Source organism: Maylandia zebra, linkage group LG1 (assembly GCF_041146795.1).
Source record: "Maylandia zebra isolate NMK-2024a linkage group LG1, Mzebra_GT3a, whole genome shotgun sequence".
Taxonomy (NCBI): Eukaryota; Metazoa; Chordata; class Actinopteri; order Cichliformes; family Cichlidae; genus Maylandia; species Maylandia zebra.
In genome coordinates, this window is record NC_135167.1 from 41,355,741 (window position 1) to 41,494,706 (window position 138,966).

Here is a 138,966-nt window from a genome sequence, read left to right on the forward strand (position 1 = left end):
GAGGTGTGTTGGCGCCCCCTGCCGGCAGAGTTCAGCCGCTGCAGGCTGCTCCTCCATTTCCCTCCAGCTGCAGAGATTAGAGATCAAAGGTCAAGGTGGGGATCCTATTCTTCCTCACTGTGTGAGTATAAAGTTAATCCGAGTCTGTGGAAGACAGAGTGCAGAAGAAGAAACCTTCAGACCACCTGTAGTTCAGTCGCGTCTCCTCGTTTTTGAGTCTTCACTGTGATTTAGGGTCAAAGTTCTTGACCCTGACATCTCTTCATTTGGTCCATTACTTTTATTTTCTTTTTATCGTCAGCAGCGGGTTTCTTGTTTTATTTCTGATGTAACGATGAGGTCAGCCGATCACTTTGGCCTTTTCATTGTTTGCCAATAAAGTTTTGTTGTAAACACGCTCTGTGATTGCTGCTCTCACCTGTGCTCGTCCAGCACCTTCAGGCGCGTCCTGAGCTGTATCCCGAGTCAGGGTCTACAGCCTTAAAGGCCGCATTTTAAGGCCGATTACGTCACAGCGGCGCGACGAAGGCTGTCCCAATTCAAAGGCTGATCCAAATGCAGCCCTCAAATGCGTCCTTCATTTTGAAGACATTTGGACATTTTCTCACCCATTAAAGGAATATTTCATATATCAGTCTACTCTTCATTCTATCAGACACGGTTATCACAGCTCGTACATTTGCTTTTTACACATATATGTAAGCATTGAGACAAATGTAATAATGCCAACATACTGAAGGAACAATATTTGTCTCTTATATGTAATACATCTGTATACACACTGTCAAAGGTACTGGGGTGTCTTTGAGTGAAGATTTAAGGTGATAGGACATATAAATAGCTGCAACTTGAATCTTTACTGAAGCTCAGTGTTTGACAGAGTTCACTCACATGTGCTGCACCAGTGTACCTGCACATGTGATGTGACAATAGAAGTGATTTGATTTGAGAGTTCAAACTCACTGCTGTAATAACTAATAATGATTAGTATAATAACTATAATATTGGCCATCTCATATTTACACTGACTTTAGTCTCATGAACAACATCAGCTAATTGTTATTTACTAGCTAATCTTAAAATGACTGTTTAGCACAGAAATGAAGCCCAACAATCATGTTTACAGTCCTGTGGTCTCAGCCTCAGATACTTAAATCACACAAAGCTCGTGTAGAAACAAACAAACGAACAAAGCATGTTCCTTCATTTCTGCCAAACACGCGTTTCCAGCTATTATGGTTAATTGGAGGTGAGCTTCCCTCCCTCCAAGACATCTACAGGAAGCGCTGCCTGAGGAAAGCGGGGAGGATCATCAAGGACTCCAGTCACCCCAGCCATAAACTGTTCAGACTGCTTCCATCAGGAAGGAGGTTCTGCAGCATCCGGTCCCGTACCAGCAGACTGAGAGACAGCTTCTTCCACCAGGCCATCAGACTGCTGAACACGTCATAGACACCTCAGCTTCACTACTGGAACTTTAACATTATGCACTCCATACTGTACAGTAATGCCACTGTTTTGCACATATTCAACTCTGTATATTTTTATATATTTTATTTATTGTTTACTCTATTTAATTTGTAAAATGTCTATACACACACACACACACACACACACACACACACACACACGTAGAAAAATATTTAGTATACACATCCAGAAATGCATATACTATTATATATTGTACATATATTTATTAGTTTCAGATGTAGCCATTCTTGTATTTTGCTTGTTTACATTATTGTATTTTGCACAACTCTGTTGCTTGTGAGGCTCGCACACAAGAATTTCACTCACATGTGCTGTACCAATGTACCTGCACATGTGATGTGACAATAAAAGTGATCTGATTTGATTTGATTTGCTAGGCAACCCGGGCAGCGCGACGGAGGCTAGACCACCCATTTCACAAGCCTCGCACTTCCGGCCTCAGCGGTCTTTGAGTACGCGGCCCTTGAGGACCGTTGAGGCTGCAGACCCTGAACTGGGACACAGCCCTGAAATTCAGCTCCTGTCACGTTTGCGGTGATTGTTCAGCTGCGATCGCTCTGCTGCTGTCCTCTCAGGTGCACTGATGAGGTCACACAGGTGTCGCTGTGTTGCTGAACTGTTGTGGCTCATCAGTGAAACTTTGACATGAACGAGGTGATCTCTCTCACACACACACCGTGTCGGGGCTGCGGTGGGAGAGCTGAAAGCTGCTTGCAGACCGACCGCAGGCGGCTCGGACTGAAGTGAAAGAGGAACGCTCAGCGGCGCTCCGACTGCTTCTTCACCTGAACAAGGACACGCCTCACATCCTGACATCAGCGAGGTCATCGCTGAAGAGCAGCTGCCAAGGAAATGGCCTGTAACCATGGCAACCACAGGTTACTAGGGAAAAATGGGGCGTCTGTCAGCGACCCAGAAACCTGCAGCGACAGCAGTTGACATTTCCCCCAGGCGTCACCGTTCAGTCTGCAGGCCCGTGCCACGTGGTCGTCGTCATGGTGATTTATTTTTCGCCGCGATCCGAGGCCACATGGTACAAACTTGTTTACAGGGCAGCTCTGATTTAGCTTTACAAACAGAAAACGCTTGTTTCCTGTTCCACGGGAACACAGACTGTATGTAAAAGATGGACTAGCACAGTCACTGGCGCCATGTTGGTTTTCCGCCTGCAGTTTGCATAAAAACACTTTTTTGTTTCTCAGATAAAATGAGAATAAAACAGTTTTCCGTCGGCTCGAGCGCCCGACGTGTTTGGATACGATGGACGGTCGGCGGCTAAAGCTGAGGACAAAAATCCGTCACGACGCGTCATCGCTGCTCAGACTGTTGTCACGCGTACCGAGGCGGTCATGTGACTGTCGAGCTGTCAGACTTCGTCCTGGATCAGTGCTGCCGATCCACAGATCAGTAATCAGTTTATCTTTGCCGAGTAATCAGATTACAGGAGCTGAGAAAGCGTCACGCAGCAGAGATTTGACCTCACGTCTCTGAAAATACTTGAGTCTTAATGTAATCGAGTACTTTTACTTCAGTACAGATGCGCTTTATGTTTCTGCGTTTCTGCTTCCTGTCGTTTCGGCTCAGTGCTGCGTCCGTCTGACCCGTGGCTGTGCGGCTGCAGGACGCCGTCTCATGAAATAAACATTCAAACACGCGTGTTTATTTTCTGCATGATTTTATACAAACTTGATTACAGTAAATTTACATGTTTAAAAATACTTTTATTACAAAAAACAAGTGTTTGAATCCTGCTGTCAGTTAAAATAGAGCTCTCCACGAAAACATGCTCTCCTCCAGCTCCGACGCCTCCAAACATTCCAGTCAGATTTCTGAAGGTTTTCCTTGTTTAGCAACGCGTTCGTTCTAAAAGCTGAAATCTCGCGCAGCTCTGGGGCGCAGCTCTGGGACGCTCCTCTGGGGCGCAGCTCTGGGACGCTCCTCTGGGGCGCAGCTCTGGGACGCTCCTCTGGGGCGCAGCTCTGGGGCGCAGCTCTGGGACGCTCCTCTGGGACGCTCCTCTGAGGCGAGCACATTGGAGGTTTGTGGTTGGTCGATCACTTCAGGCCTTCCTTGGGACTTTGTTCACGAGGAGGTCGGAGTATCGGTCATGTGATCAGGGTCTTTGCTCCGTCGGTCGTTTCTTCGATGTAACTAAACAGCCAAAGCGTCTCCACCTGGAACCTCCAATAAAAGCTGCCAAACAGGAAGTTCGAACAGCTCGACGACCTGCCGTTACGCCTCTATTAGCCATCAAATATGGCTGCTCTCCCGCTGCACCCTGAACTCTGAGATAGCGCTGCAGCAGGCCAGCCTGCTTCCCATGATGCACTTCTTCCCTCCCTGGGTGTTCGATCGCCTGCTGCGGCTCCTTAGCTTCATCCCGCCTCCCTGAGCCTGCCAGAGGTTTCCTCCTGTTAAAAGGGAGTTTTCGCTCCCCGCTGTCACCAGGTGCGGCTCATGAGGGGGTTTGATTGGTGGGTTTCTGTCAAACCCTGCAGGCGGTCAGAGGAGACCTCGAAGGAGGGCACGAAACTTTAACGGATCAGGTTTGCGGGGTTGTTCTGCTCCTCCCCCTGGCGCTCTCGCGCCGTCTCTCTTTGGCTTAAGTCTTCGTCTCTCGTTAACGTCACAAAAATTAAACACGTGTTCCTAATGAAGCTCTGAACCATGCGACGTCTCTGAAGTCGCACACGGAGCTCGCCCTCTCGCCGTCTGCCTCTACAGTTTGATGAACAGCACGGCGGTCACCATGGCAAAGCCCACCAGCAGCATGGCCACCTTGGTGATGCGGTTCCTGCCGGCGGCGAGCTCGTGCGGTAGGATCTCCATGAAGGTGATGTAGATGAAGGTTCCCGCCGCCAGCCCCTCCAGCGTGCAGCGGGCCAGCTGGTGCCCCGGCGATGTCTTGGTCTCGGTGAGGCCGACGCCCAGGCCGACGCCCAGCGGCGACATGACGGCGAACAGCAGCAGGCAGCCGACCACCACGGAGCGACGCAGCCGGGCCTGACACAGCTTCACGGTTAGGCTGAAGGAGATGATGCTCTTGTGGATCATCAGGGCGAGGCAGATCTCCAGCACCTCCTGCCCCTCCTCCAGCAGCCCCACCGCCAGCCCCTCGAACACCGAGTGCAGCGACAGCGAGAAGACCAGGATGAAGGCGCGCAGGGCAGACTGAGAACCAAAGTCCACGTGGAAGTGACCGTCCGAGTCCGCTGAGCCCCGGCGGCGGTGATCGTTGGATTGAATGCTGGAGTCCACCAGCAGAGAGCGCCGTTCCTCCGGGGACGGCGACGTCTGGTCCTTGAAGGCCAGGATGATTTGCTCCAGGACCAGGACCAGGAAGAAGCCCATAGCCACGATGAACTCGGGCAGGGGGAACTGCAGCTGAGGGAGGAAGAGGAGGAGGAGAAGAAGAGTCAGCTTGAGATACCTACATCTGGATTTATCTCCAGGGTCCAAAACTAAGACCTAAATGTTCACAGATCTGAATGTCCGAATAAATCATCGAAAAAACGTCAATATTTAATAAAACGTTAAGAGTAGAAACTCCAGAACGTTCTCATCGCCATGGACACGATCAATAACACATGACATACATGATCAGAGATGCAGCTTCAACCGGATTACATTTAAATCTCCAAATATGATTTTTATATGCCAGATTTATTTATGACATTAAACCATAAGAATTCATTAAAATGTCCAAATTTGTAGAGGTTTTTTTAAATCCTCCAAGTTTAAATAAATACATAAAAATAAAACTACAAATATGTCCCAAAAATGTGAATATTCTAAAAACAAAAAACCAACATCGTCAATAAAATGTCAAAAAAACTCAAATTTGTTACGTTTGTCCTCAAAATTAAAAGCATCTGTCGGACTTTATTAGCTCCAAACATTCAGAAAACAAATGTTAATGTTGAATAATTAAGACAGCAGAGGAGTGACGGACGGCTCAGCGTCTGTGTCTCTTCCTCTCTGAGTTTGAACGTTTTCACTTCCCTCTCGCTCAGTTTCCTGTGAGCGCTGTGGCGAACTCTGAGGACAGGAAATAAACCAGCTGCTGCTTCAAAATAAAAGCATTTCAACGCTGACAAACTGAATTTCCAGCAACGAGCTCTACGGAGGCCCGACATGACCAAATCTATAAATAAACTTCATTCAACAATTGTGAGAAATAATATTAAATATTTATTATTTATTTAAAAGTACTTATTTTTGTGCTTATTGCAGATTTCCTTTTTTTCCCCAGAGGGTTTTCCTGCAGACGTGCTAATGGATGTTTGTGGTGCGACACGCGTGCAGTAAACTGTTTGTGGTGGGGAAACAAAAACACTCGCCAACATCTGCGTGGCCGCTGACTGCAGGCTCGGTGCAGCCGGCCTGAACAGCTGGAGTGTCGGAGGTTGTGCTTTACAAACACCAACATTGTCTGTTCGAGTGCAGCGAGTCAAACAGTCACTTCCTGCCACAGACAGGCCTCGCTCTAACATCAGCTCATTGTTGCAGCATTGAAGCTTTTACTCAGAGTTATCGATCCTGTCACGAGTTAGCTAACAACCAACCACATGACGTCACAGTCGTGCGGACATAAGATGGCGCTAAACAGGATTTTGAAACTTTGACTTTAAGCTGTTTTTTATTAAATCCAGAGTTACATCACTGTCTGAGAGCAGGATCGGTGGGCTCAGCCAGCTCAGACGTTAAAGCATCTCTGAGCGTGACGGTGAGGCTTTACCTGCGGTTTCTCTTCAGGCCTCTTTAACGTGTGCTCAGGTGAGCGTGTGCGCTCTCCTACCTTAATCCCGGCGCTGCTGAAGGCCTCGTTGATGCTCTGCAGGTAGTCGGGCAGCAGGTCCAGCAGGCAGGTGGCGAAGAACACGCCTCCAGCAAAACAGCTGATCAAGCTCAGCAGCAGGCGCCTTAAATCTGCAACACGGACAGCACAGGTCAATCACACGGATCAATCGCACGGATCAATCGCACGGATCAATCACACAGGTCAATCGCACGGATCAATCACACAGGTCAATCACACGGATCAATCACACAGGTCAATCGCACGGATCAATCGCACGGATCAATCGCACAGGTCAATCACACGGATCAATCACACGGATCAATAACACGGATCAATCGCACAGGTCAATCGCACGGATCAATCACACAGGTCAATCACACGGATCAATCGCACGGATCAATAACACGGATCAATCACACAGGTCAATCGCACGGATCAATCACACAGGTCAATCACACGGATCAATCACACAGGTCAATCGCACGGATCAATCGCACGGGTCAATCGCACGGATCAATCACACAGGTCAATCACACGGATCAATAACACGGATCAATCGCACGGATCAATCACACAGGTCAATCACACGGATCAATAACACGGATCAATCACACAGGTCAATCGCACGGATCAATAACACGGATCAATCACACAGGTCAATCGCACGGATCAATCGCACGGGTCAATCACACGGATCAATCGCACGGATCAATCACACAGGTCAATCACACGGATCAATCACACAGGTCAATCGCACGGATCAATCACACAGGTCAATCACACGGATCAATAACACGGATCAATCACACAGGTCAATCGCACGGGTCAATCGCACGGATCAATCGCATGGGTCAATCACACAGGTCAATCACACGGATCAATAACACGGATCAATCACACAGGTCAATCGCACGGATCAATCGCACGGGTCAATCACACAGGTCAATCACACGGATCAATCACACGGATCAATCACACAGGTCAATCACACGGATCAATAACACGGATCAATCACACAGGTCAATCGCACGGATCAATAACACGGATCAATCACACAGGTCAATCGCACGGATCAATCACACTGCTGCAGAGCCAGAGGTTGAAACTGAAAGCAAACAGAAAGTCAGAGTCATGAAAGGCGTCGTGTAACAGCCCTGCAGAGCAGCGCTCATGGATTCATGTTCTCCTGCTGCAGCTGATCGAGTGACTGCACAGAGATCACACGACGTCACATCTAATCAGCTGGTTAGGAGAAAACAGGAAGTCGAGCTGTGAGATGAAAACACTGCAGACTAATCCTGGAGCTCCGAGCGTGGCTTCGGGCTCAGCGGGATCTAAACCTAAACCCGTTATCCTGCGTCTCCCCACTTCCTCTCATGTATTTTACTACCAGAGCATGTGAAGCCCCACCCACCTGCCTTTAGGAGGCATGGCCAATTGGAAAACCGTTGGCTGAAAGTGGGAGGAGCGTGTTTCTGACCTGCAGAACACCATGCTCAAAAGAAGAATTGTCCATGCAAAGCCAGCATGAGCACGGGTGATTTCAGCCACCCAGTCCAAATATTTTCTTTCTGACGTTCTGACCTCCTCACACAGAAACCGATGTTGGAAACGTTTATCTGCTCAGTTTACCTGGCTGCACGCTGAAGCGCCCCGCCCCTCGGACGATGCAGAGCGGGGCAAATCCGAACAGCAGCGTGACTGACAGCAGGACCGCCAGCGCTCCTAGTTTGATCTCCAGGGCAGGGACGTCAGCCGGGTTCACCTTCAGCGCCGCCGTTTCCTTTGCTGAAGACACGAGGACAGAGGAGGATGCTCCGCCTGCGACAGCCATGTCAGCTCTCTGGACCGGACCGCAACCGTGGACTCGCTCTGAGGACGAGAGTCTGTCAGACAGAGGAAGAACAACACAGTGAGACACATGTTTCATTTGAATGATGGTTTCCTGCAGGTACGGGCGAACTGCGGCGCTGCGCCTGGATCACACCTGTGAGTCTGCAAAGACTAACGCATTACGTACTCCTAGCAGCTGACGATGAAACCTGACGTATGCGATGTTCACAGGCTGCTCTGAGCCAGACACACACACACAATCAGTCAGCATGAGGACGGTGCTCTTAAAGTTTAACCTAGTGATGTGACGTTCTGTATCGAGGCTTCGAAGCTTGTGTCGAGTAATGGAGGGGGCGTTTCCGCGAAGCGCGTATCGAGGCTTGCTTCATTTATGGGAGGAGCTGAAAATGATGACGTCCGCAGCCTCGCTGCCCGGCTGTACCACGTGACTGGTTCAGGAAGCGGTTCGAACTTTGCCGCGAGCTATGACAGATATAAACCCTCAGACTTCATTCAAAAATGTGGGTGTTTGATGGAGAGCTGCGGTTAGTGAGAGTTTGGAGACAGTTTGGAGGTTTATGAGAGTGAGGAGAGAAAGTCAGGAGAGAATGGAGCCAGCTAAGAAGAGGAGGATGTCCTCCCCTGTGTGGGAACATTTTGATCTTATTCCTCCCAACAAGGTATGTAAATTTCCACAGAAGATGTATTTTCATAATACTGATGGTGCAATAAAACTTATGTTAAGCTGTCGTTACTTTTGTACAAGGTGAAGTGTTTGCTATGTGCCAGGGAGCTGGGATATAACAACAACACCTCATCCATGCTTAGGCACTACAGAGCTTTGCATGAGAATAAGAGGAACACCGATTGTGGAGCAAGACCAGGTGAGCCATCAAATGCAATGATAATATAGCATGCAGTAATGTTACTAAATGATATAACAATATTATACAACTGTTATAAGTGACGTGTGTGATATTTATATTTGTGCTTTGTTTTATTGTCTTTACATTCTGCCAGCATAAATATACACAGTATACTGCCATCACTACAATATACATGTTTTACACACTCCTTTTGTTGTTGACATTTACAGGCTGTGTGCAAAATGCCACACTCTTCAAATTCATGCCAGCTATTATTTTTACGTCCAGTAGGTGTCCTGCTAGAGCAAATGAAGCTTCAAGAAGCTTCGCGTTGGGGTGAACCAATTGGATGAAAAGCTTCAGTGCTTCATGAAGCTTCATCTGCCCATCACTAGTTTAACCCTCGCCTGCAGGTCGCTCGGTGAGGTCACAGTTTCGCCGCCCTCCTGTGGGCTAGGGCATAGGCGGGGTGATGAACTTCCTGTGTGATGTTTAGCTCATGCAGCAAACAGAGATGTTTGTGATGTGCAGAGCGCCATGAGTCATGTGACCCCAGGAATCGATAAGAGCAGCAAACAGAGGCAGCGGCGCGCTGACAGGAAGTGCGGTGAAGAAGGCGGATTAACTGAAAGCAGGTGTGAGTGGCTCAGACGGAGGGGCGGGTCTGATCTGATTGGGGGGGATTTCCACGTTATTTCAGGACGTGTCTGAAATCGGAGTGGGCGGTCCCCCTGCAGTTCCTCTGCTGTGCCGCAGGGGCAGCAGCGAGTCAGGCAGAAACAAACATGTTTACAGGCTGAGGCACGGGGTCAGAGGTCAGATCAGTTTGTATCCGACTGCTGGTGAGTCGAATAACCGAACATTAAGCAGCTGCGCAGATTTACCACAGCTGTAACATCTGCTACGTCATAAAGATGTGCACCGACTCTTCCTCGCGCAACTAATCAGACGTTAAAGGGGTTTTAGTTAGTGCGCACGCGCAGTCTGTGAGTCATGGAGGCGTAACCGTGGTAACCATCGTGTGTTTCCCGCTGATGATCCCGAGGTAACGGAATATTTTTACTCCGGAGCAGATCACGGTCCCGCGCACAGACTCCGCTCAGGTGTCCAAACACCCTTACCTGTTCAGCCGCGGGCTCGCGCTCAGGTGAAGCTCTCGGTATCAGAGCTGATCGGCGGCGTGAGCTTCTCTCGGTGCTGCTCTCCGGGAAGTGGTGACTCAGTTCCCACCAGCTGATCCCGCCTCGTGAGGGAGCTGCTGTGAAGCGCTCCGCAATAAAACACCGCATTTCCTCTTTACAAAATAAAAGCCCGTCAGTGTTTGGTTTCCGGTTCGGTCCTGGGTCCAGCAGGAGGAGACCCCGGACCATCAAACGCTTCCTGTCCCTCATGTATGTGACGTCATAACGCTAAAGTTTTCATTTATGTTGAAAAGTCACAGATTTTCTTCATGTTTACCCTCGATGATCAGTCATCAATAACAGTCAATCAGGTAAGTCAATCAGAAAAGGGTAATTGAGTTCATCTCAGCCTTTTACGAGCCACGTCTTACGTTTTTAATCATTGATCTGTAATATTTATGGATCTGTGCGTGGGTTCGCAGCACAGGTGCTCTGTCACACCTGATCCTATTGATCCAAACGTTTGACTGCTGATTGGTGGGGGAGCAGAGCCTGCCTCTCCTCTGAAGTGAACGTTCGTCTTCAGCTTTATTTTCCTGATGCGCTTTAATTTATTCAATTAATAAATTGTTGTTTAAAAAAAGTTGCTGTGTTTTTATTTTGCTGCAGTGAAAACTGTCAGAAGCTCATGTTCATCTTTATTTTTAATTCTCAGCCTACACAAAGGCATTTACTGATTCTTTTCTCAAAAACTAAACGTGAGGCTTTTATTTTGAAGGCCGAATTCCCCTGTCGTTTTCTGACTTCACTCAGCTGGAGCGGGAGGCGGATCCTTCCAGCTGCTGACTTTGTAGCTTAACAGGAATCCCAAGAGTCCATGTTAGTGTCACTTTCCATCACTCATTAATCACAGGAGGTCAGAGGTCAAACGCCACTGCCTGTTAGTGACTGTGTGCGTGACACTGTGGAAGCTTCACTGGTACATAAATCACACAATGCTGCAGTCAGCACTCTGGCAGCAGTAAAACGTCTGTTAAGCTGTTTGTGGTTAGAGCAGCTGTGAAAACTTCGGGCTCAAAGGTCACAGTAAGCACAAACAAAAGTCGTCCTGGCCTTTGGAAGCAACGCCTCATGATCCAAAATCATTACTGAGACACAGATACCAGAAACCACACCACAAAACTTCAAAATGACTAAAAATCTACTTCATTTACATGAAAAACCATAAAAAACAAAGCAGATGACCTCAAATTTAGGACCAATCACAGTGAAAAAATTAAATTATACACAAGGATAGACAGATACTATGAAAAAATCCAGACGTCCAACTATCAACTTCATTTAGATGCAGAAACACAGAAAGAGACTGAAACACACGAAATAGCCAAAGTACTAAACCACAGACTGTAAACAAAGATGGACAGAGCTCCTTAAACCTGCATTGCCTCTTCTGTCCATCAGGGGGCGACTCCTCTGTGATCTCTAATGAGTGGCAGGTGTGGCTGATTACAACATGATGCTTTTCTGGACTTTTCTACTCGGTCAGAACCCAAACAGGAACCTTCACAACACCGAGTAAACTCCACAGTGGACACCAGGGAAACACAAAAACACACACCACAATCCAAGAAGCACAAAGAAGCCCACACTCAAAGTTCACCACCTTTAAAGCTCTCCGATAACGCTGTAGAAATCCAACACAGCGTCTGAAAGGTTTTTATAATGTGGGAAAGAACAGTGTGATTCTGGGAATCTGAAGGTTTGTCGTTTCCGTCCAGTCCGAGCCGTCTTTGGCTCCCTGCAGGAACATCGAGACTCAATCGACAAACATTTAGCTTTTAGTTCACCTTGTAAAGTGTGCATGTGTAAAAAGTGGCTGGAGGACAGAAACAGAAATATCTTCTCACTTCACTCGGACGATTCCAGAAACTGACCTTTGCCCCCAGAGGCGAGGTCAGCTGATGGGTTTCCCGCCTGATTCGGTGGATTTACAGGGCGAGGCACTCAGAAAGACCACAGAGCCAGATCAAGATTCAAATATCTGATTTTATTTATATTCAAGCAGCAACAACCTGGTGATTACATATCGACAGTCAGAATTTTAAGAACGATTCATGCGTGGGTCAGCAGGTGAACATAAAGGTGTGTGTCAGGTAAAGGTGCATCACATGAGATCATAAACAAACCTTATCTTCCACACAAAGACAAGCCTGTCAACACTGCTGCGTCTGTCACACGCAGACAGTAAAAATCACTTTATGTCCGTCAGACGGTGTCTTAGATTTAAACACGAAGCTTTGTTTAGCAGAGAAAACTCTTCTCGTAGGTACGCGTCAGTGCGAGGAGCCATTTGAGGCACCGCTGTTAACCGTTCAAGGATGAAGACAGTCCTCACAAAGCCAATTCAATCCTCCAAGAACAGAGAAACCTTCCCGATTGTCACACGTGACTTATGAACGTTTGGAAGAATGGAAAATATCTGAAACATGCTGAAACTCCACAACAACCTCTAGCAGCTGACCTAGAACCGAGGTTCTCTCAGCTGCTAGCGGTTACCTCTGAGTGACGATGATGATTTCCTATTGAATTGTTAAAACTCACACTAGTGCTTCTAAACAAACTTATAACATTTAATTAAACCTACATGTGGAACCTCACGGGATCCTGGGAATCCAGGACAAAAGGTTTGGAAGTGTTTGAAAGAATCCTGGCAGAGGTCAAAATATCCGCCAGCATTCAAGCTGTCACGCCGAGGCCAGTCAGAGGTCTGTCTCCAGTATGACTTCCTCCCAGTAGTCCTTAAAAAATGACACGTTTGCATCGTTCTGACAGAACTGACGTAAGCCCGCCCACAGCCCAGGATCCACGTAGGTGTGGCAGACCAGGTAACCTTTAAGACTCGGCAGGAAAGCTTCCAGTTGTGCCAGAAACACGGCGCACACCGATGTCAGACTGCGGCCAAAGATGTTGATGTTGAGGCGCATGGCATTGTGGCGGTAGGGTACGGCATACGGTGGCGTGCCCAGACTGAGGGCAGCGGGCTCGAACTCACGGTCTACGATCCACGTTAGGCCTCTGCGCTGCAGCACCTCTAGGTTGGCCTCCACCGGCTTCAAGGGCTCCCAGTCGTTGATGATGGTTTTGCCGGGCAGCAGGTTGGAAACCACGTGGTCGGACAGGACCAGCGTCTCAGCCTGCCGCCAGCTCAGCGTGACCGGACCACAGGAGGAGTCGGCGTGGAGCGGATGTTTGGATCGAAGCTCAGTGATGAAGGAGCCCAGGTTGACCGCCTCACAGCACAAAGACAAGATGGCCTGCAGGGGGCGACAGAGAGGACGGGGTGAGTCTGTGGTTTACTTACCTGTTCTGGTTCGACTCATCGCAGTCGCTCGGGAAACAAGTCCAAGTTCAGGCTTGGTCACAACATGCAACCGGACTATTCATGCTGTGATCCAGTCCATCATCCAATCACGTGGCATGTGTGCTCTTCACCCCCGTCACGAGTCTGAGGCCAAACTAAGAACCGCACATCTGTAGTTTCCATTCAGTGGACACGGAGGGATCGTTTACAGTCCAGGCTGAAAAACCAGGCGGACTCTTCAACTGTAAGTGCTCAGAGCACGCTCAGTCTTAGGATGTGTCTGCAGCATCACGGTAACCACGACAACAAAGGCCACCTTGCAATAACTAGAAGCCAGCGGTGATCTCTGACCAAACGTCAGTGTGATGACACTGTGCCGGTCCTGCAGTCCTAACAGGAGAGTAATTATAAATTAATTCAAGTCGTTATTTATTTTTAAAAACCCTTTGATTCATTTCCTATGAATATCGACACATTAGCTTTACTTCTCAACCACGACGTTCATGAACTGAAAGTCTACGTGCTTCAGGAGGACGCGGCATTTCTGCACAGCACGGTCAGAATAAAGGGAACGGCGCCGCTCGAACAGACGCATCAGCTTCTGCAAACAGCTGCGCGACGTCGCTGTGATGAAGAATTATCACCAACTTTGGTCACAATCACAAACCGGTGGACTGTGACACACCTCCTTTGCGATGAGCCTGTACTTGGCGAGCGTCTTCACTGAAGGATTGTCTCCTCGGCTCAGCCTCACAGCAGAGATTTCTGGGTAGTAGCGGCGGACGTAGTTGGTCACATGCGTCTGGAGGGCGCTGGCGATGCCGCTGCCCCTCAGATCGGACACCACCCTGCGCCCCTGAAGTACTGCCGTCTGACCGCCATCCACCAGGAGCGCAGACTCCAGCGCCACCTGCAGGGAGATGGAGAATGCAGCTCAGTGTAGAAAAACAGAGCCGTGAAATGAAAACTGCGGTCTGCTTCCTCAGGGCTCGCCTTCACGCCTCACCACTCTGCCGTCGATCCGGGCGATGAAGACGACGCGTCCAGGCTCCTGCAGCCAGCGGTGAAAGAAGGCGGCCATGTAATCGAGCCCGTTGTAGTCATCAGGCGTGCAGATGTTCAGGACCTGCGGGACAACACGGGCTCTGTTAGGAACGACGCTCTGAGGACACCTGGGCGTTCCTGACTCCGCCTCAAACAGACGTCAGAATACAGACAACTTCTAATTGGCGCAGAGCAAACGACGACACACGGGTCCGTGACGCTCAGCACTGATTTTAAGTTTGGCTGTTAAAGCCTTCCATCAATCACCTCCACGACATCTCCCAGGTTAACCACAGGTCAGAGGTCGTCGCTGCTCCCAGCAACCTCCCTCGCCTGAAACTAAAGGGTCCACGCCTCTGTCTGTCCCCACGGAGACCCCTTTAGACCTTTAAATCAGCTCTGAACGCGTCGTCTGTCTGAGGTGCTCAGAGTTTATCACTGTGATTTTATTTGACTGCTCAGATTTTCTTCAGGTATCGATTCTAACTTGTGACTCCTGCAATTCATGTGTGTCCTTTGTCCCTGTGAGAAATGACAAAGCGCCGAAGCAAACAGGAAATGAGGCCATGAGGTTTTTTTAGTTAGTCACAGCAGTAAATTATGTGATGTTCAAAGTTTTTTAAAGCTGTTCAGCGGCGTGCTGCAGCGGTGTGCACTCCTTCACCTCATATGTTTTATGGAGCAAACGCCATAAAGGCGAAGAGAACCGCTCGAGCAGCCGCGGTCAGTCGTCCTATCAGTGGCTTCAGCCTGTGCATTCAGCCTGAGTTCACATCTCGCACTCTGACCTGTGATCTTTAGAGAGTCATGTGACTATTAATGGAAAAATGTTGGGACCTGCTGGAAGTCCTGCTCCTGGGCCAGGCAGTACACCACATCAGCTGCTTCCCCTCCTGCAGACATCCTGGTCCTGTTTCAGCCCCTGAGGTGTTTCCTGCACGCTTCGGTCTCCAGAACCTCTGAAGCACTTTGCACCTGCAGAGAGCGGTCGACGGTTCCTCTGCGAAGCTTCTGGAGAGTCCAGAGGTCAGAAAGCTGTCTGCTCAGCCAACGCTCAGGGCTGCGTTCAGCATCCACACCCCTGCAGCTGGGGCTGGAGTGCTGACAGCGTTCGCCTCTCACAGCGATAGTTTCATCTGTCAGATTATCATCGTTTGTGTCTCTGAGTGCTTTAGTGGTAAAACTGATTCAGATTTTCAGAATAAAAGTTTGTTTCAGCATTAAAAACATGTAAAATTCTTTCTGCAGGTGCGTAAAGTTCAAACTGTTCAAACTCCACTTCTGCAGAACTTACGGTGACTGTGAATGCAGCTTCTGAAGCCACGCCCTCTGCCGAGGATTTCACCAGCAGAGGATCCATCAGCATCCAATCAGATGGTGGAGGTGTGAGATTTAAAGAGTTACCTGTAAGAGGAAACCTTCAGAGACCAAACAGTCACACCTGGTGGTGAAGTGCCAGCGCTGCAGTCACGGTGACGGGGCAGGTGTTTAGGAGCAGGGCTCTGGTTGGGTTTGCTGGTTTAGACTTGTAAATACTAATAAAAATGAACAGAAAAACAAAGGGGAGGAGCCTCATGTTGGAGAAGCAAACATGTCGGCACAGGTGCTGACCAACTCGCAGAGAACAGTGTGCTCGTAATTACAGATGTTCAGGTTTTCTGCTGCTTCAGCCTGAGGCACACATCACACTCGTGCTTCTACATCCTCTGCTGAGCAACCTCTGACCTCTGACCTGCTGCTCAGGTTCAACAGGTAGTGGTCAGAGTGAATTGAGCTGCTGTGAGATTAACTTTGAGAAAATGCTTCTCGTGGCCGTCAGGATGGGCATGTGGGTGAAGTGTGGGGTCAGGCCTCTTAGGTCCAAATCAGTCGGTTCTCCTCTCAGCATCTCTACAGAGGAACACCTTAGCCCCCCCCCCCCCCCCCCCATATGACACAGAGTCATATGATGGCTGATAACACGGGAACCGTCAGAGGAGCCGTCTTCAGCAGAGCCTCAAACCTCCAGAGCCCAGAGGCAGGAGAGCAGGTCCAGGGACACGTGGAACATCTGCATGCTGCAGATGGAAGCGATCCCTCCATCTTTGTCCAGGGTGGGCTCCTGCACCGGATGCACGGTCATTGGATATTCCATGACGCTGTAAATCACGTCAGACCGGAGTCATTTTTATCAACTCTTAACCTTTAACAACCTGCTGCAGATTTGAACTCACTGTTCAAACTGGCTAATTCGCTTTAGTGCTGATTTTATCTGTTGTCAAGTTTTGTTTTGCAATTCTAACTTATTTTATATAGTTTTAAAACTATTTTCCTTTTCATTTTTTCTTTTGTAGGTGATCTTCGGTTTCTGAAAGGCGCCCTCAAATAAAATGTATTATTATTATAATTATTATAATTATTACTATGATAATGACATTAATAATAATATTATTAACATTCCTGTTGGTGGCCCTCAGACAGCAGAGGGCTCTGTTTAGTCTGCCTGATTATAGGAAGAGAAGAAGAAGTCGGGCATGCGCAGAGGCGGAGGAGGCTGTGAGCTGCCAGCTGGACTCCGTGTTCCACCGTGAAGCGACACGAAGGTCCGTGTGTGTGTGTGAGAGAGAGAAAGAGAGAGGAGGAGGAGCACCGCTGATGAAGATCCGGAGCGTTTGTACCGGAAACGACAACAGCAGAGCTCCGTGTGTCAGCTGTGAGTATCCTCTGCTGCTCCTCAGGTCCGACCGGGACCGCGCCTGGAGAGTGCTGGAAAGTTTTTGAATGGCACACAAAGAGGAAGAGTGAGAAAAGTACTGAGTTTAGAAGTACTCTGTTACAGTAAAAGTACAGGAGTGTGCTGTGCGGTTATGAGAAGTCATAAGTGTCACTGCAGGTGTGACCAGTGGGAGTCTGCACATGCTCAGTTCGACCCTCTCCTGGGTAGACAGTAGGAGCTTGGACCATTTGTTTTGGAGGTAAGGTGAGTTTAAACTTCATCTCTGACTGAGTAATCTAAAGTAATCCCATTCTGGGTGTCTTGCCTCAACCGGGGACCTCATTAGTGAATGAGCCCGGTTGGATGAGCTCTGCTCCACCCTGGCTGTGGCGAGCGTGCTCTGGGTTGGAGCGTTTCACCTGGTGTGTTGTTGTGATGTCGTTCGTCTCAAGCTGAGACTTTGCAAAGGCTGTATATCAAAGATGGACACGGCTGCTGTGACACTGACCGCTGGTTGAAGTCCCGCGTTGATTGTTGATGTCATCGGTTGTTTGCAGCCACCCAACGACCAATGAACCAATGGCCCTCAGTCTGCAGGAGAAACGTCCTTGTGGTTTCTTTGGGCGCTCGCAGGCTGCCGTAGCGGGCTGTAAACATGTTGTAAAGTTTTAACCTGAGGGTCTGAGAGATCACCTCACTGCTGGACTGCAGCTTGTGTCCATCTTTTACGTACAGTCTAACAGGAAGACCTTTGCTAGACCATAATTGGGACAACAGGTGATGATATAGGTGTGGCGGGTACAGCTGAGGCTGGCTCGGTGGAGTGTTTCCCTCTGAAGCACGACTTGGATTCACCCGTGAGGCTGTTTTATTGATCAGCTCATGTGACTTCAGGTAAATCGGAGGCGGTCTCAGTCTGCAGGTTCCTCGCTGTCGTGTTTGGAAGCTAAGAGACGTGGGACAGGTCGGGCTTGTTTGCGGAGAAACACGTTTGGCAGCCTATCAGGTCTCAGCTCAGGTGTGTGCGTTTGGGTGTGTGCCTACCAGGATGTCCTCCTCAGAGCTGCTTTACCTGCTCTCCACACACACACACACACACACACCTGCTTTGTCAGTTTGTCAGCTGCTGCTAGGTCATGTGACCCACACAGATGTCTTTTGCACACTGCTGCAGCTTCTCAGGCTTTCAGAACAGCGAAGGTGTCGTATTCAGGAACTCGAGCTGAAGAGCTTCAGCTGTGACCTCTGCTCTGCTTTCCCATACAGTGTCCGCCTCTAGCTCCTCCTCCTCCCCCCACTCTGTCTGGTACTGATCCAGGTGTGAACCTGTGTCTGCAGGTGATGGATGCAGAGAGCGGGGAGCTGTTTCTCGGCGTCATGGCATCCGGGAGCTGGCAGCTCGACGGTCCGTTCTCCTCCTCAGAGCTCATCCCGGCCGGCTCAGAGAAACCCCTGCAGGACTGGGCGGTGGACCCCGAGTGTGTGAGTGTCTGTGATCACATGACCACTCAGAGAGGAAGTGTTTATTTGAAACTTTGAAGTGGCGGCGAGTTTTTCCATGTCTGATGTGGCCTTGCTGTTCGTGACTGTGTAAAATGTGACCTTCATCAGATTCTCAATGACAGCGACTCCGAGGACGTCCTCCACGCCGTCAATCCAAACGAGGTGTTTCCCAGCGGGCCACCGGCTGACCCGTCATCAGAGAGCGACAGCGGGATCTCCGAGGACCCCGCCATCGAGAGTCCTGTCACCACGGTGACTGCAGCGGGCACCCAGCTGGCGCCAACGACAGTTTACCAGCTGGTTTATGACATCAGCGGGCTGGGCGGTGCTAAGACTGGAGCTGGACAGGAGAACATCATCTCCATCGAGCTCGGTGAGGCCACGCTTTGTTTCTGCCGTTCAGGATTCGACGAATCAGGCGACATTCAGCGGCGGCAGCTAGCTTCATGCTCGTGTCGACTGAGCTTAAAGAAGTTTGTTTCATTAAAGCATCAGCAGATGATTCATGCTGAGAATCAGCTGAAGTCCAACTTTAGTGTAGTACCGGTGTCTCCACCAGGGGGCGTGTGAGTATTAACAGAAGCTATAGCATACATTTTCATTGCTATGCAGATGATGCCCAGCTCAGTGGTCCCTCAGATGGTCCCGCCCCTCCCGAGCCTGGCTCTGCTGGAGGTTACTTCCTGTTAAAGGGGAGTTTTTCCTTCCCACTGTCGCCAAAGTGCTTGAGTGTTTGTCTCTATGTTTGGAGGGTCTTTACAATATAAAGCGATTGATTTGGCGCTACATGAACAAAGTTAATTGAATTTAATTACGAACTCGTTCTGATGTGAAACTGCGAGCTGGTTTTGCACATGGATGAAACACTGCCCCCTGCTGGTGACGTCATGGTTAGTTTGGAACGATGATGATTTTAAATCATTGTTTAATATTTTTAGGTGGCGTTCACGGCACGAGACTGAAGCTTTCAGCTTCCTGTTAAACGACCTGGTGTGAAGCCAAAAACTATGACTCCACCCATTTAAAGAAAAAATCGACAGTGTGATGTAAGCGCGGCAGAAACAGGAAGGAGTGGCGTCGTTAACGGTGGTGCGCTCTCTCTGCAGATCAGTGGAGCTCTCAGCTGCTGCTGTCGGACTCGTGCGTCGTGAGCGAACTACCTGTGGTTTCGGCGCCACGGCTCGCCATCCCTCCTCCCAGCCTTGACGACGACCTGGTGAGCCTCTGTTTCCTTTTTTTTTTTTTTTCCTTGTCCTTCGTCAGGCTCCGCCCTAACGACTCATTCTTCTTCTTGTGTTGCAGCTGTGCCTGGATCTTCAGCTGACCGAGGAGGAGCAGAAGCTGCTGACCCAGGAGGGCGTGTCGCTGCCCAACAACCTCCCCCTCACCAAGGTCGGGTGCACAGATGCTCTCAGGCCGCCGCGTTTCTGTGTCAGGTGCACGCTGCTGACTTTGAACCGAACTTTATTCACAGGCCGAGGAGCGAATTCTGAAGAAGGTCCGGAGGAAGATCCGCAACAAGCAGTCGGCTCAGGACAGCCGGCGGCGGAGGAAGGAGTACATCGACGGGCTGGAGAGCAGGTAACCGGCCAGCTGACCGCCGCCGCGTCGCTGACAGAGGCTCCATTTCCAGACGTGTTGTGAGGTTTTTTCAGCGAGTCGATAGTTCGCCCCCCCGCCTTCATTTATCTGCTCTCACTTTCAATTTGAACTTCCTTCCATCCTCCAGGGGTCGTGACCCCGCTGAACTTCAGCCGTCTCCAGTGTCGCAGTCCGCGTCACGAGGGTTAACGCTGGATGAGGGCGGCGTTGTCACACGTTCACCTGCAGATTGGCTGCTATGAGCAGGAGAAGGAGGGGCTCGCTCTGTGTCAGCCAGAGCGGCTCAGATGTGTTTTTGTTGTGGGTTCAGAGTAATGAGGGAGTCACAGCTGTGTGTTAAATCGATGCTATAGGTCCGTCGTGACCACAAACCCCGCCCCATATTGTGTTTCCTCCTGCGACTTCTTCAGCTTAGAGAAACCTCAGCGCCACCTGTTGTATTGGTGATGAAACCGCAGAGCGACAGAAAGTTACGCCTTGACACCGAGCGGCGTCGCCGGGTTACTGGCGTTAAACTGTCATTAACGAAGACGGCGCTAAACGTGTTTTTAAAGCTCTCAGCCTCACAGGCAGAGTTACGTCTGTGTGAGCGGTGATGTAAATAACCTTTACATGTACGGCTTCATGTCCTGTTCAAGTCTGCACAGAGGTCCCCATGGTAACACCTGTGTGTGTGTGTGTGTGTGTGTGTGTGTGTGTGTGTGTGTGTGTGTGTGCGCGTGTGTGTGTGTGTGCGCTGACAGGGCGGCGGCGTGCTCGATGCAGAACAAAGAGCTGCAGCGGACGGTGGAGCAGCTGGAGAAACGTAACAAGTATGAACACGCTTTGCTGATTATTGAGGTCACAGAGAGGTCACTTCCTGTGACATAAACACAGGGAACGATGTCGAGCTCACACTCTGTAGGTTTTATTGTAATCTCACACAGTTTGGTGACATGAATACCACAGACATGTTATTCCAGACACTTCTGTCACAAACAGGATCAGAAACATCCACATCAGGGAGACCTCCCTGTGGTTCTGACTCCCACCAGCAGGGGGCACTGTGCTCTCACTTTAAATGTGAACCTCGGACAGCTCGGTCACGAGGACCTGAGTCTGTCTGAAACAGTCAGATTTACTTTTTAGTTTCTTCTTGAACTTCCTGCTGAGTTTGCTGCTTGCTGATTGGTTCACCTGCTCAGGTAAGCCCTAACCAGCCCCTGTGTTCCTGCTCCTCAGCTCTCTGCTGGCTCAGCTGCAGCAGCTTCAGTCTCTCATCAAGCAGACGGTCAGTAAAGGAGCCCAGACCAGCACCTGCCTACTGGTACGACCACCTTAAACCCGTTAAGGTGGAATGAAGTCTGTTTTGTTTTTGTTTGTTTGTTTTAGTTCTGCTCCTACACACACACACACACACACACACACACACACACACACACACACACACACACACACACACACACACACACACAAGCCCGTTCAGCTATCTTAGTGAGGACCTTCATTGACCTTAATAACCCTAACCATGAATGAATGCTGACCCTAAACCTAACCATAACCGAATTGTAACCCTGACACTGAAACCACATTTTGAGCTTCAAAAATGTCTTCAGACTTGTGAGGACCGGGTTGTGTGTCCTCACAAGTGACTGTTCTCACAAGTATAGTAGAATGCAGATTTCGGTCCTCACAATGACAGCTAGACAGGAACACAGACACACACACTCTGACCCTGCTCCTCGTGTGTCTTCAGATCATCCTCGTCTCTCTCGGTCTGATCATCCTGCCGAGCTTCAGCCCGTTCAGCCGCCACCGTGCAGATGACGACTACAGACCCACAGGAGGTTGGTCCCTGATGACATCACTTCCTGTTTGAGCATCTGTGATGGCAGCACAGGGTTTAGATGGAGGCTTTTGGGGAAGCTGAGAGTTTGTAGGATTGAACATTTTAAATAAAAATAGTTCTTCAGGCGCTCGAGCGCTTCCTGACGCTCGCTGTGTAAATATGGCGACACAGGTAAACGCGGTAAATCCTGGTCTCATGTTGTCGGTGTGGCAGGAATGTTGCCTCAGAGACTGGAAAATGAATCCTAGGAATAACTTCGGTCGCGTTTTCTCCTCGGCACGTCAAACCGCTGGACTCATGATTTATTTTTTCATCTTTCCAGTGATTTCCAGAAACATCCTGACGGATCCGTCGTCCTCTCAGCCGACCTCAGACGACGCCTACGGTGCGACGTCCCTGCAGTCTGAGTCCCCCGCTCTCAGCCAATCAAAACCTCCTGAGGGAACGTCGAATCTCCCAGAACCAACAGAAAACCACGAACACGCAGCCGCAGACGGTACGGAGGGGAGCCGGTCGGGAAACGGCTCGGTGGTTGCTGCCGAGCAGACGGAACCCGGCGCCCTCGGCCAGAAGTCGACGGTCCGAGGAGGACGGCGCGATCAGGCCAAACCGGGACACGCCGATGAGATGTAGAAACCGGACTTCCTGTTTTGAAGGAAAAAAACCCGACCTGCCCGATCGATCAGCTGATCGGTGCTGATTTATGGTGGTGGATTTCAAATGATCAAAAACACCAGACGGTATTATTCACGCCGAAACAAACCCTGTTAGCATCTACGGACATCCAGCACGAAGGTGAAGGTTCAAACTCGCCGTGGCTTTTCACCGTCGCCTGTTAGCATGCTAAGTCACGAGTACGCCAAAAGTCTTTGTTTGTTTAATAAATAAAAGGTTTTCTTCACAAATACGTGAGCAAACGTTACTTGTTTGAGTTGCAGCGTTGCTCACACGCCACGTAAACGTGTGGATGTTAGCAGCGCGGTGCGGTGACCGCTTTTCTTTTTCTTTCTGGGATGAAAAATGAATCAGTTGTGACGTCTGGAGTGATTATTGCCAAGTTTGATTTTTTCTTGTAGCGTGTCCTGATCATAAAGGAGCTAAATCATCTACAAACTGCTGCGAGGAGCTCGTGCACCTTTGTGACACGTGGTGACCTCATCATTTCAGACTTTGGCCACGCTGAATGTGCAGAGCGCCCCCTGAAGTGAAACGTGTGTAAATGTCTTTCTGGGTGAATTAAACTGTTTTTGCTGATCTCAGTTTCTTGGATTGATTCGTTTGTTTTGCTGCGTCTGAACTTTGACCTTTAAACGCTGTCAGACTTCAGGGATCCGCCGGTCCCTGCAGGCCGAGCAGAGGAACCTGTTTCAGTTTCACCTCCGTACCTCCCAGCTTCGTTTCAGGATCTGCTTCATTAAAGGGAAACCGAGCGTGTGCAGCAGCACGGCGAGGCCGACTGGTCTGACTGGAGCTGCCAGCTGTTATTTTTTTTTTGTAATGAATAAAAAATAACATGACGTTTCTGTGCTGATGTTTGTGATCGTTCAGACACTGCTGCACTTCACCCAGAAACCATCAGAGGGCGTCACAGACCAAAGGCAGTGAGTCTCAGCTTCGATCTGATTGGGCGTCTCATGAAACACTAAAAATAAATCGTTTATAAAATCAGGTTTTACTTTCGTAAAACTTGCAGGTCACTTGTCACAAAACTTTGATACGTTTTTATTTTTGGATTTATGTCATGAAAGCATTTTTAGATTAATATTTATATTTTATTATTATTATTATTATATGTTTTGATATCTTTTCCAGTTGTCTTCATAATTATTACTTTAACAATTGGTGTTTTTATTTGTTACGATTTTTATGATTTGAATTGATTTTTGTCAGTTCCTTATTTTAATATTTTTCTATTTAATTTAACAATTTCTGAGTTTTCAGAGTTTCCTTTTTAATCATTTATTTATTTTTTGAAGTTATTTTTTCATTGTTACTGTTTATTATTATTTATAGGTGAGCAGTGCTGTTGGCCGTGGGTGTCGGCTGCTGGTGAGTCCGAGCTGATCGGGTTGAACCTGCGGCTCTAATCTGCTGCTGTTGTTTTGGGCGGATTGTCCCTTTAATGATGGGGTCGGGGATAATCTGCAGATGAGCCGCCACCTCTCGCTGTGACCCAGTTTGTGATCTACACTGGGACTGAAACTGACTCCAGATCAGAGCCGAACCTGGAAACATCTGTCAGATCAACCCGATGCAGATCTAGAGACGAGGACGGCAGAGCAGCTGCAGACTCGTGAGGACGCGGCGTCTGCAGATGGCGTCTGCAGTTTGCGGACACCATCTGCAAACCAAAACTGCAGTCTGCAGTTCATGGCATGATTTCAGAGTTGATGAGGATGTTGGGGCAGCCTGATGCGCGTTTCATCACAGTTTTGGTCAATGCTAACAGTGCAAGCACGAGCTGCAGTTCATGCGACGGCCACAGGAGGGCACTAATTAAAGATCCTGTAATGGAGCACAGTAAAGACGGGCGGTCGTGTTGGTTCGGTGAGCAGGGTCGGAGAAAGCGTTTTATCGTCATTCTGATTAAAGTTAGTTTCTCTACATTTGAGTCGTTTGGTTTCTTGACCAATGACGCGCTCGCTGTGAGCTGATGGTGCTCACCTCCATCCATAAATCACCAGCAGTTATTTCATTTTTTGGAGTTTGAGGCTTTCAGATATTTGTCAGTACTTTAGAGATCACCTCCCTCCTCCTCTCTCCCCCGCTTGTGTCCACAGGCTGAGGTCAGTTTCCTTCGCCAGGCGCAGGCGGCGTCTGTGTGACACATTTCACCCTCGTGGATTATCTCTGTGAACACGCCATAATCTACATCATGCTGTGGATTAGCACAGATGTCTGTGGGATTACAGAGAGTGCCGCGTGTTTCCTGAAGCTAAAGCTGGAACCAGGCTCAGCTTCAGGTCTCGGGTCTGTTCAGCCCAAAAGGAGGAGACTGTCCTCCCAGTCGGAGGCAGCGGAGCCTCTGCTGGACACCAGAGGAACTGCAGGCTCGAGCGTTACTGCCCACCCTGTGACGTCAGCGCTTTCAGTAGCTCTCATTCTCGGCCACTCCCGCTGTCCGCCGGAGGGGGGCGCTTCCGGGCTGCCGATGAGCCGCTGAGCCAGCGGGCAGGCGGGGAGGGGGGACAGGGAGGAGGAGTAACCGGACACCCAAGCACGGAGTGGCTGCTGGCCGGTCAGAGTGCGGCGGAGCCCGGCGGCAGCCACAGCAGCGAGTCGCTCAGCACAGTGACACCGAGCAACAGAGCCGTGGAGCGGCGGAGCTGAGGCGGAGGCTCCGGTCTCCCCTGCAGGAGTTTGACTGCTTTAACGGCTCTCCGAGTCTCCATCGAGCGGATAACGGAGTTCCCGTGAAAGTGGGAGAAGTGTCGCGATCAGCCGCCGGACACCGGCAGCATGAAGAGGAGCAGCTCCGGGAAACGGGTGAGTGATACCGGGACAGAGGGCGACCCCCGGGGCTCTCTCCGTTAAAGCAGAACTCGAAGAACAAAAGCCCGAGGATTAGTTTTATTCTGAAGGCAGAGAGCTGCAGGCTTCTCAAGAACCCACGTCCGGTTTTCATAATAAAGGCCTCACTCTGCTGATGCTTAAAAAGTGCCAAAAGGCCAACAAACAGACGGAGAAGTGATGTTTTTAACAGTGACCCGGTCTGTGAGGGTCTGTGAGGTCCAGGCCGGTCCTGGAGGCTTTAAAGTGACCTGAATGTGGTGTGATGGTTAATCTGCTCAGCAGCTCCAGTTTCAGTTACAGCCTTTAATGGACTTGCATAACAACCATCTGACCCCAAACCGGCTGAACTCAGAATGAAAGCAGTTAGAGGCGGGCTCTGTCGGTGCTACACACACCTGTCTGTCCACACAGGTGAGGATGAAGAAACAGAGTAATAGAAATCAGTGTCTCCCAGTCTGTACACAACAGAAAACAGAGTAGAAACAGCAATAGAAGCATGAATAGAAACACAAGTAGAGTATTATAAACAAAGACTAAAAATACAAACTGAGGAGATGAGGTTGATTTAGGCTGAGCTTCTGGAGCCGTGTTGACAGGTTTCCCTGCTCCTCACCTGCTCTGTCGGCTTCCTGTTTCTTGTCTCAGGGCGCGTCCGAGTCGGCGCCGCAGAACGCGCCGCCTGATAAAGTGGGCTGGATCAGGAAGTTCTGCGGCAAAGGGATCTTCAGAGAGATCTGGAAGAACCGCTTTGTCTTTCTGAGAGGAGACCAGCTGTTCATCTGTGAGAAGGAGGTGAGTCAGAGAGGGCGGGGCCTACAGGTGACCAACCCCTGACACTCACTCACTCAATTAGTCAATCAATCAATCGATCAGTGGACATGATCAGAGGTAGAAGGTCTCTGATCCTCACAGCGTGATCACCTGTAACCAGCAGGCAGGTGACACCTGTGATGTCATTAAGAAGGTTAACGAGGAACAGATTTAAAGGGAGTGCGCAGCTTTTTTATGAAACTGTTACAGAACTTTACAGGAGAACTCTTGCAGAGAACATCTGACATGTTGAACTTGGTAAGCACTGAAGTACCTCAGAGTACTCCAAAGTACCTCTATGTACATGCATTGAGAGTATTGTGTGTAGTATTTTTAGCCTTCCTCCAAATTCTGCAGTTCAGTTTGCAAACAGAAAGATTCTCCTCGGGTTTCATCAGCCGACGTTCTGCAGGAGTCGAGTTTCAGTCCGAGCTACAGATACACAGAGTGCTCCGGTTTCACTGCTGCAGCACAGGAAAAGTGTCCTTACAGAACCCTTATCACACAGGGAACGTCGTCATAGAACCCTTATCACACAGGGAACGTCGTCATAGAACCCTTATCACACAGGGAACGTCGTCATAGAACCCTTATCACACAGGGAACGTCGTCATAGAACACTTATCACTCAGGGAACGTCGTCATAGAACCCTTATCACACAGGGAACGTCGTCATAGAACCCTTATCACTCAGGGAACGTCGTCATAGAACCCTTATCACACAGGGAACGTCGTCATAGAACCCTTATCACACAGGGAACGTCGTCATAGAACCGTTATCACTCAGGGAACGTCGTCATAGAACCCTTATCACACAGGGAACGTCGTCATAGAACCCTTATCACACAGGGAACGTCGTCATAGAACCGTTATCACACAGGGAACGTCGTCATAGAACCCTTATCACACAGGGAATGTCGTCATAGAACCCTTATCACACAGGGAACGTCGTCATAGAACCGTTATCACACAGGGAACGTCGTCATAGAACCGTTATCACTCAGGGAACGTCGTCATAGAACCCTTATCACACAGGGAACGTCGTCATAGAACCCTTATCACTCAGGGAACGTCGTCATAGAACCCTTATCACACAGGGAACGTCGTCATAGAACCCTTATCACACAGGGAATGTCGTCATAGAACCCTTATCACACAGGGAACGTCGTCATAGAACCGTTATCACTCAGGGAACGTCGTCATAGAACCGTTATCACTCAGGGAACGTCGTCATAGAACCCTTATCACACAGGGAACGTCGTCATAGAACCGTTATCACACAGGGAACGTCGTCATAGAACCCTTATCACACAGGGAACGTCGTCATAGAACCCTTATCACACAGGGAACGTCGTCATAGAACCCTTATCACTCAGGGAACGTCGTCATAGAACCCTTATCACACAGGGAACGTCGTCATAGAACCGTTATCACACAGGGAACGTCGTCATAGAACCGTTATCACTCAGGGAACGTCGTCATAGAACCCTTATCACACAGGGAACGTCGTCATAGAACCCTTATCACACAGGGAACGTCGTCATAGAACCGTTATCACACAGGGAACGTCGTCATAGAACCGTTATCACACAGGGAATGTCGTCATAGAACCGTTATCACACAGGGAACGTCGTCATAGAACCCTTATCACACAGGGAATGTCGTCATAGAACCGTTATCACACAGGGAACGTCGTCATAGAACCCTTATCACACAGGGAATGTCGTCATAGAACCCTTATCACACAGGGAACGTCGTCATAGAACCCTTATCACTCAGGGAACGTCGTCATAGAACCCTTATCACACAGGGAACGTCGTCATAGAACCGTTATCACACAGGGAATGTCGTCATAGAACCCTTATCACACAGGGAACGTCGTCATAGAACCGTTATCACACAGGGAACGTCGTCATAGAACCCTTATCACACAGGGAACGTCGTCATAGAACCGTTATCACACAGGGAACGTCGTCATAGAACCCTTATCACACAGGGAACGTCGTCATAGAACCCTTATCACACAGGGAACGTCGTCATAGAACCGTTATCACTCAGGGAACGTCGTCATAGAACCCTTATCACACAGGGAATGTCGTCATAGAACCCTTATCACACAGGGAACGTCGTCATAGAACCCTTATCACACAGGGAACGTCGTCATAGAACCCTTATCACACAGGGAACGTCGTCATAGAACCCTTATCACACAGAGCCTAGTTTCCCTCCTAACACAACCTCTGTGTGAAAAGGTTTTCTAACATGTTCTCGGGTTCTGGGTGTGGTACCTGTGTGCAGCGGTGCAGTATTGATCACTGTGGTTAGCTCGTTAGGTGGCCACTGAGTTAATAGCTTTGTTCCAACACATGAAGCGGCGCTGCTTTGCAGCGTGTTCACAGAATTACACTTCCTGACCCTTTTTCAGATTCAAAGATTTTAGCTGGTTGTAAAATCTGTTTCGTGTTGCTCAGTGTTCCACTTTGTGTGAGATGGGGCTGGAAATATGTTTTTGCTCCGTTTGCTAATGTGTGTGTGTGTGTGTCAGGGACATTGTGAAACGAGGCGGCCTCTGGTTTGTGTTTGTGCGTTCACATCAGTCTCCGTGGTGCATTCAGGTTCCTCGGCTTCCTTTCTTCAGTTCCTCTTTTCACCCGTCGTTTGGCAGCGTCAGTGTGAAGTTACACATCGAAGCTTCCTGAAAACTGTCTCACCACCAAATTAGGATGTGTCTGTGTGCGCGGCGTCTCTGCTGTTGGTCGACAGACTCTCTTCTGCTTCTGTGGCTCTAAGTTAGGCATGTGTGAAGCTTCAACATGTCAGCAGCTCGACTTCCTGTCCTACCAGGAATAGAAACCCAGTGTGACACCAGGGAAACCACACACACTGAAATACACTCTGAAACCACACACACAGAGGTTTGTAGTCCTGTCTCTGTGGGGACTGAACCACGTGTGGGCACATCGCTCTGCTCGTCGGTTTCATCTCTGAGTTGGCATTGTAGTTTGGGACAATAAAGTTTTAGTGAAAGCGTCTTTCCCGCTCTTTTATGGGTTTATTTGTTTTTTAATTGGTTATTTGTTGTCAGTTTATTGGTATTTTTGACCCTCAGCACAAATAAACAGAGTTGTGTAATCAATCATCAATATTCAGAGTTTGGTGCCAGAGGAGGAGGAGTTACATAACAAGTGTCACATCCATCATAATCAATCACTTCCTGTCTGCTGTTACAGCATAAAACCGTCAGCAGCACAAGAATCACCTGCAGCCTCAACGTTCCTGTGAAAACTGACTGAAATATAACTGGCAGGTGCAGCAGCCAATCAGAATGAAGTAGGCTTTCTATTAGAGATGGACCGATCCGATATTACCTATCAGTATCGGTCCGATACTGACGTAAATTACTGGATCGGATATCAGAGACAAATAAAAAATGTAATTCGATCCATTAAATATCAGAAAAGCACCTCACAAAACTTGCTACATGGCGTAACTCGGCTCATAACCGTAGCACGTGGGAGCAGTGTGGTCACGTGATCGAGCGGCTGTGTGTGTTTGTAGCATCGCTACCAAACCAGCATTTCATCTCCGAGGAGGTGATCCCACAGAGAAGTAAAGCAAGTGTGTAAGTTCATCTCTGAATGTTTGTAAAGCTTAACCGATATATAGAGCGACTGCCTCTCTCCCTCTCCTGTTGCTGCTTCAATCATGATCAATGATCAGCTGATCGTCTCTCTTGTTTGTTTTTGGCCCACTTTGCACCAGAAAGAGGAAACCAGCAGCTGAACAACAGCAGCACGTTTAAGCTTGATCAGCTGTTGTTAGAATTTATTTAATATTACTTTCTACTCGAGGATCTTTTTCTACGCAGCTGACGGCTGGTAACTGTGCAGGGGCGGATCTAGCAAAGTTTAGCCAGGGGGGCCGATAGGGCATGAACAGGGAAAAGGGGGCACAAAGACATACTTTTCTTTCTTATTCTCATTTCAAATGTCGAGCTTTTAATAAATAATTATCTGACACCCAAAGTTTTAATCTGATATAAAATGTATAGAAGTCCATTACTGTATATAGTAACTATTAAGTCTAATATACCCTAGTAAGCTGTAGTACTTTTTCCTTTGGGAACCATCTGTGCAGTCTGCAGTTTTGTTGAAGAAAGATGTTGAATCTGTTTAATATTTCTTGAAAAATAATTGATTTCTGTGCATTTTTTTCCACCCTGCATCAAATTAAGGTTGATTACGTCGATTAAGCATCATGAGGTGGAGGGTAGGGGGTGGTTCCCTATTTTTTTTTGCTGGGAGTTTGCAACCCTATTAGTTAGGTTGCTTAATATTTCTGCTAAGTTCTCTTTAAAATACCAGAACAGGGAGGATGGAGCAGGTTTAATCAGAATCAGAATCAGAATACTTTATTGATCCCTGGGGGAAATTATTTTTTGTTACAGTGCTCCATTTTAAACCAACATTAAGACAAGACAGACAATACGCTAACTAAGAATAGTACAATATATACATATATATACATACATACATACATAAGTCACTTATAAATAAATATTTGGAAAAGAAACATGTGTAGTTGTAGCAGCAAACAGTGTGTTAAGTGGATGCGTTGTACAGGGAGATGGCCACAGGCAGGAATGATTTCCTGTGTCGTTCAGTGGTGCTTTTCGGTAATCTCAGTCTCTCACTGAACGAGCTCCTGTGACTGACCAGCATGTCATGGAGTTTATTAGATTGATCAGTTTTGCTGAACTGTGAAATATTTTGGGTGCAGTGTATTTTTTGCATACAGTATAACAGAATAGCTTTAGTGTTTTGTTTATTTAAACTTGAGTATGAACTTATACAAAATGCAGTAAGATATTAAAAAAACAGTTTTATTGATTAAAAACACTATATCGGATTCATATCGGTATCGGACATAAAAAAGTGGTATCGTGCCATCTCTACTTTCTATTGTCTGTTAACAGAATCACACTTTAATTTCCATCTGTGCGTGTGTGTGTGTGTGTGTGTGTGTGTGTGTGTGTGTGTGCGTGTGTGCGTGTGTGTGTGTGCGTGTGTGCGTGTGTGTGTGTGTGCGTGCGTGTGTGTGTGTGTGTGCGTGTGTGCGTGTGTGCGTGCGTGTGTGTGCGTGTGTGTGTGCGTGTGTGTGTGTGTGTGTGCGTGTGCGTGTGTGTGTGCGTGCGTGTGTGTGTGTGCGCGCGTGTGTGTGTGCGTGTGCGTGTGTGTGTGTGTGTGTGCGTGTGCGTGTGTGTGTGTGTGTGTGTGTGCGTGTGTGTGTGCGTGTGTGTGTGTGTGTGTGTTAAGCTGCTGTAATCCTCAGGCAGCATCTGTGTTACACACATCTGTCTGCATGTGTGCGATCAGGTAAACAGCTGATCAGCCGTCCTGAGTCAAGTTTCTGGTCTTGTGGTCAGACAGACTCCTCCTCCTCGTCCTCCATGTTGGACTGCAGCTGGCGGTCCTGGTTTGGTTCTGGAGGTTCACTCGGACCGGACCCTCCTGCAGGTGTAGGACAGCGGTCATGTGCTCTGACAGAGCGTGCCTGGTTTTAGTTTCAGTCACCGAAGCATCAGACCTGATTCACGAGCGCAATCCCGATGACCCCGTGACCTCAGAGCACCGCCAGGGGCGGGGCTACACGGTGAATGATAAGTCAATTCTGTATGACTGACTTGTTTGGTTTCAAAGCCAAGTGAACTCAGAACCATGGTGCCTGAGCTGGTGGCCTGGTGCTGCACGGTCAAATGCAGCGTCCCTGGTTCGATTTCCACCCGAGACCCTCTGCTGCTCTCTCACCCTGCTTCCTGTCTTCTCCTCACTCTACTACATCTCCCATAATCCCTCAGTGCACCACCCCCTACCCCCGATCTATCAGACACCCTTCCACCCTCCATGAGAAGAGGTCTGCTGGGTGGAGGAGGGGCTGCTTAGGAGGATTTCTGTTGGTTTCTACAACCCCCCACCCACTCTGCAGTCCCCCCCACCCCTGCAACAACATTGCAAAGAGGAAGAGGAAGTTTTTTTTGTTTTTTTTTTGAAAATATTTTTTATTGAAAAAAGAAAACAACAGTACTTGCAGTTACCAAAATACAATCAACCTTTCTTCATTTTCCTAAGTAAATAAACACACATATATATGAAAAAAAACCCCAGAACGCCCACCCCCCCCCCCCCAGTCCCACACAGATCAACACAACCATCAAACATATTAGAGGAATATAACAGTAACAAAAGTAGATTTAAACAGGCAATACCTCTAGACTAGCAAAATAAGAGATAAAGGGTTGCCACTTGTGAAAAAATTTGGCTGTGCAACCTTTCAACGTATATTTAATTTTTTCAAGTTTTAAAAAAAACATGACATCTTTAAGCCACCGGGAAATAGTAGGACACTTAGCAGACTTCCAATGCAACAATATTAGACGTCTCGCTAATAGGGATGTGAAGGCTATAATGTCCTTTTGTGTGGAATCAAGTGTAAGTGAGCGAGCAGGAATCCCAAATACAGCAATCAGAGGACAAGGATGAAGAGTTACCCCAAGAACAGTTGACATAATAGCAAAATACCTTGTCCAGAAACCTTGTAGCTCAGGACACAGAAAAAACATGTGGCCGAGGTGACAAGGAGAACCATGGCATTTATCACATTTATTTTCCACTTCTGGATACAATTCAGAAAGTCTAGACATAGAAAAATGCACCCTGTGTATGACCTTAAATTGAATAAGTCCAAGACGAGCACAGGAGGTGGAAGATCGTACTCTCGCTATAGCCTGTTCCCAAGACTCCTCATGTATTCGAAATCCCAGTTCTTCTTCCCATGTACACTTAAGCTTAACATTAGAGTGGTTACTAAAAGACAGAATAGCATCATAGAGTTTCGAAATGGTTCCTCTGTGATGAGGAACAAATGATAACGTAGTTTCCCACTGCTGTTCTGGAGGTAAAGAGGGGAAATTTGGGAAACACTTGGCAACAAAATTTCGAATTTGAAAATAGCGAAACAAATGGGTAACAGGGAGATTATAACGAGAAGACAAGTTGGGAAAACTATCGAAAACACCATCCACATATAAATGTTTGAACTGTTTTATACCCTTGTCACACCACACTGAGAATGTCGAGTCCAAAAGTGAAGGGGGAAACAAATGGTTTTCGCTTAGAGGACCCGAGGAAGACGGCATTACAAAATTAAAGTGACGTCTAAACTGAAACCAGATTTTGAGTGTGTTAAGAACCACCTGATTATCAGTGTACAGAGAGGGTCTCACGGGTAAAGAGGAATAGAGCAAAGCCAGTAAAGAAGAGCCCTTACATGATGATAGCTCCAATTTACACCACGAGGAACCAGAAGATTTTAGCCAGTAGCAAAGTTTATGGATGTGAGCGGCCCAGTAGTAGACTAAAAAATTAGGTAATGCAAGTCCTCCACTAAATCTGCATCGCTGCAGCAAAGTTTTAGAGACCCTAGGTGGCTTCCCTCCCCAAATGAAAGAACCAATAATCTTGTCCAGTGAAACAAAAAAATGTTTCGGCAAAAATAAGGGAATTGACTGAAATAAAAATAAAAATTTTGGTAAGATGTTCATTTTAACAACATTCATCTTGAGGAAGAGGAAGTTTGATGTGCGTTATAAATAAGTGTCTGTGTGTGTGTGTATGGGGGGGGAGTCCTGCCTCCCAGGAAGTCTCACTTTAATGCTGGTTAATAATGGATGCTGTTTCCATGGAGATTGATGAGCTGATGTGACAAGAGAAACCTTCACTTAGCACATGCTAACACGCTGAGAGCTGGTGTGTGTGTGCACGTGTGTGTAAACCTAAACCCAGAGTGGATGTAAGCACAGAGCAGATCAGCTGATAGCGGAGGGTCAGTGCTGCTCACATCCAAACACCTGCTGCAAAACACGAGGCAACAACCAATCAGCTTTCATGCTTCAGAGCACCTCACAGTGGCGTTAGCATCAACATCTGTCCCTCAGACTGAAAGATGAGCTCCAGATGTTCAGCTGATGTCAGACTACAAATCCCATCAGGCTCAGTGAGTGTGAGGCTTTCACCGAGTACCATTAAGGGGATCCACCTGGATGTGGGTGTGGCCGAACAGCCTCTTACTGGAGAATAAAGACATGTTGTTTTGGTCATGTGAGCGATGACGTCCACCAATCGCAGAAGTAATTATAATGACGGATAAGGTCACCTCAGGTGACACAGACAACATCAGGAATCCTGCAGTTTCATTAAAAGGTTAAAGGTCAAAGCGCGTCCGTTGAGAGTTTAGTAGTAATAATGACAGTAGTGACCGTTGTCAGGAGTTTGTACACATAACAAATAACAGAATAATGAGGTGATGCTGATTGATCAGGAGGATGAAGGTTCGTACTCATGCACAGACTAACACTGTTACCAGGTGAGGTCAGGACACCTGACTCACCTGTCCAATGACCTTCGTTACCTGCTGTCACGACCTGTGCCTTAGCTGTTCCTTAGGCAACAGCCTCAACCAATCAGCAACCGTGAAAGAGGATTCCAGATGTCTGTCTGTATTACCTGCCTATGTTACTTACCTGTAATACCTGTGTGTCTGTAGGTGAAGGAGCTGGGTCGAGCTGACGAGGTGTTGGACCTGTCGGACTACGAGCGCTGCGAGGAACTCAGGAAGAACAAGAGCCGCAGCAAGAAGAACCACAGCAAGTTCAGACTGCAGCGCTGCAGCTCGCCAGGAAACACGGTACACCTGACACACCTGCACACACCTGACACACCGTGCTGTTGCCAGCTCACTGTCAGGTGGACCTCACCTGTCTGCTCTCAGCCTGCTGTCCCAAACGACCAAAAGCCACCACACCTGATCCCTCGTCATTATCATCCGCCCTTTTTCCTCCTCCAGCTCATCCGAGGGAAACCGAGGCGTTCCCAGGCCAGCTGAGAGATGTCACGTCTCCAGCATCCTGGCTCTGCCCCGGGGCCTCCATCTGTATTATGATGATCATCATCATCATTATTCACAAACAGCCAATGGGATGAGGAGGAGTCTTTGTAAAACTGGGAATTAGGTCACAGAAACATATTTACAGAACATCAAGGCTCCTTTTTCCTGGTGATAAGTGTCAGTAAGCTCCTCCCACATGTTGGTGGTGTCACGAGAATCCCGCCTGACGGCGGCCTGAGATTCATCTGTATTTGAGTCGGCTGTCATGTCCACGTCCACAGACACTTCCCATGGTGTTTGGAGTGACCGCCATAAAAAGTTGCAGCAGGCGAGTGTGAAACTGATGAAAGCTGCGTCCATGTTGGTCGTGCTGGTCCCATCAGAGTCCAGAAGGAGCGCCAGCAGGGGAGGACTCGCTGTGATTAACACCATCCACGCCTCACTTGTCCCATAAAGAGCAGCAGCAGCGGTGCTCAGCACAGAGGCAGAGCTCTGATTCATCAAACCTCCTGTAACCTAAGGTCATTGATTATTCATGTTCCCAGGCGGCTCGTGTGTCGCACGGTCTGCACATGTGCAGAAGCTCAGAGTGAATCTGAATAAAACCTCCGTCTGAACTGTGCAGGAGAGCAGGTGGAGCTGTTATTGACCCGACTCAGCAGCGGCTGTCAGTGAGCACAGGTGGAGCTCCAGCTCCAAGAGGCTTTCCTCGACAGCAGCACACACACACACACACACACACACACACACACACACACCAGATGTTCGCAGATACCCAGAATGCTCTTGGGGAAAGGGGGAGGGGCGGATCAAGTGTCCTGCAGACTGGGTGGCAGATTCTATTACACACACATACTTGTCTTTGGGTACTTGTGAGGACCATCACTGACGTGTGTTACCTGAACGGGACCTGGTCTTGAACCCTGAAACCCCTCCAGAGTTGAAATATGCCATGAAATGCCAGAATCTGTGCTGCAGGTTTCCTGGTGATGTCATATACAGGACAAATTCTCGGAGGGGTGGAGACCTGATATCAAGGTCCGCCTCCTGCACCGCCAAAGTCTCTGTGTGGTCAAGCCACGGCCTCTTATTCCTCTTATGGAGGGTTATTTTATTTATACAGTTTATTACTAACTAACCTTTTTCTTAAACTTCACACAGGTATTTTATTTTTAGGCATTTTAAGTTTACTTTTCTATTGATACAATTATAGGAAATGTCTTTTTCTTTTTCATTTATATGGATTTTTCCATCTATATGTATGTATTTTATGTATTTTTTGTTAAGATATGCGGGCGATCTTTATCTTCAAGCTCGGGTCCTCTACCTGGGAGCTTGAGGGCCCTGCGCTCTTCTCTGAGGTCTTACAATAAAGTTTAAACTCCAGGCGTGCTTGAAAAAAAAATGTTTTATGAGCTTTAGCAGAGTTAAGCGTTAGCAGGAAATTAGCTAACTGGTTTCCAACTAAAGAGGGTGTTTCATGTTCTGAGTGAAGGATCTCTAAATATACCGCTCTGCCATGACTGTGGGTGTTATCAAAATTAATTTCAGAGATGTTTGGAGGGTCGTGAAGTTGGCCTAGATGACATATGATGATGTGCTAGCTGGTGGCTAGTTACAGAGCTATAATTAGGCTAAAACAAACACATTAGCACAGGAAGATGGAGGATGAGGATCAAACTGTTCTCAGTATGAAACCAGTGCTGTCGTATTCCAGAAAGAAGAAGCCAAAGACAGAGTAGACATCAGTCCACAGAACATCTGAGATGATTCATTAGTCGTGAATCGGTTACCTGCTCACGGTGAAAAAGTCCTGATCTTGACCTTTATGTCCACTCTGAGAAGGGTTCTTTTCTGAAGAATAAATATGTTTTGTGACTGTTTCCCTTTTTTCCTTTACTTTATGCAACCTAGAAAAACCCTGCTCGAAGCAAGTTTATGTTCAGAAGTAAATAAATAAATGGTAAATGGCCTGTATTTATATAGTGCTTTACTAGTCCCCAAGGACCCCAAAGCGCTTTACATATCCAGTCATCCACCCATTCACACACTGGTGATGGCAGCTACATTGTAGCCACAGCCACCCTGGGGCGCACTGACAGAGGCGAGGCTGCCGGACACTGGCGCCACAGAAGTCACACAGTGCATGTCAAGACTTTTATTGTGAAAGGAAGAAGCAGGAATATTGCACCTTATGTCCGTGTGCAGAAACAAAGAGCTTCGGTGTGCAGTTTGGGTAATGACAAGATAAACAAAAAGGTTTTTTTGACAGAACGGTCGAAACGATAGCTCCATTTTAATTATTTTACTGCTTTCTAGTGCAGTAGAATCCCTTTCTGTGGTTACTGGTGACATCGCAGCACCGCTTCACATGATGTCCTCCATGTTGGTTTGAAGTGTGACAGTGAGGACCCTACAGGTCTTTGCACTAATAGTGGTCCCCACATTGACAGACAAACATGTATACACACACACACACACACTCAGCAAGTGTCACCCACCGAGGCTTCGTAATCCAGCTGAAGGGGGACAGGGGCGGGGTCCTTATGTGTGATGTCAGCAGTTCTATCCAATCAGTGTTCACAGTAAAGCAGCTTCTGTTATAACGTACAGACGTCTGTGTGAGACCTGCTCTGAATAATAAACACAGATACTTTCAGCTCGAGGTAAAATCATTTCTGCGTCTGTGGCGTCTCCATTAAAAGCTCTAAATGCCTGAAAAACTGAACCAAATATTGAAACATTAAAAATACAAACCGGCGTGTCTGATGGCGTGAGCGTGGACTAACTCTGTTGTGTCTCTGCTCTGTTGCAGGTTCCCAACCTCGTCTTCCTCGCTGTCAGCCCAGAGGAGAAAGAATCCTGGATCAGCGTCCTGAATGCCGCCATCACCAAAGCCAAGAACAGCGTTCTGGACGAGGTGTGATCTTTGATTATGTAAACAGGGAGCCCCGCTGTGTTTAGTCAGTAAGATTGGGCCCGCCTTTGTTCGTCAGCAGCCTGAAAGCCGCAGACTTGTTAGTAGTTTGTCACCTGGACAGATTGTGTAGTTTTTCCAGGTTTAAAGATGGAAGCTGTTCGGATCAGGTGAGGACGTCTGGGACAGTCGACGACCTTTCACCCTTGAGCTGTAAATGAAACTGAATCGAGGTTTTCGTTTCCGAGTGTGTCTGACGTGCAGAACTGTCCGTGGCCATCGTACGTCGAACACGTCAGTGACGCTAAAATCAGACTCTCAGGCAGCTTCTGAATGTGTTTCTGTGGTTTGATTCTTTTATAAAGGAAGTAGACATGATGAAAGCAGAAGTTACTGAACCTGAACATGCATGTTTCATGTGACTGGGCTGCTTCCCCCACTCACTTCCTGTTACACGGCTGAGCGGCGTCTGATTTTAATGCAGGTCTGACTCTCGATGTTGGCGTTTCCTGCGACTTTTCTGTTTTGATGTGTTTATTCTGTAGCAGCGCATGTGCCAGAGCAGCTGTCTGCCTTTTCCACCGCTCGATACTCACGTCGATACCCCGATCAATAGTCTTTCACAGCGTGTTCCAGGCTAGTGGCACATGCATGTCCTATTGATGATGTGCTGTGTTACATCCAAACTCTTGAGATCATGATGTGCGGTGGCCACGCCTTAGACTGGGTGTCAAAGTGGTAAAAAAAAAGTGAGGAATCCATCCAATCACCAGGTAGAAACACGCCTCATAAACAGTCAACAGGAAGTACGGCCAGCGTCAGCAGGACGTCCAATCCTGAGCTCGTGCTGGCTAATGCTAAGTTACCTACATGGAAGCGTTCGCGGCTCCGTCTGTGAGAGCACCATGATGATGATGATGACTGCAGGTCGTGTAACTGCTTAAGGTGTCTTTATGTGATTGTGTCAGGTTTGTCCTGGAGGAGCTCCCACAGTGATTGGTGGCCACGTGCCTTCTTCGTTTGTTTTTAGGTGATGGTCGAAGACTCGCAGCTGTCTCATCTGACTCGAGATCGAGTGAAGATCCCTCACAACCGCCGACTGCCAACCAGAGGCCACCTGCTGGCTGTGGTCAGTATCCTCCTCTTCCTCTGGGACTTTATTCTTCATCAAACCTCAAACTTCTGATGTGAATGATGAGGCAGGTTACAGGTTAGCAGCGGGCGCATCCTGTTGGGACACTTTTTACAGTGTGCTGTTTGCCTTATTTTGGAGGTGTTGGTGGGATTTTCAGTGTTATTCAGATTTTGGGGCAGCTTTGAGCCGTTTTGAATGGTTGGTAAGTTTTTCCACAGTTTTTTGTGTTTTTTCAGCAGATTGTTTTCTGGATATTTCGAACTGTTTATCGATGCCGTTCACAGTTGTTCTTTGTTTTAATAGAAGCATTGAACAGTTGTTATTTTGGGGTTTTCTTTGGCACGAATCGTTTTTCCTCTGCTTTGCACCGAAACATTTGTTCTGACCTGTCAGGTATGTGCAGACTGACTGTGGGACTCTTCGTTCTGGTGGTCAGAGCGGCCTGAAAAAGCTTTTTTCCGTCAGACTCTTTGTGTCTTTGTTGATTTTCCTCCTCTCTCTGTCTGTCAGGCCTCCACCTCCTCCTCGGATGGGATGCTGACTCTGGACTTGATCCAGGAAGAGGATGCTGCAAACACTCAAGGAACCGGCTTGGAAAATTCTGCATCCCACCTCAGTCCGGACTGTGCCAGGTCCAAAACAGATGGTGCGCTCTCAGCTCGGACTGCCGAGGCTGCTGGGAAATCTCACAGCCTTCCCCGTGAGGTGACGGTGGTCTCAGAGCAGACCCCCCAGCCAGAAAAACGCCTCACGACGGCAGAGAAAAACCGCTGCGCCTCCATGGATGAGATCCTGAGCCACTCTGAGACTAGAGCCGATAAGAGTAAAACGGCGGCAGCGAGTCGTTCGTCTGCCTCCGCACCGACCGCTGCGATGGCGCCCGTCAGTCAGCTGCAGGAGCTCATCAGCCAGAAGTTGGAGAAGACGGAAAGGCTGCTGAAGGAAGTGCGGGGCGACACCGAGGGTGAGCGGGGAATGGTGAGGTGGGGGAAGGAGTCGACCGAGGCAGAAAGACTCCTGAAGGAGGCGAAGGCGGCCTGGAGTCAGGCGCAGGAGGTGCTGGAGGAGGTGAAGGAGCTCAGGGAGTTGTACCAACAACTGGACTCCACCTCCCCTATCACCTCTTCTAAAAGTTCCAGACTAAACCGCAAGAGCCTGATGTGAGCCGGCCGGTACGACTCAGCCCGGCCCGGGTGAACGGCTGTGTCCGATGGACTTCCGATGAAGATGGACGAATCACTTTAAAACTCTTTAAATTCAGGTTTTAGCTGCTTCCAGGACTTGATACCTGAGGCATAGATCCCTCAGAGACTAACCTACAGGTCCCCTCAAACCTCCAAACCTAACAGGAATTGTTCCTCAGAAGGTTCCTGATTCTGGTTGGTCGGCTCGTCGCTGCCTTTGATTAACCCGAGTAGTTTTTCAGTTTAGGTTCCTTTAAAGGAAACTTACCTGACGTCAGTGTCAGAGAGACCGGAAATGTGCCAAGACAAGAGTTTGGAGACGTGGAAACTGTGGACCCCGATCTCATTCTGGTCCACGGCCTTACCTGTGGATCCTTTATGCTCTGCTTCCTGGGACAAACCTTCAGTTTGAGGCTTAAAAACTGAAGAGGAATCAGTCGACGGTACGAATGCAGGGTGTTTACTGTGGAGGTCAGAGTTGGAGGACGACTCTGAAAGTGACGGTACGAACTGGTCTTCCTGCTGATGGTTGGTTTCCCCCACAGACGCCGCTCAGTACCAGCTTTTTCTGGAGCTCTGGACTTCCATCAGAACCAGTTAATGCGACTGGTTTTGTTCTTTGCTGACTGCAGAGGAAGTCGTTCTGCAGAGGAAAAAGCAGTTTGTGCAGTTGTTATTAAGGAATTTAAAGTCGGTACATCAGATGTTTGGTTCATCAGAACAAACAGCTTACTTTCACACGTTGTTAGAAAAGTTCACACAAGAACAACCAGAACCAGTCATGGTCTCAGCCGCCGTCACAGAAGCCGGCGAGGATGAACCGATCTACGCTGCGACTGGCTTTTGCTTCCCGAGTCGTCCTCCTCGGACTCTTCTTCTTCTCTGAATGTGGCCGCCTTCAATCTTAGCTGGAAACTCAGGTGTAAAAGTTCATCAGGAACTGGACCAACTGTCCAATCAGAGCTCCTGAGGTCTGCACTATGAAGCAGGTTCAACACTCCAGGGTATCTTTAACAGCCATAGCATGACCTCCAATCATGCGTGTCCATGGAAACAACCCGTCACACTCACAGAGAGCTTCTTCGCGGTGCACACCTATGAGCGTGCTCAGACGGTTTAACCAGAAACTGTTTTTATTTGGAGTTTTTCGATTCCGCAATAACAATTAGCGAGTTTCCTCGGAGCATAAGTTTATTTTTTTATCAGATTGTATCGAGCTGGAAGATGATCAAGGTTCAGTGGGAGCAATAAATAACAAACAGGTAGCTTCATTTTTGTGTCTCACATTCAGCACATCCGTCAGAGGTGGGTGTGAGAACCGGCTGATTGTGATTGATTTTATTGATCTGTATTTGTCCTTGCACGTGCTGTATTTGTTCCTGTTTCCTCTGATCTTCCTGTGTTTTTTTGATCATTTTATACTCGCACTTCTCCTCGCCAGCTGCTGTAGCCTTAAACCCAGAGGGGATGATGGGAGATGTAGTCCTGAAGGGATGTGAAGCAGGTGGTGATGCTGTGAGTCCTGATCAGTTCATGTGCTAAAATAAAACCTGCAAACTCAACCTGGATCTGTGCCGTCTGTTTGATCTGCTAATGAGGAGTGAGTGTGTGTGTGTTCCTGTTTTGAGTCAATGTGGGGCCACACAAATTGGTTCGTAATAACTAAACTTGAAGTTTGACCACACCGGGGGGCTCGGGTTAAGTTTATTCTGTGGAACGTTGGATTCAGATTAGATTTAAGGTTTAGATGAATTACATTGTCAGTTTACTTCCAAAGACATATTTAATCAGGAACATCCAATCAAAATTCTCAAATTTCACTCACAAAAGGCTCTGACAGCACAAACACGGTCCAGAGGTCCAGTTCAGGTGATGCTAGCAGATGGTTAGCAGCTACAGATACCTGTGGGTCAAAGACGACACGCCCCTATTACGTTAAACACGTTTATTTCTGCTGTAACGTTTTAACATGGAGTCTCTGAGACAAACTCACTGCTGCCTCTGCTGGACGTCAGAGGATCTGCAGGAAACAAATGTGAGTTAATGTAAAGTCCTCAGAAGTGATGAAAACTGAACTTGAAGCGTGTGAGCTCTTGTTGCTAAGAGACCTGCTGTTGCCAACTGACTCTCAGCTGAGATGAGAAACACCTTCAGGTCACACCTGCAGACTCACCTGTCTGTACTAATAAATGCTCAGCGTGCCGGTTTTCAGGGCGCACTCCTGCACCTCAGCTAAAAAACGCCTCCCAGGTGCTCGGATCAGCTCAGACTAAAGGCAGGAAGCATCATCGTGACTTCTGCTGGTTAAAGGTTGCTCCTGCGGAGGAGCCGGCTGGTGTGTGCAGAGGCTGAGCTGAGATGCAGGTGTGATACCTGCAGGGGGTTCGGTTACAGTGCGATTCAGCAGACAGCGTGCACCACATTTATTATTCTAAACCTCTAAGGACGAGAGCGGGACACTGACGTGACCAGCCTGTGAAAACTTTAGAGTCATGAAAAGGAGAACAAAGCTGAGGAAGAGCAGGCCCACTCATCAGTGACGTCTGAGAGCTTCAAAGTCCCTCGCTGGTCACCGCCCTGCGGTGGACACGCCTACCCTCTGGCTACGCCCCTGCTGCAGTGTAAAGCAGGTGTTTTCCAGCATCAGCAGGTGTGCAGGTCGCTCTCAGACGTCTCATTCAAACTGGATGCAAACTGCAGATCATTTGCTTATCAGGTGGAGCCTGATGATTGAAACAAATCAAAGACATTTACATACACACACACACACCTGCAGCACACAGGTGAGGCACACACAGGTTAGTCGCCTCCCTGTGGGAACATCACCAAGTGCCATAAACAAAGTCAGTAAATGTCAGGTGAACATCAGATTGATGGATCGGCTCAGATTTACTGATCAGAGTGAGTGTGTGTGTGTGTGTGTGTGTGTGTGTGTGTGTGTGTGTGTGTTCAGTTAAACGGCGTTACCTCATCAGTGTCAGCTGACTGCAGGTTTCATCATAAACACTTCTGCTTCATGACTGACCAACGATGGGCTGCGAGGTCAGTTTCATGATCACAGACAGAGAGCTGGGGAACACCTGCGATCACAGAGCCCGCGGCCCACTGAGGCCGTGCTTCTGTACGGTGACCTCTGACCTCTGAGACGGATTATAATGGTAAAAGATCGAAGAGCAGGTTTAAAATGAGGAACATGGTCAATGATTTGGTACCTGAAGCTTATCAAATCAGTTTTATGACTTTATGAGTCTCACGATGAACTTTGACCGCCTGATCGTCACCATGACGCTGTAAGACGCCCGAACGCTCGTCTGTGAAAAACAGACTGCTTCAGATTCTGTTTAATTTCCTCCTTTCTATAAAAAGTGAAGTAAAACATTTTTATCACAGAAATCAGAGCTGCGTGTGCTTGGCTCCGCCCCTCGTTGTGATGTACATCCATATAAGGAAAAAATAAATCTTCAGAGGACCGAGTGCTCATGACAGGAGTATATCGAGTCAAGACACACACACACGCACAGCAGGAAGCGTGACTGCAATGATGTGAAATCATTTGATGAGCTGTCAGCAGAAAGAACCAATCATCGGTCAGCAAGTGATTCATGTGCTTATTACAAAATATTCAAAATAAAACATCTGAAAAATGGGCGTGGCTCACCAGGGAACTTATTTTAACTTAGACAAATATCTGGCCTGTTCTCAGGTGACACATTATGACCCTCACAAAGGGACAACTCTGCCCTCTGCAGGCAGAGAGCTGCAACTACAGCTGGAAACCAACAGGTTGGAAACCTGCAGCAGATTTCCACAAAAAGGATTCATCACTGGATACTGATCATGGCGGCACAGGAACACACTCCAGGAGCTGGGCGCTGCCACAGCAGCCAAACCCGAGACATTCCTGTTGGACAAACTGGACACGCACGCCGCAGTGATAGATGTAGCTACACCGAGAGACAGCAACATCAGGAAGAAGAACACGAGGAGCCTTTCCATTTCTGATTGTTCTTTATTCTAAAGTGAAAAATAAAATTGTTTTCATAATTTAGGGCGTGAAGAGATGTGACGAGAAAGGAGAAGGCGTGGAGATTTCAGTCATTTTATTCAAAAACACTCTGGTTACAGCAACACGATCAGAACACAGGAATAAAAAAATAAAATTACGGAGGAGGAGCATCGCTCCAGCTTCACGCTTCCAAACTTAACACGACAGATCAGGCCAAACGGACGACAGCACAAACCTACAGAGACCAGTTCACTTCTATTTACACAGGGACCCGTGGGGGTGGGAAGGGAGGCCGCAGACCCACAGGTGACGGGGGCGGGGTTAAAACAGTAACAGTCAATTTAAAAGAATGAAGAAAAAAAAGCTTAGGGGAGGAGCCAACTACAGAGAGCTTTGGAGTCATCCAATCAGAGAGCAGAGAGGAGGGCAACTCTGGATCCATGTTTGGCGCAATCAGCTGCTGAGAATCATGGGTAGTGTAGAGTGGAGTCACAGGGTCAGAAGAACTGGGTTGACTGGGAAGAGCTCCGCCTTCCAGCTGATCAATAATCAATAAAGGAGAGACAGGAACACACCGCGTTCTCTAGGCAGACAGTCTGGCAGCGCTGTGATGTCTAAGAGCTTGGAAAGAAAAGCGTCTGGACGTCTTTAAGTGGCTTGAAGATGTTTCACCTCTCATCTGAGACGCTTCTTCAGCTCTGCCCTCTGCAGTCCAGACGCTTTCCAAGCTCCTTAGACTACGATGACCTGGATGACTGAGAACCTTCACAGACATAATTAAGAAACACCAATCACGAAGGGCGTTCCTGGGATTGTTAAATATTCTGTTCACAGAAGTGGGGAATGGCGTGTTGCCGCCCCCTGCTGTCTGTGATGAGGATGAGGAGGTGATGAATCTGGAGCAGACTGAGGAGCTGCTGAGGTGTTCCTATTTTTTTGTCCTTCGTGACTTTCTTGAATTCCATATCTGTGCGTGACATGTCTGAGGGAACGCGGCGCATTTCTGAGCTCTGTTATCGACCTCCTGCTGACCAGCTGGCTGGCGGAGTGACATCACCGCGGTGAAGGACAGCGATGAGCCTGATCGCAGTTTCCTGTTTGTCTGGAGCTCCAAAACCACATCCTGCCAGGGTCAGGGGGAGGTGGGGAGGGGCGGGGGTGTCAGACGATATAGCGTACGAAGGTGATTGACTACTCGTCGTCGTCATCTTCACCTTCATCATCGGCGTCTCTCTTCCTCTTCTCGCCCTGAACAGCAGCGCCGTCCTCATCTGAGGAAATCAGAGCAGCCATCAATCACCTGATCAATAATCAGTAATCAATAACATGGTGACACTGAGGAGGAAGCAACCCTGACAGAACTACGATTCCTTCACTCAGCCGAGAGAAGAGCAGAAAGCGTTTTTACCACTAGGTGGCGCTGCACTGAACGGGTTTCATTGAACACATCAATCACATGACAGCGAAACTCGCAATGACTCATCATCGGGTAACTACGCACATGTAAAAGCTGTCACCAGGGAAACGTGGCCTAAGTGTGCAGTTTAAACGCCATGATGTGATCGTTACTGTAACACAGACATCGACGGCGAAGTCACCGTGACGACCGCCACAGGGGCTGTAAAAAAACAACAACTCCCCTCCCCCCAAAAGAATCCAATCACGTTTCAGCGACACAAACCTCCATCCTCTTCTTCCTCCTCGTCCTCTTCGTCCTCCTCGACGTAGTCTCCATCGTCCTCTTCATCCTTAAAATATGTTAAAAACACGTTAAACTCAACTGCGAGCACGCCGTGAGGCAGGCTCCTCCTCCTCTGCTCTCTGTTTACCTTCATTATAAATGAAGTTGTAAGTCATGACCTCTCACCTGGATTCCCTCCTTCATCAGGTACGACAGACCGACCTCGTCTCCCTCAGAGCCTTCCTCATCCTCATCGTCGTCTTCATCGTCGTCATCTCCCGGCGGGCCGGCTTCATCATCCTCATCTGGAACAAAACATCCTAACATCAGAAACAGGACGTTCGTCCTCCCCGTGGACCACTTCCTGTCCTTAATCCGAATTAGGCGGCTGAAGGCGACCAGCAGATCTGCACGTGCTCACTGGACGGAAACGTTTATGGCTTAACGAAGTGTACACATGAAAAACAAATAGACCCCGCCCCTCGGTCAAGCCAGAGAGACTCCGCGTTAGCGGCTCACCGTTCTCGGCCTCGGAGTCGGGCACCTCATTGTCTTCCTCGTCAAACCCGTCCAGGTAAGTGAGCTGAGGCAGCAGCTCGAAGACGCCCTCTCTGTAGTCGTCCAGCGCTGAGACCTCACAGCTGTACAGGTCCAGGCTCTTCAGGTTCTTCAGGTTTTGCTGCAGTACAAGAACAAAGCAGAGGAACCCTCAAAAACATGGACAGCAACGCCAGAATCCCCGACTTTAATCTGCTGCTACGTTTCAGGGTCTCCCATCGACAGGTTCGGGTGTTTCGTTAGCGATCGGCCTAACGAGCTTAATGAATGGACGTACCAGAGGCTCGATGGTGCTCAGATCCTTGATCTTGTTCCCGCTCAGGTTCAGGTAGGTCAGGCTGGGACATTTCTCCGCCAGCGCGTCCAGACCCCCCGAGATGGTGTTATCGCTCACCTCCAACTGAAACACAGGAAATGCATCATCATGCGTGCTGAGAGGAGGAAACAGCACACAGACAACAACTACTCAGCTCATTCCCGCCAGATCTTTCCTCATCTATCGACTCTGTAGAAGTACTACAGTAGTACAGTACTGCAGCAGTACTTCAAATATTTTCATTCATCTCCAAAAGTATGAAACTTTGTTTCCACCACTGAAAAACAAATAAAGTCAAACACAACTCCAAATTCTGAGTTGAAATTTCAAGTTAGTACTGCTAACCAGGATCTAGCTCGGTGGATGACATTTCCTTATTATCCGGATGCAGATGGATGATGTGTGTGGGCCATATCCCTAAATTTGAGTTCGGTATCTCAAAGTGCACAATACTGCTTTCCTGTGGCAGAAACAAGCTGATGCATAAAAGTGGAATATCGTTCATCTTCTCAGTGTGAGGGTCAGTGCTGGGGTCAAAGGTCATAAGACACATTCAGAAGGTACATCCAATCAGAGGTCACATGTGATGTTCATCACAGCACACACGCCGATCCTGACTGTGCTGTGTTCAGGTGTCGTAGCTGCGGGTGAACTGACCTTGCGTAGTTTGGGCAGTGAGGGCAGTTTGGAGAGCGAGCTGAGGCCGACATTCACCATGCTGAGGATCTCCAGCCCCGTGTAATCGTCTGTGAGTCCTTCCACCTCACCGTCGCTGGAGCGACAGTTATCCACCACCAGCTCGGCCACCTGAGCGCCACCGCATCACATGACAAAGAGTAAAATTTACACCACATTATACATCACAGGTTTATTCAAACTTTTAGTTTGCATGCCTCACACTCACCTGTTGCCACCTGGTGGCGTACACACAGACTGCAGTCTGTGACCGTAAAATATAATGTGTTAAATAAACGATCTTCCGACGTGTGCGCATTTAAAAATTACTGTAGCCCGGGGGGGGGGGGGGGACGACAGTTTGCCCGGCTATTACACACTCACACATCTCCCTGCCCACAGTTACAGGTGTGTACCCAACTTCATACACACCTCTGGGCCTCGCTTCTTGAAAACGAGACCTCATATAGAATACAGGGTGGGCCATTTATATGGATACAGCGTAATAACATGGGAATGGTTGGTGATATTAAAGTCCTGTTTGTGGCACATTAGTATATGTGAGGGGCAAACTCCTCAAGATGGGCGGTGACCATGGTGGCCATTTAGAAGTCGGCCATCTTGGATACAACTTTTGTTTTTTCAATAGGAAGAGGGTCATGTGACACATCACACTTATTGGTAATGTCACAAGAACAACAATGGTGTGCTTGGTTTCAACGTAACTTTATTCTTTCATGAGTTATTTACAAGTTTCTCTTTGTTCACAGCCATTGACATGTCGAAGGTTAACACGTGAGGAGCGAAATCGTGTTGATATCTGGTGAACGCAGTAACCGGGTCATTGCAGCAGATTTCAATGCAAGACACCCTACGAGACCACCCATCTCCCATGCTACAGTCAGCAAACTGCTTGCTAAGTTTCGTGAAACTGGTTCAGTGTTGGATTTGCCAAAATGTGGACGCAAGAAAACTGTCAGTAATGAAGAAACATCAGTGGCTGTCCTAGCTTCATTCAGCAAGAGCCCACAGCGTAGCACTCGCCGCATGTCACTGGAGAGCGGCATTAGTCGGTACAACTAATGGACCCACTATCGGTACAACGATAGTGGGTCCATTCTTCATCAATGGAAACCTCGAGGCCATTGGATATTTGAAATTGCTACATGATGATGTGTTTCCCTCTTTGTGCACTGAAGCTGGCACGTTCCCTGAGTTTTTCCAGCAGGATGGTTCACCACCACATTATGGGTGCAGGTCCGAGCATTCCTAGATGAACAGTTTGCTGGAAAGTGGATTGGTCGTCGTGGGCCAGTTGAATGGCCCCCAAAGTCTCCCGATCTGACCGCCTTAGACTTTTATCTTTGGGGTCATCTGAAGGCAATTGTCTATGGTGTGAAGACACGAGATGTGCAGCACCTGAAACTACGGATACTGGATGCCTGTGCTGGCATTTCTCCTGCGGTGTTGCTATCAGTGTGTGAAGAGTGGGAGAAGAGGGTTGCACTGACAATCCAACACAATGGGCAGCACATTGAACACATTTTATAAGTGGTCAGAAACTTGTAAATAACTCATGAAAGAATAAAGTTACGTTGAAACCAAGCACACCATTGTTGTTCTTGTGACATTACCAATAAGTCTGATGTGTCACATGGCCCTCTTCCTATTGAAAAAACAAAAGTTGTATCAAAGATGGCCGACTTCTAAATGGCCACCATGGTCACCGCCCATCTTGAGGAGTTTGCCCCTCACATATACTAATGTGCCACAAACAGGACTTTAATATCACCAACCATTCCCATGTTATTGCGGTGTATCCATATAAATGGCCCACCCTGTAGAATAGAATTCAACTTTATCGTCATTGCTCATGTCACAGCTACAAGGCAACAAAATGCAGTTTGCATCCATCCAGAAGTGCTTTAGCTATGATATAGTGATCTCAATGAGATTTACCTGTACAAAGGTGAAATAAAAATATCAAAGAACACACGTAAAGCTTCACCAGCCCTGGGTTTGAGCATGCGCGGTTCATCATGATTTATATGTTTCGATGACAACGAAGACAACAACACAGTTCCAGCATGCGGGGGGGGGGGGGGGCTGCATGTGTAGAACAAGTAAGCAGGTATGGCAGTTCTCAGGTACATGAATAACCACGTGGTGTAACGCTGTATATGCCCAGCAATTGGTGAAGAGGAGGCATCTAGTAAACCCAGGTTTCAGACGTTTCACAAAACTAAACGAGGGTCACTTTCCTTCCGTTTCGGTCAGAGCTCTTCGCCCGGGCCAGCACTCCCCCTCTCCCGTTGGATCTCATCCATATAGCGGTTAGTACGTGACCAGAAAACCGGCGCTCAGCTTCACCGTTACGATCACCGGTGGGAGAGCACACCTCACCCACCAAAGCTGTGCGTGCGAGAAACTTTTTAAAAACCCTCTCCGTCGTTTAAATCCGCCTCCCACCGAACCTCGTGCAATTTTTGTGAGATTTAAGCGCGCGGCACTCGTGCGCCTGAAAACACAGCGAGGGCGGCGGGAACAGCAGACTGAACAACAACTGTTAAAACTCCAATTTAACGTGAACAAAGTATCAATTTTAGACTGCGCCTGTGTTGAGCTGACCCGTGCCGACAAAGAAACTGTGGAGACCCTTTAATGATGTTATGGCAGAAAAAATGACTTGACCTAGAACTATGTGCACTTAAACGCTGAAATGAGAATGGAGTCCGGCTGCAAACGCCATCACAGCACGACCATCGCAGATCATTAACTCTCTAACGGTGAAGGTTAAAATGGGAGCCGGCTCGGCCGAGCGGTCGCCCCGGGGCGTTCAAACAAATGCAGCGGAGCCCATCCACAGTCCGCGACTGCATTTTCTCGGTACCGCCGAGCACCTGCGGCGGCTCTCGGCGCACTCACTCGGCCGCGGTTCTGTTATGCGGGCTGGGCACTCGGCAGGTTAGCCTGTTAGCCCGTGTGCTAGCTGTGGGAGGCTCGCGCGAGGCTGCCCCGCGAGAAGTGAGCGCGGGAGAGGGAGCGAGCCTGCACGCAGCGGATTCCTCCTCCAGGACCAAGCGGAGTTTCCTCCATGTTGGAGCCACAAACATGTCGCGTCTAATCGTTCAAAAACACCGACAGAAGATCAGTCCGCGGGTTGGGAAAAGTCAACGGCCGCCCACGCCGAATGTTATCAGCGTCGTCATAGCTTCACACTGCATCCTTCACCAGTTTCTTCAGGAAATAAATAAATTAAAGTGTTGTAGTTACTTGCCTCGGCTGGATTTCTGTTCCTCAGCTCCAGACTAATCCTCTTCTTCATCTCCATGTCGAAGCCCGAACAGAAGGCGAAAAAACAAAGTATAACAAAGGAAAAGTGAAAATAAAATGCGCGTCAGTGAGACCCTCCTTCTCTAACGGACACAAGGCGACAACTAAACCTCCATGTTCGCTGTTGCCGGTCCGCCACTGTTAGACCACGCCCCAATCTAATGAATATCCATATTTTTAAGAAGCTTAACCTGCTACTGGTCCAAACACGATCAACTCACTAAGCCCCGCCCTAGAATCTTAGTATGCAGAGACCTCGTCTGCGAGTGGCTGTAAATGCAAATACGTCACTTTAGTGTTACCAATGAGAGGATGAGCACGAAACGTTTAAACTTTACAGGCGCCCTCTCTTTGTCCTTGTTGGCGCCATATTGTAATGATCATCGTGATCATTTTTCATTGATTACCGCAAAATAACCACAGTGTTTACATCAGTAAATCACTTATACACACATTATAGCATCCAGCTTTGTGCCTTTGATCTGACCACAGAAGCTGTTTGTTGTTTCAAGTATTTATTGCAACAATAAACATGATCCATATCATAGTTAATCAAAGTAGTTTCTCAATCTTTTCATATTTATTAAAGGTTATATTCTCCTTCTTCTTTTTCTTGTTATTAAGAGCCATGGGAGGTGACGTGGTAGAAAAATATGAAACAAATACATCAGATAATTTACTTGAACATTTTTTCTGTAAGGAGCAAAGTGACCGAAACACAGATTTTCACGTTTTCAAGTTTAGACTTTGCTTTCATCAGATAATCAGATGATCCATGATTTTCCTGACCTTTAACCTTCCACCTGTATGATTGCTGAGGTAAACATTAGATACCACCAAAGTCTTTCCAGACACAAATCTAAAGGCAGCCAGAAACCCTCGGGAGCACCTGTGTGGGAGTTATTTGGAAGAGTCAAAATTTGAGAGTCTACAGAGTAACAGGTGTGTCTGCAGAGAACAACAGTTGCCTTAAGGTGCTTTATGTTGTAAGGTAAAGACCCTTCAATGATACAGAGAAAACCCCCCATGAGCAAGCACATGGTGACAAGGGGAAGGAAAAACTCCCTTTTAACAGGAAGACTCCTCCAGCAGAACCAGGCTCAGGGAGGGGCGGCCAACAAGCTGCGGTCATTCACGCATCACTCTCTGTAACAGTTGGAAACTTTTTGTCCATCAGCATTTTCGGCACTGTTGCCATTTGGTTCCACCAACCCTGTGCGCTGGTCAGATTTGACTCTTTCAGCTCCTCCAGTCACATTTAGACTGGGACTCATGCATGCCTGCAGGGGGCAGTGTTCGACCTCTGTGTGCTGCTGTTCTTTAGCATCTGACTTCCATTTCCTCACTGGGTGCTGCATGCATGTAAGTACGGGCATGTACAGGCGGCCATGTTTTCATTTTGGTTGGTTTTCTTCAACACGGATGTTCTGGATCTCATTGTGCATGTGTGTCGTGACAATAGAAGCTATTCTATTCTATTCATTTTGAAGTTTTAGGTCACTGTGAGCAGCATTCTGAGAACAGAGAGCAGATCTCTCTGCTGAATGCTCTGAGATGAGATTATGATGCAAATATGGTTAACTTCACTGCACTGTGTTGACCCGGTGTGCATGAGCAAACACAGATATGCATAAAACAGGAGCATGGAGACCTGATAGGCTGAGAACACGCGTGTGAGAGTGGCTGAGTGGGACTGAGGGTGTGCTGTGAGCTGAAGTCCTGCTGGCAGCACGAAGCACCTAAAACACTCAAAACCAGACAAAATGTCAGTGCAGTGTCTGAAAGAACCTCAGGGAACTCTGCATCTTTGAGGTACTCAGTTTGGACTTCTTTTAGAAAGCACATTTTGGGGGGGGGGCTATGACTGAGTATCAGGGCCACATTAAGAAAACAATTATCACTGATCTGTGCAGATAACAGATGTTGTATCAGGACAAACTGTGAGGTCATACCTCACAATCGTTAAGGATGTGATTTGTGCTTCAGCTCACAGATGCAGGGTGGTGATCAGCGTGAGGACGCTGCAGAAGCTGCTCAGACGGGAAATCATGGAAGAGCGGATTTTTACAGCTGTGAGGTCATCGACGGCCTGGAACAGTAAGAGGACAGGTACAGGCTGATTGACTCGTTTCACTGATTGTGGCCTTTTTTATGGACCAAGCGTGGCCTGTTTTCTGTTACAGCTCCCTGCTGCACTACGTGGAGCAGCTCTCGTGCATGAAGTTCCTCGTTTGATCATTTCCAGCGCAGATCTTTAATCATCCGGTCAGCTGAGACTGCAGAAGTCACCTGGATCAGTGATGAAACGTCCTGACGACTGGATGGACTTCCTGGGAGCGCCCTACCTGATCACTGCGTGTGGATGGAGAGGAGAGTGTTCCTCTGAAGTGTCTGAATGCAGAGTGAAAGACGAACAAAGACGAAGATCTTTATCCACCAGACTTTTAATTTGAAGAGACAGCTGATGATTCAGAGCTTTACACCCTTTCAGTATAAAAGCCTTTAAATGAGTTAAACGTGAGAAAAAAAGCAGACGACAGAATAAATAATGTGACCGTCAGGCGGAGCAGAAACGCAACGTAAACAGGATATGATGTCATCAAAGGAACAGGAATGGCTCTTTGGTCGACAATTAGCTAAAGGAACTAAAAACCGACAGAAGGAGGAAGATGACGATGACGAGGTTTTTTTGGTAATCAGCTGATTTCTGACATCAGGCTTAAAGGGTCAGTTCACCTGTTGAGGGGCGGAACTAATAAACTGCAGGCCAGCGTGGATGCTCGAGCAGACGCCAAGCTCGCGTGAACTGACCCTTTAACGAGTCACGCTGGTTTCCACAGAAACGAACTTAAATGACAGCAGAGACAAGACGCTGCGATTGGCTGATTGTCTGAAACCCGTGTGAACCGACCCCTGCTGTGGTGCGTTTGTGGGCAGAGCGCGGAGGTCCTAGAGTGCGTGCTCTCGCGGCGGCAGCATGTGCAGCACCTGGTCGAGCAGCTGCAGCGCTCGGTGCAGGTGCACCTCCAGCCAGCAGGGGGTGTCCTTGATGCTCTGCCGTGGGTAGTCACACCCCCACCCTTTGACGAAGCTCAGCCGCACGATGCACAGCCTGCGGAGGTCGTCCACGCCCAGACCGGCCGCTGAGCGCACACCTGCGGGAGGAAGCACAGGTGAGACACAGAAACTAAAACATGTGAAATTAAAACCACGAGGCTTACACCGAGGGCCGAGGCCGCCCACCGTAAAAAGGAAGTGAAATAACATTAAATGCATGAAAAAGCAGGAAGTCGCACTGAGGCCCAAAAATGTCCAACGCGAATCTGACTCGATTCACTCTGCAGGTAAGTCTTTTAAGCCCTGCGTCTGGTTCATGTTATAATTTATTGACACCTGTGCCTGTCTGTCACTGGCTGTGTTGGGCAGGTGATACTCACTGACAGCAGGCGCGATTCCTCCCACACTGTTCGGACCGGGAATTGCACCGACCACCGCGGCTGCCTGAGTCTCCACAGCTGCCTGAGCCGCTGCCGCCTGCTGCTGCATCTGCCGGTGACACTGCCGCAGGTCGAACACCTGAACACAGACGGGTGAGACAGGCAGATGGGTGAGGCACGCAGACGGGTGAGACAGGTACACGGGTGAGACACCGGGGTGGCTGTAGCTCAGGTGGTAGAGGTGGTCATTCGATGCCAGTCTGCATGCCAAATATCCTTGGGGAAGAACCTACCGCACGTTTCTCTGTGATGGATCCATCCAGGTGTAAATGTGCGTGAACATGGTGGGCAAAAACGGCCACATACTGAACACGCCATAATGAGCTAGGGTTAACAAAGAGCAAAACTGCCAGCAGAGCCAAAACCACCTGATAGAAACCGTAGCCAATTCACACTTTTATGTCCAATCATGCACAAATCTATGTCCTATAAAACTGTCAACAAGCTGCTGAAGAAGTTACAACAAAGCTGTCCAAGTATCGAGAAACACGGCCCAAACAAACCTCTCAGAGAAACTCGGATCTCTTCACAAATCAAGAATATCAAATCTGTAAAAGGAAGATGGACTCGCTGCTTTACTTCCTGCGATCCCCAAACACGTCTTTGTCTGTCTGTTTTACGTCTGTTTGGACCTTAGTGAATCCGAGCCCGTCTGGGCTCAGATGGTCATTCGCGGCGTCTACCGCTCACCTTGATGTATGCTCCAGGGTAGATCTTATGAACGCCATCGCCTGGTGCTCTGCCCGCCTCCCGGTCCAGATAGAAACTCTGGACAAACACAGAGTGGTCGCTAAGGCAACGCATCCAGATGTCACCCTCCCCCCGACACTCCAGCTGAATCCCCCGGCCGATGTGGAGCCTGCAGGGCAACAACATCAGCAACATTAAATACTAACACTGCAATAATTCTCATGGTGCCACCCACTAAACGACCGCTCACCTGGCGCGGTGGCTGGCGGCTGTACGGTGGACATTGCTCAGCTGTCCCAAACAGAATCGATCTCCTCCCGAAGGATCCACGTACCCGTCCACAGTCACCAGGGGACAGCTGGACTGGACCTTAAACATCTCACCAACCTGAACGTCCAGCTCAAAGTAGGAGATGGAGCACCAGAACTCTGGACCTGAGGATCGAGACACAGATCAGGACATGGCGGACCTGCTCCCCAAACATCCTGACAAACTGGAGACAAAAGTGCTTCTCAACCTTTTATTACCTGAGCTTTTACTTCTGTAAGTGAGGACATCTTTGTTTCAGGGAATTCAGACAGATAGGTGTGAGTATCAGGGCACTTTATTTTTACATTAACATTTTTTGGACCTGCTTCACTAAGAAGGGACATTTTGTATTTTGGGGACGTCGGCCACTATGTTTTGAATCTTTATTAATAAAGTGAGGTCAGAGTGAGGGGGCGGGGTTTGTGGACAGGTGTGGTACCTGGGTGGTTGGATACTGGCTGTGGATACGGAGCGGTGCTGTGATGCTGTGACCCTGCAGAAACAAACACAGACCCAGTACTCAGCAATAATGCAGTACTCGCAGTACTACGGTACTGAATAGAGCAGTAACATTTAACATGCTGTCTTACAGAAGTGAGTGTTGGGGGCGTGGTGTTGTTGATGATGATGAGGATGATGATGCAATGGTGGATGTGGCTGGTTGCCCCGCCCACTATGCGCAGAGGTGTAGGGGGCAGGGCTGTTACCTGCCCAGTTGGCTGTGGAGACACACAGGACACTCATTATACTACAGAAGTAGTACTAAGCACAGGTAGTACATAGTACTTAGGGTACAGTACCAGGTTTGTGGGGGCCACTGTACTCTGGGCTCTGCTGATGTGGGGAGGCTGGGGTCGGGGGATGGGGGGGCTGGGGAGTGTGAGGTGGATTTGAGTGAGGCGGTGAAGCCTGGCCGCCGTGGTTAGGAGGCGGAGCGATCTGAAGGAGGCCAGGTCCGTCCAAACCGCCGCCGACCCCCCTGGCAGTCAGAGCTGCGGGCACCATGGAGCTGCTGCCTGCAGGAAACACGACTGTGTTACAACAGCGTCACGGCGTCTCGCACGCGCTGACAGCAAGGAGCAGCACACTGACCTGGGGGAGACAAAGGCATGCTGGGATACATGCCGACAGGCCGTGGGTGGCCATAGGGGTTGGTGTGGGGGGGCAGGTCGATCTGCAGACACTCCTGCATGAACTCCTCTTTTATGAGAGACTGAGGACCTGTCAAAGCAGACATTACAAACATTTAGACTGTACCCCAGGTTTGACGTTTGTACCCCAGTCACTCAACTGTAGCAATCCGAGTCCTGGTGATGACTGTTTGCCCCTGTTAATGACTGTTTGCCCCTGTTAAAGACTGTTAGCCCCTGTTGATGACTGTCAGCTCCTATTGATGACCGTCAGCTCCTGTTGATGACTGTCAGCTCCTGTTAATGACTGTCAGCTCCTGTTAATGACTGATAGCCCCTGTTAATGACTGATAGCCCGTTAATGACTGTTAGCTCCTGTTGATGACTGTTAGCCCCTGTTGTTGACTGTCAGCCCCTGTTGTTGACTGTCAGCGCCTATTGATGACCGTCAGCTCCTGTTGATGACTGTTAGCCCGTGTTAATGACTGTTAGCTCCTGTTGATGACCGTTAGCTCCTGTTGATGACCGTCAGCTCCTGTTGATGACTGTTAGCTCCTGTTAATGACTGTCAGCTCCTGTTGATGACTGTTAGCCCCTGTTAATGACTGTTAGCTCCTGTTGATGACTGTTAGCCCCTGTTGTTGACTGTCAGCTCCTATTGATGACCGTCAGCTCCTGTTGATGACTGTTAGCCCCTGTTAATGACTGTCAGCTCCTATTGATGACCGTCAGCTCCTGTAGATGACTGTTAGCCCCTGTTAATGACTGTTAGCCCCTGTTAATGACCGTCAGCTCCTGTTGATGACTGTTAGCCCCTGTTAATGACTGTTAGCTCCTGTTGCTGACCGTTAGCTCCTGTTAATGACTGTTAACTCTTGTTAATGACTGTTAGTAATACTTTATTTGAAGTGGCTGTTCGTCGCAGGACACGGACGCTTGGTGAATAAACTCTCATACAGTCTGAGAATGTAGTTAAACTGTTTATCAGAGGGAAAGTATGATTTTAGGACACTGGAGCCTGACATTAGTTTGCCATGATGTTAGCTTACAACAAGCTGTTGTTTAGCTATCTGGAGACGGCAGGTCTAAACTGCTGAAAATAATTATCTGTGACAATATCAGGAATAAATAAGCAGGTTTATGCACATTTTCAAGAGTTAGAGCCCTGACTTCAGTTCAGGAGATGAAGCTGGAGGTCAGGAGGAAGAAGATGAGTGTTTGTTAAGATGGCGGTGGCGTTGTCTCTTTCTTTATCTTTGGTGAAGAGGCCCTGTTCACTGAAGAGAAAACACTAGTATCAGCCTTCATATTTTGAGTCTGAACACATAAGAAGTCCTATGACTTCTTCCCTCGTCTGCCTACATATGCAGCTGTCTGTAGCCACATGTTTAACACACCATTAGTCGGACGCACGCTCCTCTGTTGTTTTAATACTTTAATTATACGTTTATAAGAATGCTTCAGGTGGTTGGAAGACATAATTACCCACTAATGTACATGTATTTCTGAGTACAGTATCCTTTTCACCTGTTTGCAATATTAGGGGCGTGGCCTCTTTGACTGACAGGTGGATGGTGACACAGGCAACTGTAGCTTCTAACTGTCTGTTAGCTTCACCTGATCTGGACCCAATGACTGTAGAAAACATGGACAACGTGACAGCACCTCCTCCCATTCTACAAAAATGAAGCCAAAATATCCCGCCTCTGGAAGCTGCCATCTTGCCAGAGTCTGCGCAGTAGGGACTTAAGGTGGAGCGACTGTGTTACACTCCCGCCGACACACCTGCTGGACGTGACCGCAAACACGCCCCCTACACTTTTTACGTAGCCCGGCTGCTCCAGTTTATTTGCTGATGGGTTTACCGCGACTGACGACTTGTTTAATTAAGGTAAATACAACCATGTCACTGTTATGAAAAAGACACATAGATTAGCAAGGCGCTAGATTAGCCGCTAGAATACGCAATGTGTTTGAGGCTTGTTGTTAGCTAGTTAGCGATGCTACACATCCGTTACTCTAATAGTCTGTATTATTGAATGATTCAGCACTGCTTAGGTTTTGTTATCCATTTTTAGACAGTGATGAGATCATCTGCACACTCTACAGAAGCCCAGAGTTACTGTTAATATCAAAAATATAATGCTGTCCTTTGAGATTTTAACATAAAACTGTGAGTGTAATGGATCTAAAACTGTTTAAATCTTCAGAGCCATCTACTACGGTGGCCCCTAGAGACAAAGCACGTACAAACTCCAAAACACTTGCAAACTCCAAAACACATGCAAATTCCAAAACACATGCAAACTAAAAAACACTTGCAAACTAAAAAACACATGCAAACTCCAAAACACGTACAAACTCCAAAACGCTTGCAAAATCCAAAACACTTGCAAACTAAAAAGCACTTGCAAACTAAAAAGCACATGCAAACTCCAAAACACGTACAAACTCCAAAACACTTGCAAAATCCAAAACACTTGCAAACTCAAAAACACAACGGAAGTGCTCCAGGACGCTAGGGGCAGTGTTGAGCTCTATTTGCAAAATAAACGGCAAGTTTGTCTGTATGGGACGGTCTAGTCTCTGTCGCGCTTCCCAGGTTGCCTAGCAACCATGATACTAACCGCTGGAAACGTGTCATACAACTTGGTTTGACAGAAATGAGGGAGAATATATTTTGTTCATTTGTTTGTTTCTACAAGAGCTTTGTGTGATTTGATAAGTATCTGAGGCTGAGACCACAGGACAGTAAAACATGATTTTTGGGCTTCATTTCTGTACTGAACAGTTATTTAAGATTAGTTAGTAAATAAGAATTAGCTAATGTTGTTCATGAGACTAAAGTCATCTCACTTTGGTAATGTAAATATAATATGGCCAATATTATAGTTATTATATTAATCATTATTAGCTATTACAGCAGTGAACATGAACTCTGTGTCAAATACTGAGCCTCAGTACAGATTCAAGTTGCAGTTATTTACATGTCTTATCACCTTAAATCTTCACTCAAAGACAAGTATCTTTGACAGTGTATATATAGGTATATCATATATCAGAGACAAATGTTGTTACTTCAGTATGTTGCCATTACTAAATTTGGCTCATTGCTTACATATATTTATAAAAAGAAAATGTACAAGCTGTGATAACTGTTTCTGATAGAATGAAGGGTAGACTGATATATGAAATACTCCTTTATTGGGTGAGAAAATCAGACCATGTCATAACTGCTTTAAGTCATACAGAATAGATATCAGAGCCTTAAACAAGCTGACTTCTGCTAAATGGGTCAAACTGGGCAGAAAGTCTACAAACACATATGTTAGGGAAAATATTCTAAAACACTTCTTCAGTAAAGACTCAGAGAAGAGAAACACACAGAACTTCTTGCTAGCAAGGGCAGCCTCCAGACTGAGACTCGCACTAAGAAACTGCCCCAATCTTTATTTATACTTCAGTAGGTGTGTGTGTGTGTGTGTGTGTGTGTGTATGTGTGTGTGTGTGTGTGTGTGTGTGTGTGTGTCCTGCTGATCAAAGGGTCATGAGAGCACAAAAGGTACATCCTTGGTCAGGAAAGGGGGTAGTCTCCCCCACCCTAGATAACATGGTGAGGAAGTCCAGCAGTTCATCTATATGTAAAGAAGCACTTAAACTAAAACAGACATAGCTACGTTAATCCTGCCGTAAAACAATAAAACAAGGTACGAGCTCTCATGCTCCCAGACGTGGGGGTGCATTCCTGGGATGCACCCCAAGCCTGCAGCCTGTTAGAGATCACACACAATTAATTATATGCCTCTAAGTATACATGGTTGAATATTTCCTAATACAAATAACTACATGCAGTATTCTACCATATGCAAACTTATATCACTAAAAGATTATACTGACTACTAAATACAATTTTCCATTGACAACATAACATCCTTATAGAATATGATGTAACACTATAGATCAACTTACCTCAGAATATATAAAGCATATAAACAGTTACAGCAATATGATGCAACAAACACAGCAGCTACTAATCCAAAATACTCAAAGCTTCATAGAACTGGAACAAACATTTATTTTAGCTCCATTCTGCTGCAGATACAGACTTTAGGTTTCTGAACATTAAACTTGTTGCTGCCTTTCATAGTGTGTAACTTGAAGGCCCTGAGTACTCTGAGTACTTTCTCCCACACTGAAAACACTGGGATGATCACATTATTTGAACATTACCTAATAAGACTGATTCAGCACAGACAGTTATGTTAAACTTTCCTAGCAGTCCTTCACAAACAGGGAACAGTCTGTCTATTCTCTCCATCTGTCAGCTGCTGCTGGCTCTTCCTCCTCCTCTTCCTCACACACTGCTGAGTTTGTCCTGGTGGATCATCAGGGCTGCAAAGCCTCACAGATGATGTGCAGCAGTGGGTCCCTCAGTCTGTCCTCACTCTGGACACTTGCAGTCGTCACACATGGAAATCAAATGTGTGATAAGCTGCAGGATTCAAACACAAGTGTAACTTATAAACACACGTTCATACTTTTATTCCACAATCAGAGAGAAAGAAACAGAGAGAGAGTGCAGGACAGACAGACAGGTGACAGTCTCAGGTGTACACACTGCTACACAACAGCACCAGAGAAGCAGGATTTAGTGTTTGTGTTATTACGAGTGTAAACAAGAAGAGTTCCAGATGGTGCAGTGGACACATGTGTGACTGCTGTGATTAAAGCATCTTTCTTTCAGCTTAACGAGTGAACCGTCAGCTCGTTCAAACACACGTTAAAGTCCGTTTGGCTCGACACCACCGAACAGAGGCAGCAATATAACACAGCTCACATTAACAGTGCAGTGAATCCTGCTTGTGCCGTGATGTTCAGGACTGCAAACCGAGCAGCATCACTGACTTTCAGCTTGTTGTGTTTGTGGATATATGACTGACTTTAATTATCTACAAAATCATCACAATCTCTGTAAGATTAAGGTCAACTATATATATATTTATTAAAGTAAAGGCTTTAAAACCAAGTTAATTCTGAAAGTACAAACATCGCTAATGTCAACTTTCCCGACATGTGGCCAACAATAATGGTTTCATGTTCTTCATTAAAAAAACATTTGCGCATAAATAAGTGACATGATATTCAGTACTTACTTCTGAAAGTTTACTCTTCCTCCGCTCCGCTTCCACCGTTTTTTTTTCGGCAAAATTATCCACACCACCACCGCACTATGAAGTCTGGGATATGTTGGGCCATGAAGGCTACACCGACCCATCCTTAAAATTCAGGGAAATTAAGGACGCATTTCAGGGCCGCATTTCGGGCAGCCTTTGAATTCGGAAAGCCTTCTCTTGTCGCTGTGAGGTAATCGGCCTTAAAATGCGGCCTTTAAGGCTGCAAACCCCAAATCCGGTCATTGGTACTTCCTGGCTTGTGTAGTTACTAGGTAACAAAAGCTCAACACTGCCCCTAGCGTCCTGGAGCACTTCCGTTGTGTTTTTGAGTTTGCAAGTGTTTTGGATTTTGCAAGTGTTTTTTAGTTTGCAAGTGTTTTGGAGTTTGTACGTGTTTTTTAGTTTGCAAGTGTTTTTTAGTTTGCATGTGTTTTGGAGTTTGTACGTGTTTTGGAGTTTGCAAGTGTTTTGGATTTTGCAAGTGTTTTGGAGTTTGCATGTGTTTTTTAGTTTGCATGTGTTTTGGAGTTTGTACGTGTTTTTTAGTTTGCAAGTGTTTTGGAGTTTGTACGTGTTTTGGAGTTTGCATGTGTTTTGGAGTTTGTACGTGTTTTGGAGTTTGCATGTGTTTTGGAGTTTGTACGTGTTTTGGAGTTTGCATGTGTTTTTTAGTTTGCACGTGTTTTTTAGTTTGCAAGTGTTTTTTAGTTTGCAAGTGTTTTGGAGTTTGTACGTGTTTTGGAGTTTGCAAGTGTTTTGGAGTTTGTACGTGTTTTGGAGTTTGCATGTGTTTTTTAGTTTGCATGTGTTTTTTAGTTTGCAAGTGTTTTGGAGTTTGTACGTGTTTTGGAGTTTGCATGTGTTTTGGAGTTTGCATGTGTTTTGGAGTTTGCAAGTGTTTTGGAGTTTGTACGTGTTTTGGAGTTTGCATGTGTTTTGGAGTTTGCAAGTGTTTTGGAGTTTGCAAGTGTTTTTTAGTTTGCAAGTGTTTTGGAGTTTGTACGTGTTTTGGAGTTTGCATGTGTTTTTTAGTTTGCAAGTGTTTTGGAGTTTGTACGTGTTTTTTAGTTTGCAAGTGTTTTGGAGTTTGTACGTGTTTTGGAGTTTGTACGTGTTTTGGAGTTTGTACGTGTTTTGGAGTTTGCATGTGTTTTGGAATTTGTATGTGTTTTGGAGTTTGCAAGTGTTTTGGATTTTGCAAGTGTTTTGGAGTTTGCATGTGTTTTTTAGTTTGCATGTGTTTTGGAGTTTGTACGTGTTTTTTAGTTTGCAAGTGTTTTGGAGTTTGTACGTGTTTTTGAGTTTGTACGTGTTTTGGAGTTTGCATGTGTTTTGGAATTTGTATGTGTTTTGGAGTTTGCAAGTGTTTTGGATTTTGCAAGTGTTTTGGAGTTTGCATGTGTTTTTTAGTTTGCATGTGTTTTGGAGTTTGTACGTGTTTTTTAGTTTGCAAGTGTTTTGGAGTTTGTACGTGTTTTTGAGTTTGTACGTGTTTTGGAGTTTGCATGTGTTTTTTAGTTTGCACGTGTTTTTTAGTTTGCAAGTGTTTTGGAGTTTGTACGTGTTTTGGAGTTTGCATGTGTTTTGGAGTTTGTACGTGTTTTGGAGTTTGTACGTGTTTTGGAGTTTGCATGTGTTTTTTAGTTTGCAAGTGTTTTGGAGTTTGTACGTGTTTTGGAGTTTGCATGTGTTTTGGAGTTTGTACGTGTTTTGGAGTTTGCATGTGTTTTGGAGTTTGTACGTGTTTTGGAGTTTGCAAGTGTTTTGGAGTTTGTACGTGTTTTGGAGTTTGTACGTGTTTTTTAGTTTGCAAGTGTTTTGGAGTTTGTACGTGTTTTGGAGTTTGCAAGTGTTTTGGAGTTTGCAAGTGTTTTGGAGTTTGCAAGTGTTTTGGAGTTTGTACGTGTTTTGGAGTTTGCATGTGTTTTTTAGTTTGCATGTGTTTTTTAGTTTGCAAGTGTTTTGGAGTTTGTACGTGTTTTGGAGTTTGCATGTGTTTTGGAGTTTGTACGTGTTTTGGAGTTTGTACGTGTTTTGGAGTTTGCATGTGTTTTGGAGTTTGTACGTGTTTTGGAGTTTGCAAGTGTTTTGGAGTTTGTACGTGTTTTGGAGTTTGTACGTGTTTTTTAGTTTGCAAGTGTTTTGGAGTTTGTACGTGTTTTGGAGTTTGCACGTGTTTTGGAGTTTGTACGTGTTTTTGAGTTTGCAAGTGTTTTGGATTTTGCAAGTGTTTTGGAGTTTGCATGTGTTTTTTAGTTTGTACGTGTTTTGGAGTTTGTACGTGTTTTGGAGTTTGCATGTGTTTTGGAGTTTGTACGTGTTTTGGAGTTTGCAAGTGTTTTGGAGTTTGTACGTGTTTTGGAGTTTGCATGTGTTTTGGAGTTTGTACGTGTTTTGGAGTTTGCAAGTGTTTTGGAGTTTGTACGTGTTTTGGAGTTTGCATGTGTTTTTTAGTTTGCAAGTGTTTTGGAGTTTGTACGTACGTAGGCCCGCCCCAGGAGATGGATACACCCAGCATTTCATCAACACTGTGATGAGACCTTTGGTTTGTGTAATGTTATAAATAGTCAGATACTCCCAAGAGGCTCCGGGCTTAATATTTAAAAATATATGATCCTCTCTGGTTACTTGGGTATGAATAACTATGTTATTTACCATAAAGTGATTCACACTATCTGCAAAAAACTGTGAAAGAATTCCAGATCACCAGTTTGTAGTTTAACATACAAGTGACGACCTTTGACCTTCATCAGGTTTTATTTAATTGTGTCAGAGAAACTCAAACGTGCTCTTCATGCAGCTGAGTACATCAAGTGTTTAAACTGGAAGCTGTGCAGGTCTGAGATCAGCAGCTTTATGAAACATCAAACTGAGGTCCTGTTAATGCTGATATACAGTGACACAGTTACATGAGTGATTAATCCTTTTGTTTTTTGTCTTTAACTTTATCAATAAAGCTGCAGCTTTGACTACAGCACGTGTGGCACTTTAACCTTTGCACTGTTTTCATCAGTTCATTTTGCAGTTAACATGTGAACATGTTGGATGATCTGTGCTGTCACTTGGTGGTGCTGAGGTCTGAATCTGAGGGCAGCTCCTGTAATCACAAAGAGATCAGAATTAGGGCTGCACGATAAATCGAAAATTTATTGTCATCGCGATATCAGCCTGCGCGATGGGCCCATCGCAAAAGACGGCGTAAACTGCGATAATTGGGTACCTTAAAATGTTTACACACGTGCTGTAAAGAATTTACCAATCAAAGAAATCCATTTACACATTTGACCAGTCGAATAGAGCCCTTCACGGCATTAACCAATCAAATGGATTAGAGGCCCGCCTCCTACGCAGGTCGGGCGCGAACAACGCTGCAGCAACGAGTCAGAGTTGTAATGGCTGAGAGCGAGACGCGTGACGAGAATGCTACTGAACTCGTGGCTAAAAAAAAAAATAGTACCTCACTTATTTGGAGGTACTTTGGATTTGATAAAGACGACGTTCTCCAAACACAGGTACTCTGCAAAACTTGCCGAACACTCGTGGCAACCACCAGAGGAAACACGACTAATCTCCACCATCATCTTCAATACAACCACAGAGAACTGTTTGAAGAGTTCCAGAAAGATAGGGCTAGCCAAACAAAGGTTGCTAATGTTAAGACAAAGAGCGCAGCAGTCCAACAGCCGTCTCTGTATCAGAGTTTTTCAAGTGGAATTCCTTATGAGAAAACGTCGAAGCGGTACAAAGAAATAACAGAGGCCATTACACATTTTTTGGCTAAAGACATGATGCCTATAAATACAGTTAGCAGAGAGGGCTTCACCAGTCTGATACATAAAGTGGACCAGAGATACCGCATCCCCTCACGAAACTACTTTTCACATGTCGCCATTCCACAAATGTATGAAACATGCCGCAAGACCGTCATGTTTGAACTGAGCCAAGCTGAAAACTACGCAAGCACTACAGACCTATGGTCAAGTCGTACAACGGAACCATATATGAGTTTCACAGTGCACTTCCTCACCGAAGACTTTGAACTGAAAACACGGTGTCTAGAGACTGTGTATTTTCCAGACTCCCACACTAGTGAAAATATAGCCCATGTATTACGTGAGGTGTTAGCCAGCTGGGATCTTAAAGAAGATCGACAAGTGTGCATCACCACAGACAACGGTGCCAATGTTGTGAGAGCCACGGAGCTAAACAACTGGGTCAGACTTCAGTGTTTTGGACACAGGCTGCACCTTGCAATCGGTAAGTTTTATTCAAGGCAGATCTTTTTAGCAATGAAAATGTGCTATACATTATTATCAAATTGATATTGATAAGGATAATGTTACCTTTTTAGACAACTTTAGTTATAAATTTCAATTAGTTTTTTTTTTTAAAAAAAAAGGTTTTAAACATGACAGTTTTTTTGTTTCCTCTTATTTCTCCAGAAAATTCTATCAAAGATGATGCCCGCATTGCCCGAGCCATTGGACTTTGCAAAAAGTTAGTTGGACATTTTTGCCACAGCTGGAAAGCAAAGATGGCTCTGAAAAAAGCACAGCAGAAGCTCAACCTCCCAGAGCACACACTGATCACAGAATGCCCAACCAGGTGGGGTTCCAGGCAGAAGATGATTGAGAGAGTCCTGGAGCAGCAGCGGGCCATTTCTGATGTCATCTCAGCAGACAAGAAATCAAGACACTTGATTCCTACTTGGCAGGATCTTGAGGTACTGGAGTCTGTCAACCAGGCATTACACCCCCTGCAAGACTTTACAGATGCCCTGTCTGGTGAGAGCTACGTTAGTGTTTCATATGTAAAACCAGTCCTTCATCTGATGAAGACGTCGGTGCTTGCAGAGAAGGAAGAAGACAGTGATTTGACAAAATCAATTAAGAAGAAAATCCTCGAGTACCTGATTACTAAATATGAAAATCCAGCTACCCAGGAACTTATGGACATGGCGTGCTTCATGGATCCCAGATTTAAAGTCAGCTACACCAGCACTGATCGAGTCTCAGACATCAAGACCAGAGTGATGTCAGAAATGGAAGCAGTGGCACAGAAGGTATTCATGCATGCTTATATATAAAACCTTTCAATTCATATTTAGTCCAAAATGTTTACTTTTCTTATAATCTGCTTTCTGTTCCAGGAGAGAAGCTCCGCTGAACCAGAGGCCCAGACAGATGATCCACCCAGTCGTCCCCTGAAGAAGGCAAAAAAGTCCCTGGGCAGTTTCTTCAAGGCAGCTCCAATCCCTACCTCCTCTTTTATGCATCTCTCACAAGCTGTTGAAGCTGAGCTTAACAGCTACTTGCTATCCACGGCCATAGACAGTGAGGAAGACCCCTTGGCATGGTGGAAACTCCACAAAATGACATTCCCACAGCTAAGCAAGCTTGCAAGGAAGTATCTCTGCATACCTGCAAGTAGCTCACCTTCAGAGAGACTTTTTAGTACATCAGGAAACATAGTAACATGTCAGCGCACATGTTTAAAACCTTGGAGAGTAAACATGTTGGTTTTCCTTAACAAGAACTTGCCATAAAAAACATTCACTCAGGAAGGATGAATGCAAGATAGAGAAACCTTTTTTTTTTTTCAAAAAATTACAAAAATACACTACCTACATTGTTCTTAATTGTTGATAATATTAGTCTTGGCCAGTACGACCACAAAGGTAGACAATTGTTCTTTGGTGTGTTCCCACAGCAGACAAGTTCTTACCTATAGTTTAATCTAGTAAAGTTTCCACTCCAGTTTTGACTTGCATCATAACTACTTGGTGAGTGGTAAAATGATGAACAACTGCATAGAGATAATTTGCAGTATAATTTAAGTTATGTTTATTTAAAACTAATTATAGAGACCGGGAAGGATGTCTTTCAGAATTCAAGCCTCAGAAATTTTTTTATGGGGGCAATGTTTCAATGTTTGACTGCACTTTGTTGTTACACTGCTAATACAGCAGCTTTCATTAAATAAAACTGTACAGTAAAACGGAAATTATGTATTTGTTTTTTGTTTTTTTTTTGCTATTTATTTTATCGCAAGTCATATCGTTATCGCAGTATTGATCACAGTTATCGCACATCGCAGGTTTTCCTAATATCGTGCAGCCCTAATCAGAATCATCACAAACTGAATTATAAAGTTTATCACTTAAATCTGAAATAAAGCTGATCCTTCTGTCCTCACACTCAGGATCTGAAGCTCTTCTCTTACATTTTTTTCACTTCTACAGTTTAATCCATAGTTACTTATTAATGAGGAGTTACTGAAGCACAAGCTTAAAAAAAATAAAAATAAAATGGTGTTATTGTCTTTACACATGTGGAGACTGAAAACATGTTGTTGCTTGCACATATTTAATAATCAGCTCTGCACAGGAGCTGAAGCAGGATGCAGCCTGTTGCTTTTACAGTAAAATACTTGTAATAAAAGTACAGTAACAGTAATTAGTGACTGAGCAGCCCGGGGCGTTTCTCTTGATTTCTTCAGTCGGTGTAAATTCATTCACCTGCACAGATTAGCTAAACGAACCCTGACAGCCGAGTCCTCATCTTAGCTAGCTAGGTCTCAGGAGCTAGCTAAGGACGGTAGTTACGGATTAGCTGACAAACACGTTTAACTTACCGAAAAAGTGCAGCGGGGCCTCGGGTCCTTCTGTCGGGTAGTCCAGTTTACTGAAGAACACCTCAGGCTGTCAGGTTAAAACACTCGGTCGTGTTTTCGAAGCGTAAACGCTGGCCCTCCTCTCAGAGCCTACGCTCTATCTTCTATTCCCGAACAGAGATACGCAAGTTTCTCCGTGACTGCAGCTGCCAGTCAAAGCTGTTATGATGACGTTTCACCCCAATTTAACATCACCGCGGTAGGAATTAGAATCAGACTTATGGGAGAGGAGACCCCTTGGACATCAATCAGCATGATGAGAACTATTGATAACAAAGGAAAGAATCTTTGGGAAAAAATTATCTGAGGAGAATAAATTTATTTAGTCCCATCCGCTAACATGGAGGAGGCGGGGTTTATGACCTATACTGCAGCCAGACACCAGGGGGCGAAAGAGACGTTTTGGCTTCATTTTTGGGGAGCTGTCGCGTCATCCATGTTTTCTACAGTCATTGTTCTGGACATTTCAACTGTGTTTGTGCTGTTGGAGCCTTTTGGAGAATTTAATGACATCATCTGACCAATAACATGGCTGCTGTGAAGTTACCATAGTAACAGACCGAGAAGAAGGTGGAGCGAGTTCGATGAGAGAAATTGGATGGTTTTGATTGGATGTTAGTTAATTAACTGGCATTTCTGTGTGTGTGTGTCTGTTTCTGTCTCTGTGTGTGTGTCTGTGTGGGCTCCAGAGTGTCTTCGGAAATAGAAACGGTCACCACGGTGTTTAGTCTGACTTCTGCTCAGACACGAGGGCAGATAACAGAGACGCTCCAAAACATTCAGAGCCCAACAGGAGCGACCACACACACACACACACACACACACACACACACACACACACACACACACACACACACAGAAACACACACACAGACACAGAAACACACATACAGACACACACACACACACACACACACACAGACACAGAAACACACACAGACACAGAAACACACACAGACACAGAAACACACACACACACACACACACACACACACACAGACACAGAAACACACACAGACACAGAAACACACACAGACACAGAAACACACACAGACACAGAGACAGAAACACACACAGACACAGAGACAGAAACACACATACAGACACAGAAACACACACACAGACACAGAAACACACACACAGACACAGAAATACACATACAGACACACACACACACACACACACACACAGACACAGAAACACACATACAGACACAGAGACAGAAACACACACACACACACACACACACACAGACACAGAAACACACATACAGACACAGAGACAGAAACACACACACACACACACACACACACACACACACACACACAGACACAGAAACACACACAGACACAGAAACACACACAGACACAGAAACACACACACACACACAGTGTTTAAAGCTGTGACCGTGTTTCCATCAAAGCAGCAAAGACACCTAAAACCAAACGCTGCTGCAGCCCGATGACTCACGGCCCAATCAGACCAATCACAGAGGGCAGCAGGTGTGCAGGGTTACCTGTGGCGGGGGACGCTACCCTCTCGTAGTGGTAGGGGTTCACACACACGCTGTCGTACTTCAGGTCGAAGGCAAACTGACAGAACTTGACGTGCTTCAGCTCGTTCTTGTGGAGGTCTGGCCACCGCCACAGGCGGGCGTAGATCACATGAGGGAAGCCTTTTCTACCCGCTACCTGCACAGGTGAGACAGACAGTCAGCGAGGAAACATGTAAGCTTAAATAAACTCTGTGACAGCAGACTGAGTCATGCTGAGCACAAACACTGTGCGTGTGTGTCAGGTGATTATGCCAAACCACAAGCATGACATCACGTCTGACCTCAGCCTCAGAACGCTGCAAAAAGTTCAGGTCAGACATAATAATAATGGATTGGATTTATATAGCGCTTTTCAAGGCACCCAAAGCGCTTTACAATGCCACTATTCATTCACTCTCACATTCACACACTGGTGGAGGCTACAGGTGTAGCCACAGCTGCCCTGGGGCAGACTGACAGAAGCGAGGCTGCCATATCGCGCCATCGGCCCCTCTGGCCATCACCAGTAGGCGGTAGGGTAAAGTGTCTTGCCCAAGGACACAACGACCAGGACAGAGAGCCCGGGGATCGAACCGGCGACCTTCCGGTTACAGATACGCTTCCCAACCCCCTGAGCCACGGTCGCCCCAGTGAGATCCCAACACAGAGCCAACATAGCTCCAGCCTGCAGGGGCCGTTTCTCTGTATTCTGTCCCCAGCTGAGTGTGGGCACACCTGAATGTCCTATTTCAGACAAACATTAGCTGCAGTTCACCTAGGGGGCGCTGTGAGATCAAAGTGAGCGGAGCTAAACAGAGACTTTGGATTTTAGTGTCCATGAATCCAGCCTGGATAAAAGCACTCTTCCTCCTTCAGTTCCTCTCAGTGAAGCTAATTCTGACCATAAAACACTAGCATGCTGCTAACGCTTGCTGATTGTGCTGCTAAGGTTTTAGGACAGGTGCCTGTTTCCACAGTTAAAGCCCAGCAGGAGCTCCAGGTGTGCAGGACAGGAGCAGCGGGGTGAAGGCGACGCTGTCAGGAGGCTGCTCGCTTCACGCCCCAAACCAAAATGGAGGACGCTGTAAAGCACCTCGCAGTGCTGTGACGTCTCTAACAAAAAGCGTTTACTGCAGGAGAAAACCTGTGAAACGTCTAAAGGTGGAACCATTTCTGCTGAGCTCGACAGCGCCCCCTATGGAGCAGGAAGTCCACAGAGAGGCGGGTCCCGAGTATTTAGAAGTTGTTCGATAAAACGTTTGATGATGAATGTTGCTGTGTGTTAACCGGGTCCCTTAATTGTAGGAAAACCCTAATGAGGATGTTTATTCTCACCGATGCGTTCACTAAACAAACTTTAAACTCAGAAAATCCCCGCAGGCTGTAAACGTCTCAAAGCCACAGGTTTGTGAATGTGCTGCTTTAAATCTGATGGACGAGGTCTGTTCTGTGTGCACAGGTGAAGGGCAGGGATAAGATTGCAGACAAAACAATCTCACACACACACGCTGCAAAAAATGTCCTCATAAACCTGCTCAAAGGGCCAGGTCCCCACACTGAACGTAAACTGAAACAGCACTTTCTTTAAATCACCTTTTATCCACATTTTGAACGACCGCCTGCTCGTTCAGACTCTCCTCGTGTCTTTACTCTGTTTCTTAAACTTTAAGTGTTAAGTTCAAACTAATGTTTGTTCCTGTTTTCTGGGTTTTTTCCAAAGGTGTCGCCGTGTTCACCTCTCTGAGCTATAAGAAGCAGGCATGCTGCAAAAACAACATCCAAACCCCAAAACAAGCAAACAGCAACACAGAAAGATTTTAGCAAAACTTTCCAAAGATACCAAATATACCAGGGTTTGTTTGTTTGATCTGGAGAGCTTTCACATGATGACACATTCAGAAGGAACGTCTCCGGTTTGTTCCTGACTACGAAAAGTGAAAACACAAACTGCTCATCAGAGAAGAAACACACATCGCACTTTTCCTTCAAATACGAACACGTTAAAGACCGAGTTGGACATCATTTAGAAACATAACTGACGAGGTGACGGAGAATCAGGGGTTTACACGGAGGCCCGGGTAGAAAAATCACCAAACAAAAAGCACAAGAAAATTATAAAAGGACGTCTTATTGTTATTCATGCAAATCTACGACTGAAAGGGAGAAATTCAAGAAAAAAATCAGATAAAGTCAAATATCTGAGGAAAAGATTGTGACATAAATATGTGAGATATTACACTAACACTGCTTATAATTCAAAACTAAGACAAAAATAGATAAAAAAAATTCAGACGCAAAAGGTTTGATTTCAAAATCCAAAACTAAACCAATCAAATAACAAAACTATAGGATGACGAAAACGTCGACTCGCTGAACTAAAACTATGAGACAAGAAGTAAAAGTTTCATGTTTAAGACAAGAGTGAGAGCGAAACACTGACTGAAACATTTACACTCTGACACATGAAGCTGGGATTTTAACCTCTAAAAGGTAAACCTGTTAGAGCAAAACTAGGAAACGAGGAGAAAAGAACTCAAAGAGCCGACAGAAACCAAACAGAAACAGAAATATTTGATGTAAAAGTCAAGACAAAGCTCTGCTTTTGGCCACAGGCTGAGCTTCTCGATTTTTTAATGGGAGACAAAATCATCTCGTCCTCTCTGGGTCAATGTCTGCAGCAGCACGTCATTTCTTACAGTGTGGAAACTCTGCGGTATGAAATCCACCAGAGTCCCAGACGAGTCCACATTCCCGTCCTCTGCATGCTTACACACACACACACACACGCACACACACACACACACACGACCCTGAACCCAAACCTGAGCCCTGAAACCGGCTCTGAAGCGAGGGCCACAAACGGGTCCTGAGTCTAACAAGGTGCTCACAAAGACAGCTGTACACACACACACACACACACACACACACACACACACACACCAGACTGTCTGGCTTAAGTTAACCCGGCCCCTTTCCTGTGTTTCAGACAAAACAAGCCAGCCTGCCCTTCCTCCTCCTCCTCCTGCTGCTGTTTGGATGTGAGACCTGCGACGTTCTGCAGGATCCTGCAGTCACACCGACGCTGTAACGTGGTTCTAACCGCTTCCGTTTTATTGGTTATGCCTTCGAGGTTTGATCTCTCGGGTCTTCCTCGCTCACATGCCGACCCTCAGACTGAAACGGCGTCAGCTCAGGCCCACCGCCCTCGCACAGGCACGCGCTCCAGAGCTCGCTCATCAGGCGACGCTGCGGCGAATGGAGGCTGAGGTTTAATGAAGCAGCGCTCCGTGACAGGAGCCTGCTACAGGTGTGCGGCTCACCTGTGTGCCCCGCCCAGCCCTGCATCCTTAAAGCATATTCCCACCAACCTGAACTTATCACAGAAACATTTTAACAGCAGCATACACAGGATGACGGAGTGGGGATGGAGACAATGTCCTCAGGTGAACCACGTCTCCTTTTACGGTTCGTGGGGTGGGGACGTTTTGGTTTAAAGGGTCTGTGAATGTTTCAGAAGTTCCTGAGAAGGTGTCGCATGTTTTAGTGGGACTGTGGGGGGAGGGGTGCGCTGTGGGCCGGATCAGCTGTTCCTGGTGTGAACCTGCTCAGCAGACTGAGGTGTGCTCTGTCCTCTGGTCTCATAATTACTGAGAGACTGGGGGACACACCCAGGCTGCTGCTCACAGCTCCATCATCATCATCATCATCATTATTATTATATCAGCAGTGAGGAGCTCCTGGAGCGCCGACAGAGGACACAGGAAGGACAGGATCAGGTGCAGACCAGGTGAGGGGCGGAGCCTGAAGACTTTAAAGACTTTTTCTTTGAAGTCCTGTTATCTTTCTAACTCTGTCAGAATAAAATAAGGTGACTACTTCCTCTCTGAGCCTCAAGCCTTCCTGTGGGCCCTCTGTCGGGTTTTCACCGCCGTACCTGCAGCCGGCCGTCCAGCGTCCTCTGGATGGTGACACACTTGCTGGGGTGCACGCCGTTGGTGGTGACGGCGGTGATGAGCGAGTCCAGTTCGTCCTTCTTCTCCTTCAGCTTTTTCACCAGACTCTCGATGGCGCGCTTGGCAAAGCCCTCGTTCTCGCCGCCCTGCCGGTGGCACATCAGACTGTGGACGATGCTGAGGCAGGCGTCTGCGCTGCTGGGGGCGGGGCCGAGCACCGACATGGTCACCTGATAAAGTAAAACAGAATCTGCTCAGACGGCTCAACAATCAGATCCATAAAAAGACTTCCCCGGACAGATCTATGTGGGTGGGGCTTGTGTGCCCTCGGTGACATCACACAGACCCGTGATAAACGCTGAGGTCGTTGTCAGGTTTCACGTGAACCCACCAGCCAGAGGAACAGGAAATACATGACAGGAACACACAGACAGGTGGGACGCTCAGGTGTGCCCGTGGGCCAGGAACAGATCCTATAGCTGATCCACAGGTGACCTCATACGGTCCCTGAGCACAGATACAGAGCAGGGGCTGATATTGATCATATTGTCAGTGATCAGAAGTACTCCTGTCCCCCCACACACGTCACTTCCCTCTGAGACAGACAGAGAGGTGAGGAGGAGACAGGATCACCACACATGCACATCCTCGTCTCACTACTGATTGCTTTCATTTTTTCATCAAACTGTAAGCAACATGACGTCGTGACCGTGGCTCTATGACGTCATCAGATGCTGACGATGCCTGACGCTCACTGGCTGACCCGACTGCTGCATCAACAGTTGTTCACAGAAGAATTACAAAAGCTCTCAGCGGGCTCCTGCGGCGCACTCACCGGGCTCGGCGCTCTCCGCTCGGCTATGATCCGCTGCCGGGTCCGTGAGGCCGGAGGTTCGTCCGTCGGCGCGTCCGCGTGCGACTCCGTCTGCATCCAGACTGTCTGCACGCTCACCGGGGGGAGGAGGAGGTGGGGGCTATGTCATGCTCCCCCGACGGCCAGACATAACAGGAAGTCTGGCGACCTCTGGGGCCTTCCAAAATAAGAGCACAGAGACAAAACTGAGCGTTGTTAAGATGTGGAGCGTTTACCTGCGGTTTACCTGTTTGTGCTTCCTGCCTGCACACCTGCCACCTGTCATCGATGTCACTGTAATGTTGCCTGTGTGCGTTGTCTGAGTTCACTGCACAGTCAATTTAAGTTTTATACAATGATAATTACAGTTTGCCTTATTTTTCTGCCTGGTTTGATTTTTGTTCTTTTTAAAATTTATGTTATTTTATTTTTCATGTTATTGAAAAGTGGCTATTCGGTTATTCACCTGTAATCGTGCTTTCGCTGTCTAGTTTTAGTTATTTGTCCCGTTCTAAAGTTTTCCTTTCTTTTAGTTGACCTAGTTTTACTTCATTGTGAACCTAAATTCATTCTCACGTCACAAAGAAAAGCATCAAATCTCGTTAGGGCAAGCTTACTCATTAAGGGTTAAAAACGATTAAAATGATTAACAGAAATATATTAACACTTATTAGAGATGTTTCCTGGGTTAAAGAAACGTTTTAAAACTCAACTCAACTAAAATATTTCCAAAATGCAGCTTCAAAAACTCTCCTTTCACTCATTTTCCCGCATCAGTTACTGCTGCTTTTATTTTGTGATACTGCCGGAAACACGCTTTGCCTTGTCAGAAAGTTTGTGCCGTGAGAGAGCCAATCACAGCCCTCCTGTGTGTGTGTGTGTGTCTGTGTGTGTTTGGCGCCATCTGGTGGCGAAAGTCGAGGAAACACATTTCTCGTGTTTGACAGAAACATTGAAGCTGCAGAATAAAAACAGCTGACCTTTATGATGAAACAAAAAGGGACAGAGTGACATTTGTCTGCACTCAGGCCCTACAATAAATAAAGACACAAAAACAAGAGTGTGTTCCTCTAAAACTCTGCAGCTGCTGCACACACTCTTTCACAATAAAACGTCCTCTTCCTCTTTCAGGCCAACTCTTGGCTTTCCGACCGTCTGCCATGGAAACCTCTGCGGTTTCAGTCCCAGACTGACTGGTCCTGCACCGAGGACGGCAGCTCTGTCAAGCTCCCACAGGGAGAACGCCCTCACCGAGCAGGCCGAGGCCTCCAGTCTGTGGACGTCTTTGGGGACCAGCATCCACAACTGAAGCCATGAGCGGTCAGTGATGCCGCTTTAATAGAAAACCAAAGTCCCAGCCTCAAATGTCTCATATTTTCTAATGTTTTATTTATATAGTAAAAAGAAAAAAGAATATGAAGGCAATTTTGAAAAACCCACCCCACCCACCAAGCCTGATGTTTTACTCATGACCACCTTTCCAGTCTTTAATTTAATTAGGATGTTTGTTTTTAACCTTTGATTTGTAGATTTTTCTTTAACTGTGTTTTCTCCTTTAAACCACGACTCGATGTTTTGGTTCACACGTAGAAATATCTGGATGACTCGCTCACCTTCAAACCACATGAAGAGAATCTCGTAAAAACACTGAAGTTAATACTGCGATTTTATTTTCAAAATAAGTCGCGTTTTTCTTGAATACAAAGAAGCAGTTTGTTGCTGCAACGTTTTTATCTGTGCTGGAGACAGATAGAAATGTCTATTCTATATATGAATGCTTCGTGTTGATACTGTGTGTCGTGCTTCTCTGAGGTTCATCACTAACAGTAAATCTCAGACTCACCACTGTGAGTTCTACGGCCTGCTTTGGCCATTAGGAGGAACTCTCATTTATACAGTTTTACATATAAGGCAATAATCGGATTGCTGCCTTCATATGTTCCCTGCTTGCAGTGAAACATGCTGGTCGTATCCTCTTCGTCCGCCTGAACTGAACTTGGCAAAAGAGATTTTGACCATAGCCCCCTCGGCTTGGAACGGACTGCAGGAAACGACTCTCATCAAGTGGTTTGAAATCTAAACTAAGAATCCTTGAGGCCAAGTCCACAACATGCAACTGTTTCAATTAGTTTGTCATTTTAACTGAATTTTATTGAATTATATTATTTTTTTGTAAATGTTATTTATTTTTGCATGCGTGTTTTTGCTGCCTGAGTTTAACTGAGTAATTTTTGTAAATGTGAGACACTTGCTGTTGCCTGTCGTCGCCAGGTCTCCCTTGAAAAATAGGTTTTTAATCTCAATGGGATCTTCCTGGTTAAACAAAATAATAATAATTATTGGCAGAAATAGCCTTCGGAACTGCTGGAGCCTTAAAGTTCTGCCTGCGGATCAAACATGTTTCTACACACATTCACCTGTGTGGGCTTCTGTGTTTGTGAGTCTGACACAGGTGTGTGTGCTGCTGACTTATAGATGTGAACTTGACCCCAGAGCGGGCCGTTAGCTGCGGTTAACCCGGACAGAGCGTGACTTTAACGGCGGTTTGGCCTCTACATTTAGCGGCTGAGCTGTGAGAGAAACACCAGGTGCTGTTGCTCGCCTCACCGGAGCTCACCTAAAACCTGTGGAGAGGAATTAGCTGATCTGTAAAAACTAAACTTTGTAAAACTAATGCTAACAACAGCTTGTGGGTTAGCATTGCGCTTAATTAGCACGAGTGTTAGCAAGCGGAGGTGACCTTACAGTTAGTAACAGGTGTGTCTGTTTTAAGCCGTGAGCTTCTCCCGGTAGGACGTTCAGATACAGGTAAGCGTGGGTGACGTATTATAACTGAACAGGTGAACTGTGGAAGCTAACGTTAGCTGTGAGCGCTGCTTTTTTTGCGCGGACACAAAATGGCGGACCAGCGCCGCTTTAGCACAGAGCGAAATTGGAAATTTCCGTGTTACCTGCGGAAACTGAGAGCGCTCACAGACTGTGTTGAACACCACGAGGCCACTGAGGCCTCCTCTTAAATTCGGCTGACCTTTGAACCACGAAGCGAGATTAATTAAATTTTTATCTGCGTTTCCGGCTCAAAGACGGGAGATATCTGTGTGAGTTAAACAGCTGTGTAAATGAACAGGGTCGCGTGTGGGCTCTTTGAAGAATGCCGATATGAAGGCAGACATCAAGAAGTGGCAGTTTTACCGGAGCTGCTGCTTTTTCCGCTTTCCGTGCTGAATGAAGCTTTTTATCCTTTTGAATCAGGCGGCAGGTGAACAGGGTCCGGCATCCAGAGGCAGATGGAGTCATCAGAGCCAGGTTCGTTTCGCCCCAGAGGAACATCGACGGTGTCCCTGCACGAGCGGTGAGTTACCATGACCTCCTGCGTCCTGCAAAGTTAAAGGTCAGGCACACTGTGCTGACGTTCCCTCCTCTCTCTGCCGGCAGCTTCTCCAGAGTCCTGGTGGAACAGCAGACCTGCTCCAGGTTGCATCAGAGGGCATCCGCTGCCCTGCCCGTGGTCCTGCTGATGAAGTCAGCTCCCTTATCGCTGCTTTTTCCACAGGTGAGTCCCAGAGGGGTCACAGGTCACCTGTGAAGAAGGGCGGCCCAGGTGTTCATCGGAGGACCACCGGCCTGCTCGTCTGACACGCTGCAGCCGCCACGTGGAGTTGAAAACAGTGAAACCATCCCTGGCGCGATGGGGTCGTGAGGTGTTTGTGGGACCAAACCAGTGTGAGGTTTTGTTCGACATCCTCGTGAAATCAAACGACAGCGAGTCTGAAACTCTGTCGCAATCTTCTTCCCTCTTTGGTATAAACATGCACGCTCAGCGCAGGTAGAACAGTGTCTGGTTGGGGGGCGGGGTTAATGATGCATTTGGTGCAGAATTCCATGGCAACCTGTACTGGATAGTTACGATAAAGTCATTTTTGCCATCGTACGTGAAAAACCCGCGGTGCATCGAGTGCATTCGTTATATCGCCCACACGGGTCACCGCTGCGTCATCATAAGGGTTCTCAGCATGTGCACACTCGTCCGATTTTACAAGTGGATGGCGAGCTACTGCACCGTAAAAGCGAGCTGCTGTGTCTCTGTGTTGCAGGCTGCCGGGAGCTCTGAGAGGGCGGAGCATCGTCACCTGAGGAGGAAGAGGAGCGTCTGGACTCGACTCGGCTGGCAGCGGGTAACTCGCCGCCCGTCAGCCTCTGCGCATCAAGGCTTCTGGAGCTTCATGAACAAATACAGGTGGAGAGCGCGGGTCACCTCCACCTGCAGGCGTGAGTATCTGAAACACGGCGCGCAGTGGGCGGGGCAGCAGTGTGTGGCCTTCTTCGCTAGACTGAAGCTGCAGTAGAATTCTCACCTGTGCTCCACCTGTGCGTGCGTTTCCTCTGCAGGAGCAGTAGGTCTGAGCGGTCGACTCGGGAGGCGGAGCCAGCTGAGACCGCTGACCTCAGGTGAGTTTCTCAGCACAGCTTCATGCTGAGCTGTGGAGAAAAGGTTGGTGCGATTTGGCCTGTTAGGCGGGGTTAGGAGAGCTGCGCTCTGATTTGTGCATCTGATGGCACAGCTACTGTCTGCCAGTTAAATTCAAAGACGTTTAAATACAGCTGGAGGGCTGACCGCCAGGGGGGCGTGTCCCAGTAGCTCGACTAAGCTGACCCCTACTGAGTCAGAGCTTTGAAATCTCCCCTCCTCAAAGGTTAAATGTTTAGAGGTCAAAGGCCCTTTGCCAGAGGCTAACGGTTGCTCTGGTGCACTGGCTGTGTCCCAATTCAGGGTCTGCAGCCTTGACGGTGCTCAAGCACCACTAAGAAGTGCGAGGCCTGTGAAATGCAACCATGACACCAACTGCTGGAAGCATTTCAGACAGCTTTATTTGAAAGAAAGAAAGGAGAAAATCTTTTGTTCATGTGTTTGTTTTTACATGAGCTGTGTTTGATTAGCTGAGTATCTGAGACCACGGGACTGAAACATGATTGTTGGGCTTCATTCCTGTGCTGAACAGTCATTTAAGATTAGCTAGAAAATAACAATGAGCTGATGTTGTTCATGAGACTAAAGTCATCTCACTGTGGTAATTAAATATAATATGGCCAATATTATAGTTATTATTATATTATGATTCATTACAGCAGTGAGCTTGAACTCTACTTTGAGTAAAGATTCAAGTTGCAGTTATTTACATTTCCAATCACCTTAAATCTTCACTCAAAGACAGTCAAGCATGACAGTCAGGGGTCCTTTTGTCCCTCTGTGGGGGGAAACTCCCACTAGGTTTATATCTGGGACTCTCCGCCATTTGACCTTAGAACTGAAGAAGCTTCTCGGATGAGAGGTGAAACGTCTTCAAGCAACTTAAAGAAGTCCAGACGCTTTTCTTTGCAAGCTCCTTAGACTACGATGACCTGGATGACTGAGAACCTTCACAGACACACGTTAAAGTCCGTTTGGCTCGACACCACCGAACAGAGGCAGCAATATAACATAGCTAACATTAACAGTGCAGTGAATCCTGCTTGTGCCGTGATGTTCAGGGGTCCGTTCTTCGTACCTCGCTTACTACATCCAAGACCAAATCATCGCGCTAACCGTGAGCTCGCTAATCCGGTTCTCCGAACACACCTGCTGTTGACGATTAGTATAGCTGGATGAAGTAATGTGAGATCACTGGGTGTCGTAAAAGGGGCTACGCATCGATAGTAGAAACATTGATCGGCAACCCTCTGATTGGTCGGCGAAAATGTCGAAGGAGCGCGCTCGGTATTTTTCGGCAGCAGAGCAAGAACTCTTGATTGAGGGATTTCAGGAGTTTCAGAGTTTAATTAAAATGCAAGGGAACACTGCAAAGGCTGCAAAAGCAAGGAGAGAGGGCTGGCAGAAAGTTGCTGACAAATCAAACTCGTGATTTAATAATAACAATAATAATGGAGTGGATTTATATAGCGCTTTTCAAGGCACCCAAAGTGCTTTACAATGCCACTATTCAGTCACTCCCACATTCACACACTGGTGGAGGCAGCTACGGTTGTAGCCACAGCTGCCCTGGAGCAGACTGACAGAAGCCAGGCTGCCATATCGCGCCATCGGCCCCTCTGGCCAACACCAGTAGGCGGTAGGGTAGATTTATTATATTACACTATATTATCCAATATTGGATAATATAGTGACTTATAATACAGACTGATAATACAGGACTGCAAACCGAGCAGCATCACTGACTTTCAGCTTGTTGTGTTTGTGGATATATGACCGACTTTAATTATCCACAAAATCATCACATCTCTGTCAGATTAAGCTCAGCTATTGAACGGCGCATATTTAAAGGCTTTAAAACCAAGTTAGTACAAACGTCGCTAATGTCACATGACTCTGCCGACATGTGGCCAACAGTCATGTTTTAATGTTCTTCATTATTAAACATTCGCACATAAATAAGTGACATCATATTCAGTACTTACTTAAAGTTTACTCTTCAGCTGCTCCGCTTCCGCCGTGTTTTCCGGCAAAATTATCCACACCCACCGCCGCGCTATGCATTCTGGGATATGTTGGGCCACGAAGTCTACACCGCCACAGCCTTAAAATTCAGGGAAATGAAGGACGCATTTGAGGGCCGCATTTGGAGCAGCCTTTGAATTGGGACAGCCTTCGTTGTGCCGCTGTGACGTAATCGGCCTTAAAATGCGGCCTTTAAGGCTGCAGACCCTGAATCGGGACACCGCCTCTATGGCTGGAGCTCGGGGTTACCTGTACCTAGTACAGAGGGGGAGGGGCTTCCACAGAACATTGCATGGTTATATTTACAGGCTCATGACTTTGTTCTGGCTTGGCTTTGACACCCAACAGGAAATGACCATGCGGGCCTTTATCTGCCCAGGAGGGAGGGGCCGAATGAGGGAGGGGCCTAAAGGGTCAGATAATAAAGAGATGAAGAAACTTCACGGTGTCTCTCAGGACACAAACGCACAAGAACCAACAGCAGGAAAACTAAAAGTGAATCATGTCTCCATGGAAACAAACCAAAGAGGGAGTGGCATTACATTGCTGACCTTTGACCTGCTGACTCCTGTTTGTGTAAATCTATCAATTTTGTTTCTGGCAGGACGAAGACGGCGCGGGGTAAAGCTGCGGATAGGCGGGGCCACCATTTCAAAGGGGCGTGGTGGCAGCAGAAAGGTGGTGCCAACGAAGAAGCAGCTGGACGCTGAGCTGGACGACTACATGTCCATGTCCCGGAGCCGACTGGACAAACAGCTGGACGACTACATGTCCACGTCCCGGAGCCGATTGGACGCCGAGCTGGACGAGTACATGTCGATGGCGGGACAGCCGCAGCCGCTGTGGGACTGAAACTGTGACGGGCGGGACCAAAGGTTTGTTCTTACTTTGGAACCGCCTCTCCAAGTGTACACGAGTTTTATTTGGTGACTGAAGGCCGCAGCTCTCAGGCTGCTGATTGGCTCCTGCTCTCAGGTGCATTAAGCATTTCTTTGTTTTCAAACCAGAGCGTTCAGTTTTCTGTTGTTTTGTATGTGTTCCTGAAGTGGTTGTGTGTCCTTCACTGACCCTCTGTGTGTTGGAATTTTTAATGGGTCGTTTGTAATTCTGAAGTTTTTGTTCCCAACATTTAAAAGAATAAAAGACGTTTGTTCGCTCTTGTCTGTACGCCTTCGCCGAGTCCTCAGGAGCAGTTCATCGATGTGTCTGTCCTCTCGGCCAATCATCATCTCTCCAGAGACGAGGCATCGGCGACCGTTCGGTCACGAGCTGCACGTGTGCACTTCAGGTTACAAATCCACTTTGAGCTCCAAAAACCAAAATGCAGAAGCGGCGTCGACGAGGCCGCGAGCTGGGCGCCACTCCTCACTGAGCTCAGGTCAGCTGATGAGGAGTCGCCCCTGCTGGTAGGTTTGAAGTGCTTCGCATTTAAATGGGCTGAAGGAGGCGAGGTTGCTACAGATGCATCACCGACTTCCAGGCTACGTCCACAGTAATGCGTTTTCGTTTTTTGAAAACATTTTCTCTCCGTTTTGGCGTCCCGTCCACACTGAGGCGGCGTTTTCCGTGAACGAAAGCGCGGCGTTTTCAAAACGCTGTCGAAAACAAAAAGATTTGAAAACAGTGCTTCGCGTCGCAGTGTGGACAGCAAAAACGCAAACTTTCTAAAACGATGACGCATGTTAGTCATGTGATGCAGTCATGTGGCCAATTAAACAAAGGTAGCGGAGGGCGTTACACAGCAGCTGTTCTGTTTGACAGCCCTGTTAAAGATGAACATCAGTCTGCACGCGCTCCAAAAAGCTTTTCCTCAAATTCTTTAACTCTCACTCGCTTTTGCAACTTTGTACTTTTGTGTTACTCGCAGCAACGACTCCACCTCACTGAGTCCATTTAACAAACTCGCTGCTTTTCCTCCACATTGATAGATTTGAAAACGGCGTTTTCAGGCGGAAACGCCATTTTCAAATCTATCCGGGCCAGTGTGGACGTAGCCTCAGGAGACTGAACCCTCGAGACCGTTTTACCCTTCCTGTCATGTGACTCCTGTCATGTGACTCCTCTGGTGCTGGACGTTCGTGTTAAACAGGGTTTCTGATGATGAGCTCAGGCTTCTCCTGCATGTGCATGATGTCAGGCAGGACGTTTTCAAAGGTCTTCACCTTCCTGCTGGTTAGTGGGAGGAGCTAAACTGTCTCGTTTGACACAGATGAGGTTTTCTTGTCATGTACAGATAAACAGTGTAGCCACATTGACCCATAATGAAACTGTTTAGCTTTACATGAGCAGATAGAAAGTGTGCAGCTGAAAGAAGCAGCTCGAACGAGCCGTGCGCAGATTCTCAGACTGAAGCGTCAGATAGGACGCACACATTTCTGACACGCGATTGAACAGAAGAGCCTTAAAAGCTGAGATCATGTGATCAGGAGCAAAAGTTCCTGTCTTATCTGTATTTAGCTGGAGGAAGCTGTGGTTCAACCACTGTTTGATTTCTGACAATTATTCAAACAAGACAATTTATAGAACTCAGAAGCTTTGAAAGAGCAGAACACCTGATGCCATCAGCACAGAGATGACAGGAGATGCTGTGGTCTCATCATTTGTCCTGGAGGCAGAACTGGACCTCGCCACATCCTTGAGGTGGCAGAGCTGATGACAACACTTGATTCACACAGACGGTAAAAGATGTCTCTGATAGATACGATATTTAAAACAACACCAGTAATCCCGAACAGGCCTTTGATCCAGTATAACCAGTACGGTGTACTCTCCAGAGTCTGCTGCCATCAACATGTCACCACACACTTTAAGTAAAGCTGTTTCAGTGCAGTTTGTGGGAACCAGACTGGAAAATGTCCAGAACATCGTTTTTCTCCAAAACGTTGGTTCAACTACAGAAGCTGGGAGCTGAGCCAGTATCAAGAGACGTGTTGGTTATTTCCAGTTGAGACCAGTAGACTCAAACACACTGATGTCCTGTAAGGAGCAACGTGTGCGGCAAGTCAGCTGACGTGCACGCACAGTTTAGAGCAGGGGCGTCAAACTCAAGGCACACGTCAGGTCGCGGGCCAAACAAGATAAACATTCACTGAACACAAACTGTTTTTTAAACATAAATATGAATAAAAACAGACAGGAATATTATTCCAGATTAAATAAACTTAAAAAAATAAACTTTATCTTTAAATATTTTGCTCTTCATAAAAATATATCCTGTCAAAATTATGCAAGTTAGAAATAAGGACATGCTGCCAAAACCTAAGGAAAAGTAAATGAGAGCAAACACAAGGTTGGAGCCGCATGTAGACGGAGCTGCAGGAGTGGAGCTAATAAACTGTGCGGCCATTCAGTGTCTTTCCCTGAGTGCATCATTACACTGCAGCTGCATCTGAATCTGCACAGGTGCAGCTCAGCAAAGTGCGCTGACTTGGTTCAACATGACTTGGCAACAGGGAAAGTGAGGCAGGCTGCACTGGTGCATTAGTGACAGCTTCACTGCATCATACATGTCCATGAACTGACAGGTTTCCTTGCTGAGCTCAAAAACTCTATTGAGAACTTTTATCCCCACTGAGCCAGCAGAGCTCTGCATGAAGGAATGTCAGCAAACTCTGAATCTACTTCCCACATAAAAGACTGAAACTGACGGTGATTTAAACTTTTAGCTCAGATCAAATGTACGGTCTGCGTCACGGTGATCATTACATGCTGCCGCTGTCACTTGATGCTCGGGTACCAGCCTTGCTCTGACCACGAAGGACCGCCGAACTGAAACTGTGAGTGCTGCTCTGACCTCTGACCCCTGACCCTGCAGCGACAGATGTTCTACATCTGTAAACAAGAGCACTGACCAGCTCTCTGTCCTCCCGCCCTCACCTCGTCCTGCAGGACAGCAGAGAAGGAGCTTGAGACGGACGCTGAGGGAGAAACAGGTACCGGAGCTGAGTGCAGCTCAGGTGTGACGCTCAGTTCACCTACTTAAGTAACCGAGCATCGAGGAGGAAACACGGCGGCTTTAATCGGATTGGACAGATTTCCTCCGACCCTCGCGTTCATTCCTCACGCCACGCCCACACAGCCAGGACTTTACCTGTGACATCATCTTAAACGCCACACCAGGGGGAGGGTCTATGGACATTCTTTGCTGCGTCTTCACCTCAGCGCAACTGGAGACCACAGACTGTATATAAAAGATGGCTTGTTTGTGGACATCGGAGGAAGTGAAGCTGTTGGCGGTTTGGTGTGTGTCTGTAGGCGGGCTCTGATCTTACCTGCTAGACCCTGACACTCTGAGCCTTCACGTGATTCTCACTTAATTTTTCAGGTGAGGCCACCTGTTGGGTGTTTCAGGTGTGACTCTGTCACTAAACGGTTAAGCTGCCTCCTGAAACACTTAATCTTTTCCTCATGTAGAAGAATTACAGAAACATCACTGATGACTCGCCTGAAGAGGCGGTACCTCTTCAGGTATTACAGTATTTGTGTAGCATGTCTGAGCTGACGGGCAGGAGAATATCACCTGTTTCCAGAACTCGCCTGTCGTTGGATGGCGACAGTTTTGTTTTGTTGCTGTTTCTTTGCACAGAGGCATCGTCACAGCTCGTACCTTCAAAACGAAGCAACCGTAATCAGGGTAAAGGTCACCTCCTCACTGAAGGGGGCGCCGTTTATCAACGGTAAAGCTCAGAGAGCCATGTGCACGATGGCGTCTGTTCAGCTGGAGTCGCTCCACAGTGGACGTGAAATAGAAATGTTTATATTTAACCAATGATATCAATAAAAAGTTATTATTTATTAGAATTATCAGCAGAAAATAATCAGGCTGGACTTTAAACACCATCATCATCATCATCGTCACCATGACTGGTTTCTCGTTTGTTTGTTTAAGGCCTTGAGCTAAAAACAAATGTGACATTTAAATGGATTAAAATAGAACCGTGGGCCCCGTGTGAGGAGTGGATCACGTGTCCTGGGTTGACCCCGACCAGAGCGGCGAACCCGCTCAACTCTGACACCTGACCCAGTCTCCGGGTGCCAGCTGGCCTCAGACCCCCCCCCCACCCGCCACTGCCGCCTCACACGGGATGTGACAGCACTGAAACTCGAGCAGCGACGACGTCCTCTGCGTGTCATCCGCTCACGGCTACTTTTATTTTTCGTGGATTCAAAAAACGCCTCCATCCCCGCTCCCGTCACCTTCACCAAGCGTGCCTGTCTGCTCTGAAACCATCCAGGACTCTTTCGTATCTCCAAGAGCGCCTGAACGCTGCTGCAGGATTGCTCTCCCCCTGCTTCAGGACACCTACACCAGGAGATGCCGGACTAGAGCAGCGCAGATACTGAAGGACCTGTCCCATCCTGGCAACAAACTGTTCCAACTTCTGCAATCTGGTAGAAGGTTCCGCATCTTCCGGGCAAGGACAGAGAGACTCAAGAGGAGCTTCTATCCCCAAGCCATCCGTGCCCTAAACACACACACCCGCCCTCTCACATCATCTATAACTGACTGAGACAGGACTCTTCCAGACACTAAACCAAGGCACAATGTACATTTCAATTCCTTTAATTTTAAATATGTTTATATTGTCTATCCTGTAAAATAGTCAGATGTCTATTCATATTAATGTACAGAATTCACCTGCTTGCTGCTACTACTGCACATTCACCCAGTGTATATACTATATATATATAATGTTCTTCCTCTACAGCCCCCCCCCCCCCCAATTTTTGCACATGTCGAGGAGCGTGTCAGACTACATTTCACTGTGTGTTATACTTGTATAACTATGCATGTGACAAATAAAGAACCTTGAACCGAGCGCTACACACGATGGGCGCAGCGGCGAGGTCACGAGACGCTCCCAGGCAGGACAGCGGGCTCCCTGTCAGGAGACACGTAGAGTCTGTTCTGACCTGAAGGAAAGATCTGGAAGCAAAGATGAAGTGATGGATGAAGGTGATGAAATGGGTGTGACGATGGCAGCTCACGTTTGAGTTCACGCTCAGAAGACGTTTTCGGACCAAGAGCTGACCTGAGAGCGGCTCCGCCTCCTTGATCCCTGACGTCAGGATACTCACACATCTGATCGCTCACACACAACAACACGTGTTTAGAAACACTCGGCGTGGGTCACATGATATCAGGAGCCTCAGCAGCAGGTTATTTCTGTCCCGCACGCTGTCTGCAGTCCTTCTAGGAAGCTGGCAGCTGGAGTGTCTGGATTTAGACGCTGAGCACATCCACGGCATGACGCTGCAGATTCCTCTGCTGCTCTGCACCTGCATGGGTGACCAATCAGAGCTGAGGAGGCGGGGTTACAGAAGTTCAACTTCCTGTTCCCTAGCCAGAAACAGGCGGTCTCTAACGAGACCGCTGCCAAAACGTTCTTCTCGGGACATGTTGGTGAAGCTGAGAGAAAACGTTTAAACAACACGAAATGTTGGTCAGAATCAAACGGTGTGAATTAAAGATTGTTTGAACTCCAGCTGCTGCAGATGTTTCAGTGGCTGGTGCTGTGGGCTGGACTCGGGGAATCGACGCCCACTCGTGCAGCTGCTCTCCGTGTGCTGCTCCAAGCCTTCATCATCATCGTGACCACAACACTGATGATGATGATGATGATGATGATTCTGTTACTGTTGTTCTCGCAGTCTCAGATGCTGGACCTGCACTGTGTCCCTGTGGCCAGCAGGTGGCGCTTCTGTCTTTAGCCTGTTGGTTGGTGGGAACTGGAGCTGCAGGTGCTGCTGGTTTCTGCTGGTTTCTGGATAACTTAAAATGAATTAGTTCAATTCGGGCTGGGAGATGCTCCTGCAGCTGTTTGATCAACATGACTGTAAAAACCTGATTACACAGTTTGAGTTCTTCTTGTTTTTATGATGAGATGACTTTTTGTCTGTCGTCTCTCTGGTTTCTTGCCCTCTGACCTTTGAAAGCAGGGCTTCACCTGTCTGTATAAAGTTGTGATTCCTTATTTGGCAGCGAGCAGACGATTGGTCCTGCAGCGCTCTCTCTGGCCCATGTGCTCCGCCTCAGTCTCAACAATAACAAAAACAACTTCAACCGTTTTGGCTGCAAGAGAGGGAGGTGGGGCAGTGGCGTGTTCTCAGAAACTGAGACTGAAGCGAGTCGGTGTCCAGAGGAACAGGCTGGCGGATAACAGCTGGCCTCGGCCTTCAGTTTGTGTGCAGCGTGACGCTTTAACACAGCTGCTCGCCGCGTGCTCATCAGTGTATTTGTTTTGAGGGCTTTGTGTTTCTTTGAGTCTTTCTTTTCCTCTGTCTTCAGTTCACTTCCTGTTTTATTTTGAAGACCAGATTATGTGTTTTTACTTCCTTCCTCTGTTCTTGTTCCCACCTGTGCAGGTGTGAGGTCACCTGTTGGCACTGCGTTGCGTGGCGGCGTGCAGCCAGCGTCTTTCCTCAGAGCTGCTGCGTTCCTCAGGTGGAAATGCACTGAGCAAGCGTCCAATCACAGTCGTCGTCAGCTCAACCTGCGGGTACGTTTCTGGTTTCAGACAGAGCAGGAACTGAGGGGCTGGATAGAGCAGCAGTGTCAAATAAAGAAGCATTATTGTGAACTGTGACTCATACAAAGCTGCTCTGATAGGGTTTGACAACAAAATGAGCAGTCCACCTTAAAGTCCACCTTAAAAACCGTTGAGAGCAGGTGAGGAACACCCTCTCAGACCCTCCATCTGACACCGTGTGTGTCACTGGGAAAGCTCAACGTGCAGGGTGTGTTCACACACGTATGCATACATACCCGGGGTGTGTTATATAACTGTAGAGGTGTCGCCCCATCAGTCATATCAGCTCTGTTTATCAATCCCACAATGCCCCGGGGCTGCTGAGGAGAACCCCTCACCGCTCACGTACATCCACGCTCACACACAAAGCACGTGGTGTGTGTGGCGGTTTCATGCACTGTTATGTAATCCATGTTTTTACTTGTGGCAGAGCACAGGGTTCAGCTTCAGCCTGATGGAAATGCTGACTTCAGTACAAACATGGCGGAACCAGCAGGAGGGCGGGGCCGACGGCGATTTAATGACAGTCATTAAACGTCCACCGTACACAATGACAGAGTTTACTCAGAGGCTTCACCTCAGCGTGACCGCAGCTCACTGCACTTCCTCTGGTGTCCAGCAGAGGCAGCAGTGAGTCAGACCCCACAGACATTGTTCAATAAACATGTTTACAGTCTGAAGCAGACGCTGCGCCTTTCTCTGGATGATTTCCACCTTCATAACACCTGTGTGGGGGAAGAGGTTTCTAAAACTCACCTGTGTGCATTATTAGAGGCGTGGTCTCTTTGACTGACAGGCAGCTGTAGCTGTTAGCCGTCTGGACCCTGTTTGTGCTGCTGGAGCCTCCTCTGACCAATGACACGGCTGCTGTGAGGGTACTGTATTAACAGAGCGCCTGAGAAAGCTGAGCTCTGGTTTTAATGAGTGAAATTCGAGGCTTTTGATTGGATGGTGCTGATTAGCAGGTCTCTGTGTGTATGATGCGATTTTTGTCGCTCAGAGCGAGGAGCGGGCGAGCTGCTAATCTGCTGTAATGAGAGGATTTAATGGGAGTCATGTGACATGTTTGTTTTCGGTCTGACTGACAGGAAGCAGATATCATCTGCCGTCTCCATCTGGGCTCTGACCTCACCGCCCCAGAGTGCGAGTGGGGTGGAGTCGGCTGATCTGGGGGCTCAGTGCACGTTGAAACAGAGAGGAGTGTCTATAGACTTTTGGCCGGCCGAGTAAAGCTGAAGGAGGCTTGTTTGCTTTCTGCTCGCCTCGCCTTCTCTGTGTTTACAACTGCAGGGACTCATAAATCCTGTGATATCACTTCCTGCCATGTGCAGCCGCCTCACATTCCTCGTGGAGCGGGGGAGCTTCCCCCTCTCTCTGAATGAGGAAACAAACTCGGAGAACCCGAGCTGCTGGCGGCGCTCCCACTGCTATCAAAGTTGATCCTCCGGGGACAGGGGGGCGGGGACAGGGGGGCGGGGGGGGAGCCGATGACCACAGCCAGCAGGAGGGAACCAAACACAACACACACTGTGAACCAGGAGCTGACTGAGTCCAAACCTGGGATTCAAAAACAAATTCACTGAAATGAATCCTCCAATCAGCACCCAGAAACCACTGCGTTTAACACCGCAGGGCTTCCTGTCAGTAACCTTGCAGTTCACCTAGGGGGCGCTCTGGCATGTTTCTCAAGCTCAACGGCTAAAACAAAGATTATTTTAGTTTCCAGGAAACCAGCCTGGAATAAACCACCAGTCCCGCAGTTCCTCTGGTGCCCAGCAGATGCAGCAGTGAGCCAGTCCCCACAGACTCCCGTGTCACCGTTGGCATGTTCATGATGTGAAGCAGCCGCTGCTTTGGTCTCTGAGTGTTTTAATGATGTCAGCTGGCTCTGAGATGGCCCTGCTGATCCTACACAAACACAGGAGCGCACAGCCAAACCCTCGCTGGCTGCAGCAGAGGGGGCGACCTCTGAAACAGCCTCGCTCAGGTGTTGACGTGCAGACAGGAAGCACTCGGTGCGCCGCTTTATTGCACGGTTCACATTAACAGTGTGAGGTTCTGCTGTCGGCATGAACATGGCTCCATGTGAAACTTTCACCTGCGAGGACGTGCTTTCATCACAGCGAGCTCTCATTTTCAGTCTGACCTGGTTTTTATAAACATGTAATAGACATGTTATACCTGACAGCAGGCTGAGCTAACTGATTCACTCTGAAGGTTCGACCTTTACTCTGAAAATCCAGCGTTACACACAAATCTGGCTTCAGCCAGTCTGACCTGACACGTTACAAACAACGCTTGTAACGTATCATGTGTCTGTGTTTACAAATCGGACGTAATAAGCAAGGGGCGGAGCTGGCTGTGAAACCTCACTGGTGAGGCCTTGTGATTGACAGGTCTCTCATAAGAATGAAGACTTCAGATGTTTCTGCACTGCCTTCAGTTTCCAGAGCGTCCATGTTTCATCCTGCCAGTCTGTCGTTGGTGACGTCATTGTTTGAGCACGTCAGAGTTTGGGGGCAGTCCCCAGGTGACTGTGACGCACAGGAAGGAGGTGCTTGGATATCTGTGGGAGAACTATGATTGGTCAGCAGTAAGCATGAAAACATGAAGGCATCGGGACTGATGTAGTGCAGTGGTGCTAGCAGGACCCAACCACTCCAACGTCAAAACCTAACCCTGACCAATCAGATCATCGGACGGGACACAGGTGGAACAGGTGGCAGAGTGTGCTGTGTCAAAGGGGGTGTCCAAATTCATGGGCTGCATCCTCCTGAGGACGGGTTTGTAGGCCGATTACGTCACAGCGACGCGCCGAGGGCTGTCCGAATTCGTAGACTCCTCCGAATGCAGCCGACAAATGCGTCCTCCTTTTCCCCGAATTTGAAGGATGGGTCGGGTGTGTCCTTCGTGGCCTACCATATCCCAGAACTCATAGCGCGGCCCAGCCAAACTCTAGTTTCCGGCGATGGCGGCCGCTACTAAGTTTTAAAATTACTCTTATTAATCTTTCTGGGTCACAAAATAAACTTTTAACACATTTTCAGATGAGAAAGTAGTTGTGTAAACATCAAATATCTGCTCTGTTTATCAAGACACCACATATTTGCAAAAGTGCTTCGACGTTTTCAGAGACGTCTTCTACCCACCAGCTCGACAGCTAGCCGGGAGCTCGAGGGTCACTGGAGCCGCAGAGAACGGCACAACTCCCGGCACATCATGTTCAGATCACCGCGGACTTTCGCTTCTCAGGTTAAACGTGATATATGAGTCACTTAGACAACCTAAAAATGTTATTGTTGGGCTTTTCTCAGTGTTTTATTTGTTCGTGAGTAAATCAGTTTGGCTGAGATTAAAGTTATTAGATTAGATTAAACGTTATTAATCCATCGGGTGATTTTCACACAGCTGAATAAACGTCAAACAGAAAGCTGATTAAACAGAAGTGTGAGACGGTCGAGAATTTACCCCAGTGTCCTGTTATATTTTAGATATCGAGGAGCAGACGGCCGAGTTTATTAAACTCCACCGAGACAGCGGTGACACAGATCTGAAGGCTAGACCGTTCCATTTCACAACCGTTTACTTCCAGCCTACCCGACCTTCTGAGGACCCGGCCACGTAGACCGCGAAGGCCGGGTCCTCAGGAGGATGCAGCCCATGAATTTGGACACGACTAAAATCTTCAAACATCATTCACAACGCCTCACTGTGAGGTCATCGCTGCTTGGCCCGAACGAAACCTTGAGAATGTTCTAGAACATGTATGTTAGAACGTGTATATTACAAGATGGACGCCCGCTGCCAAGCTCAGGTGTGAGTGAGGACAGCGGGATTGTGATAAGTTGAGCGCGTTCATCAGAGGACGGCAGACAGGTGAAGAGTACCCGTGTTTCACCTGCTCACCTGAACTGAGAGTGACTTCATCATTGCTCTGCTGATTACACGTTTCAAATAAACTTTATTGGCTCACAGCCTGAAACGGTTCCTTTACAGCTCGCGCTTTATTTAAACATGGTCCAAAGACACACTCAGAGCCAAAGAATGTGCTGCTGTTTCAGGAAGTGGTGACTGTTTTTACACACACACGGAGGAAACCTCAGCCGAGGTGATAGTAGCTCCTTTTACGGTGGTGAGGCTCGTTGGCGACGGAGCATCAGGTTCAGACCGGCTGCTACTTCTCAGAAACAAACGTACACCGCGTTCCCACGCGCGCGCGCACACACACACACGGGACCTCCACCATAACAACAGTGATTTGAGTTTCCTGCCATGTTAATAAAGTTTATTGAATGGGGGACAGGAAGACAAACCGGAAACACTCCGGGATGATTTTATACGGGTGCAGAAGCGCGTGCCACCTTCACCTGAAGGCTCCCACAGTTCAGTGGACTCGTGAACGCGCATGGGCTAGCAGACAGCAGGGGGGGTAGCGTGTGCGCATGCTCCTCTGTGAGTGTCACACGGACTCGGGCCTTTGTTTGTTTTGCCTGCACACGCGCCGTTATGTAACGTCCGCGACGGCGGAGCGGCCCAATGCGCGCGGGGCCGGGGGGGCGGGACGGGAAGGCCCCGATTCGCGGGGCTCCGGTGCTCTCGTCCGGAGCTCTGGCACCGGAGCAGCAAGAGCGCGCCTGAGTGGATTAAGAGTAAACCGGAGCCTCGGCGCCGCGCTGTCGGGACCGGCTCTGTGTTTGGGTTCGCCCCGCTCCCCCGCCTCTTCGGGCACTTGGTACAGTCCGCAGCGCGTCAGCCATTGTTTACAAATGAACTGAGAGAGCAGCGAGGACACCGAGCACCCACACAGCACCGATCCGCACCAACACAACGAAGGACCAGACGGAGGACAGCCGCCATGCCGTGCCGGAAGCATGACTACCTGCTGCTGGAGCAGTCGGTGACCGTGGACTCAGCGGAGGTGGACGCACTGGTGACGCGGATCGGAGAGGCGCTGCAGCTGCACGGCTCCGCCCAAACGCCGGTGTCGGTGAGCCGTCTGCACGGCCTCGCCGGCGGCCCCGGGACCAAACCGGCGTCCGGCGGTGCAGGGGCTCCAGCGCAGGCGCGGACCGGCTGCTGCATGCGGCTCCGGAGCCGCCGCGGGCCGCGGGCCGGCGGCAGGCCGAGCCCGTACGGCGTGTCCGGCTCCGGAGACTCGGACTGGGACCGGATCCGCCCCTGGAACCGAAAGCGGCTCGGCGGGACGGAGGACGACCCGCACCGGCTGCTACAGGAGCTGCTGCTCTCCGGGAACCTGATCAAGGAGGCCGTGAGGCGGTTGCAGCTGTCCGCGGACTGCGGAGACTGAGCCCGGACACCGGGCACGGACTCACACCTGAGCCACTCACCGGAAACTCCGCTCGGACTTTTTCTAATTTCTCCGTTTGGTCGCGAGGCCGGCAGCTAGCTGAGCTATGCTAATGATGTTTATGTTTGACTGGGGGGGGGTGCTCACCTTGAGGCCAGGTAAAGGTGAGGTTGCTGCCAGGCACACATGTGGCTGCTCTCTGCTTCACGAGGAAATGAGCAGCTGGGTTTGTTTACAGTCTCATGGTGGGGTTTTACCTGCACAGGTAGGGGGCCGGGCTGCCCCTTGGGCCTGTGTGGGCTCAGGTGCTCTCACCTGTGGGAACTCCCAGCAGGACTTGTGTTGTTGTACTTTTTGTTGTGTGAAGAATGCCTCTGCTCCGTACCGGAGTACCTGCCGTTCCTGAGTATTCAGGCTTTTGTTGTCTTAATAAACTCACCTGGTTTTTTTTTCACACCTGTGCAGAGTGTCTTTGTCAGAGCACCGGCAGTGCTGTTACTGAATCACACCTGGACGAATACACTGATTGGACAGATCCATAAGACCGATCAGCTGATTAGCATAGGTAGCTTCAGACAGGTGTTACTGATGTGAAATCAGCTGATCTCACATCAGGAAATAACCTGGAAACACCTGCTGGTTTAACCTGCCACATTGTCCAGATGAGTCATTAGAGAGGTTTGATTCTAACTGCACAAGTCTGATGGTTTAAAGCTCAGTAATGAGCCTGCGTGCACGCACACACGCCCCCCCCCCCTCCTCTTCCTGTGGACGACGTGGTCTTAGAGGCCACACGCTCATTATCAGCCTTTAAATACCCACCCCACCCCCACCCCTGTGTCACAGCAGGGTGACTCCTGCAGAAAAACATGTTTACCTGTGGTGGGCTGTGGGTCCTGCGGGCTGTGGCGCCCCCTGTTGTACCTGCTCTGTTACTTCATGGAGTCCTCATAGGAGCAGGTCCAACAGACTCATGGAGAAGAAATTCAAGAAAGTTACTTTATTTATCACAAATTTTCTGTTTTACAGAGGCCAGGAGGAGCAATCCAACTTTAAATAATAAAAGTAGGATGTCAAACAAAGAAAAAATGGCCAATTAACTAGAATAAAAGATAAAATAAAGATCAATAATACACAGTAAAATGTTAAAGGCTGAAAAGAATAAATATTAGAAAAAAACCCAAAACATTACAATAAAATAAAAAATTTGATAAAGAATCTTTAAGTAAAAAAGCAGAGTGAGAAGTTAAATGATCCTCTGAGTAAACTGGGAATGAAAAAGTTGATTCTGGGCATGTGACATAGCGTGTTCATCATCTTCAGGTGAGTTCTTCAGTCTCAGCTGACTGCAGGTTTCCAACCTTATAAACAGGACATCTGCACAATGACTGAAACCAGCGGACTGACTAACAATGCTGTGTATGGTTTACATAAACAGGGTGCACCTCTAAGACCGATTGTCTGTATGATCAACTCGGTCACCTACAACATCTCCAAGTTTCTGGCTCAACCTCAACCCGCTGGTGGGCAGCTCTGAACACCACATCCAGAACATGTTGGATTGTGTTGAGAAGGTGAGAGACAGATGAACAGGCAGGTGAAACCATGATCTCGTACAATGTTACATCTCTCTTCACTTGCATGATGACCCCAACCGCAGCAACAGGACCGCTCTCAGCATCGACCTAGTGTGTTTGAACTGTGTCTCATTCCACCTGTTTCATATAAGGGTCAGTTCTACAGGCAGAAACATGGGTGTGCCGTGGGCTCCCCAGTTTCACCCATCGTGGCCAATTTGTACACGGAAGAAGTGGAAAAGTGGGCTTTGCTGTCCTACCCTGGAACAGCACCAAGCCATTGGTTCAGACATGTGGATGACACCTGGGTGAAAATCAAATCTCAGGACGTTCCACAATTCACAGATCACATTACAGTAACTCTGTGGTCATCATGGTGATGATGGCCGCACAGCTCTCCTCCCAGAACACATGCCTGTGGAGAGTGCAGGAGGCGTCCTGCTCGATGCTCTGACCCTCTGGCTGTGACTCCCACCGTACCAAACCCGTGGACTCTGATCGTGCAGACATGCAGGATGTTTATGTGGTGAGTGTGGACATGAGTCCGAGGGCATGAGGAGCTGACGGGCTGTGGGACCGGTGGTCCGGAGGCTTTGCAGTGGTACACAGCTGTCTCCACGTGAAGTTTGCCAGCAGCTGATGAAGCACAAAAATGATGATAATGGTTCATCAGACGAAGACTTCATCACCTGAGGTCAGAGTTTTTATTCTAATGGAGTTCAGACTGAATCCAACCAATGAAATGTAATGTAGAGGCTCTGCAGTGCAATGACTGCATGCACGCACCAGAGGGCAGCACGACACCACGAAGCTTCTGTCCTAACGCCTCTGAACACCTGATCTGCTACAGGTGAGCAGGCACAGGTCACATGATTAAACTGTGCTAAAGGTCACTGCAGGGTCAGAAGTAGAGCTGAGGCGGATGGTGGTGAGTCATCAGCTGACTGACATCAAGAATCAAGTCATGAACACACGAGATAGAATATCAAGATGTATTTTAGAATGGAAACAGTTAAATGATGAGAAAGTAGAGCCGGGCCGGAGCACACACTGCTGTAGTCACTGACTGTGAAGGAGTGCTGAACCAACGCTGTGCCCTGCTGCCGCCAGCACACTGAAGGAACAGGTTCCTCTCTGTTGGAGAGTGGACAGAGAAAAGAGGGCTTGTTCTTCGCTTACTTTGTAAACTCGTGGTCGGCATGACCGATCCTCTGCCTCAGGTTTGATCGAGCGTCCATCATTAAAAACAGATCAGTTATGTTGAAAATTATTGACTGACTCATTCTTAGCAGTGGGTCGTCCAACCAGCTGATTTAGGTTTGCAAAGGTGAACATGGCTGGAAGCAGCATTAATGCCAGGCACTGAAAGCATGTCGCTACGACTGGAGGCTGAACCCTCACTTTTATTGGTTGTTGATTTTCTTCTTCTGTTTCGTGGTGTCAAAGCAGCCGGTGCTCGTCAGGATGCAGCGAATGATGAAACGAAGTTCTGCCTGTGAGCGCCGGCGCGTATCGCAGCAGATATTTTAGGACTGAAGCAGAGAGAGCTCCGCAGGGATAAGCAGCACTAATTTCACTTTGATGTGCGGCGTGAGTCACTCAGAGTTTGGCTGCCGGCTGGGCTCGTGTTTACTTTAATGTTTGGGACACGAAACACTGTTTACTCTGTGACGAGAGACATGACCCCTGAACAGACAGGATGTAAGCAGACAGACCTTCAGAGTAAAAGCTGCACCTGTTCAAGCCTGCTGGCTTTAAAGAGTTAAAAGAATCAGCAGCATGTTTGAAATAATGAAAACAGAGTCCGCAAGACGTCAGTACACTATATTAATGTATGTACTTGTATGCACAAGTACACTAGCAGGGAACTCTAACAATGTAAGCATGAAGCAGACAATGCAAATATCATGCAAAGGATGCTGGGAGCTTGAAACGGTGCTTTGTGCCTCTGATGTGGCGTCAGCGTCTCTGACACATGCTGATCCTCCGAAAAATATCAAAGTACAGAAAATTAGACCTTTCAGCAGCTTGAATCTGCCAGCGTCTTACCCAAACACCCTTCATCTCAGGCAGAGGCTGAGAATCAAACTGCCAACCCTGCTGCCTGGGCCCTTTAATGTTCAGTGGAAATCAAGGACATTTAACAACTTTCCAGGACGAAGGTTTTGAGCTGCTCTGCTGAGGAGAAGCTGTGATGAAGGAAGGAGAGGAGTCAGTTTCCTCTCTGAGACGAGCGCCATCAAATATTTACAGCTTTCTTCTTCTGCGCCTCGCTAAGCCTCCGTCAGCGTCCGATGAAGCTCTGACGATGCTCCGCCACTCTGACCCGATCGCAGTGAGGATGATTCAGAGCACAGAACAGCTTCGGCTCTGACCTCAGACCTAGCCCACCCCTCACGTTTAAATATAAAACGTGCTGTGTCTCAACCACAGCCTGTATATCAAAGATGGGGGGGGCACCTTGCCATCACTCGACGGCTCGGCTCTGACACGTCGGCATCTTTGTGGGCGCTGCTGCACAAACAGAAGCTCTGTGCTGGACTTTAATTGCATCGCTGTCAGCAGAGAAGCGATTGGTTCCACTTCGATGGCGTCTGCGTGTCGGCCAAGAGGCGGAGCTCCAGATGATGCTGAGGACATCCAGCATGACCCTCTGCCTTTACCTGCTGCTTCAGGTGTGGCACAGTGCCGATTGGACACTCACAGTGAAGCCGGCAGCTGCTGACAGGCGGCGTTTACTAGAGATGACAGGAAGTGATGTAAGCAGCAGCATCAGAGGGATGTTCAGTTCACAGCTTGCAGGAGCTCCTCACTGCCTCTAGTGTTTTTCGCTCTGTGGATTTGTGTCCAGGTATAAATCTTTGAGTCCTTCAGTGTCCTGCACTAGGAGGGCGGAGCCGGGGGCGGAGCATGGTGCCTCCTGCTTGCCGTGCAGCGTCCAGGACCAGTTCAGGTATCCTGTGTCGCGTCGACCCGTGAGCGCGTGCAGACCAGCGTCTGTCGGGCTGACGGTGAACAGATTCCATTGCTGTTGGCTCTCCATCAGCTCCAGCTGCAAGGCGGAGGCGGAGCTCGCTGCTCCCCGCGCTCACTCTGTGATGATGCACTCCAGGATGTTTATTCCTGCCACAGGCTGACATTAAACACCGCAGGACTTCCTGCTGCAGCGGCTCAGATGCTGGCGTCTGTCATCAGAGTTCCAGAGTGTCGTCAGGACGCAGAAACAAAGAGCTGATGTTCTCAGAGCGCGTGGTCACGGCCACCTCCTGAAAGCGCCACGCGGACAGGAAACAGAATGTTTCCGTCCAGTCTGAGACACTTCTGCTTCAGCTGTCTCACAGCTCCACGGAACGCTTTACACCTTTCACAGAACGGGGCTAATAAGGCATCCCACTCTGGGAATTCTGGGAACACTGGGAATTCTGGGAGTGACATTCCCTGATAGCAGATCTGCTTTCAGCCCTGAAATATTAACGCTGTTCCATCCTTTAGTTTAAGAATTACTGTTTTTCTTCCCAAAGTGCTCATCAGAGCGTCAAACAGCAGGATGACCCACAAAGTGACGAGCCCTCGTCCTCGTCTCCATCCTCTGCTTGTCTCACCGGTGAAGCCTCCTACCTCAGAGAGGGTTGCTGCTCGCCTCTCTGAACAAGCCAATCACGACTCTCTCTCTGTGTGTGACCTTCCTGACCTCGTTCTGCCTCCAAGTTTTTGTTTCTGTTTGCTGCTTCAGGACACCTCTGGCCCGACCTCCGTCATCAGGCTGACAGCTTGAATCACCACCAGCATGTCCTTATTTATCTATACAGCGCCAAATCACAACAACAGTCGCCTCAGCGCGCTTGATATAGTAAGGTTGACCCTACAATAATACATACAGAGAAAAACCCAACAATCACATGACCCCCTATGAGCAGCACTTTGGCGACAGTGGGAAGGAAAAACTCCCTTTTAACAGGAAGAAACCTCCAGCAGAACCAGGCTCAGGGAGGGGCGGGGCCATCTGCTGTGATTGGTTGGGGTGAGAGAAGGAAGACAGGATAAAGACATGCTGTGGAAGAGAGACAGAGGTTAATAACAGATATGATTCAATGCAGAGAGGTCTGTGAACACATAGTGAGTGAAGAAGAAACACCCAGAGCATCATGGGAATCCCCCAGCAGTCTATCCAGTCTTTGGCCCTTCTCACGTTCTCGGCGAGACCGGACTTGCCGAGAACGCGAGCACGGACTCGTGATTTGTACAATTGGAACGCCAGTGTACTTGATGATGTCACAGGTCCGGAGTTTTTACTGCCGTCCCCTCTTAATTTAACTGTGAGTAATATGTTATGAAGCTTCACTTTAATCACAGCCAAACCGGTTTACTCAGGAACAAATTAAACTCTGAAATAAACAAACATTAACATTTAGAAGTGATCTAAGTGACTTATATATCATGTTTAACCTCAGTAGTGAAATCTCTATTAATAAAAATGGTTTACATGTACATACGTGTACATACCTTAATAAAAACAAGCAGGTGAGATGTTAGAACGCTTTTGTTTTTATTTTAGTGGACACTCAATACAATAGACAGCTGCTGGGGTTTGTTTAACCTGAGTAGCGAAAAGACCGTGGTGGGGGGGGGTGGTTGAAAACGATGTGCCGGGAGTCCGCCGTTCTCGCCGGCTCTAATGATCCTCAACCTCGCCGTCTGCTATGGAGCTGGTGGGTTACAGACGTCTCCGAAAAGTCGGAGCGCTTTTGGAAATATATGATATCTTGATAAATCGAGCAGATATTTGAAGTTTACACAGCTACATTCTCGCTTGAAAATAACTTCAAAGTTTATTTTGTGACCCAGAAAGAGTAATATTTAAAAGCCCTGCTCGTCCGCCATTGCCGCGTTTGAGTTTTGGACGAAATGCATTCTGGGATATTTAGTTGTACCAAGTCCACACAAGTCACCACCGATGCATGATCGATAAAACGGGTGGAGCGAGAACACATCCGGGACTTTTTCGCATTCTCAGCTTGATGCGTACTTCGAATTGGAACAGTACTTGGTCTCCGACTGATGACGTATCACGAGTACACGAGAACGCAAGTACGCACAAGTACGCATATTGAGACAGGGTCTCTAAGTCTGACATCATTAGCTGGGCCTGGGCCCAAACTCTGCTTCAGGTAAAGTAAAGAAAAGTGTGTAAAGTGTGCGTGTTAGTCCCCATAGGGAAATAGTTCCTCTGCATTTAACCCATTCACCCAGTGAAGCAGTGGGCAGCCACCAGTGCAGCGCCCGGGGAGCAGTGTGTAGGGACGGTACCTTGCTCAGGGGTACCTCAGGGTAGCCGTTCAGTGGAGTCGGACCCCCGACCTTCCGATCATGGGGCCACCACTCTACCTACTGAGCTATCCCTGCCCTATCCCAAAGTCAAACAAACACTGCAGCATCACTGAGAGTTAAAAACTGTCTAAAGTCTTTCATCTTTAATAAAATGATCAGCGTTGCTGCTTTACCAGGTGTAACAATTAAGTTTAACATCCATGAAAACAGGATTTATTACATTTAACAGAGTTAGAAGTTAGCAGGAAGTTAGCTCGCTAGCTTCCACATAAACATGATGTAGCATGTTCTGACTGAGAGATTTCTGAAGCATTCAAACGTACAGCTCTGCTGTCACTTCCAACATAAATGAAGACAGAAAACTAAACAGCAGTGACGTTTGTAGGGTTACTGAAGTTGGACTAGCTGCTATATAATGATATACGAATGCTAGCGACACAGCTATGTTAGCATTACAAACACAGTGAAGCTGGAGGATGAACGCTAACTTTTTCCCACTCGATAAAACTTAACGTGAGGGTTCCTGATGGTTCGGGACAAATGCAATCGCATAGCAGGATGCTGTAAACGGACCAAACTTCAGTCAGGACAACAGCTGAGATTATTCATCCACAATACGAGGTTAGTCATTCATATACTGCTGCTGGGCTGGAGTTACATCGTGAGGTTTAAACACTGAGCTTTAAACCTGTGTTTATATATATATATATATATATATATATATATATATATATATATATATACTTTTCTTCTGACGATGCTGTCTGTGTTGAGCGCTCAGTGGATCTGCGCTCGACAGTGCAGCCTAGGCTGTACTGTCGCATGCTTTTTTAATTTGTCATTTATTAAAATTATAAATATATATTTTAACTCAAAAGTACAGTTTTTAAATTCAATGTTGCTGAAACAACAAAATAATAAAAATAAATAAATCTATCTGATGGAGAAATCACTCATCTTTGGAAAAGAGAGTTTATTACAGAGAAATGGTTCTTTCCAAAATAAAAGCTCTACTATACGCTTCTTCTGGGCTATATTCTCAGCAGCATGTTAAACATATCAGGTCCCCATAAGGAGAATCCTGTGCTAACGGCTGTCTAAATGACTCGGCTAAAGTTAGTAGCATGCTTGTTGTTTTCAAATTCAAATTTTATTTGTCACGTACACAGTCATACACAGTACAATATGTAGTGAAATGCTTGGACAACTGCTCGTGACCTAAAGAGAACAAAAAAGGAAAAGGCTATGAATAAGATAGGAAATAAATATGAAAAATTAAAAAGGGTAAATTTAACTAGGAAGGAATAAAATATAAATTAAGGTTAAAAATGAAATAACTGTACAACACAAATTAGAATGAAGGGTAAATTTAACTGGGAAGAATAAGATAAAGATAAATATATAAATTAAAGTTGAAAATAAAATAACTGTACAACAAAATACACAATACACAATATAGAACTATATAAGAATGTATGAAGAAATCTAAATATAAATAAATATATACACAATAACAGCAGCTGTACAAGTATTAACCGGAAATGAAGAATATAGTGACCAGTGTTGTGCAAAACCAATGTCCAGAAAGTCCAGTGTGTGTGTAAGAACTGTATGTGTGGGTCAGTACTGTGTGGTGGTGTGATTGAGAGACCGTATCGCCTGCGGGAAGAAGCTCCTCCTCAGTCTCTCTGTGTTGGTCTTCAGGGAGCGGAATCGCTTTCCTGACCTCAACAGAGAGAACAGTCTGTTGTTGGGATGGCTGAGGTCCTTCACCATCTTCCTGGCCTTGGTCCAGCACCGCCTGCTGTAGATTGAGTGCAGGTCAGGGAGCTCGGAGCGGATGGTGCGCTCAGCTGACCGCACAACCCTCTGTAGAGCTCGTCTGTCCTGCATGGTGCTGTTCCCGAACCAGGTTAAGATGTTTCCCGTCAGGATGCTCTCTATGGTGCACGAGTAAAAGTTCCTGAGCACCTTGGAGGGCAGTTGGAAGTCTCTCAAGCGTCTGAGGTGGTAGAGACGCTGTCGGGCCTTTTTCACCACGGTGTTGATGTGACAGGACCATGACAGGTCCTGCGTGATGTGAACTCCGAGGTATTTGAAGCTGTCCACTCTCTCCACTGGGCACTCGTTGATGACGGGGGTCTGGTAGTTCCTCTCCTGCTTAGTGCTGAAGTCCACTATCAGCTCCTTTGTCTTACTGACGTTTAGAAGGAGGTTGTTCCTCTGGCACCAGTTCTCCAGATTCCTAATCTCCTTCAGGTAGGCCGTCTCGTTGTTATCAGAGATCAGGCCCACCACGACGGTGTCGTCAGCAAACTTGATGATGGTGGTGGAGCTGGTAGTGGCCACACAGTCATATGTGTACAAAGAGTACAGCAGGGGGCTCAGAACACACCCCTGGGGGGCTCCAGTGCTGAGAGTGGTGGAGGCTGAGACATGTCCGCCCATCCTTACTGCCTGTGGTCTGCCAGTTAGGAAGTTGGAGATCCACTGACACATAGATGAGCTGAGTCCCAGATGCTCCAGCTTGGTGGTGAGTGTGGAGGGAATTATGGTATTAAATGCAGAGCTGTAGTCTATGAAGAGCATTTTAACATAATTCCCCCTTCTAGTGTCCAAGTGAGTGAGTGATGTGTGGAGGAGATGAGAGATGGCATCGTCTGTGGAACGATTTGGACGGTAAGCGAACTGTAGTGGGTCCAGTGTGTCTGGTAGTGAAGAAATGATGAAGTCTCTGACCAGGCGTTCAAAGCACTTCATCACTACTGAGGTGAGGGCTACAGGGCGATAGTCATTGAGAGAAGCAGGGTGGGGTTTCTTCGGGACAGGAACAATGATGGACTCTTTGAAGCATGTGGGGATCACCGACTGAGATAAAGAGATGTTGAATATCTCAGTGAACACAGGAGCTAGCTGGTATGCGCAGTTTTTGTCTTTGCACGAGGATGATGTCGGCGTAAATGTGCAGTCATATTCGTTGTGTTCCCACTAGTGCTTTCAGGTTAATCTCGTTGAAATGACGTTAACGCCACAACACGGCAAATCTCCGTTAACGAGTTACCGCCGATCGCCCCGTGCGTGGGGCTGGACGGCCAACACGTTAACGAGCTAACTGCGCTAACACACTAGTTCCCACCCATGTAATTGAGCATTGCATGGCACATCCAACATACTGTTTTACTTTAGTCCATGACGCGCTTACCTTCAGGGTCATACGTCACATGAAAACCAAAATAGTTCCAAACGCCAGATCTGAATGAGGGTGGGGGAGGTTCAATTTGCCATGTTGCAAGGAGAGCTTAACTTCTGTCTGCTAGCTTGCCCTGCGCTCAGTGAATCTGCGTTCGACTACTCCGCCTAGGCTGCACTGTCGAGCGCAGATCCACTGAGCGCTCAACACAGACAGCATCGTCAGAAGGAAAGTTGATAAAATAAATTAAAAATGTTGTATTGTTCGATACATATGCGTACCGAACCGAAAGCACTGTATCGAACGGTTCAATATCCATACGAGTATCGTTGCACCATATATATATATATATATATATATATATATATATATATATATATATATATATATATATATATATACGCACACACAGGTATATTGAACTGATAAACATACAGACAAAGGTCAATTTCAGTCCTTGCTGCCGCCATGTTGGATTTGGTTCAGGAAGTGACCATAAGGTGGAAGGGTGTTATCAGAGGACAGCGAGTCAGTGATGGTTTTCATTTTATGTCGGTGAGAATAAAAAATATGCCTCAGTAAAGTTCAGATACGAGCGAATGCTTCCTTTGCTGTTCGATAAACACCTCTGACAGGATGTGACATCATCCTGATACACACACACACTTTAAAACTTTATTGTAAGGTCGACCCTACAATAATACATACAGAGAAAACCCAACAATCATATGACCCCTATGAGCAGCACTTTGACGACAGTGGGAAGGATGTCCGTGTGAGGCCTGTTCACTCGTTGCTCCGGGGCTAATTCGGGGGGCAGAGAGAGAGCAGACAGATGAGGAGGGTCCGACCAACAGCCCGGATCACCCTTCAGGACACACCTGAATCCAGCTCACACCACCTGAAACACCGCAGAGTGGTCCCACATCCTCGGTGGGACCAACACAAACCCATTACTGAGCGAAGGAACAGAACTACAGCAGGTCAGATACAGAAGAAGCTTCCAGCAGTCACAGCGTGTACATGTGAACGTGCTGATGGTGAGGCGGAACAAACACAGGTCCAAGAAACATGACATCAGCGTCTGCTGCGTCGCTCCAGCCTGCTCTGGGTCAGCTCAGGTGTTTCCTCACCTGCAGAGGGTCAGGACGTACTCCTGAAGACTCCAGGATGTTGCCTGCATGGTGTTTTTCTCTGATGACTCTGTGGTGGCCTGCATTAGTGAGGGTGATGAGTCAGAGTACCGGGCTGTGGTCGACTCCTTTGTCACGCGGTGCGAGCAGAATGATCTGCAGCTCAACGTGGCAAAGACCAAGGAATTGACTGTGGATTTTTGGAAGACCAGGAAAACCTGTGACCCCTGTTTCAATCCATGGGGTCAACATGGACGTTGTGGAGGACTATAAGTACCTCAGAGTACATACAGACTATAAACTGGACTGGGTTAGAAACACCACTGCGCTTTACAGGAAGGGCCAGAGTCGTCTCTGAGGTCCTTCAACGTCTGTCGGACAATGCTCAGGATTTTCTGTGAGTCTGTTGTGGTCAGTGCGATCCTCTGTGCTGTTGCATGCTGGGACAGCAGGTTGAGGGTCACAGATGCCAACAGACTCAATAAACTGATCACAAGCCTGTAGGGATGGAGCTGGACCCTATTCGGGTGGTGTCTGAGAGGCAGATGTTGTCCAAGATAAGGACGATGCTGGATAACACCTCCCACCCACTTCATGGCATGCTGGGCAGTCACAGGAGCACGCTCAGTGAGAGACTGAGATTACCCATAATGCACCACTGAACGACACAGGCAGTGATTCCTGCCTGTGGCTCCCTGTATAACTCCTCCATGTAACACACTGTAAACGCTGTTTGCACGCACTCTGTTCTACTCAGTAATGTTGCCGTCAGTCTCTGATATTTATTACTGAGTGATTCGTATATATTGTGCTATTAAATCTGTAAATCTGTAACATACTGTACTGTTAAATAGTTTAGTCTGCTTCCGTTACTGTGCTGGAGCAACTGTAACCCACATCCTTTCCTTAGGGATTAATAAGTATGCTGATTCTGATTCTGTTCGGCTCTTTGAAGGGAAGCTTGTCCGTCACCATCTACGTCCTGGAGTCTGTGCATTTAATTAGCCTGCACCTGAGCAGAGGAAGAGCAAACACAGCATCAGATTCACCCTCAGCTCTCAGCTTCTGGAGTTTGGTTGTGGTTTTTAGGCGAATACACTTCATGTTCCTGTAAATGGGCCTCCGTGTCCTCACTGCAAGACTGTCTGTGCTTCATTACAGTGGGACATAAAACAGCTCAAAGGTCGACCGCTGTGACACTCCGATCATCAGGAGAGCCGAAGAAACACTCGGAGCGCCTCTGACAACAGAGCCTGCGACTTCCTGAAAGTGTTTCCAGATGCGAGGACCTTCATCCTGTTGGCTGAAATGATTTAACTGCTCCTGTTTTTCATCCAGCGGCCTCAGTGTTTGGAGTGCAGCTGCACAGCGTCAGCGTTCCTCTGGCTCCGAGGTTCAGCAGCTTTGCTGTGCTTCGCTTCAGGCTCCTCCCCCAACCGTCAGCAGGAGAGTTTCTGAAGAACAGCCATGATCTGAAGCTGAACTCAGAGACAACACTGAGGTTTTATCCATGCTCATGATTTTAATCACACCAGATTAAACCGACTCCGACACGTTATTCACACGTTTTGTGTGAGAAGGCGAGCTGAATGCATGAAGGAACAAAAATGAGCCTTTCGGTAACCAATAACAATACCATCATCATCACCACCATCATCAGCGTGGATTGTTTTAAGATTAGGCTTCAAACTTTAGCATATAGTTAGGGCTGGACCAGGTGACCCTGAATCCTCCCTTAATTATGCTGCAGTAGGTGTAGGCTGCCGGGGGATTCCCATGATGCACTGGGTGTTTCTTCTTCACTCACTATGTGTTCACAGACCTCTCTGCATTGAATCATATCTGTTATTAACCTCTGTCTCTCTTCCACAGCATGTCTTTGTCCTGTCTTCCTTCTCAGCAGATGGCCCGCCCCTCCCTGAGCCTGGTTAGCCTTGGACATTTCCAGGCAGAGTACCCGGGGTGCTGTGATGACACGGAGAAGGTGTTCAGGTGCTTCATGGAGTCAGATCACATCAGCAGAGATTCCTTTGTGAGCTGCAGGTCAGGTCTTGTCTGCTTTTAGCCTCATTACCACTCGTTCGTTTCCCACGTGACTTCAGCTACTGATGAACTTTTAAGTCACAGCGAGATCAGGGCAGGGTGGATATTTTCTTCTCTGAATTCTGAATTCTCAGACTTTCAGATGAACCCCAACGCTGTGACCTCTGCCCTCCTGGACCCCGTGTCTCTCTGCTCTCCCTTTGCAGTCTCTCCCGCTCTCTGTGGATGTCTGCGATCTTCCTCCTTAAATGCCTGAAATGCAAATGTGATGTTCCAGTTTCTGTGTCACTGCACTGCTGCTGGCATCAAACCGAGAATCCAGGTCAGCCATGAATGCAGCCAGCAGGAGGTCATGTGATCTGTACCTGTGCTGCAGAAACAACCCTCCGTCAGCATCAGCGTGTCCTCAACAACGCAGCAGCTTCACATGTCCTCTGAGACACCTGCACACAGACATGTTCACGTGTTCAGACTGTCATGTTTACCTTCCACGTGGCGAGCTTTCTGAACGCTCATGCTGCGGTGTTCTCGGCCTACGGCATGCATTCAACCAGTCACAGCAGGCTTCCTGCAGCTTCAGGCGAGTTGGAATGAAATTAGATCAAATTAGAGACACTGGGAGCGAAGCATGCATCTGTGGCACAGACTTGGGTCACACTGAGAGACTGTTTGGAGGTTTTTAGGTGGGAAAATAAAGTCAGGCAAGAAAAATGTAGAGACTTACCCTGATCTAACAGACAGTGAGGGCGGGCTGATGGCGGTGAAGGAGATGATGATGGTGGGTCACACTGACAGAGGATGCTGACCATCTGCAGAGATCAGAGAAATGAGAGCTGCTTTAAACACCCAGCGGTTGGATTCACGACTTCAGGCGTTACCGTGGTATTTGAGGCGACCTCTGTGACCTCAGCAGAGCGGTGGCCTGGAAACAGGAAGCAGCAGGATACCAGAAACACCGCGGGGGTCCTCCTGCTGCAGCCGCTGAGGCGTGCGTCCACTGTGAGATGATGCCACAGGAAGGTCAGAGCCATCACGGAGGTGCGTGAACATCTCACGTCTCACTCAGACCTTCACCGTGCTGACCTCACAGCCTCCACCAATCATCTCAGTTAATTTCTATTGTATTTATACAGCACCAGATCACAACAACAGTCACCTCAAGGTGCTTTAAATCGTAAGGTAAAGATCCTACAATAATAGAGGGAAACCCCGACAATCTGACAACCCTCTATGAGCAGCACCTTGGTGACAGTGGGAAGGAAAAACTTCCTTTTAACAGGAAGAAACCTCCAACAGAACCAGGCTCAGTCAATGAGTCCCACCTGTGAACAGGAAAGTTTTTATTCTTCAGCAGAAAACTGCTGAGAGCTCGTTAATTCAAACAAACAATAAATCTGTCCAATGAGAGCTGAGCTCACGTGTTCCTGGACGTCTCCTCATCTGCAGACCATCCCAGGAAACATTTCCATGATGAACAACTGTCAGCTGACACAACTCAGATCATGTGTCCAAATTAACAGCATCACCCGAGTGCTCCTGTTAGGCTTCCTGTCAACAATCATGAAACACGTTCTCAGCTGGAGGAAGCGCACGAGGAGAAAGTCCACCCTCACCTCTGACCTCCAGCAGACGATAGTCCAGACACGTTAAGTTTATCCTGAGTGTGAGACAGACACTATCTCTACTTTTAAGATTAGGCTCCCTGAGCCTGGTTCTGTTGGAGGTTTCTTCCTGTTAAAAGGGAGTTTTTCCTTCCTGCTGTTGCCAAAGTGCTGCTCATAGGGGGTCATGTGATTGTTGGGGTTTTCTCTTTGGGGTTTACCTTACAATACAAAGTGCCCCGAGGTGACTGTTGTGGGGATTTCAAATCAAATCAAATCACTTTTATTGTCACATCACATGTGCAGGTACATTGGTACAGCACATGTGAGTGAAATTCTTGTGTGCGAGCTTCACAAGCAACAGAGTTGTGCAAAATACAACAATGTAAACTAGAAAAATTTGCATTTCCTGCGAAAATGCTGTGTGGATGCCTTACGCTGAAGATTTCTGCTGAAAAAAGCTGAAAAGGTTGAAAGTCGAAAAAAAAGGGTGCCCTGAGCAGGATTCGAACCTGGCCCTTCTGGTCTCAAGGCAGCTACTGATCTCACTGCTCCAATGTCACTCTCACAAAGAAGAGGTGGAGAGACTGACAATTTTGCTGAAATGAGCAGAAGTTGCTGAGAATTGTGCTGATAAGAGGTGAAAAGGCTAAAAAGTTTACAGAAAAGAGGTGAATCAGCAGAACTTCTGCTGAAAAGAGTTCAATTAGCAGAATTTCTGCTGAAAAGAGGTTTTTGCTGAAAAGAGCTGAAAAGCTGGTATTTGTGCTGAAAAGAGTTCAATGAGCAGAATTCTGCTGAAAAGAGGTTTTTGCTGAAAAAAGCTGAAAAAGCTTGGATTTGTACTGAAAAGTGGTGAAAAAACTGAAAATTCTGCTGAAAAGGGGTGAAAAAGATGAAATTTGTGTTGAAGAGAGTTAAAAAAAAGTTTTACTGTTAACTGAAATAAATTTTGCCATAAGCGGGATTTGAACCCCGGCCTCCCAGTCTGAGAATGGATTTTTATCTCACTGAGCTAAAACACAGGTCAACCCGGCAAGGAAAATCAGTGAGGCCACTGATAATATGGCAGAAATGGGCAAAAAATATTGCAAAAAAAAATTCAATATCTCAAAAAGTATAGAAGTTATGAGCACCAAAAGATATAGCCGTCATTAGCAGAAATAGCAGAATTTTTTTAAAGTTTGAACGGTATAAATAGCACAAAAACTGTGGGAGTAGTTGCGACTCAAAAAACGTACGGAAGCGACAGGAATAATAACTAGAAAAATTTGCGTTTCCTGCGAAAATGCTGTGTGGATGCCTTAAGGGCTGAAGATATTTGCTGAAAAAAGCTGAAAAAGTTGGAAAAAAAAAAAAGCAAAAAAATGTTGTCCTGAGCAGGATTTGAACCTGGCCCTTCTGGTACGCAAGGCAGGTTCTCATCTCCCTGCGCCAAACTCTTTCTCACAAAGAAGAGGTGGAGAGACTGACAATTGTGCTGAAATGGTAAATGGTAAATGGCCTGTATTTATATAGCGCTTTACTAGTCCCTAAGGACCCCAAAGCGCTTTACATATCCAGTCATCCACCCATTCACACACACATTCACACACTGGTGATGGCAAATGAGCAGAAGAGGCTGAGAATTGTGCTGATAAGAGGTGAAAAGGCTAAACATTTGGCAGAAAAGAGGTGAATCAGAAGAATTTCTGCTGAAAAGAGGTAAAGAAGCAAAAAGATGAGCTGAAAAGAGGTGTAGAAGCAGAAGTGTTTGCTGAAGATGGCTGAATTGAATGACATAATAATATTAGTGTAATAACATTATAATAACAGCTGATGACATAATAATAATGATGATGATGATGATGATATACTAATGTTCGTTAGTAATGAGTAATTTTATAATGATGGCTAGCTTTCAGTTAATCTCCTCCCCCCGAGTCTGTATTTTATTTACCTTCCACATCGACACCATGACAGAAATGAATCACAAACCATCCTTGAATAAAGCTTTATTGATCGTGACGATGATGATTGAACACAACGTTCATTGCCTCTGAGGGAAACGTGTGAATGTAGCTTAAGATCAAAGCACAGATTTAATGTTAGACATCTGAGACGTGTAAGACAAACCCAACAGCCAATCAGAACAAGCCTGAGTGCGCTCATCTGAGTATTGTTCAGACTTGCAGAGTTACACCCACTGCGCATCAGGAAGACATCTGCGCCACCTGCTTTATTTTGGGGGCGGGACTAATGTTCAGAGAGAAAATGTGTTTTGTAAATAAATTCATGAGTTAAACGGGAACACGCTGCTGCTGGACACATACGTGACACACCGAATGTACAGCGTGCTGCTGCTGGGGTCATCGTGTGTGCGTTTCTCAGAGGGGTCAGAGGTCATAGGGGCGGGGCTGTTCTTGCTACCACCATAGCTCATCGCCCCCGCTGCTTCTAGTGCTCGCCCTCTCCCGCCCGTGCAGCCTCATCATCTCCAGCACACTCCGGGCATAGGCGTCCCTCAGGTTCACGCCCGGCCCCGCCTCCCCCACCGAGCCACGGGCCAGCCGCTTCAGCATCTCGCCGTGTCGTATCGCTGCCTCCTTCACCTTCAGGGTGAAGTAGCAGGCAGAGAAGCGGTCGTTGATGATGGCGATGGGGAGCGCCAGGATTAGGATCCCAGACAGGATGCAGAGGAAGGCGAGCACCTTACCCACCGCCGTGTCGGGCCGCACGTCCCCGTAGCCCACCGTGGTCATAGACGTGGTCGCCCACCACCAGGCGGTGGGAACGCTGGTGAAGGTGGTGGCAGGAAGGTCGTGCTCCAGGGCGAAGACTGCGGTCGCGAAGATGGAGATGCCCACACCGAGGAAGAGGAGCAGAAGGCCGACCTCCTCGTAGCACTGCGCGATGGTCATACCGAGAGACTTCAAACCTGGAAGGAAGAGAGACGGAGGTCACAGACGGCGTTTATACACCTCTTACTATTATTGATCCTGTTTTCTCACGACTTCCTCCCCCTAACCCAACAGCTCCCTTCCTGAGCTTGGTTCTGCTGCACGTTTCTTCCTGTTCCAAGCGAGTTTTTCCTTCCCGCTGTCGCCAAAGTCTGATTCTCTGGATTATTGCAGGGCCTACCTCACAATATAAAGATCCTCAAGGCAAGTTGTTATGGTTCTTTGAATATATATGTAATGTGACAATTCATCCATCCATTCGCTCCCGCTTATCCTTTTCAGGGTCGCGGGGGGTGCTGGAGCCTATCCCAGCTGTCATAGGGTGAGAGGCGGGGTACACCCTGGACAGGTCGCCAGTCTGTCACAGTGACAGACAACCATTCACTCCCACATTCACACCTATGGGCAATTTAGATTTTTCAATTCACCTGTCCCCACAAAGAGCATGTCTTTGGACTGTGGGACGAAACTGGAGAACCCGGGGAGAACCCACACAAACACGGGAAGAATGTGCAAACTCCTCCTATATATATATATATGTATGTATATATACATATATATATATATATATATATATAGGTATAAAAAAAACACCCAGCACGCCCCCTGCGGGCGGTTTATCCTTCAAGCTCGGGTCCTCTACCAGAGGCCTGGGAGCTTGAGGGTCCTGCGCAGTATCTTAGCTGTTCCCAGGACTGCGCTCTTCTGGACAGAGATCTCCGATGTTGTTCCCGGGATCTGCTGGAGCCACTCGCCTAGCTTGGGAGTCACCGCACCTAGTGCTCCGATTACCACGGGGACCACCGTTACCTTCACCCTCCACATCCTCTCGTGTTCCTTCTTCCTGATATTGCTGTCATTGGGAACCGCTACATCGATCACTACGGCCGTCTTCTTCTGTTTGTCTACCACCACTATGTCCGGTTGGTTAGCCACCACCATTTTGTCCGTCTGTATCTGGAAGTCCCACAGGATCTTAGCTCGGTCATTCTCCACCACCCTTGGGGGCATCTCCCATTTTGACCTCGGGACTTCCAGGTTATACTCGGCACAGATGTTCCTGTACACTATGCCGGCCACTTGGTTATGGCGTTCCATGTATGCCTTGCCTGCTAGCATCTTGCACCCTGCTGTTATGTGCTGGATTGTCTCTGGGGCATCTTTACACAGCCTGCACCTGGGGTCTTGCCTGGTGTGATAGACCCCAGCCTCTATGGATCTTGTGCTCAGAGCTTGTTCTTGTGCTGCCATGATTAGTGCCTCTGTGCTGTCTTTCAGTCCAGCTTTGTCCAGCCACTGGTAGGATTTCTGGATATCAGCCACCTCCTCTATCTGCCGGTGGTACATACCGTGTAGGGGCCTGTCCTTCCATGGTGGTTCCTCGTCTCCCTCCTCTTTCTTGGGTTTCTGCTGCCTGAGGTATTCACTGAGCACTCGGTCAGTTGGGGCCATCTTCCCAATGTATTCTTGGATGTTCGTTCGTTCGTGTATATATATATATATATATATATATATATATATATATATATATATATTTACGTATACATACAGTGGGGCAAAAAAGTATTTAGTCAGCCACCGATTGTGCAAGTTAACCCACTTAAAATGATGACAGAGGTCAGTAATTTGCACCAGAGGTACACTTCAACTGTGAGAGACAGAATGTGAAAAAAAAATCCATGAATTCACATGGTAGGATTTGTAAAGAATTTATTCGTAAATCAGGGTGGAAAATAAGTATTTGGTCACCTCAAACAAGGAAAATCTCTGGCTCTCACAGACCTGTAACGTCTTCTGTAAGAAGCTTTTCTGTCCCCCACTCGTTACCTGTATGAATGGCACCTGTTTGAACTCATCATCTGTATAAAAGACACCTGTCCACAGCCTCAAACAGTCAGACTCCAAACTCCGCCATGGCCAAGACCAAAGAGCTTTCGAAGGACACCAGGAAAAGTATTGTAGACCTGCACCAGACTGGGAAGAGTGAATCTACAATAGGCAAGCAGCTTGGTGTGAAAAAAATCAACTGTGGGAGCAATCATCAGAAAATGGAAGACATACAAGACCACTGATAATCTCCCTCGATCTGGGGCTCCACGCAAGATCTCATCCCGTGGGGTCAAAATGATCATGAGAACGGTGAGCAAAGATCCCAGAACCACACGGGGGGACCTGGTGAATGACCTGCAGAGAGCTGGGACCAAAGTAACAAAAGTCACCATCAGTAACACACTACAACGGCAGGGAATCAAATCCCGCAGTGCCAGACGTGTTCCGCTGCTGAAGCCAGTGCATGTCCAGGCCTGTCTGAAGTTTGCCAGAGAGCACATGGATGATACAGCAGAGGATTGGGAGAATGTCATGTGGTCAGATGAAACCAAAGTAGAACTTTTTGGTATAAACTCAACTCGTCGTGTTTGGAGGAAGAAGAATACTGAGTCGCATCCCAAGAACACCATACCTACTGTGAAGCATGGGGGTGGAAACATCATGCTATGGGGCTGTTTTTCTGCCAAGGGGACAGGACGACTGATCCGTGTTAAGGACAGAATGAATGGGGCCATGTATCGTGAGATTTTGAGCCAGAACCTCCTTCCATCAGTGAGAACTTTGAAGATGAAACGAGGCTGGGTCTTCCAACATGACAATGATCCAAAACACACCGGCCGGGCAACAAAGGAGTGGCTCCGTAAGAAGCATTTGAAAGTCCTGGAGTGGCCTAGCCAGTCTCCAGACCTCAACCCCATAGAAAATCTGTGGCGGGAGTTGAAAGTCCGTGTTGCTCGGCGACAGCCCCAAAACATCACTGCTCTCGAGAAGATCTGCATGGAGGAATGGGCCAAAATACCAGCTACTGTGTGTGCAAACCTGGAAAAGACCTATAGTAAACGTTTGACCTCTGTTATTGCCAACAAAGGTTATGTTACAAAGTATTGAGTTGTATTTTTGTTATTGACCAAATACTTATTTTCCACCCTGATTTACGAATAAATTCTTTACAAATCCTACCATGTGGATTCATGGATTTTTTTTTCACATTCTGTCTCTCACAGTTGAAGTGTACCTCTGGTGCAAATTACTGACCTCTGTCATCATTTTAGGTGGGGGAACTTGCACAATCGGTGGCTGACTAAATACTTTTTTGCCCCACTGTACATACATATATATATATATATATATATATATATGTATGTATATATATTTTTACCATATATATGTATATATACACATATATGGTAAAAATATATATATATATAAAAAGCTTTCTGGAATGTTCATTTCACAACGTCAGGGTTTGGAGATCCTGGTGATATTGTTGGATCTTCAGTCCTGATCTTTAGTTCCCTCGGTGGTTCCCGATCGTTTTTAGGTCACAGGAGATGAAGCCTCTTCAGGACTCTGGCGTGTGATGTGCTCAGTGAGTGTGTTTGTGCAGCAGACCGTTAGTCACCCTCAGCTGTTATACCTGCAGATTACACTTGTAACCTATTTTTCTCTCAGTTTTACAGCCCGACTTCAGTCTTTGCCTTTTCTCTGTATTATTTATTTCAATAGTTTAAGATGATTAAAGTTCCTCCCTCTGCCTTTTCCTTTTATTATTCATGAGCTGAGTCCAGGGATGATCAGCCTTCCCCAAATCACTCAGATCAAAGCGCTCGTACGTCAGCCTGACACACTCGGGCTCACGTAATCATACTTCCTCGCTCATTCGCCAGGATGAGAATCTATATATATTCTGGTCTTTGTTGTCCTCGGAGAACCTCCCGGCTGTAATCTCACAGCAGCGGCTTCGCTCTGACAGGATTTCCATTTCTTCTTCTCTCCCCGGATCTTTGCATCATGTCTTAAATCCGTCACATGCAGCGCTCTAATAAAACTGCCATTTCAGGCGAGTCTGATCTCACACCTACTTTTACAGGAACTGATTTCACACTCCAACCCTCTGCACATCCTCCTTCACTACATCCATGAACCTCCACCTGCCTGCAGCTCAGACCATCTCAGCCTCTCTGACTCTGAGCCGTCCCTCACGTCCAGCCTGCTCACTGAACACCTGAACACCTTCAGCTCGGCTCCACCCATCACAGCAGGTCTCACCTTCATCCTTTGACCTTCCCTTTTCACGGTGTCCTTCTGTCACACTTGCCTCCACCCGCTCCACCTGCCTGCACTCTCTTCGTCACCTCTCTGTAGACGGTTGAGCCCAGGTATTTAAACTCATCCTCTGCTCCAGCATGTTCACCTGCCTCTCTCTCATTCGCACACATGGATTGTTTCATCTTCTACAACTTTCATTCCTTTTCTCTCCAGGCTCACCTCCACCTCTGCAGAGCAGACCTCCACCTGCTCTAAGCTCTCACTGGAGATCATAAAGACTCCTGCCTGACATCATCTGCAAACAGGAAGGGCCTCAGAGCAGATCCCTGATGTACTCCCACCTCCACCTTTATCCCAGCTGTCACTCATACGCACCCTCACCACTGTCTCATAAACAGTGCAAATGAAGGCTTTCAGGTGCTGATGTGGTATTTTGTGCTAAAACCTAAAGATAACTAGTGCTGCTGCGATGCACATGCAGAGCAGGAAAGCCTTTAAAGTAACTCATTAACAATTATCATTGACCGGCTGGAATACATCCAACACGTTTCACTTCTCCTTTGTTAAGATATTTGAGTTTAAAGAAAAGACAGAGCAGCTGGAAATGTGATAAGAGTCAGTGAGACTGATCCTTTCTTAGAGTATTTGAATCTGAAAGGTGTCTGAAGAAAACCCAGCAATCATATGACCCCGATTGAGCAGCACTTTGGCGACAGTGGGAAGGAAAAACTCCCTTTTAACAGGAAGAAACCTCCAGCAGAACCAGGCTCAGGGAGGGGCGGGGCCATCTGCTGTGATTGGTTGGGGTGAGAGAAGGAAGACAGGATAAAGACATGCTGTGGAAGAGAGACAGAGGTTAATAACAGGTATGAGGAGTTTTTACCTGTCAAGTGCCGGCCCAGCTTCAGCATGCGGAGCGACCTCAGGAGGCGGAGCACCTGCACCACACGGCCCATGTTCTCCAGCTCAGTGGATCCTCCGTGGAGGTTCTCCACCGCCAGTGTCACGTAGAACGGGAGGATGGCGAGCAGATCGATCACGTTGGGAATGCTCCGACTGAATCGGCACTTGTCCCTAACGCAGAGGAACCGAAGCACCAGCTCGATCGTGAACCACACGACACACACGTATTCCAGGGCGTCGAAGAGCAGCGGAGCGCCGATGCCGAGGCCGCCCACTCCAAAGTCCTCACCTAAGTCCAGCGAGATGAGCACCATGTTGATGACCGACAACACCACGAAGAACATCGAGAGCGAGCCAAAGGTCCGAGCAGCGCGCGATGACTCGGGTTTCTCAAGGACGTCCCAGAGGCGGCGGCGAGTGCCTGGGCAGGCGACGCCTGCAAAGTCCTCATCCCCATCGTCGGCATCGAGCTCCCGTTGTACCTCGAGGCTTTCCTTCTGCTCCTTGCGACGGTAGTAGCGCTCACGGCAGCAGGGGTTGATGCAGAGCTCGTCGATGCCCCAGTACTCGATCTCCTGCAGGAAGGAGATCTCACACAGCTCCTCCATGACGTGCAGGTGACCCGTCTGGTAGTAGTTCATCACGTACCTGTGGACAAACACAAAGACACAGGTGAGCTCAGTCTGCACGACTCTGACTGAAGAAACAGTCCAAACAAACATCCAGAGTCTGGATCAGAGCAGTTCAGGGTGACGGTCCAAGCAGAGACCTGCCAGGCTTCAGTGCTGTTCTCCTGCATCCTTCTAAAGTCCAGCAGGGGGCGACTCCTCTGAAGCCTGATTGGACAGAAGTCTACGAGGAGGTGATCCCCCTGCTTAGCCGATCTCTGGGCTCAGTGACGTCCGTCCTTGTGGCTTGAAAGAGCCTTGGCGTCCTTCATCTGAGATAAACCAAAGTCCTCTAATCGTCACCTGTTCATGGAGCCAAAATAAAATTTATAAGGTGAACACGACCGCCGCCATGTCTCTTATGTTAGTGAAATCTCACCATATTGGCGTGATGAACGAAAGGTGGATTAAACTAAAAACCAGGACAGAGTCATGTGGTAGCGACCGCAGAAGTAGACAGGAAGTCCCGCTAAAGGGACTTCAGTCAGACTGAGACCAGAAACCCATCAGGACGGAAGGACTGAGCTCAGAGATCAGCTGAGCAGGAGGAACACCTCGTCAGAGACTTCTGTCCAATCAGAGGAGCCGCCCCCTGCTGGATATCACAGTATATGTTCATAAACCTTCAAATTTATTTGGTTTAAATTAGAGATGGACTGATCCGATATTACCTATCAGTATCGGTCCGATACTGACCTAAATTACTGGATCGGATAACGGAGAGAAATAAAAAATGTAATTCGATCCATTAAATATCAGAAAAGCACCTCACAAAACTTGCAATACAGCGTAACTCAGCTCATAACCGTAGCACGTGGGAGCAGTGTGGTCACGTGATCGAGCGGCTTTGTGTATTTGTAGCCTCGCTACCAAACCAGCATTTCATCCCCGAGAGAAGTAAGTTCATCTCTGAATGTTTGTAAAGCATTCCAGCGTTAAGCTTAACAACTGATATATATGGAGCGACTGCCTCCCCCTCCCTCTCCTGTTGCTGCTTCAATCATGATCAATGATCAGCTGATCATCTCTCTTGTTTGTTTTTGGCCCACTTTGCAGCAGAAAGAGGAAACCAGCGGCTGAACAACAGCAGCACGTTTAAGCTTGATCAGCTGTTGTTAGAATTTATTTATTATTACTTTCTACTCGAGGATCCTTTTCTACGCAGCTGACGGCTGGTAACTGTGCAGGGGCGGATCTAGCAAAGTTTAGCCAGGGGGGCCGATAGGGCATTAACAGGGAAGAGGGGGCACAAAGACATACTTTTCTTTCTTATTCTCATTTAAAATGTCGGCTTTTAATAAATAATTATCTGAATCTTACAACCAAAGTTTGAATCTGATGTAAAATGTATAGAAGTCCATTACTGTATATAGTAACTATTAAGTCTAATATACCCTAGTAAGCTGTAGTACTTTTTCCTTTGGGAACCATCTGTGCAGTCTGCAGTTTTGTTGAAGAAAGATGTTGAATCTATTTAATTATTCTTGAAAAATAATTGATTTCTGTGCATTTTTTTCCACCCTGCATCAAATTAAAGTTGATTACATCGATTAAGCATCATGAGGTGGAGGGTGGGAGGTTCCCTATTTTTTTTTTTTTTTTGCTGGGAGTTTGCAGCCCTATTAGTTAGGTTGCTTAACATTTCTGCTAAGTTCTCTTTAAAATACCAGAACAGGGAGGATGGAGCAGGTTTAAGTTTATTAGATTGATCAGTTTTGCTGAACTGTGAAATATTTTGGGTGCAGTGTATTTTTTGCATACAGGTATAACAGAATAGCTTTAGTGTTTTGTTTATTTAAACTTGAGTATGAACTTATACAAAATGCAGTAAGATATTAAAAAAACAGTTTTATTGATTAAAAACACTATATCGGATTCATATCGGTATCAGCCGATATCCAAATTTATGATATCAGTATCGGACATAAAAAAGTGGTATCGTGCCATCTCTACTTTAAATCAGATGTCATGAAACAAGAAGAAGAAAAGACAGAAGGAAACTTTATTTTCCCGTGTTCAGAGCCCGTCACCGTCTGAGCGCGCCCGATCAAGGCACGATGCTTGCCGTCAGCGTGCCGGACGTGACCCTGCTATTTTACTGCAGAAAACTGAGCCGACTGAGCATGCTCACTCTTCACTTCTTCACCCTTACTAATCTGAACAGAGGTCACCTGAACATAGACCGCCAGGTGTGAAGTGAAGCTTCCTCTGAGCGATGGCAAAGATAAAAGGGAAGAAATGCGATCGAATTTTAAATCAGATGTCATAAAAATATAAAAACAGACAACAACACCTAAAAATCTGCCTGTGTGTTGATGGTGTTGTCATGGTAATCTGAAATCCCGGCCACATGATGAAAACAAAAACGCTGAACTCAAACCAACTCTGGAAGCTAAAAAACCCTCAAATAATTTATTTAAATAAAAACTAATAAAAAATAGAAACCTATAAAGTCTGCAGCTCTGAGTGCTCTTACATTTAGTTTTTAATTTTACGAGTCATCAGCGCCGTGTCTACAGCAGCTACAGGCAGGCCAGCACAAGCACATTAACTTTAAACTTTAACTTTAAACTCGTTGTCTCTGCAAGGAGAAAGAGCGCCACCTACTGGAAAGCCTGGGAGTTCCTGTCAAAGAAGAATTCGTTCTCCAGGAAGTCGGCATCGTCGCAGAGCTCCAGCGCCGAGTCTCGGCTGCAGCAGGCCAGTTTCCCCAGCCGGGTCTCCGGGTAGGACGCCAGCAGATCCTGCGACAGCATGTAGCGACTCCCGCCAACGTTGATGATGAAGAAGTTGAGTGTGTCGCTGACGCAGGACGCCGTCCGCTCGCTGAGGAAAACGCTTGACTCCAAAGAGACCAGGGAGGCGGTGTCGCCACACACCTCCGACCCCAGACCAGCCATCGAACTGGAGAAGACGCTCATGGTGGAGGAGGAGCTGGAGGAGCACAGGGGTGAGAAGACAGCATTTGGCCAACAGGGGGCACACTGACATGCATACAGCGGCCTGGTTGTTGTTTACGCTTAAATCCTCAACAACACTGCTGACTGGTGGAATCGGCTCCTGTCAGGAAGCATTGACGTGTTTATGAGTAGAAACTGCTGAATAAACATGAGCAACTTTAATCCTGCTGCTGGAGCATCGAGAGAGGATGTGATTGTTAAAGAAAGCAGCGAGTCAGTCCCCAAAAACCTTTCTCTGTACCCGTAAACACCCGATTACTCTTTTGTTACTAAGAACGGAGAGCAGGAGCTGGAAGAAAGGAACGAGACGTGTCGCTGTATGCAGATGAGACTCTGTTATGTGTTGAGGGGAGGATGCTAAGTACGTGCGCCGGCAGCATGGACGAATCAGAGAGAAGAGAATCAGGCTGAAAGCATGAAGCAGATCTGCGCTGTATGGAAATATCGCAGCGAGCAGTCCTAAGTAATCTGATGAATCTCTTCCTGTCACCATTCATTCCTTTTTCTGTGGTGTCTCTGTCCAAATTTGTCATTCTTACTCTGAATGTTCCACGAGGAGAGAGCGAGGTGCTGTCCACCACCTGAAAGCGCTGCTGGGTGTGGTTGGCTCAGACGTGTGAATCACTAATGAAGCGTCCCAGTGGACTCTCTGATGTGTGGACGTAAACTCACTTCCTGTTTGACAGTATTGGCTGTGAAGCCTGAGAACAGCAGGGGGTCGAGTGTCGACACATTTTAACAACAAATGTATAGATAACCCCCCCCCCCCCCCCCCTCCTAAAATGGTTTGTTCCAGCTCTCCCCTGCTCTGGCTCCAGCACCGTTGCTGCCAGAGCGATGGTGGCTGAGACGCAGCGGAGCGGAGGTGTTAGTGCCTGCCTCAACCCTTAGATGCACATGTGGGGTCAAAAATGACCCCACAGGTTGTTTTTCTTCGAAATCTTTAAAATGCAAAGTTGTAATATATTCATATTCCAGGTATTCCTCATAAAATATGTGTGTAACATGAGGCCATTTGCATTTTTTTTCATTAATTTATAAAAAATGCAGTTTTTGTATCACTACCCCACTCTTCCACAAGTGGGGTCAGAAATGACCCCAAGCAGTTCCTCTGGAATCTTCTATGAAACTTTCATTCCTAGCATCTCTGACTGACCCACTTACACTTCTGATGGATCAAGAATTAATTTTTACACAGTAACATACATGATTTATAGTCAGGGCTGCACATAAGTGGTCTGCAGGTGCACATTCGCTGTCAAAATAAAAGTATTCAGAGAATACGCGCTTCTTTTGCGGTGGAGGAACACCAAAGTAATTGCTTACGGAGCTTGCTTCTTCGACATCTTTAAGAGTTCTGAACAAATGTCTGTCCTCCTCCAGAACATCTAATGTACGCAAACGAGCATCCCAACTTCTTATCTGGTGCGTGTCTTTTATTTTGACAGCGAATGTGCACCTGTGGACCATTTATGTGCAGCCCTGTTTATAGTTTCCTGTGCATTTCAAACATTGTCCTTTCTGATGTTTTTTTTTAATATCTAAAGTAACACGGCCGCTATGAGGCCAGCTAGGATCCCTGTGGCTCTACAAATGATCCAGGACGGATGGGATGAAGAGCCCGTCAGAGGCATTGACTCAGAATCTGACATCTAAGATATAGAGGACCCAGAGTATTGTCCCCCCCCCCCCCCCTTCCCCACTGAACAAGCCAGTCAGACACAGAATGAGCCCCTCTTACTGCTCTAGCCACAATATTCTGAATTAGTCAGCCAGGGCTTGCACCTGGGTCTACTACTGTCTCCCCAGTAAATGCATGGAAGATGTTCATGTCTGATAATATAATAGAAGAGGTGCTGACATGCACAAACATGGAGGCACGAAGAGTCGCCACAGACAGGGGAAAAGAGTGGAAAAATGTAATCAAACATAAGCTCCTGGCCTTCATTTGATTGACCATCCTTGCAGGAAGTGAGACGAACTGGGATGTACCAGTCGGTGTGCTTTTTGGGAGTCCTCTGCATAACCCATTGTACAAGGCCACTATGTCAATTCAAAGATTTAAAGATATTTGCCCGTCTTGCACTTTGATGACAAGAGGACCAGAGCCTACCGACTGAAAACAAACCACGTGGCAGCTTTCAGCTACATATGGGGCCTGTTCCTGGTCAACTGCAGGCAGAAATTCATCCTCAGTGACTGTGTTACAGTGGATGAACAACTTGTGCCTTTCAGAGGGAAGACCGAGCTCCTGCAGTATATGCAGAGCAAGCATACAAAAGTGATACAAGTGATACAAAAACTGCAATTTCTTAAAATGAATGAAAAAATAAATAAAAATGCAAAGTGCCTCATGTCACAAACATGTTTTATGAGGAACACCTCAAATATGAAAATATTACAACTCTTTGTTTTAAAGATTTGGAAGAATAACAACTGCGTTTATAGCAAAATGCATTGTTTCTATTTGGGGTCATTTTTGACCCCACTCGTGGAAGAGTGTAGGTACTGGTAGGATGTCTGTGAAGGTTCTCAGTCATCCAGGTCATCGTGGTCAAAGGAGCTTGCAAAGAAAAGCGTCTGGACTTCTTTAAGTTGCTTGAAGACGTTTCACCTCTCATCCGAGAAGCTTCTTCAGTTCTAAGGTCAAATGGTGGAGAGTCCCAGATATAAACCTAGTGGGAGTGACCCCCCACAGAGGTAGAGTACTGGTAGGTTGTGCATCCAAGGGTTAAAACAGGACATATTAGCTGCATTTAACCTTCAGTTGCTCTTTATATAGTTGGTAGGAGTCAGAACATGTTTCTTTTTAGCTGAAAAACAGGTAACCTGCAGTGTTGGAAACATGTTTTCTTACAATGTTTGCTGCCCTACAATCCGTCCTGCTCTGTAGTAAAATCAGCGACATTTGACCGTCCTGTTGCTCCCATTGAAATGTATACAGCCTGTTTAAAACCTAAAACTTAAAATTGTCTGCAGCCTGCTGTTGTTACCACTGTCCTGTTTGAAATGGGTACTAACTGACTGGATGCCCATTAACCTTATAACTCCTGTTGTGTGTGTGTGTGTGTGTGTGTGTGTGTGTGTGTGTGTGTGTGTGTGTGTGTGTGTGTGTGTGTGTGTTTTGGGGCCACCCTGGGGCGCACACATGTCAGTGCGCCCCAGGGTGGCTGTGGCTACAATGTAGCTTGCCAGCATCAGTGTATGAATGTGTGGATGACTACTAAAGCGCTATACAAATACAGGCCATTTACCATTGTTTTTGTGCAGACAGCCAGGTTCATAATGGATATAAGGAAGTTTTTTTTCAAAAAAAAGAGCCACATTCAGGTAAAAGTGTAAAATCAAATGATCCCTCAATCAAGAATAATGTTGGATCAGTGTTTCAATATTTATATCTTTTATTAGATGTTCGTGTGGTTTGGTTATTTTCCTTTTGGTTGAAACTAAACTGAGAGAGGAGTATTTTTAGTATTTTTTCATATTAATGTAATTTTTCATCTAGTTGAATCTATTTGTGTTCGATTGTCAGTCCAAAGAGGGAGAGAGGAAAGAGGGAACGTGAGGAGAAAGTACAAGGTCAGGAAGAACCAGGTAAGCAAACAGACAGGGAGCAGTGACAGGCAGAAACTGTGAAACTGACAAAGAGAAAAACCTGATTTTGCTCACAGTCTGGAAGTTGTGTCCTCCCTGTATTAAAGCTACTAAACAGAATCTGCTAAACAAACTGGGCTGAAACACTTTGAGCCTCTTTAACAACATCCCAACATAACATTATCATTGATCGGGGAGATTAAAATTAATGATATATTTTTATGTGGTTCAGCCACAGCTCTACTAAAACCTCAGCCAGTAACAGGTCGGCCAACGTTTGGACCGTCCAGTTGTCTGTATGACTGCTGCAGTACGTGCATCACATGTGCTCACTATCAGAAAGAGCCAAACAGCCCTGGTGGAGCGAGCAGCTGTAAAGAGAAGCAGATGCTCTGTTTCTAAAAATGTTTTAAGCTTGTTTCAAAGATTCTGTACAGCAGCTTTAAATGTTTTCCAAAAGCACACAGACACTTATCAGTGTTTCTCACACTTGTTACAGTGTGGACCACCTGATAAAAGGTCAAGCTGTCCCAAGCACCACTATGAAAGCATGAAAGTCATAAATCTTACAACACAAAATTAGTCTTATTAAATTAGTAAAATTAGCATCTGCAGTAAAGATTTTTATTTGTAATAATTTATTCTGTTTTGGGAGCGTTTTTTATGTATCTGTATTATATTATACACACACATTAAAAGTGAATCTTTGTCCAAAAAACGCAGTCAGTTTACTTTTTACTATGAGCATCATTCATTATTCTCCCAGTAACTAAGGTTAGCATATATATTTTTCTATTCCAATCCATTCTTCTTTAGCAGCATTTAAATAACCTTTATCAGATTTGATGGTTTTGTTACAGACTTTTCAAAAAAGTGTTTTGCTTTTCTTTCACAGATGTGGGATTAAATTGTGTTCAAATGTACAAAACAGTGATGTCATGTTTTGTGACGAGGACCCAGGCACAGAGGGACTTGATGAATTTAAGAATCTTATGATTTATCTTGCCTGGCTGGGCAGCTCTCACCCCCAAAGCTCTAATGCTTGAATCGCCCCTGACCTGTTTACAGGAAGACGATGACGGTGATGATGAAGATGATCAAACCAGCAGCAGAACATGAAACATTTCCCTCCGGGACTTGAGGAGAACACAAACACACCTCAGTTTACACCCCCCACCCCCACCCCCCAGGTTAAAGTGACAGTTTGGGTCTTTTATTAAAAGCTTAAAATCTTCGTTTAAGCAAAGAGTCGATGACTCCGTTTGGAGAGAGTCTTTGCATCAGCTGCAGATTACAGACGTGTCCTAAAACACATGCACAGAAATGACAGGTCACAGTTTTCAGACCACCTGAGAGCTGCTTCAGTGAAAACACCTCAGCTGACGGACTCACCTGCTCCAAATGAAGATAGCTCCACGTCCTCACATGCTGACAGCAGAGAGAAAGTCCAGCTGGTGTCAGAGACGAGGAGGTGTTCAGAGAGGAGGTCTGTAGCAGGAGGACCTGGCGCTCCCTCCAGCTCTCTGCTCTCTCTGATTCGCGGTGTGCTTTTAAAACTGAGGATGTAGGTATGGAGGCCGCTTAGTGACACACTGCAGTATGAGGTGGCAAACAAGCAGCACCCTGAGAGCAGCGGTGCAGACGTGTGAGGGTGCATGAAGATGAATAAAGCAAGTACTGATATTCCAGTCATGACTGATATCACATCTTCAGCATCAGTGTTAAAGTGATGTTGGTCATCACAGCTGTGAGTATCAGGACTGAGTATCAGGACTGAGTATCATGGCTGAGTATCATGGCTGAGTATCAGGACTGAGTATCAGGACTGAGTATCATGGCTGAGTATCAGGACTATGTATCAGGACTGAGTATCATGGTTGAATATCAGGACTGAGTATCATGGCTGAATATCATGGCTGAGTATCAGGACTGAGTATCGTGGCTGAGTATCAGGACTGAGTATCATGGCTGAATATCAGGACTGAGTATCAGGATTGAGTATCATGGATGAGTATCATGGCTGAGTATCAGGACTGAGTATCAGGACTGAGTATCATGGCTGAATATCAGGACTGAGTATCATGGCTGAATATCGTGGCTGAGTATCAGGACTGAGTATCGTGGCTGAGTATCAGGACTGAGTATCAGGACTGAGTATCGTGGCTCAATATCAGGACTGAGTATCATGGCTGAATATCATGGCTGAGTATCATGACTGAGTATCAGGACTGAGTATCATGGCTGAGTATCAGGACTGAGTATCATGGCTGAGTATCAGGACTGAGTATCATGGATGAGTATCAGGACTGAGTATCAGGACTGAGTATCATGGATGAGTATCATGGCTGAGTATCAGGACTGAGTATCAGGACTGAGTATCATGGCTGAATATCAGGACTGAGTATCATGGCTGAATATCGTGGCTGAGTATCAGGACTGAGTATCGTGGCTGAGTATCAGGACTGAGTATCAGGACTGAGTATCGTGGCTCAATATCAGGACTGAGTATCATGGCTGAATATCAGGACTGAGTATCATGGCTGAGTATCAGGACTGAGTATCAGGACTGAGTATCATGGATGAGTATCATGGCTGAGTATCATGACTGAGTATCAGGACTGAGTATCGTGGCTGAGTATCATGGATGAGTATCAGGACTGAGTATCGTGGCTGAGTATCATGGCTGAGTATCATGGCTGAGTATCAGGACTGAGTATCATGACTGAGTATCATGGCTGAGTATCATGGCTGAGTATCAGGACTGAGTATCAGGACTGAGTATCATGGCTGAGTATCATGACTGAGTATCAGGACTGAGTATGTGGCTGAGTATCAGGACTAAGTATCAGGATTGAGTATCATGGCTGAGTATCATGGCTGAGTATCAGGACTGAGTATCATGGATGAGTATCATGGCTGAGTATCAGGACTGAGTATCATGGCTGAGTATCGTGGCTGAGTATCATGGCTGAGTATCAGGACTGAGTATCGTGGCTGAGTATCAGGACTGAGTATCAGGATTGAGTATCATGGCTGAGTATCAGGACTGAGTGTCATGGCTGAGTATCGTGGCTGAGTATCATGGCTGAGTATCAGGACTGAGTATCGTGGCTGAGTATCAGGACTGAGTGTCATGGCTGAGTATCGTGGCTGAGTATCATGGCTGAGTATCAGGACTGAGTATCATGGCTGAGTATAAGGACTGAGTATCAGGATAGAGTATCATGCCTGAATATCATGGCTGAGTATCATGGCTGAGTATCAGGACTGAGTATCGTGGCTGAGTATCATGGCTGAGTATCAGGACTGAGTATCGTCGCTGAGTATCAGGACTGAGTATCAGGATTGAGTATCATGGCTGAGTATCATGGCTGAGTATCAGGACTGAGTATCAGGACTGAGTATCATGGAAACATGAAGAAAACAAATGATCTGTGCAGATTACAGCTGTTGTTTCAGGACAAACTGTGAGGTCGTACTTCAGGATGGTTAAAGGAAGAACGTGATTTGTGTTTCAGCTCAAAGACGCAGGATGGTGATCAGCGTGAGAACGCTGCACAGACACTGCAGAAGCTGCTCACACAGGAAATCGTGGAACAGTGGATTTGAACAGCTGTGAGGTCATCGAGGGCCTGGAGCAGTAAGAGGACGGGTGTTGTATCGCAGGACGGCTGATCGGTTTGTTGCACTGACTCATTATTATGTTTTTCTTAATTTGGCCCTGAAACTCTTTGTTGTTTATAGACTAGATTCGCGCATTCAGCTCATATATTCAGTGTTAAAATAATTATTATAGGTAAAAACAGTCTACCTCGAACACGAAGCATAAAGAATGTGTACTCACCGTTTCAGGTGTAAAACACTCGGCTGGGCTCACACGCGTTTGCTGGCTTTATAAGTCAAAGTGGCATTTACATAAAGTTTTATTTCTTAATCATTCTCGGTGTGCTTCACTCTGACACCACGAGGCTTCCGTCAGTAACAAATCTGCCTGCAGTGTAATCTGATTACTTCATTCCCTGCAGGCAGAATTCATGTTTTTTACAGTTTTGCTTTGAATTCTGATTGGACAGTTGACTCTGCCCACTGTGTGGGGTGAAGAGGAAAAGGCGGAGCAGCAACCACCCTGTTCCCGTCTACAGAGATGAAGACAAACATCCAAAGTGTGAAACTTGATAATAACGAGAGCGAGCTGGTGTGCAGCCATACGCGGCATTAATCACCCTCCATACAGGACGCCCCTCTCTCTGAGATGCTGCTGCTGTTGCTAGGCAACAGTGCGACTGAGCCCGAGAATAAAAACGTGCTCCACTTTTGTGAGCCTCACAGACGCTGCTGCCACAGCGCCACCATGTGTCCGGCCTGGAAATGACCTGCATAGCAAATTCAAAAGTGTTAAATATGTTGGTGTTCGTACTTTAATTTGACAGTTACAGTCTTTAGACGTAAGTCTGAGGTGTAAAATAATACTGTTAAAATCGAGTGTTTCTATATCAAATCTGGAGGCGTTACAATGGAAGCGTGAACTCTTGACCTCTGAACTCTGAACTCCTAAAGGGGCTATGACACTAATAGTAAATGCACAGACTCCGGCCCCAGCACGAAAGTGAAGCCGTTTCAGAACATTTTGCTCTACAGATTTCTGAGTTGTCTGCCATGCTTGGTAAGTCATTTTTTTCTGAGATTGTTTTAATTATTATTACTTTCTTTTACTTTTGTGACTTTTTTTGAGTTGAGACAAAGCGGCGTGAAAGGCATTAGCCTCGCTGCTCGGTGAAATCTGTTGTTTGCAGCCAAACACTATAGCCTTGGAAAACAGCTTGTATATGAATATTCAGTCAGGTTTTGGCTCAATTACACCTAAAACAATGTTTAGATTGTTGACATAATGATGCTACGTGAAGCCTGAAAACCACCAAACCGACGTAGCAAACAGCAGAAGCGCTGACTGTGGGTCGACATCCCTGCAGAGTTTTGTGCACACGGTTTAGGTCAAAATGAAACAGACTGTTTTATATGTAGTTCAGCATTAACTGTTGTCTGTGTTCTTCGGTTGTTTGAGAGAGCACCATGTTAACAAACCTGTTCTGATATTGGCTTTAAATATGGGCAATGGATTCGTATCTGGAACTGTCTTTTGGGAAAATACAAACCACGTGTTACTCAGAAATTATTCTTTTTTTTTTTTGTACTGTGCTGCAATTAATTAGTACACAATTAACTTTTATTGACTCTGCACACAGGATATGCTTGGGAAGGTGGGATATGGGGGGAGTTGGAGCTCCACAAAGTGATGAAGGGAGGACGTTCATATTGTACTGAAGAAAAGAGTAATGAGCGTGCTGTTTGCACTGCCAGCTCACATATGTCCCTTTGATAAACAATATTCTAATGAAAGTCAGAGCATGTACACTGGTGCACAGTTCAAAACAAAGGTTATTCAGAAAAACATGGCCTCTTTTTAATAAACGTTTGTTTCCAAAGGAATTTGTAAAATTTCAGAAGTTTTACAATGAATTGGAAGATAACTCCGATGTAGTTAAAATAAAACACTCTGTGAGAGTTAATATATAAACTCTTAACACCTAGTTAGCATTAACAAGTGTTAAATGATCAACTCCAGACAGATTTGGTTTTAAATCAGAGTTAAAAACTCTCCAAAAAGAGTTAAATTAACGCTCATGGTGTGGACCCATATAGACGCTTTAATGTTGAAATCAAATCTGTCAGTGTTAACTTGGGCATGCTGGGTTTGCTGTGTGCTGATGGTTTCATGTCATGAAGCTGCAGACTGAGCGTGCTCACAGTCACGGTTTTAATTTGAAACTCTTCGCATACATTTCCTGTCAGGACTGACAGACGGTGGCGCTGCAGAGCCCTCGTCTTTCTGGGCCATAAAAAGTTCCAGTTCGTAATTTGTGCTGCTGTGAGGAAAAGGAGGGAGGGGAAATGATTAAAGGCACTTTTTATTTTCAGACGTGTTGTTGTTTTTAAATGATTCAGATTCATTCTTGGACTCGTTTACAGCAGCTTTGTGTCGGCCTGAGAGGTTCCTGTTTTGGGGTCCTGATCTCTGTTTTTAGGTTCTGGTTCCTCTTTTGGGTTCTGGTTCTTTTTACTCTTATAGCCTGTCAAGTCTTTCCCTCCTCTGTAAGGTGGCCCCGCCCAATCTGTCCTCACCTGCTGTGATAGTGCTCACCTGTGCTCTGTCGTTCGTGTGTTTAAATCGTATTAAATTAATCCAATTTGATTAATTTTTATTACTTAAAATGATCAGACTGTGTGACGTCGGCAGTGTCAAAGCTGCTGCGATGGTTCACATCATGTGATGTGATTCACGGCGTCCTGCAGTCAACGGTTCGACCCTCCAACCTGCCGGGGATCGAACAGTACAGGGAAGCGGGGCAGCTGTGACAGATGTGGAGCTACCAGCTGAAACTATCCTCCATTATTCCGATCGGCGTTGCATTTTCATTAAAGCGAATTCCTTTTGGTTCGGTTAAGCCAGACTTTGTCCTCCTGGTTTCGTTTGGTCTGCATGAGTTACTTTCATGAAGACGTTTGAATGTTTCTGTCACTTTTGTAATTCATTTTTGATGCTGGGGGTAAAAGTCAGACAGCGACAGTAATAAACGACCCGAGACAAACTTTTATCCTTATTAAATATAATAAATGTGAGATAAACGCAGTTTCTCTCTCATGAGGTGACATCTTTGTCTCCTTTGAGGCAGTAATCCATCATTTCATTACCAGCAGGACGAACATTAACAGCAGTATATTTGTTTTTGTTGATTTAGTCTTTGAGGTGTTCAGCACTTGTAGTTTTTATAAATAAGGAGTCTTGCTTTGTTCTTTTTATTTCATTTCTTCGATTGAAATATTTTTCTCCTTTTTATTGCAGTTTTAGTTGATCGTTGTCTTAATCCTTTTTTTCCTGCCTGTAGTACTGCAGTGTGAACACAGGGGGCGGCAACGCGACGTCACCCGGGTTCGCTTCCCTTTAAGGACGCAACGGGTTTTACGTCATCGGAGAGAGATCCAATCGGTGGTCGCCTGCGCATGAGTCCCCGCCCCGTAGAGAAACCGCCATTACAAAATCAAAAACAGAGCTGACAGGTGATCGGCGGCTCGCGCGCAGTTTCGGGAGCAGGTGAGTGTTTCTCAGCTGTTGATCCACTGTTTCTCCGCGGGATTCCGGAGGCTCGTGTGCGGCTGCTCCGGGCCGGTTTATCGGCGGGTTATGGCTCGGTGACTGTTGAGCGACTAACGGCGGCGTTAGCACGCGGTGCTAGCTGCAGCCGTCCGCCGATAAACGGTAACGGCAGGTTCACGTTTTCCATTCACTTGCGGACCGTCTGCGCACAGGTGACCGCCAGGTCAGCGGGCTCGGCGGCGAGGAGGGAGGAAGCTGCCGGGTAGCGCTCAGCCTGTTAGCTAACTGCGCGCCAAGAATCCGCAAAGAGCGAAGAAACAAACAAAAGCCCGCAAAAAAACCCCAGAGTCAAACCTGAGTGTTCCACACGAGCGCCTGCGCACACACCTGCCCGCGTTTCATTCAGCGAACATTCACAGTAAAGTTAAACTGGGCTCCAGGCATTGATGGCTAGCACCCGCGCTGCCAGACTCGGTTCAGAATTCAGCAGATTTTACAAAGAGACGCACCTGCCAGGTAAAACAGGAGTGACAGATTGCAAGTGCCAACGTGATGGAGTCAGCGGACCTTTCGGCTCATGTCTCCACTCACTGTGTGTTAGTTTCTTCTCTCTGGGTTTGATTTTGATGCAGATGCTCTGACTGCTCAAAGAAAACTTGGGCATGTCTTCAGTTACACACATGGCAGCACACACCTCTCACAGCCTCATGTGTGTGATGGCAGTGTACTGCTTCTGATTAGTCCGGGAGGAAGAATCCTGACCACATGCCCGCTGGTGTGTGTTTGTTTCTTGCCCCTAGGATTCGTGGAGTGTCGGCAACAGGTCAGACATGAGTGACGCAGCGGAGGGGGCAATGGACAGCTCCGCGGTGTCTGAGGAGGAGGTGGAGGACCAGCAGGAACTGTCACAGGAGGACCAGACGAGTCCCAAAATAAGAGGCTCCAAAATCTCAGGTAACGGGGATCAGACGGCGTGAGGGGGTCGGGCCTGTGGGCTGGCTCAGACCAGTGATTTATGTTTGAGTTTGTTTTGGTCGCAGTTGTGGGAGAAATCATCGAAGGGAAACGGGCAAAGAAGACTGTGGAGAGGCTCGACTTCCAGGTGCCGAAACAAAGAGAGAAGCTCAAGATCGGAGACGGTGAGCGACGATGGGCCGTGGCCTCCACTGGTCTCAGCGTGACGTGTACGTGTCTGAACACTGCTGCTGTTCGTCTCTGTCGTTTTCAGGCAGCGGCGATAAATTGGGAGACATTCCTCGCACCAGCTACCAAATCACCAAGATGAAGCCGGCTGACCTGAAACCTCTGCACGCCATCCTGTTCGACAGACCTGGGAAGGTGGGAACGTTTAAACACACAAAACAGAAATCGGTTTTAAAAGCCAGATTACTCAGAGTAAATCCCGCTGAGGGGGTTCTACTTCCTGCCACCTGCTGCTGTATCTGAGAGGACCTCTGCCCACGAGTTGGCAGCAAACACGTTCGCGCTGTGTTTCAGTCAGTGTGGTCCAAACTGAAACTGCCGACTGTGAGAGGAACTTTTTAGTACTGAAACAAGTAAAGATGTCTGAGCGGGAATGTCCGTGTGGGTCAGATCCTCTAAACGCAGGACAAAGGAGACGTGAACAAAACCGTAACGACGATCTCTGCATCGGTGAAACGTCCGGTCTGCTGCCGAGCAGCGTGCGCGCCCTGAGGGGACGTGGCCCCACGGCGCTCTGACCTGTGTGCTGACCGTGTCAGGTGATCGGGCTGACTCTGAGCGCTGTTCCTTCTTTTTCAGATGGCGTTGATAAAGAAGAACCTGCGGCTGTTCAACGGCTTCGCCTTTGATGCCGACAGCGAGCAGTTTGCCAAAAAACGGGAAAAGCTTCTCAAGTAAGTGTGCGCTCAGTATTTCCATGATGGTAACCTACAGACAGAAGGTCAGAGGTCACGCAGCGCTCGGTGCGTTTACAGGAGGTGGGGATTCGTGTGCTTGGGCGGGACGCCCCACGGATAATGCCGTTTAAACGACCTGCTGACCTTCATTCAAACAAAGGGTTGCTGGTTCGATTCCAGCTGGAGACGTGATTTATGAGTTTAAAACTACCAAATCAAACACGGAGTCTCAGACACGTGACCTGTGACTTATCACCTGATCCGTGTGTCCACAAAGCTCCATCCATCCTCTGGGGGGGCGGAGCCTATCCCCAGTAACCATTGGGTGAGAGGCAGAGTACACCTGGACAGGTCGCCAGTCTGACAGGGCGTTTTTATTACCACGTCATATCAAACATGAATATGTGATGTATTACTGCAGTACTACCACTGTACCCCCCAGTGATGACTACAGAGGAGTCCACAGAGCAGACTCCTGCTCTGCGTCACACCATCCTCAGCAAACACCCACTCGGACGTCTTCAGCTGCGTGTCTGAGCGCGCTCAGAGCCGGGGAGCCGTCGCATGGAGCGGTGACCTCTGAGCGCGCTCAGAGCCGGGGAGCCGTCGCATGGAGCGGTGACCTCTGAGCGTCGGACTTTAACGCGGCGGGCAGCAAGATCGATTAAAAACCTTTTGCCGTGTTCGTGAAACCTTCATCTGTCCACGATGAAGCTCGTTCTCTGGCTAACCGCTGACTCTCTCCGTGCAGGAACTCAAACTTCACAAACAGCAAGCTGAAGGTGGTCTGCAGCGTGCTGGATCTGGAGAAGAAAGGAACCCACTCGGACCTGGTGGACCGAATCCTGACCTTCCTCACTGCACCGAAGAACAGTGGCAAGGTGAGCTGAGCTACCTGTGGCGCCGAGACTCTCCTGGACCTGAGCTTTTCAGTTTTTATTAAACGTGTCCTCTGACCTTCGGCAGCGGCTGCTAGTGAAGAAGAAGAGGAAATCGAAGAAGAAGCTGTCGGGCGACGACCCGATGGTGAAGAAGAAGAACAAAACCAAAACCGCCAGCTCGTCGTCCAGCCCCAAGAAGTCCAAAACAGGAAGCAAGTCCAAAGCCATCGTCATGGACTCGAGCAGCGACGAAGACGACGATGAGGAAGACGAGAAGGCGGGAGCTTCGGCGGAGGCGGAAGGATCAGACGCTGAGGAAAAACCGTCAGAGAAAGAGGAGGAGGAGCAGTCTGACAAGTCTGAGGAGTCTGCGGAGGAGGTGGTGGTGAGCACAGAGTGAAGCAGGTGGAGCAGAAGATGATCAGCTGACAGGAAACGGTCTGACCTGTGTGTGTGTGTGTGTGTGTGTGTGTGTGTGTGTGTGTGTGTGTGTGTTCCAGTCCAAGTCCAGCAGAGGGAGTAAGCGAGCACGGACACCAGCGAAGAAGACGGGTCTTCCCAAAAAGCGATCAAAGAAGGAAGTTTCAGATGAGTCTGAGTCAGACAGCGATGCAGATGAGAAGGTAAACACGCGAGCAGGGCGATATGGCCAAAAATATGTATCATGATATAAATTTGAAAATTTGCGATAACGATATAACTGACGATGTAATTGATGCGAGACAAAATACAACTCCACAACTTTACTAGTGCAAAACCCCATCCATTTATTTTCACTTAAACAAGCAGCTGTTTTATGTACATTAAAGCTATATAAACATTTAACAGTGCAAATGCAAATTCTTTGCTGAAAGTTTAACCAAAAGGCATTTCCAGTAGAAATGGGCTGACATATCCTGAGCATAACCATGTACAACATCCACTGAAGTTAAAAAGAGGAGCTTTGCAACATTAAACTGCAGTGAGCCAAATAAAAAAGTCAAATATGTATTTTTCGGACCATAAGGTGCACGGGATTATAAGACACATCAAGGGAAACAAAGCAGTCAGATAAATCAAACTATATTCAACTCATTCTTTTTTTTTAAAGTGTGCGTGTTAGTCCCCATAGGGAAATAGTTCCTCTGCATTTAACCCATTCACCCAGTGAAGCAGTGGGCAGCCACCAGTGCAGCGCCCGGGGAGCAGTGTGTAGGGACGGTACCTTGCTCAGGGGTACCTCAGGGTAGCCGTTCAGTGGAGTCGAACCCCCGACCTTCCGATCATGGGGCCACCACTCTACCTACTGAGCTATCCCTGCCCCTTCTTTTTTTTTTTTTCTTCTTGCTTCCTCCACTTCTGGAGGGTCGTGGCTCAAGAGTTGGGAGTTTGTCTTGTAATCAGAAGGTGGCCGGTTTGAGCCCCGGCTCGGACAGTCTCGGTCGTTGTGTCCTTGGGCAATTTTAATCTCGTTGGTTGGATCTTAGACTTCTTAACTGATAGATCACAGTGTGTGAGAATAAACGGCTGTTTTTCCAAACAGCTGAACTCTTCCACTGGCTCACCACAAGGTTGCTGTCTCTCTCCTCTTTTGTATATTTTGTACACTAATGACTGTCGCAGTACACAGGCCAACAGGCATTTCATCAAATATGCAGATGACACAGTCATTGTAAGCCTCCTTCATGGTGAAGAGGATTCCCATGGGCCTGTTGTGGAGGAGTTTGTTTCATGGTGTGATCAGTCCTTCTTAATGATTAACACCTTGAAAACCAAGGACATGGTTATAGATTTCAGGAAGTCATCCCCTCATCCTGCGCTTACAGTGGTAAATGGTGCAGCCATTGAAATGGTGGATAGTTACAAGTACTTGGGGGTTGTTCTTGATAAGACTCTGTCCTTTGAGTCACATCTTGCTGCTACAGTGAAAAAGGCCCAACAAAGACTTTTTAAGGAGGTTGAGAGGTTTTAATGTTTCATCTGAAATGATGACTCTCTTTTATAAAAGTTTTATTGAATCTGTTTTAACTTTCTGTATCATTGCTTGGTACGGTAATATGTCCCTGAATAATAAGACCAGACTTAACAATCTGGTTAAAGTGGCGGGCAAGATTTCAGGGAGGTCTCAGGTCCAGCTTGTGGACTTTTATAACAGGCAGGTGCTGAGGAAGGCAACTTCTGTCCTGTTGTGCTCAGATCATCCTCTCTTTAACGATTTTCAACTGCTTCCATCAGGTCGTCGTTATAAAATGACTGCAGTGAAGACAAAGCGACACAAATTGTCGTTTGTACCTAGTGCTATTATCTTAATTAACAACACTAAATTGTAAGTGTTGTTGCCATTGCACTTTTTTCGATGGAATATCTAGGTTGTTTTATCAGGCTTATATTATATTATAGAATTTTTTTAATGAGTGTACGTGATGTGTTGGTTGTATGTTTGTTTGTTTTGACATACTGCGAATCAATTTCCCATCAGGGACAATAAAGTTACCATTGACCATTGACTGTCTGTGAAGGTTCTCAGTCATCGTAGTCAAAGGAGCTTGGAAAGAAAAGCGTCTGGACTTCTTTAAGTTGCTTGAAGACGTTTCACCTCTCATCCGAGAAGCTTCTTCAGTTCTAAGGTCAAATGGTGGAGAGTCCCAGATATAAACCTAGTGGGAGTTTCCCCCCACAGAGGGACAAAAGGACCCCCTGATGATCCTCTAATCGCCTGAGCCAAGGTGGGAAACTGGGCGTGGGTCCCAATCAGCCAGGGTTTCGGGTGTGTTCATTGTGAAACCTGGCCCCACCTTATCATGTGAATTCCTGAGGTCAGATGGCCCAGGATGTGAGTGGGCGTTAAGGCGTCTGGGAAGGATCTCAAAACTGGATTATAGATGGCAGAGAGTTGGTGTCGTAAACCCCGCCTCTGTTCAAAGATGGTCGCTCACAGTGGACTTAGATGCTTCTTTCACTCCTCTTTCAAACCATCTGTCCTCTCTGTCCAAAATGTGAACATTGGCATTCTCGAAAGAGTGACCTTTGACCTTTAGATGCAGATGGACTGCTGAGTCTTGTCCTGTGGAGGTGGCTCTTCTGTGTTGTGCCATGCGCTTGTGAAGTGGCTGTTTGGTCTCTCCAATGTAGAGGTCTGAGCATTCCTCGCTGCACTGTACAGCAAACACCACATTGTTAAGTTTGTGTTTTGGCGTTTTGTCTTTCGGGTGAACCAGTTTTTGTCTGAGCGTGTTGCTGGGTCTGAAATGCACTGGGATGTCATGCTTGGAGAAAACTCTCCTGAGTTTCTCTGATACACCGGCTACATAGGGGATGACAATGTTGTTGCGTCTGTCCTTCTTATCCTCCCTCGCTGGTGTCTGGTCTTCTTTTCTGTGCCTCTTTGCTGACTTTAAGAACGCCCATTTAGGATAGTGCTTCCTTTACATGTGTGTGTTCCTTCTTTTCCCCTTCAGGCTTAGAGGGAACATGTTCTGCCCGGTGGTGTAGGGTCCTGATTACTCCAAGTTTGTGTTCCAGAGGGTGATGGGAGTCAAAGAGGAGGTACTGGTCCGTGTGTGTGGGCTTCCGGTAAACTTCGATGTTGAGGTTGCCGTTCTCTTCAATGTGCACAGCGCAGTCCAGGAAAGGCAAACAGTCGTCCTTTGTGTCTTCCCTGGTGAACTTGATGTTTTTATCCACAGCGTTAATGTGCGCAGTGAAGGATTCCACTTCTTGTGTCTTGATTTTGACCCAGGTGTCGTCTACATATCTGTACCAGTGGCTGGGTACTCTTCCTTTGAAAGAGCCAAGAGCCTTCCTTTCCACTTCCTCCATGTAAAGGTTGCTACAATAGGTGACACGGGGGAGTCCATGGCGCAGCCATGTTTTTGTCTGTAGAAGCTTTCGTTGTATTTGAAGTATGTAGTGGTGAGGCAGAGGTCTAACAGTGTGCAGATCTGATCGGGGTTGAAGTTGGTCCTGTCCTCCAAGGAGCTGTCTTCTTGTAGTCGTTTTCTGACAGTCTCCATGGCCTCCGTGGTGGGTATGCAAGTGAAGAGAGAGACTACATCAAAGGACACCATGGTTTCATCTGGATCCAGGGTAAGTTTCTGGACCTTGTCGGTGAAGTCGGTGGAGTTCTTGATGGGGTGTGGGGTGTTCCCCACGAGAGGAGCACGGATGGTAGCAAGGTGTTTAGCAATGTTATAAGTGGCTGAGTTTATGCTACTGACTATGGGTCTGAGTGGGACAGCTTCCTTGTGGATCTTAGGAAGTCCATAGACGCAGGGTATGGCATCCCCTGGGTAAAGGCGGTGATATGTAAGACGGTCAATGATTTTGTCCTTTTCAAAGTCTTGAAGGCAAGCTATAACTTTCTTTTTTTTAGCTGCTTGTGGGGTCTCGCTTTAAGGCTTCGTAGGTATTGTTGTCACTGAGGAGAGTAGTGATCTTTGTGTGGTAATCTGTAGTGTTTAGGACCACGGTGCATCTTCCCTTATCAGCTGGTAAAACAGTGATGTTGTGGTCTTTGCTCAGGGAAGCGACGGCCTTCTTTTCTTGTATTGTGAGGTTGGATGGAGGGACTTTGGCACTGGAGAGCGTGGCTGAGACTTTCATCCTGATTTGCTCTGCTTCTGTCTGTGATAATTTATTGTAACATTAAAGTGTGAAGTATTTATTAATATGTAAATGTGAA

The 138,966-nt window shown here is 47.3% G+C and overlaps 11 protein-coding genes across 28 annotated transcripts in view; 6 read left to right on the forward strand and 5 right to left on the reverse strand.

The window, feature by feature from the left end:
* Window positions 1-3,149: 3,149 nt before the first annotated feature.
* LOC143419518 (zinc transporter ZIP1-like) lies at window positions 3,150-10,337 on the reverse strand. Of its 3 annotated transcripts, none has more exons than XM_076886554.1 (4): window positions 10,113-10,337; window positions 7,925-8,178; window positions 6,290-6,420; window positions 3,150-4,875 (listed from the first exon to the last, which is right to left on the reverse strand). In XM_076886554.1, the coding sequence occupies exons 2-4, from the start codon at window positions 8,124-8,126 to the stop codon at window positions 4,210-4,212; spliced, it is 999 nt and encodes a 332-aa protein (XP_076742669.1). In that variant the 5' UTR covers window positions 8,127-8,178; window positions 10,113-10,337; the 3' UTR covers window positions 3,150-4,209. The 3 variants fall into 3 exon arrangements, with proteins under 3 accessions (XP_076742669.1, XP_076742675.1, XP_076742670.1); XM_076886560.1 differs by lacking the exon at window positions 10,113-10,337 and adding an exon at window positions 8,313-8,438; XM_076886555.1 differs by lacking the exon at window positions 10,113-10,337 and adding an exon at window positions 8,280-8,431.
* A 1,801-nt stretch (window positions 10,338-12,138) lies between these two features.
* On the reverse strand, window positions 12,139-26,395 carry LOC143419521 (histidine N-acetyltransferase-like). Of its 4 annotated transcripts, none has more exons than XM_076886579.1 (4): window positions 26,272-26,395; window positions 14,480-14,599; window positions 14,159-14,383; window positions 12,139-13,426 (listed from the first exon to the last, which is right to left on the reverse strand). In XM_076886579.1, the coding sequence occupies exons 2-4, from the start codon at window positions 14,552-14,554 to the stop codon at window positions 12,872-12,874; spliced, it is 855 nt and encodes a 284-aa protein (XP_076742694.1). In that variant the 5' UTR covers window positions 14,555-14,599; window positions 26,272-26,395; the 3' UTR covers window positions 12,139-12,871. The 4 variants fall into 4 exon arrangements, with proteins under 4 accessions (XP_076742694.1, XP_076742691.1, XP_076742689.1 ...); XM_076886576.1 differs by lacking the exon at window positions 26,272-26,395 and adding an exon at window positions 17,721-18,109; XM_076886574.1 differs by lacking the exon at window positions 26,272-26,395 and adding an exon at window positions 15,355-15,603.
* Window positions 16,531-23,404, forward strand: LOC101466226 (cAMP responsive element binding protein 3-like 4). Of its 3 annotated transcripts, none has more exons than XM_004572114.6 (12): window positions 16,531-16,610; window positions 16,851-16,888; window positions 16,974-17,476; window positions 18,551-18,694; window positions 18,824-19,088; window positions 19,822-19,931; window positions 20,018-20,107; window positions 20,190-20,296; window positions 21,061-21,129; window positions 21,539-21,623; window positions 22,053-22,143; window positions 22,468-23,404. In XM_004572114.6, the coding sequence occupies exons 4-12, from the start codon at window positions 18,554-18,556 to the stop codon at window positions 22,776-22,778; spliced, it is 1,269 nt and encodes a 422-aa protein (XP_004572171.1). In that variant the 5' UTR covers window positions 16,531-16,610; window positions 16,851-16,888; window positions 16,974-17,476; window positions 18,551-18,553; the 3' UTR covers window positions 22,779-23,404. The 3 variants fall into 3 exon arrangements, with proteins under 3 accessions (XP_004572171.1, XP_004572170.1, XP_004572172.1); XM_004572113.6 differs by having other exon boundaries at window positions 16,532-16,610; window positions 16,974-17,471; XM_004572115.6 differs by having other exon boundaries at window positions 16,532-16,610; window positions 16,974-17,209.
* Window positions 23,489-42,209, forward strand: LOC101465734 (pleckstrin homology domain-containing family O member 1). The gene is made up of 7 exons (XM_004572111.5): window positions 23,489-23,746; window positions 24,159-25,631; window positions 26,304-26,450; window positions 35,070-35,210; window positions 38,227-38,331; window positions 39,359-39,457; window positions 39,974-42,209. Exons 2-7 carry the CDS (start codon window positions 25,605-25,607, stop codon window positions 40,625-40,627), a joined length of 1,173 nt encoding a protein of 390 aa, XP_004572168.3. The 5' UTR covers window positions 23,489-23,746; window positions 24,159-25,604; the 3' UTR covers window positions 40,628-42,209.
* Window positions 42,210-44,732: 2,523 nt separating this feature from the next.
* On the reverse strand, window positions 44,733-51,366 carry LOC143419525 (acidic leucine-rich nuclear phosphoprotein 32 family member D-like). Of its 2 annotated transcripts, none has more exons than XM_076886611.1 (7): window positions 51,161-51,366; window positions 47,866-48,015; window positions 47,170-47,292; window positions 46,854-47,013; window positions 46,521-46,639; window positions 46,335-46,401; window positions 44,733-45,924 (listed from the first exon to the last, which is right to left on the reverse strand). In XM_076886611.1, exons 1-7 carry the CDS (start codon window positions 51,212-51,214, stop codon window positions 45,845-45,847), a joined length of 753 nt encoding a protein of 250 aa, XP_076742726.1. In that variant the 5' UTR covers window positions 51,215-51,366; the 3' UTR covers window positions 44,733-45,844. The 2 variants fall into 2 exon arrangements, with proteins under 2 accessions (XP_076742726.1, XP_076742722.1); XM_076886607.1 differs by lacking the exon at window positions 51,161-51,366 and adding an exon at window positions 48,113-48,217.
* Window positions 51,367-51,713: 347 nt separating this feature from the next.
* On the reverse strand, window positions 51,714-90,073 carry LOC143412293 (mothers against decapentaplegic homolog 4-like). Of its 4 annotated transcripts, none has more exons than XM_076886593.1 (13): window positions 89,807-90,073; window positions 75,011-75,206; window positions 74,157-74,405; window positions 70,205-70,379; window positions 56,805-56,933; window positions 56,513-56,728; window positions 56,303-56,431; window positions 56,152-56,205; window positions 55,654-55,837; window positions 55,404-55,572; window positions 54,654-54,792; window positions 54,205-54,371; window positions 51,714-53,607 (listed from the first exon to the last, which is right to left on the reverse strand). In XM_076886593.1, the coding sequence occupies exons 2-13, from the start codon at window positions 75,104-75,106 to the stop codon at window positions 53,566-53,568; spliced, it is 1,749 nt and encodes a 582-aa protein (XP_076742708.1). In that variant the 5' UTR covers window positions 75,107-75,206; window positions 89,807-90,073; the 3' UTR covers window positions 51,714-53,565. The 4 variants fall into 4 exon arrangements, with proteins under 4 accessions (XP_076742708.1, XP_076742713.1, XP_076742715.1 ...); XM_076886598.1 differs by lacking the exon at window positions 89,807-90,073 and adding an exon at window positions 78,221-78,346; XM_076886600.1 differs by lacking the exon at window positions 89,807-90,073 and adding an exon at window positions 75,742-76,076.
* LOC143419523 (E3 SUMO-protein ligase ZBED1-like) lies at window positions 65,102-67,990 on the forward strand. The gene is made up of 3 exons (XM_076886586.1): window positions 65,102-66,273; window positions 66,459-67,078; window positions 67,166-67,990. The coding sequence occupies exons 1-3, from the start codon at window positions 65,409-65,411 to the stop codon at window positions 67,559-67,561; spliced, it is 1,881 nt and encodes a 626-aa protein (XP_076742701.1). The 5' UTR covers window positions 65,102-65,408; the 3' UTR covers window positions 67,562-67,990.
* Window positions 76,210-82,688, forward strand: LOC101468174 (uncharacterized). 6 transcript variants are annotated; one of them, XM_004572126.5, is made up of 6 exons: window positions 76,210-76,348; window positions 78,281-78,380; window positions 78,464-78,581; window positions 79,123-79,297; window positions 79,418-79,477; window positions 82,126-82,688. In XM_004572126.5, exons 2-6 carry the CDS (start codon window positions 78,316-78,318, stop codon window positions 82,371-82,373), a joined length of 666 nt encoding a protein of 221 aa, XP_004572183.1. In that variant the 5' UTR covers window positions 76,210-76,348; window positions 78,281-78,315; the 3' UTR covers window positions 82,374-82,688. The 6 variants fall into 6 exon arrangements, with proteins under 6 accessions (XP_004572183.1, XP_004572182.1, XP_004572181.1 ...); XM_004572125.5 differs by lacking the exon at window positions 76,210-76,348 and adding an exon at window positions 76,994-77,095; XM_004572124.6 differs by lacking the exon at window positions 76,210-76,348 and adding an exon at window positions 77,348-77,480.
* A 3,389-nt stretch (window positions 90,074-93,462) lies between the features above and the next one.
* On the forward strand, window positions 93,463-94,820 carry LOC143419530 (GSK-3-binding protein-like). Its single transcript, XM_076886627.1, has one exon. It carries the CDS (start codon window positions 93,906-93,908, stop codon window positions 94,356-94,358), a length of 453 nt encoding a protein of 150 aa, XP_076742742.1. The 5' UTR covers window positions 93,463-93,905; the 3' UTR covers window positions 94,359-94,820.
* A 16,391-nt stretch (window positions 94,821-111,211) lies between these two features.
* LOC112431866 (potassium voltage-gated channel subfamily V member 1-like) lies at window positions 111,212-126,124 on the reverse strand. Its single transcript, XM_076886635.1, has 4 exons — window positions 125,785-126,124; window positions 120,446-120,772; window positions 117,151-117,818; window positions 111,212-112,147 (listed from the first exon to the last, which is right to left on the reverse strand). Exons 2-4 carry the CDS (start codon window positions 120,757-120,759, stop codon window positions 111,636-111,638), a joined length of 1,494 nt encoding a protein of 497 aa, XP_076742750.1. The 5' UTR covers window positions 120,760-120,772; window positions 125,785-126,124; the 3' UTR covers window positions 111,212-111,635.
* Window positions 126,125-131,384: 5,260 nt separating this feature from the next.
* Window positions 131,385-138,966, forward strand: part of dek (DEK proto-oncogene) — a 14,829-nt gene continuing 7,247 nt past the window's right edge. The window contains exons 1-8 of one of the 2 annotated variants that reach the window (XM_004572138.4): window positions 131,385-131,542; window positions 132,346-132,499; window positions 132,586-132,684; window positions 132,774-132,883; window positions 133,328-133,422; window positions 134,177-134,306; window positions 134,392-134,691; window positions 134,807-134,929. In XM_004572138.4, coding sequence (XP_004572195.1) covers window positions 132,376-132,499; window positions 132,586-132,684; window positions 132,774-132,883; window positions 133,328-133,422; window positions 134,177-134,306; window positions 134,392-134,691; window positions 134,807-134,929 — 981 coding nt within the window. In that variant the 5' untranslated portion in view covers window positions 131,385-131,542; window positions 132,346-132,375. The remainder of the gene's footprint in view (window positions 131,543-132,345; window positions 132,500-132,585; window positions 132,685-132,773; window positions 132,884-133,327; window positions 133,423-134,176; window positions 134,307-134,391; window positions 134,692-134,806; window positions 134,930-138,966) is intronic. The other variant, XM_004572137.4, reaches the window with a different exon arrangement.

Bases quoted from the DNA above. Each gene is read 5' to 3' on its own strand.
- LOC101468174 (XM_004572126.5), top strand. From the start codon at position 78,316: ATGGAGTCATCAGAGCCAGGTTCGTTTCGCCCCAGAGGAACATCGACG. The intron at 78,381-78,463 runs GTGAGTTACCAT...CTCTGCCGGCAG, and splicing joins ACGGTGTCCCTGCACGAGCG to CTTCTCCAGAGTCCTGGTGG. The intron at 79,298-79,417 runs GTGAGTATCTGA...TTTCCTCTGCAG, and splicing joins GGTCACCTCCACCTGCAGGC to GAGCAGTAGGTCTGAGCGGT.
- LOC143419530 (XM_076886627.1), top strand. From the start codon at position 93,906: ATGCCGTGCCGGAAGCATGACTACCTGCTGCTGGAGCAGTCGGTGACC.
- LOC143419518 (XM_076886554.1), bottom strand. From the start codon at position 8,126: ATGGCTGTCGCAGGCGGAGCATCCTCCTCTGTCCTCGTGTCTTCAGCA. The intron at 6,421-7,924 runs GTAAACTGAGCA...TCCGTGTTGCAG, and splicing joins GCGCTTCAGCGTGCAGCCAG to ATTTAAGGCGCCTGCTGCTG. The intron at 4,876-6,289 runs GTAGGAGAGCGC...TTCCTCCCTCAG, and splicing joins TCAGCAGCGCCGGGATTAAG to CTGCAGTTCCCCCTGCCCGA.
- LOC112431866 (XM_076886635.1), bottom strand. From the start codon at position 120,759: ATGAGCGTCTTCTCCAGTTCGATGGCTGGTCTGGGGTCGGAGGTGTGT. The intron at 117,819-120,445 runs GTAGGTGGCGCT...GTTTGTCCACAG, and splicing joins AGGAACTCCCAGGCTTTCCA to GTACGTGATGAACTACTACC. The intron at 112,148-117,150 runs GTAAAAACTCCT...TCTTCCTTCCAG, and splicing joins GCTGGGCCGGCACTTGACAG to GTTTGAAGTCTCTCGGTATG.
- LOC101466226 (XM_004572114.6), top strand. From the start codon at position 18,554: ATGGATGCAGAGAGCGGGGAGCTGTTTCTCGGCGTCATGGCATCCGGG. The intron at 19,089-19,821 runs GTGAGGCCACGC...CTCTCTCTGCAG, and splicing joins CATCATCTCCATCGAGCTCG to ATCAGTGGAGCTCTCAGCTG. The intron at 20,108-20,189 runs GTCGGGTGCACA...CTTTATTCACAG, and splicing joins ACAACCTCCCCCTCACCAAG to GCCGAGGAGCGAATTCTGAA.
- LOC143419525 (XM_076886607.1), bottom strand. From the start codon at position 48,202: ATGCGCACACGTCGGAAGATCGTTTATTTAACACATTATATTTTACGG. The intron at 48,016-48,112 runs GTGAGTGTGAGG...GGTGGCGCTCAG, and splicing joins ACGCCACCAGGTGGCAACAG to GTGGCCGAGCTGGTGGTGGA. The intron at 45,925-46,334 runs GTTTGTGTCGCT...TGATTTCCTCAG, and splicing joins GGAGGAAGAAGAGGATGGAG to ATGAGGACGGCGCTGCTGTT.
- LOC101465734 (XM_004572111.5), top strand. From the start codon at position 25,605: ATGAAGAGGAGCAGCTCCGGGAAACGG. The intron at 35,211-38,226 runs GTACACCTGACA...GCTCTGTTGCAG, and splicing joins GCAGCTCGCCAGGAAACACG to GTTCCCAACCTCGTCTTCCT. The intron at 39,458-39,973 runs GTCAGTATCCTC...TCTGTCTGTCAG, and splicing joins GAGGCCACCTGCTGGCTGTG to GCCTCCACCTCCTCCTCGGA.
- LOC143412293 (XM_076886593.1), bottom strand. From the start codon at position 75,106: ATGCAGACGGAGTCGCACGCGGACGCGCCGACGGACGAACCTCCGGCC. The intron at 55,838-56,151 runs GTACCACACCTG...CTCGATCCTCAG, and splicing joins GCCAGTATCCAACCACCCAG to GTCCAGAGTTCTGGTGCTCC. The intron at 55,573-55,653 runs GTGAGCGGTCGT...GTTGCCCTGCAG, and splicing joins GCCGCCAGCCACCGCGCCAG to GCTCCACATCGGCCGGGGGA.
- LOC143419523 (XM_076886586.1), top strand. From the start codon at position 65,409: ATGGCTGAGAGCGAGACGCGTGACGAGAATGCTACTGAACTCGTGGCT. The intron at 66,274-66,458 runs GTAAGTTTTATT...TTATTTCTCCAG, and splicing joins CAGGCTGCACCTTGCAATCG to AAAATTCTATCAAAGATGAT. The intron at 67,079-67,165 runs GTATTCATGCAT...TTTCTGTTCCAG, and splicing joins TGGAAGCAGTGGCACAGAAG to GAGAGAAGCTCCGCTGAACC.
- LOC143419521 (XM_076886574.1), bottom strand. From the start codon at position 15,420: ATGTCTGCAGGAGGGGAAGCAGCTGATGTGGTGTACTGCCTGGCCCAG. The intron at 14,384-14,479 runs GTGAGGCGTGAA...ATCTCCCTGCAG, and splicing joins CCCGGATCGACGGCAGAGTG to GTGGCGCTGGAGTCTGCGCT. The intron at 13,427-14,158 runs GTGTGTCACAGT...CGCCCCCTGCAG, and splicing joins ACAGGCTCATCGCAAAGGAG to GCCATCTTGTCTTTGTGCTG.